This window comes from Pholis gunnellus (genome assembly GCF_910591455.1).
Source record: "Pholis gunnellus genome assembly, chromosome: 1".
NCBI lineage: Eukaryota > Metazoa > Chordata > Actinopteri > Perciformes > Pholidae > Pholis > Pholis gunnellus.
The window spans coordinates 18152937-18286191 of NC_136528.1; the positions used below are offsets into that span (position 1 = coordinate 18152937).

A 133255-nucleotide genomic window follows, 5' to 3' on the forward strand; every position below is an offset into this window, starting at 1 on the left:
CTTCTTTGTTTTCTGTCACCGGCAGCTTAACATGGCTGACAGCTCGAAAGGACCAAGGAAAGGTCAAATAAATTTGCGCAGTCAGTGAGACTAACTGCAGCTTTTATGGGGACTTTCACCACTGGCATCGAATTAATGCTGCATGAAGCCGATGGCTACTTGCGTCCATGTAAAATTAACTGTGTCAGTGTATTGGAAATACTTTCTGTTGTAATGGCACTAGAGTCATTAAATACAGAGAAGTAGCACCCTAAATGTTGCTTTCTCTCCGGTGACTTTATTGTTTCCTTCAACCACGCTTTGCATGATATATAAAAACATGTATGATAACGTCATACCCACATAGCGTAAAATGATACAACTCCAGCGCTAACGTTAGCTTTAGTCACAAGTTAACTTACTGTTGCTGCAGCCTCTTGCAATCCTTCAACACAGTTCTCCAGGGAAACCGTTTTGGGCTTTACAAACAGTACGGCCAAATATGTCTCTGAGTTGATAACCGAGTAAAGTTAACTAATTGATGTAGGTCTGGACAGCTATTACATTTTACAGTGTGCTTGCTGCTTTTTAAAGTTTGATGTTGACTCAGTCTCATGAATGTGATTTGAAGTGAGCTCATGAATGTGATTTGAAGTGAGCTCATTAATGAGATCCACCTCTTCCCAAGTTCCTAGACCTTCCAATCATCTAACCCTAGTGGCGGGCCGTCAGGGCCTGCAAAGCCTTCTCTGCTGGCCTAAACAGAATCACAAAGTTATAGCTATTTTTATAATTTAAAAAAAATTTAAAATGTTTGTCTAAAAATATTAGACATATTCACTTTTAGACCAGTTTTAAACATATTTTCACCGGAGATCGTAGTCGTTTTTTCAATGGAAAGATGCTGACTTGGATATTACAGAGTATAATACTATATATTGCTGTAAGCCAAACAACATTTAGACCGTCTTCTTATTAGTACATCACTTCGTTTTACCAACAATAACTAACATACATGTTTATTGCTGGCCCATGCTGCTCTAGCTACAAGCTAACGCTACCAGCCAACATGGTAACGCTACAAGCTAGCAGCCTCGTCCGCATCATGAGCAGCATAAAATGATACTAATGGTGCTAATTTCGGTATGTCGTTAGCGTGAAGCCTCACGATTATTCCGTCAGTTCGTTCACTTCACTCCGCAAGTCCCGTGCCGAGTTTCCAGACCTGTGCAACTTTCAAAGTTTTAGAAGAAGTTCCTGCGCATGCGTGTTCCAGCAGTAAACACACACTTGTATTTTATATGAATGTACAGGCAGAATGTGCTCTGCTCTCATTACGATGTCCTGGGAGCTTCTTGTTGACAGCACACAGTCTATAGTTCCATATTGACGACGTTTTATATGAAACATTAAATGCGTTGAAATCACGTCTTCGTGTAGACCACATTTCACCGACCAGTGTAATATGACTTTGGAGAAATACGTTCAAAGTGACCAATATTATCTCTGTCAACCTACAACTGAACAAACCATCAATATTGTAACAGACTGTCTCATGTTTGTAGTTTTGGTGTTGAAGATGATATGTCCCTTGAGGGTTGCTGTAGAGAGAAGGGGCAACTCCCGCCTCTGGTCGAAGGGGGAAAACAAAAATAAAGGAGAGCAGCCGTGGGCTGAACAAGATGTCTGGTCTCCCGACTACACTTATTACTATCAGATTAGTGCCCTCATACACGAACCCAAGACTCTCGGTCACAATATTTTAAAACAAATTGGTGTTTTGTGACACGTTGATGTTGTAACCGCAATTTAGCCGGTTGAAAAGATGATGAAAATAGGCCTTAGACATTCAGACAGAATTTCAACCAGAAATCAACGTCAATCAAAACAACTAATTATTAATGTTAGGGAGAATCCAGTAATTTATGGGGTGGAATAATTAATTCAAGAGCCAAATTTAATAATTTGTGATGAAATAATCATACATTTTACCCCTGCCACTCGTCAGGCTCTGTGGGGATGACAGCACAAACTCAACTAAATTGATTAGAAAATAGCTATGCACAAAACAGCCTGCTATTTCTCCCACAGCTTCAACATCTCACTATAGAAATCAAACACTATTAAGGCTATGCGGGTTGCTCCATTCAAACATCCTTATTGGCCACATGCCTTGGAACCAAAAAACAAAATGTCACGTTTTACTTTTTTTACTATCTGAGAAAGTTCTAGGCATCTCATATAGCTATGGTCTACAGAACAAATAGGAAGAGGCATGTCTAAAGGTAAAGAGGGGGAAGGGTTGTGAGGGAGTGAAAGCTGGGAGTGAAGGTGCGTTATCATATGTGAGCATGGGATCAGAGTTCATTAACTTTCTCCCCCTTCTAATGAAGCTTTTTTTCCAGCTGAGGGATTTTAGCAATCGCTGCAGTAAGACTAGTGAAGCATGAGGAGTCAGGAGCCTAGAAGCACAAAGCCAAAGACACTCCTCACAGAAATAGACAGACTGAGTCTGTGACCTTCCTATCACCCTAACCCACATGATGGGTTAGGGTGATGGTCCTAGAGCCTTGGGAGTGGGCTCTACCACCACTAACGTGATCATTGCGAGGTTGAGTGGTGTCAGTCCCGAGTATCTAGGAACTTGGGAAGAGGTGGATCTCATTAATGAGCTCACTTCAATGACAATTTGTCTAATTTCAAATGAGATTTTAGAGAGAATGGTGCATTGTTACAAAATAATTTTAAAACAGGCTAATAGCAGACCACCTCAAGGTCTCAATCTGAAATAACCAGGACATTCTGATGTAGGATTCCAAAATTAAAGCCCTTCAAAACCTCATTCATGAGACAATTTGTCTAATTTCAAATGAGATGTTAGAGAAAATGGTGCATTGTTACAAAATAATTCTAAAACCAATCACAGCACAGAATCTCACAGCAGCGCTGCTGCTAATGCTGACGTAGCTGTAGGCCTGCAGGCCGCTCTGGCGCGTCCAAGAATCTCAAACTAAAGATCTGATTGGTTGAAGACTATGCCAATCAACAATATCGTCCCCATTCACTTAAACTGCACATTGGTTCACTGGTGAGTCTGCAGGCCTCGGGCCTCTCTTCTTACTAGAGACACAGAGGTGAAATCTGATTGGATAAAAGCTCTACTTAAAACAAGCTGCACTGGAAGCAGAGCAACTGAGGAACACAGTAGCTGTGCAATGAGAAAATAAGATAATGGGAAAAATATTTTTATAAATTACAATACATGTAGTGTTTTTAAGAAAAAATATTAAATGATAAAATAGCTATAACTTTGTGATTCTGTTTAGGCCAGCAGAGAAGGCTTTGCAGGCCCTGGCGGCCCGCCACTGATAAGACCAATAACCGATATTTAGAACCAATAAACATTTGCAGTAAAAATGAAAATCTTTATCCATTTCGAATGCATTTAAATATATGTTTAATTAAATTCTGCAAAGGAGAACTTTTCAACATTACCTTTAAAAGGAAGAAATGAACAGAAAAGCAGACTTAATACAAAACTTTCTCTGATCATCAAGCCCAATGTTGCTCTACACTTCACTGGTTTATCAGGTAAGTGTATGAACTACACTGCAGACTGGATCGACAATAACAAATGGAGTTACAGCTGACTCATATGAATGGGCCCATATACGTCCCATGTATGAAATGTCTGTATCCTCACTGGTCATGGGTCACATCTTTTTCTCACTCCCTCTTCCTCTCCTCGCAGTTCTTGTACTCATAGAACACGGGATTACTTACATCCGGTAACAACCCTTTTTCTCCTGTGATTTAGTTTTTTGCCGTCATGGCAGAACTTTACTATAAACACAGTTTGTTTTTTAAGCTTAGAGAATTGTTATGTTTATTGCAACTTCAGCAAAATCCGCTGCCTTATGTTCGACACCCAGCTGTGCTTACTCACCAGAGCAGCTCCAGTCTGCTTTTGTCTTTGCCCGTCTATAGCACAGTAGCCTTTAGTAGCGTTTATATGCTGTTACTAGTGATGTATAACCATTCAGACAGTGCTGTGAGCGGGACATTGAGCGAGACTACAGAGTGGATAGTGGTGACTACAGACTGAGAGAGGCGGCTGCATCAGAGCCAAAGGAGCACATTTTTGAATTAAAAGATCTTATCAACAATCGTATAACCCCCCCCCCCCCCCCAAAAAAAACCCCCAACAAACAATTATGATAACTGTAGAAATGCTGAATATTGCAGCCATTAATTTGCCACGGCAATAATCGATTGACCCTTAATCAGTACAGCTGATTTCTATGTTTGATACAATAAAGTGCAGATCTTCATCTCAGCCGGGGATAGCTCTTTTCGATAAAACAAGACTGGAATCTGTGGGCGCATCTCCAAGCAGTACCCTACAGGTTGTGATAGTGAAACTACCAAATGAACATGCCACAAGTGCATAGTCTCCAGATGGCAGTGCTCTAGTTATAAGATTGAACTGGGATCGTATAAATGTGTCCATTTTACCATTGTATTTGTGGTATTAGTTTGCCATGTAAGAGATGGACTCCAATTGAAGAAGCAATTCTACGCATGGCTGACTCCCTCTCTTTTCCATACACCCTTTCCGCCTGAACTGAACTAAAATGGGAGATAGCTTTGATCTCTTCTGAACACATTATTCATCATTCACAAACTCTTTCATTTCTTTCCCCTTTCTTCTGTTTGTGAAGAAAATATGCTGCTTAAAAGCAGGTGAACGGCTGTCTAAATAGTTTCATATATAGCTATCCTCTCTGACAATAGCATTTCAGCAAGTCCAGGTTCAGTGAGGCGGTGATACTTACAATAGATGGCCATTTTCCATAAGGATAGGAATGATTTCTAAAGTCGGGAGCGCCTACAGCTTGGAAATTGCACTTCTATCTTACCTAAACCCTCGCTGGTGAACACTGACAAGCCCATATCTTACACTCAAACAAACTGACATTGTTGAATAGTGTAGAGAGGAAGGCATGTAGATATGAGAGATTTGTTGTACACTGTTGTATAAAAGGAATGGGAGGACACTGCTTTGTCCTTCTGGTGCTTCTAAAGCCTGCATATTAAATGTCATTGCCCCTTAATCATCCACTGTAACCTGGTGCTGGCTCTTTATGTGCTGTCACTTTCAATCCAGGGACAATGGACTGGTTTAAAGTCCCCTTCAGCCACCGTGTGAGCATATGGTCCTAAATAGTGAGACGTTAGTACTTAAAGTTGAGACCATGAAACAGTGTTATTGATCGCACACACACAGAGACACTCTCTCTAGACTTAATGCATACTTAATTTACAAGGTGGAGACACATTTCAGGAATTTTTAGGTGTATTTTCGTTAACTGGGTTCAAATCTCAGGAAAACAACATTGCATAAGAAAGCTCGACTGTCTAGATCGTACTGGTATTGGGCAGGTTCTTCAGTTTCAGCTCGCATTTGTTGCTTTCCGAAGCAAGATGATGACAGAGAGGAGCCGATAATGGATCTCTGGATTTGTAGCGGAGTGTCGCCACTATGGATGGAGCACAGTGTTTGACAGCTCTGGGGAAAGTTATGTTGGAGTTTTTGCTTCCATCCAGATTTTGTTATTAGATAATTCACATAAAAATGTTTGGATGGAAACATGGCGTTATAGCTCAGTGTGTAGTGCGTGTGTGTGTGGTCGAGGGCAAGAGAGAGACGGTGAAGGTGCAAATAGCTGACAGGTGTTGGGGATTGAAGCAGAGAATAAACAGATATGAAACAGAAAAAGACAATTTAATCGTTAATCACAGTTATTTGTATGACAGTTAATTAAGTAAACTAAACGTTGACAGCCCTAGTTGTAAGTTGTCAAGTTTGCTCAACAAAACCAAAAAGTAGTTGCATGAATAATTAAGTAAGAAACACTCTCGTCACAGTTTATTACATTTTGATATATTCAACCACATTTGTTTTTCAACATTTGTACTAAAAATATGTGTTTCATTGCCTTGAAAATCTGTAGTATTGAATAACTGCCTTGGCTCCACGGAGAGAACTTTTAAATTAGAATTCACTCTTGACTGTAGTCAAGGTCATTGTGCTGCGATCCACTCATTTACCTGAAACATACACTATATAGATCCCCTGGTTAGTATGGAACAGCTGGAGTCTTTGATTGCTTTGTCCTCTGTGCTAATTTTCTCACGAATCTAATTTAGGATCTCAGTGGTGGAGAGGAAGGAGGTCGTAGATGACAGTTCACAGTTATTACTCTTTTGAGGCGAACATGCTTTTTATGAGTTTTGAAATGGTACATTGAAAGAGCTGTAATATAAAATTAGTGTTTGCATTTAAAATCTTTTATAACTAATTATTTTCAGCACTGACTGTTCCCATATTTGCCTGCTGTTGCATTGTTGTATCAACAAGTCTAAAGAAAAATAAATCAAACAACAACACTAAAGCATTCAGTTGAGTCGCTGTGATGTGAAGTGGTCGCAATTCTGCTAAGCCTGTCCATCAACCAGTCTGCAGCTCTGCCAACAGACAAACATGAGGTGCCAACACATAACAGATTATAGGTATAGTCGGTTGTTGGGGTGTCTGTGGCTGAGTGGAGAGCAGGGCCATCTTTCAATCAGAGGGTTGGCGGTTCAAACTCCGGCGCCACTGGTCGCATGTCGATGTGTCCTTGAGCAAGACACTTATCCCCAAAACTTCTCCCGTAGCTGTGCCTACGGTATGATAGCATCTGAATTGTAAGTCGCTTTGGATAAAAGCGTCAGCTAAATGACTGTAATGGCTGCAACCGTGTTGTGATGGAGGGAATTGTGATTGTATCACTTCAAAAGACCAGTACCACAGCTGGCCGAATCTAAGTTCGCCGGCCAGGTATCTGTGTGATAAAGTAGCGATATCCTTATTTTACTGCGGTGGTGAGGATCTGCTTTGTTTTGAGGATTCTTTTATTTAGTTTGGTTTGGTTTCTTCTTCTTTAAATCAATCACTATGAGTGAGCTTTTGAACTGTTACTATCAGTTTAAAAGCAACCAGAACCGCAGCTGGCCGAATCTGAGGTCGCCAGCCGAGTTTCTGTAATAGAGAAGCATTTCCTATATCTCACGGCGGCGATGAGTCTTTCTTTCTTCTTCTACTAACCCACATACACACACACACACACACACACCTACATAGTTATACACACATACTGATTACATCCACCATTGTCTGAGTAGTTTCGCACTCCTCCCTGCACACGCACACACACACACACTCTCACCGCAGATTTGTTTGAGTTTAGATAGTAGGCTTATAATTGTTTAATGTTTTTTGTTCGCTTTGGATATTATTTGACTTCATCATTATTATTATTGGAATTTAATAAACTGTTATATTTTAATAAGCAGCTTTCTGTGATTACTTTGTGCATGTGTATTTTGATGATAGCTGATAATGTGGTCGCTGTTCACTCTGCATGTGGAATAGTACTTTGACTATTGACATTATGAGTGAACACTCATTTTACTGACATTAATAATTCTATTGATGTCAATAATTTATTTTTTTAAATATGTTTTAAATATTTGCTGATAACCGAACACGCTCCTGATAGATCCCAACATACTGTATATGTATATATACTGTATATACACACTCAGTCTGCTTTGGGTCTGCCAATCAGCATTAATAGTAGTGAGTTGAGATGTTGAAATTGCTGTAATGTATGCTTGCAGGCATGTCCAGTTTACTGGAGCGCAGAGCTGAAGTTGTACTGTATGTTTTGGATGATGTTGTAAAACTCTATGGAGGGAAACATTTAAAGATACAAAAGAAGCAAACAACACAAACTTTTGCTGCCAAGATACTCCAAACAGGCTATTCAATTTCACTCCCTCCAGCTGCAGCCCTCCTGAGGTTTGAATGAGCTTTATCAACTGCAAACCCAGCAGGAGCACCAAATCTTGCATTGAAATGAGGCTCTGTAATGACCACTTAGTACTCAAAAGAAAGTCAAAGGGACTCTGCTGCAGGCACCAAATGCATCCACAACTAATTTGATATCAACTTTCCCAGTAGAATGAAATTAAAATATGGATGTCCTGTTTTGTTTAATGACTGGTGTTTTAATGATGTAAACATCATGTGGTTTTCTGGTAGATTTCACTGTTTTAAAGCAGAGTGATTGAGTAATCCAAACTCATTTAATATTTACAGAAATACCATGTGGAAGACCTGCAGACGTCTGTCAGCAGTCTACTGCTGTCATGTTGGTAACAATGTGTTTCACTCAAGCTTCAGATTACAGACTTTTGGATTGCATTATGCACCCTATAGGTTCAATTTATGAGAGAGAATGGTAGATAAATAACCAGACTTGTCTATTTGTTTGTTGTTTCACCCAATGTCCCAAAATGTCACCCCCTGGTGAAACTATAGTTTTCTCTCCAGCTTCTGTATTTTTCCTCTGTCTCACACACTGACACACACACACACACACACACACACACACACACACACACACACACACACACACACACATCCAGCCCAATACCAAGATATTTTTACATGGGACCCTTTCAATTATTATGTCGATTCAGAGTTGTAATATGCAAACTATTGTCCCCAGTAAAATTGTGAACAAGACAGGACCCAATATAGAACGTTGTGGAACCCCGTTTGATAGTCCTAAAAATACAGAACAGTTAGTTCTCAGGATCACGTATTATGGTCTATGAGACAAGTAGTCCTGAAACCATTGACCGGACTTAAAATTGAATTCAATGTCACATGATCCTCCGAGTTTTGTTGGATTGACCAAGCAGATTTATAACCAAAGTAATAGCAGCTATGTTTAGCTCTGAAACTGGATTGACGTGGGCTTAATATAGAATTTCTTGAGAGGTTTAATTTGAGCTGATTATTAACTAATGACTCCAGGACCATAGCCATTTAGTCTCATGTTGAGGTTTAATTTACACGCCCATGCCGTCATCAGGTGGCCATGGATACTCTACCTTGTGATTCCCTGTCAAACACATGAGCAAATATCACACAATCGAGGCATTTTGTAACCCTCACTCTATTGTGCATTTAATTTTAGAACCCTGATTTTCAGTCTGACAGAGCTGCGTGTAACAGTATTTGGCATACTTATAAATATTGTGTACTTTGCGATGCACTGACACACACAGATTACAAATTTGAGAAATGCTTTGTAATATAATCTGACATGCATCTTGAATAGTGTAACCTATACGTAACTGTGGTTAAGTGGATACCGGCTTTGCTAGTCGCATGTCGATGTGTCCTTGAGCAAGATACTTGACCCCAAAATTGCTCCTGTAGCTGTGCCTATGGTGTAGGAATGTGATAGAATCTGATTTGTAAGTCGCTTTGGATAAAAGCGTCTGCTAAATGACTGTAATGTGATGTAAATGAAAGCTGTCAAACAGAACAGAGAGATGGCAAATGAAAGAATCTCAATAATCAAGGAGGGCTTTGTGCTTTGGCAGTATCCTCCACCGTTTTCCTCACCTTGAGTGATATTTGTGCACTTACTGACATTCTGCAAACTGAACACTATTTAACACAAAGAATGGCAATTCCCTTACAATGGATAAATACAAAGTATTGGCTGAATGCAACTATTGAAACATTAACTGTTCAACATCTCTTTGTCTCATTCTCAACGTCTTTGCTTGTAACCCCTTAATATGAAGCAACATCTCACTGCGACCTTTTGTCATAGGTTGCATGTCTAGGAGTCAATCAAAGAGGGATTTTTCCCCTCTTCAATTGTTGTATATGAATTATTTTTAGTGGCCTTCTGCTGGGCCTTCCTCATCTCAAATCTCGTGTCTTTTCAAGACTGTGGAGGTAAGCATTGTTTATTATATTTCTCTATTACAGTTGTCAAGAATCAGTCAAATCATTTAGTAATACTAACCCAAACGCCTAGTCAACACTTACTTTCCAGACTTAAAAGTGCACTCCATACCTTTACAAAATGGTTACGCTAAAAAATGCTGTCCAGCTTTAATACAATTGATATATATGACAACAGGTTTAGTCTTAGTCAGCAAATGGAACTCACTTGTCATTACATGAACTATCTATGGCACTTAACGTCAGGTGATAATAGGTGGTCATAACTGTGAAATGGTAACCCAGTTTTAGTTCAAATATGGTTTGTGGGGTTGGATGTGAATGTCATCCATGATCTTTCTGTGGCTCTCAACTGTCTCGTGGTCCATGACTTGGACCCCTTCCCACGCGATGCCGACTGGTTTTTCAGTCTCTTTTCCAGAGTTTTTGCCATTTCCCTGCTGTAGTGTTCACCACAGCGTTTGCATTTTATGTCATACACATTCTTTAGGGTGTAAGACCAGAGATCTTACGGTGTAGTGTCTCTAACTGCACAAGCGGTTAGGCGCACTACATTGGTCAAATGTAACGACCCCAGAGAAGAGACTAAATGAACACAGGAAGCCGACAAATATCTGTGAACACCACAGCAAAACTGGTCACTGTACGGACTGGGAATAGATCAGAGGTTGTTGGAATTAGTTGAGACAGAATAGGTGAAGTTGAATTGTATGTGAGTGACAAACTGTGCTACTCTAGCTTATGCCTCATGCTCTGATATCAAAAAAGGATTAAACATCGAGCCATGTCATTGCATTCAGTGCTATATGTATTCTAGTATGTCTGGCATGATTACTTTATTCTGAATATATATATAAAATAATAATATTGGCAAAGTCAACAGAATGCCTCTGTTATTTTATGAATTTACATGTATGATAATATAAATAAATGTTGCAGACATTTAAGTCATTGTCACCTAGAATTAATAGAAATTACAGAAAATATTTCTTTTGTGAGCGATTTCTACTTTAAATATGAGATTGAATCCGAGACCCGATCCCAATCTCCACCCTTACAGACTCACGGACTTTGAGGCGCGCTCCCGCGAAGTCCGTGAGGGTTTAGGGCTGTCCCACTGTCAAATCATCGAGTGTTTTAGGGCTCTCTGTGTTTTTTGAGCCCTTTATGAACCCTTACCGTAAGTGACTTAGCCTAAGGGAATTACCCACAAATCATTGCAATGTGACGTTAAACACGGGGTAACCAGTGGATGCATGGAGAGGTAAAAAAAAAGTTAACAAACAGGACGGCTCACGTGCATTCAGCCTGTCTTATTACATTTACACAGAAACATTAAGGGTTACAGATGGAACAAAAAATAAACTTGAAATCATAAAATATTTGATTTTGTCATTGAAGCCGTTTTGACAAAAACGAGTAAATAGATTATATGAAATTATCTCTCATCTTGTGAGGAAAGAGCCAGGAAGATGTTCAAATCAGGGAGTACGAAGTATAAAATAAAACCCCACAATTATACATCATATTTTTTGTCGTTTTCATGGTAAAGTGATATGTTGCAGCAAAGTGCTGTCCCGTTCCTATTTATACCATTCCAAGCCTTCACAGTCTCTCACACTCAACCACTTACCAGGTGACGTCAGTAAATCCTTGAGGGTTCAGGGTCTGAGGCTTTAGGGAGGACATTGGGATTGGGCCCTAGACGTTCAGGCTCCCCTTATAGATGCAAACTGCTTGAACAAACTAAAAAGATGGTAAATGCTATTTTTTCTTCCTTTAAACTCTTGTGTAGACGACAGACAATGACAATGACGTATGGACTGACTGAATGAGAGTCTGCATTGTGACGGTGAAATAAGGAGAAGTCAGTGGTCCTTGAGGAAGCAGTCATCCTATCTGATCTGAAGGATCTACCAAGCGCCATGGCCATGCTGATGTGTTTGCTTTCTGCCGTTAACATAGACTATCCAAAGGAACTGTGGTACACATTTAATCAGGTCCTCATGAACATTGGTGCAGGACAGTGTTCCTCACTGCATGCTTTAACAAACACTCCTGCGAAAAGCCATGTAAGATTGTGCTTTGATGAATCAGTGCTCTGATTTTTGCATCTTTTAAAGCTACCAATTGAAAATGTTACAAAGTGTTGAAACATTCAGTACTCTGTTTCACAGTTCAGTCCTATGTAATCTCTATTCAGAGACTGAGTGGTGTGGGACCATGAATATTTTTTGAAATATAGGGCATGTGCAGTTAAAGAAAATGCGGCACATGTAAAGCCTTGCATTCTTTTAAAATATCAATATTGTCACATGAATACTTGCAATGTTTTTCAATTCTACATTTTTTGTAGGAGGTTAAGTAAATCTTGAGAGACCTTTGAAAAAATATGTGCACCAATAAATGGTCACAACTGGTTGGATGTAAATTAATTGTTGTCATGTTTGTCTTTAAAAAAAAATGCCATGTATTATAGGTTATTGTAGCAGTTATTGTTAAATCCCGTTCACTCATATTTTTAAGTTAAAACAACATGTTCGATTTTACAGTGTAGCATGGGACACATGCACACACACACTGCAATTGGACCCCACATGCATTTACTCATGGCACCTCTGGTGCATAATTCTTTACTTGGGAACAGATTCATGTGAGAACAGAAGGTAAAGATGAAGAAGGTGAACTATGGAACAGCTCTTAATTGTATTCAGCTGTCTTTTCTTTCTATCTTTGCCTTTGGAATCACAGTCACAGGTATATACTAGTAACTATTGTGTTTGAAGGCACAATCCTCTATGATTTGTTTGTGCTATTAAATAATCAGCCGGAGCATGTTGTCTTAGCACCTGAAGCAGAAGTTGGAGATTGTTCGGCACTTAGCCAAGTTAAAAGGGATGTTTGACAGCAGTGTTAACACTGAGCACATAATTCTCCCCCTCAATGAGTTTAAAATCACTTTTTGCCTTTCTTTGTGAATCCCATGCAGTGAACACTTCTTTGACTCTGCAAGGGAACAACTTCCTGTGAGCGCTGCTCTGTTTCGCTAATATTTTGCCCTATATATCAGCCTTACTTATGGAAAAATAGAATTAGCTGGCAATAATGAATGTGTATTTCCATGTTTTTTAAATGAGATGAAAGCATAAAAGGATGGAACATTGTTGTACAGATTGTACAGATGTACAGATTGAAGGTTCTTGCTAAAGGTAAATTATATCAGTTCATAACCCGAGAGGATATATGAAGTCATATTTTTGAGAAAAGGCAAACAATTCATTATAAACTGGTGGAAAAATATCAACTTCACCACAAGAATAGGCTTGGATTCTGTAAGAACAGAAGGTGGAAAATTGATAAAACTCCATTCAGGCAGTTTGGTTGCTAAAGGAGAGTGATGTCAAGCTGGGTTTCTTGGTCTTGAAGAATGTCTTTGTAATGCATGCTTTGAAACTCATTAGTCCTCTTAAATGAGTTGCATGATAACCCCGCTGAATTGGTTTAAAGTAATTAGTTTTACCTTAAATTATTCATCAGAACCCACCAGAAGTGAGAGAGCAGAGAGGGAGAGACTTTAAAAATGCACACAGCCTTTACATCATTATGATCGTGGGGCTTCGGAAAGCCATGGAAGTGTTGTAAGAACAGAAGTGCTACAAGAATATTTGCTAATGTAATGCTAAAATTATAATCTTTGCTAATGCTGGTATGCTAATGCAAATTTTATTTTTTAAACTTGCATCAAGTTCAAAGACAATGCTAAAGCATTGAGTTAGGAGTAAGGTACTGTGTAAAAGTATATAATGATAGCAGTTATAACCCAAACTATGAAAACAAGACCAAGGTTGGTCCGCCTCCCTTAATTGGGCCGCACCCATCTTCGAACTTGGCCTTCATCCTCATTTCAAAGATAATTTGTCGTCATTGTGCAACACAGGGTTGCACAACGAAATGCAGGCGTAGCGCTTTTGCTACACAATAAAATCATGATAAACAACAAAACAAATACAGTGGTGCATTCCTGTGCATTTATATATGCTCAACCGTCAACCTTATTTTGATTAAAATAATTAAAACTTATTTTGATTAGCTATATCTGTCAAGCTAACATTAGCATCCAGTTGAAACAGTAATACATCAAACACCCAATAAACAGAATAAACACACACCGTGTTCCCGTTCCAGCTACGCTTAACCGTTAATTAAGAAACTCTTATTGTAGAGGAATTATATCTTATAACACTTTTCTTTTAGTCTGCACTGTCAATTATCGTACTTTTCTTTATGCAAAGTCAAGTTACAATACTCTGACGAGATTTCTGCTTCCGGTTTCACCAGAAGGACTTCAAAAAAAGGACCCAAAACGTAAAAAAGCACTTACAAAATAAAGGCTAGCAGGAAGTGATTAACTTAGGTAACTTGCAAAGAAAAAGGTTTACATAGCCTCTTAAGAGTAATTTACATGACGTACATCCTTGAAGTAAACAGAGTCCGCCTCCTCCCGTCCAACCTGCGCTCTATCCTGTGATCCGCCCATCAAGTGCAGGTTGATCTGGGCTATCACGATGGAAAGATCTCTGTAAAGATGTGGGCACAACAGTCACTGACTTCGCATTGCTCAATTCAGGCTGAAGTTTCCTGCAAACAGACATTAGCCAGGAGCAGACTGGGTGGTGGAGTAGCCCTAGGTCCTAGCTGGGTTAGCACAGCTTCCATATCGGCTCTCTGCCCTCTTCACTTCGCTTTCAGTGGCGTTTGGTCCAGCAGGTCTGGGCGGTGATTGTCTCAAAATCCGCTCCCCACGAATTAATCCAATCCCCATGATTCCTTCTCCGATTTTGATGAGTTTCCTAAGAGCTCCAGAAATGAAGACGAAAAGACAACAAACTAAGACAAAAATGTAGCAAAACTACAACCACACACCTGCAAAGTTAAATGACTTCCCCTTGCACCGTTCCAACGCTATTGCTCTGAGAAAATCTATCCACTCACTGACAGACAGACAGAAATATAAACACCTGGCAAAGTACTCAAAAGTGCCTCTGTGGTATAGTTCCCGCTACAGTAGGTGTCTCCAGGGCCACATTCAGCCATGATGACTCACACACTTATAGTATTGCTGTCGTAGTTGGTAATAAACACATCTCTGAAACAGTTTCAACAAAATGTACTTCATAAACTACAAACTGACACATACAGTATAATTTTTCACTTACTCGATTCACTTAAAACAATTAGATTTACTGATTACCAATTAATTCACCAGTTACATGTGTAATCCTTTTCCCAAAGTGTTAAGGGTAGACGGTTGCTTTTCCCTTTTCTTTCGTGTATCTGCAGCTGCACACTCGTTTGTCTCATATATCTGTCTGAGTCTAAGTCTATGACTGGCTTCTTGTCTCGCTGTGCACTCATAAAGTGACCAGACTGAGAGTTAATAAATGGAGCAGGTTCAGGACAAGTTCAGAGACCTCCGGCAATGACAGTCTTTTATTTCTTTTTCCATGTTCAAGGACACCAGCTGCATACAAATTAGAGGTAGGAATAGTACAGCATAGATGGCCTGAGGTTTTTAACATCTAAATTGGTTGAATTTGGTAGTCAGATAATTCTAGTGAACTGAGTCAGAGCAGCGGGTGTTGTTTTATAAAACGCATGGTGGCCAGCTCTTTGATTTACTGGGTGTTCTTTAAATTACTGATTATAAAATGATACATTATGAAGGGTGAATGACTGACTGCAAAGAGCTTTGTGTTTTGAAGACCTGACTTCAAAACTGGGAGCGTGCATCAAAACTCTGCACGACCTCTACAGCTTTTCTGTTCTTTACTCTCAACATGTGACTTTTGCTTGCTGGTCATTTCAAATGTTACAGCCAATCAGACAGTCTTACTTGTTTTCTTTATTGATGTAATCAAACTGCCTCTCAGGGGATGAAACTGCAACTATTAATATTCATGATTTTCCATGTTACTAACTGCTGCTACACTTATAGTATAATGAGTACATACAGCTTTCAGTGATATTTTAGGAGCTTGTTATTCTGCTGCATATTGAGATATCCGGCATGATCTTTATTTGCTGTGGGTTTCCTAATGATTGTGAGTGTTGTGTCAAGGTGCTGCTATAGCTTCCTTATGTTAAACCCTGTTTGGTGGCACTCACACTGTAGATTTCGTCAAACTGCCAGTGAGTTTGTCCATGTCTTTGGCAACTGCCTATAGGTTTGCTTATCTTTGTCTGATATTATTTTTTTATAGATAATACGTTGCTACTATTTTCTGTATGCTTGATTTGGGGATGAAAGCCTGTATTCTCTCATATATTGTGTCCTATGACGAGAGTTTCAAAAGTTAAAGATGGTTGATTGTATTCATGATCTATTATGGTAATCATACTAGCCATTGTAGCTTTGCGTGTCACCTGCTATTACAGTATTCTGTTTCCCTAAGATTGAAGAGGGTAACAAGTCTTCAGCAGAGCGGAAAAGGAAATCACTGTTATCAAAGGACTTGCTGTTCTACCTGTGGTTGATGGGGAATGAGAACATTAGATTGGTCTAATTAAAATCATCTTTCCATATGGATTTGATTTATTTTGCTTCTTTGTGGATGGTTTATCTATCACATTCAAATACTGGGTAGACTGCGAAGAAAACTTATTTGGTGTAAATGCATAATTTAAAACCTTGTGGAGTAGATAAGGTGTGTGTGTGTGTGTGTGTGTGTGTGTGTGTGTGTGTGTGTGTGTGTGTGTGTGTGTGAGTGTGTGTGTGTGTAACTGCTTAATAAGATCCTTCCGACTGGTTCTCACTTCTCTTCAGGACTGCTTTAGGGTAGGACTTTAGATCACATTAAACTTGGACTGGGTATGAATGTAGAATAAAAATAATTCTCAAGTGTGTGTGTGTGTGGGTGGGTGGGCTTGTATGTATGTGTAATATTCTGGATGCACTCGATAGGGGGTTCAATTGAGAATGCTCATGGCATTATTTTAATAGTGCCTTGTTGCAGTTGAGAGCTCATTTGTCACATTTAGTGAGTACGTTTTGGTCCTCTCGCTGGGTGGCCATATTGTGCTCACGAAGCTCTTGGCTGCAACCCTATGGGATGAATATACAGTGGAAACCACGTACAGGAAGCACATCTGTCTGGGTCAAATTGATCACAATAAGTGGATGATTATTATATATTACATATTACATATTTTTTATCACTTTATTTCTCTTGCAGATTACCATCGAATTTACATTTATTACATGGATATAAAGTAATCAAACGGACAGCTTTGCTATTTACTGAATTTTATTATCTGTTTAAAATACAGTACGGCTGTTTCAAATGCTTTTGAAATTACATTATTGTACACATTATATTACTGTACTGTGTATAACTAATATACACAAGTTTAGCTGCTGCATTGCGGTGGCCTGTTTTTGCCAATTTGTCATAAGCTTTGAGGTGACTGTCATTGGGAGAAAATAACTTTCTTTTATGCTTCATGATTTCAATGTGCAGCACGAGTTACCACAGAGGCAAAATATTATGGGATTAAAGAATAAAAATTATAATTACCATAGTTTAATCGCATTTGCTGCCGTTGTCAATGTGGAGACAATAAGCGTATTTTCCCCAAATAATCAATACAGAAAAGTACGTTGTGGCCTCTTGTGTTGTGATGCTCTGCTCTACTCACATTTAAACATTCATCATTTTTGCGCCTCACGTCATGGATTTGTCTCAATCACGCTGCGCTTCTTCTCTTGTCCGTTACATTGTGAGTAATGAGCGATTTCAGACACTTCCTTGAATAACTCGATATCAACTGTTTTGGATACAAAATGCACAACTAAACCTCAACTAAAAAAACAAATAAACCCAATGAAGCACCAAAGATACCCACAATTACAAGGAACTGTAATTATCAGTTCATTTCTCAGTATGGCTGTTTCAGTGCTGCGGGTGGCCAGATAGGAACATTTCTAATATGCTGTTGTTATTCAGATTATCATATAGCTGGTTAGAAAATCCTCCCCATAAATTTGGAAGAGAACATTAGAGATGAGCCTGTAATTACCAAGGACAACACTATCCCGTCCTGCTTCATAAGCAGAGGTTATTATAATAGTTTTAAAAACCTGAGGGAAAATGTCTAATTGCAAGAAATGTTGATTATTGGTCTTGTTTCCTGGGAGAGCCACTCACACTGAGTTGTTACTAGGGATGCATTATAACTTCATGGCTACCAAACCACAAGTTACCTTTTGTGTTTCCCCTCATGTAAATTACCTCACCATCCAACCCAACTGACAACTATTGAGCTTTAATGGGGTGTGTAACATTAGTTTGTGAATGGCACAAGGCAAAGAGATCATCATATTTAGTACACACTAATATAGTATTGTATTGCTTTAGCTAAAACAGCCACAATATGTACAGCAGAGATTAAGATAAGTATTAATACAAATTGTTTATGTGTTTCTATGCACCATTTTAAAGCAGACACATTAAAGCCCAATTGATTGGCTGCTGTTTGCAGACCCAGACTTATGTAGCTTGACCAGTGACATTGCACTGAACGTGAGAGCTGGAGCAGAACAGCTGGAATAGCATTGCAGTTGTCTTTCTCTTTTGATTCACAGAATAAGACAAATGTTTATGTAGACATAATTATTAGCAAATATTCTGACAGAATAGGGATAAGGGATACATGTTTTACCACCACAGGCTGAGCTTGTTATCCCCTGTTAAAACCAACAAAGCTTCAAAAAACAATCCTATTGTTGCCAACTTAGATCTTCCCTCAATGGCAAAGTTCTGTGCACTTTTAATGCAGTAGACTAAAATCAATAGAGATAATGGCCAATCACAATACATATTGACTTTTGTCACTGAGTTTTTGTTGATGGAATCTCTTTGGCTGTTGCAATCAGCTCATATCCTCAAGAGAAACATTGCAGTTATATTTCTTCAAAAATGTTAAATTAGATTTTGTGGTAAAGTGCTGCAACTTAAATAAACCCAGTGAGAAATTATAATTGGAAATTAGGAACCCTTTGTGCATACAACTGTGATTTGAAGAGTGAAACCAGAATGATGATATTGAAATTACCATCATCCTTTATAGAATGCAGTAAGCGCCATCTTCACTGCCACAATTTAAGAGGTCTCTCCTGGTCTTGTGGTCACAGGAAATATACTATAACTTTTATTGAGATTTAAAAAGTGTTTCCTTCTTGTTTGGCTGTATTTGAAATACAGAAGTATAAAGTATTAGTTCTTGTTTGTGTGAAGTTGTGGACATTATGGAAGCAAAGGCAGACTGCTTCAGTCATAGTGTGTATCTCTGTTGCCTTTTGTTTAAGCTGCAGAGTACCAGGACTACTTTTTGCGATTTGATATGCTCAATTATATGCTGAGAAAAAGCATACTCTAGAGTGCAGTGAGATTGAGTGGGAGTCAGTGTTGCTAACAATCGACATCCACGTCAAAAGACCGTGCTAAAAGAGATGCTGGCATGTTTCTAAGCAACACACAAATGCACAAACACACACAGATCTGACCAGGAGTGGGAGATGTTTTTCACAAAGTGTACTGCAGCTTCTTCTGATCCCTGATAGTCCTCCATTTTTCTGTTTCCAACTACAAAACATCTCTAATGCTCCCCACAGAGCCCTACGCCTCCAGTCTCAGGGGATCAGTCAACCCTTCACACTTTCACTTCAGCACCTAGCAATTCTAAACTCCCCTCTCTTCCACTTACTTTTATTGCAACTGACGTAGAAACAAAGTTTAATCAACATGAATTAATTGCTTTTTTCAGAGTATATGGAGGGTAAAGTGTTTGTTCCCTGGAGAGCACATTTAAGTAAGGATAATGAAATTGAACAGTAAAAAAAAGGACAGAGTCAGAAAAGTTTTGCCGGATAAGTAAATTGACCATTGAACGTATCTAACACACAAAGCAATATCACATGCTGACATTTTCCCCTTGCCCATGTCACCTCTCTGCCCTTCACTATTTCTCCTGTTGATCTTCCATAGCCCACGCAAACAGCCCCCTGCATGTCTCTATCTCACACCAGCAGACTGCTTGACATTGTCTCCTCTTTGCTGTCAGGTTAAGATCACAAACTCATCATTAGTATTCAGGTGAAGGATAGCTCGATAGAGCTGAGTCGGCCTCAACTCTTGGCCAAAGTCTGCCGCAAACAAAGAGCTATTGAGAACCAGAAAACAATAAGCATCACAATTCTTCATTCATCACTGCCAGTGTGCAATATTTTTTAATTCTTGCCAACCTTATTAATCTGAGCATTATTTAGTTTTGTTCTGAGCGAACCTCAAATTTAGCAAATTTAAAGGGCATTCCCATTCTAAGACTTCCATTACCCCCTATTGTAGGGTTTCTGCCACAGTTTCATCACACACAATAAGTGGAAAAATATATTTTTGTAAATTGGGTGAACTGACCCTTTAAACAATAAGGTATGGGTAGTTGAATACAAACAAAAATGTCTCTTTTTGTTTTTGATTTAAACTTTTCTTTGTCTTGAGCAAGGTAGCCTACTGTACGTGATGCAAATAAATGGTCTGATGATAGATAAGGTTCATATAATAGAAACCATGAGAAGTCATTGCTATCGGAGTGTGTGTAAAAGCAGAGAGAGGCAGCTGCTGTTTGCACAGATGGATGGGGCAAAAAGTCCCATACAGGAGCCATAAGTGCCACTAATAGCAGCCACATTTCTTCTTCTCAAGGTCAAAAATGAACAATATAAGATTATTGTAGACAATTTGTGGTTGAGAGGCCATAATCAAAACTGGTTTTGGAATGGTAGCTGTGCAAAGGAAACACAAACCTCATTATATCAGGATCAGTTTGTGTCTCTCTCCAACCAGACAATCTCATTGTTGCAGTTCATCCTGATCTGGACCCCATATTAGGTTTCATTCTCTGCCGTATTGTCTGTCAGCCCCCCACCACACAGAAATCCAGTAGACCTGCACTGTATTAACACATACATCTTTAGTGAAGCGACTCTAACATCTTCTGCCATGTAAATGTTTTTCGTCACTACGTTCATTTTATTCCCACACATTCTGATTCTCTCTGCAGTCTGAACCACATCTGTGCCCAGGGTAGTCATTTCAAACTAATGATGCCTGGAATAGAAATGCAGCTCTAAATAAAAAAATTTTCCTGTGTCCTTCTCACTTTCTTTATATCTTTCTCACGTAATACTACACATATTCATTAACATATATGGAAGATGTGACCTTATAACGTCATTCTGACTCTCTTGAGTCTGACTGACCCCCGGCTGTGGAAATAGTAAATACATAAAAATACTTTATTTTCCTGCTTCACGACGTCTATTCCTCCTTTGACAAACTGCAGATATTGAGGGCTGTTAATAGGATGGGACCTTGTCTTTTAATGCCTCATTTTAAGAAGAATTTAATAACTAGAGGTAAAGTGAAAAGCTACGAGGCTGTCAGCACACAGCATCGAGCATCTAACCACTCTCTGACTGCAGTTTTAGCTTCAGACACACACACCATGTGCGTATTTTGTCCACAGTGTATTGAAACACACCTTCCAACATGCAGGGCAGAAATGAGTAATGCCCCAAGCAGAGATTATATCGAGAAAGAAGGGTCCGGAAGAATGGTTTAATGCGCAGGTAGCGGGATTTGGCGGAGTGGATAGTGTGATGGAGAGACAGAGGGAGATAATGCCGCACTACTATACATCTGTTTATTGCCTGAAGGCCTGAGTCTGTTTGTGTGTGTGTGTGGGTAGGGGTGGTGGATGGATGGGTGTATACTCATCTCAGAGCCGAAAGTGCTTATAGCACCATAGCTTTTATGTCTATGACAATGTATATTGGAAAATGACTAGTGTGGGTGGTCTGTGAAATGAGAATTGCTTTCTTGTAGATGAAGTTCATGTCACTATATAGGGGTAGAAGGAAGGAGACACACAGTAGAGGAATCTGTTTGCAGACACTCAATAATTACATTTTACACAAGTCTGGACATCAATACAAAAACAAAAAAAAACACACCCTAAGTTTAGAAATATCTGCTTTTATTTAATTTCTTCCTTTAAAAACTTTGGTTTGAGAAGACTAGTTTCGGAACAGACTGTTTACAGATGGAAGCAATAAAAACAATAGAGTTTGAAGCAGATTCCTTCAGTGGTTAATGCTGGCAACGACCCCCCCAGCTTGTTTATCTTAACTGTTAATCTGGATGGAGTCAAGATAGTAGTGTGTGGAAGCTAGAGGTTGAAATCAACAACAGAAGCAGCAGGCGACAGCCCATTAGGTTTATAACAAGCATGCTGATTAGGGATTGGCTCCAGTGAGAGTACGAGTTATTAATGGTAGTTATTGGCTTATTGATTATATGGACTGAACCAGGAGGTTGCCTTTCAAATTCTAAGTACAAAGAAGCAGGTAAATATATGAAAGGGTAGGAGCAAAGAAGTGTGGTTGTCTTCCTGATTGAAGTTTTATTGAACTCCATTTTCATCAGATTGATGAGGAGCAGCACTCTATGCAAAACGTTGTCTTTGTGTGCTTGCTTAAAACCTTTTGAAATAAGACAATAAATAATTGAACACAGTTTATACAGAATACAGCTGCCTCTTTCTTTTGTCTAGAGCTGAACTGTGAGAGGACTGTGGTGCTCACTGGTAGGCGGGATGGGTATGCTGGAGGTGGGTGTTCATGGTGTTCAAACAAACATGCTGGCTGACAAGTTAACATGCAGAGAACACCTGTGAGTTATTCGTAGCTAATGGTTGAAGTTGTCTGAGCAGCATTGGATGTAAGACTGAAAAAAATCTATTAGCTCGACAAGAGCTGCCCAAGATAGACTTCTGCTGATACGATTGTCATAAGTTGAAAGCAGCAAACTTGTTAGGCTGAGCCTGGCTCCTGATGTCTTTACTTTTATTTTGATTTGGCTGATCGGTCCCCCACTTTGGTCCAGAATGAAATATCTCAACAACTACTTGTTCAATCAGGAGAGACTTGATCAGAATTTAACAATGATTTATTATACATGCATAAAATATGAATAGTGCAAAGTCTTTAGCGATTGGACTCCATCCTGAAGTAATATCACCGAGGGTAGAGATACTGGAGTCCAGACACTGGTGGTGGTGGTGATGAAGGGAGTTGCTGCAATCTGATGATGAATGAGGAGCATGACTGTGATGCCGACTGGAGGTGACTGGGGTGGAGGAGGGTCGCATCTGCTTGGAGCTGAAATGACAACTGACAGCAGCAGAGAGAACACTTTTTAAAGTTTGACAGCTACAATGTGATTGGCTTCAAGGGAACTGTGCAGAATCTGGTTGGTTAACTTAAAGTGAACGCCCACAGTCAGCTGATAGAGTAATTACAGTGAGAGAGAGAGAGATTATGAATGAAAAGACGAGTAAAGTCTTCCTGACTGAATTTACGCTTCAGCTTTATATGGTTTGAAAGGGCATTTCGGACAGACATTATGGTCTGTAGAGGGTCTGTAGCCAACAGCTGTGTTTTGAGCCATCAGTTTATAATTTGAAGCACCATGCATAAATGGAGTTGCAAAATACAGAGATATGATGCATGTTTCCCAAGCAATGAAGCTGGTGATTTAACTTACCTGATAGGGTAGTGAAGCTTGAGGTGCTGGCCTTCAACTGGGTTGCCAGTGGTACATTTAGAGTTTGACTCTTGTACCCAATCTGGAGACATTTTATCTGTAACTATAATGTCATTCGGCTGAACCTCTCTAACTTGAATAATTTCTTTTCACCTCCTCTTTCTTGTTCCTCTCATACCTTTTTTCCTCTACACGTTGTGCTCTGATTGTAATAGGATGAGCATGTGCTGCATATATGTGTGATTAATGGAAATTAATGGAAATCTCTCCCCAGAGGAAAATGTCTTGTCAGAAGCAGGCATATTTCAAAGGCACTTTACTTAGATAAGTGCAATTATTTGGCTTTTAGCCCTTTTTCTTGCAATCCGTCCACTGCAAAATGAATTTCTTCTAACCCACTTCTCTGTGACACAGAATTTCTGCCTGCCCTTCTGCTGCTTTGCCCCACTCTCGTTCTGCCATCTCCCCTTGCTCTGCTTTGTTTCCCCATCAGCTCCTCTCTAACCTCTGCCACCACCAGCCGGATTCTCCCCAGAACAGCCATCTTCATGCTCTGCAACCCGTTGATACACTTCGCTTTATCATTCCACATTTAGAGTCTTATTCCTGCATTTGGGTTACCCCTGTGGATCGTTACAATTTCACCACAACAACTTTCACTGTTCACTGGTTATCTGTCTTTTGACTGGATGTGACGCAGATCACGACTACTTCAGAAGTTCCCAGCTCCTGCTCATTTTATCTCCAAAAATCTTCATTAAAACCTTTTAGGATAATTTTGTCTTTCATTTTTTTCTGCATTTTTCCTGCAAACAGGAAAACCGTTTGAAAGCATCACTGCAGTTATATCACAAAAGATGAAATGTTGCATCATATATTTTAGAATTAGCTGCGGCACCTGCAGTCATTTAGACGGGCAGTAATCCCAACAAAACTCATGACATCCTGGTGAGCCTGTAGATTAGATTAGATTAGATTAGATAAACTTTTTTTTCCAAAAACTCATTTGCCACCCAAAAACTCATACAGACGACACAGTCCACAGTACACGACAGACAAAGACACATTATGAAGAATAAATAACACCAGACAATGCCATATAAAACATGATTGACATCAGAAATTGATTGATGTTGTAACGTGCATTCCCAACATCTTTCAGTACAGGTATCCATATATTCTTTGTATGCACGTTTCTTCGTTGTAAAAAGCTGTGAAATGTCCATAAAGAGTGTTACATTGTCGACAGAAGCCACTGTACCACTTTCTCAACAGTATTTTACAGGGCCATATAAAGAACACCTGGACAATATAATGCAATGCAACACAATAGCCCTGCAATATATGTTGTTTTTAACATCGTATAACTGTCGCACAGGATCAAATTCAAGAGTCATTTTTGAGTCCAGTCAAGATTTGTTGTTGCCCTGGATAACATTATATTGTAAGATGTTACTTTTATTTTATCCACCCCGTCACCACCAATAAATATGGCCTCAATAAGTTGAATCACCTCTCTGACACAACTCATTATAAGCTTCCCAATATATATGCAGAGTTATTATGTTGGATTGTACAATATGTACTTTTTATTGTGCCCGCCCCTATTATGTAGTCTATTGCACTGCATTGTGATGCCTCACATGATCTGTGAATTTCATTCAAGTCATTGTTGGAAACATCAAAGTAACTAACTACATATTATCATGTCATTATTGAAAAGGTGGTTTTCCAAGGTGTTTTGCACTCCTCTGTTATCATTACTGTACAGATGAGGCTAGTACGATTATATTCAAGAGGAGACATTAAATCAAGCACAAATGAATTGCTTTTGAGTCACTGCTGTAGACTGAATCTACGCTCCGTTCAAAAAACAGTTCTTCCTGCACCCTTTTTAGTAAATGTCGTATGTCCTCCACTCTAAACACCCTGCGACATCACCAGTGCACACTTCACTTCCTGTGTGCGTTACCCTGGCAACGTAATCACCTCGGTTACCTGTTGCTGCTACTGTTGACATTTTACACTACTGAAATGAAATTTTAATATATAATAAAACAAAAACTGATACATTACAAAACATATTCTATTGAAATGTATGTAACAGTAAATTGATTGCCAAAATTGTACAGTGTCAAGGGATTAATATAATGCAGATTATTTACAGATATTATGTGATGTTATACTTTGCTCATTTGCAGACTATTATGTTTTACGCCAGCCAAACAGATCGAACTTTAGCTTGCTAGTTTTAAGGTCAACAGTAGACAATAGATATTAGAGTATTTGATTTATAGATTATTTTAGCATTGTTGTTTTTAGGTACTTTAACCACTTAAATGGTCAATAATCAATAATAAAGTTATTTACAATGACAATACATTTGTAAACTCCTTCATGAGCTACATTGTTTTTTTTGTGAGGCGCATGGGCTGATGGGTAATCTTCCATGTCAACTTATGGCCAACTGATGAACCGCTACAGAGTTCACAGTTCTCTTTGAAATGATAATTTTTGCTCCCTGTGGTTTGAATCTTACTTAACAGCTGAATACCCTGGGCAGTACACTTTGCAGAGAGCTACTAGTCAACTGGGACACATCTTGATATGTGCTGAATTATATATTGTTCAATTCTTATCTCATTTTAAGTTGAACTTAGTACTTTTTTTTATTTTAAACTGTGTTATGACTACTAGCACATTCTAAAGGGCTCTTTTCTGGTCCTTTGATATGGTTTTGAGCGGCAATAGAGTGGGATGTGTTTAGAAGAGAGATGCAGGACCTGAAGTACTTCTAGGCATGACATTCGAGAAGAGAAAACATCAGTGTGTCTTTTGCTAACGCGCGTGGTTTCCTAGCTAAAGGTCATCAGCAAGTGGAGGCTGAGAATCAGAAAAGGTCAAAGCCTCTTTTCAAATGCTGGTAACAAAATGTATCATAACCAAGTGAAAATACAGTACAGGTCCCTGAACTCATAATGGTACAAATAGTACCATTGGTTGTGAGAAAACACAACAGATTATGAATTTATGTGATCCATTAGACAGACCTATGTTCTACAATAGGATCCAGTTGTTGAATCGTAGTTGTGCCAATGAGAGTCTGTTGGCCGGACCAGTGTTGGAGAATGTCACAGCACTTATGGCACAGACCTCATAGATGTTACTGTGACATTTAAACCAGACATCATCTCTTGCCCTTCAACTTGGTAAGGACGTTGTGTGCCACAGTCCTCTAAAAGATATAAACCAAATGTCTACTGTCACAAGCATGACCTCACATGGTCAGTATTTGCATAACGTCAAAGACGTAAAGAAGTATTCCGTTTTACATTTCAATGTGACTCCACTATAGATGCAATAATTGAATTTATATAAACTGTAAAGGTTTTGCTGGTCCGCAGGTTATCCAAAGCACTACATCTACAATAAACAATTCCACTTTTAGGGTCAATTGCTGGCCAATTGATATCCTGAAACTATTAACACACACCATCCAGGTTCTTCAGTCTGTCACTGTTGTGTAGGGGTTTCAGTCTGTGAATTGACCCCTTCTCTGGTGAAGTGCAGTGAGATGGCTTATAATAGTGATTCATATCATTTCTGAGGACACCTGAGTGCCGTATCTGGTTTCTCTAACGTGCCTTTGTTCATGTTGTGGGTATTTATTTGCTTTACTTGTGAAGAGAGATAAAGTCGAAGCACCTGACGCACATCATTTTACATATCATTGTCCAAACCTATTGAAGACAGCCAGTCTTCAGCAGTTTAACTCTGTATTTTGAATTTGTATTGTCATAGACTAGTGGCAAACTTTGGCTGAGACAGTTGGCTTCTGAGACAGATACATAATAGTTCCTGACAGGGTGTGTGATTTCCTCAAAGCCATTTAGATATGGCCCAGGTCTCCTAAGAGTTAAAGACAGTATTCAATAAGTAATGCCTCAGCAGGCCCCAGAACCTGGCGATCCCGTCACCCTCTGGCTGACTGTAATCATTTGTGATAGCCCCCGTACGCTTGCTGGCCTCCCCACAGCACATGTTTCACTCAGGCTTTAAGATGGGCATCAAAATGCATTACCTCCAGAGCAGTAGATGGGGGGCCTGTATGCGTGAAGCCAGGGTGGAAATAAAGACATTTACTCTGTCTGCCGACCAAGATTGCTGAACTGTGCTGAGTGATATCAGAGCCTGTTATGCCATTAATGCACTTAAGTTCAGGATATGTCTGTCGTTGTAATACATACATTGAAGCCTGCAGATGTGAAATATATTTCTGAAAACTATACATTAATATAATAACGCTCAAGGACTAAAACTTTGTGAAAATAGTTGTATTCCTTTTTTTCTGTCCAGATCATCTAACTGCTTCCTTTTCTCCTTCAAATGAAGTGGAAACAACACGGCAGATCTTCTCAGGTTCTCTGCATATTGTACTATTGCATGGTAAGTATGGCCTTAATGACTCGGCAGCGGGGGGCTCGGCTGTTTAATGCGCTCCACCACGATCAAATAAGAGCCTGATTTGATTTTCCCTTTTGACCTCTATTCCTCTCAGAAAACAACAAAGTACAAGGGATTTTTTTCAAAGGGTTGTGCAGGAGTAGAGCAATTAAGAGGCGTGTAGATTGAGAAAAAAGAAGTGGGAAAGAGGAATAATGGTTTTGAAGATTTTGGTCATGAAGCTATAAAAAGTATATTATTCTTTCCTCCAACACACACATGCAGCATATAAGGCACACCTATTGTGTGCATTTAGACATGCACACACAAAAACGTTTCAAGTGCAAAATGTATTAATTCAATTGTTTTGTGTGAAATACCCTTATTTGCTTTGGCTGCGAATTAGATGAGAAGATTGATAGCACTGATGTGAGCTGGTTAAATATAAAGCCACCACCAGCAGTCAGTTAGCTTACCTTAGCTTAGCACAATGACGGGAAACATTTGCCTTAACAAAAATGACAGTTTGGCATATAACCTTCCCAACACTGCAAATTGTAGGGGTTGTACAAATAAGATATAACAGTTGCTGGTAGGTAGACGTTCCCCTTGTCCAGTATTTGTGCTAAGCCAAACAAACAGCCTGTTCACTTTGTCAGACAGACATCTGCCTTGTATTAAGCTTATCACCTAACCCTCAGCAAGAAAGAGAATTTAGCATATTTACCAAAATGTTAAAATTTAGCTTGAAGCATAGCCTGTGTTTTATATTTTGTTCAGTATTAAAGGCAAATTAGACAAGCCAAAAATCTTATTTAAAATGAAAGACGTTTTTGAGGAGGTTGTGGGCAGTGATAAAAATATGTTTTTGCAGAACTCCTGTTGGAAACCCATCCTATGATTTGATCCCTTAGATGTGGCATTATAAGAGACCACTTCAGAGGAAACCAACAGACCATGGCATCACTACAGAGGAACACACGCAGTGGGTGTCTAGACCAACAGTAACAACCTCATGTGCTGACGACCACATCCACAGACCACATGTGTTCTGTCAAACTGATGTCAGAGGCGAGAAAGACTTCTGTTTTCTAACACGAGACATGAATCCTTAAACTTCCTGCTCTCCAGTGCTGAATTACAAACATTACACCAACATTTCAGCTGCATTGGGTCCATATTGCTTCCTGTTGTTAAGTTTTTCAGTCCATCATTTCCTCTCTACATGATTTTTTGAATGAGCCACTGAACTGTCACTCTTTGTCCATCTTACCCGTCGTCAAAATTTCACACTGTATGCTTTCAGATTGCATGTTGATAGTTTATCTATCTGTATAAACGATACTTTTTTCTCTTTGGAGGGAGTAAAATACATGCGTGAGGTCAAAGCTGGTGGCATTTTTTATTCTTTTTTATAGAATCCTCTCTGATCAACATGTCAACCAGTCCCAAACTTTGTATATGTTGTCCCGAAAAGGTCAGCTAAAAGTCAAGGCTATTTTCAGCATTGGTGTTTTTCACATCCCTAGTTGCGTGCACATGTACCTGGCAGTGACATGACATGATTCACAGTCTCCTACTGTTGACTCTGAGTGGCTCCCCTGGAGCTGTTGGGGGCCAAGTACCTCAAAGGAAACTCAAGAATAGTTGTTCAGGAAATGACTGCTCATAACTCATTCAACTTCACCACTCAGATTTCATTGACTTGTTTGGGAAATCAAAGCAGATTCACTTGGCCACAAACTACTTCCCTAACAATATTAAGCAATACAACATTGAGACATTGTCATCTCTGCAGAGAGTATGAAAAACATATGCTGTTTTAAATATAGAAATCCACATTCAGGAACTTCAGATTCTGGTTTGTTGGGTCGTAATTGTTTATTCATATACAGACATTGTCGGAAGAATGACAATGACAACAACCACCAAACTTCAAAAGGTTTCTTGTGCCCTATAGCACATATGCACATGTGCTAAATGCAATCTAGAGCTTTCCTGTAAATCTAGAGCTATTGTTTTATTTTTCTGAAAGTGGAGAGGGACCAGCACTTTTATAATACCTGAGGTTAAATGTCTTTGAAAATTGTATTTATGCTGTGTAATTACACAGGTTTTTCCTCAGCTTTTATGTAACGTGAAGATCTTGCAGAAATTGTTCTGCTGCACAGTATATTTTGTAAAAAGACAGGGAGTAACCGATGGACTGAAGGTGAAGAGATACATCTCAGCAGGACTGCAAGACAAAATGCTTTCATGTCACCTGCTGGTGTATCGTTCTGCTATCCAAACTCTGTTTGTGCTCCCATCATCCATCCATCAACCCAGCGGTGGATGCACAGAGCTCGCCACTCTCAGTTTCTCAGTGCCCATCAGAAGTGGTTACATTCTCATTACATGCCTGCTGACCCTTTTGAAGACTGAAATAAACTCTGGGGGTGTTGCAAGAAAATACCACAAAGGATTAAAGGTATCCTTTCTTCTGTGCAAGATAAGGAGGCAAAGAAAAGAGAGGGATTACATCAACACTTTTCCTTGTTTATTGCCTCACACCCAGCGTTGTGTTGTCGTTCATGTTGTGTAACGTGTCATGTCTTTATTTCAGTGACTGGAGAACTGTGGTGAACAGACAACTATCAAAACCACCATGCTTTGGAAGACAGAAGGACATATGAGTGAAAAGGCAGGAAAGGTGAGGACGATAACAGGAGCGAGGCTGTGAGCGATCCAGAGATAATCATTTATTTCTTAGCCTGTTAATGAGACACTGAAGGTCAAAATAAACAAACTACAGGATAGATTAAAAAGTGGTTAGTCTCCTGTAAGGTAATTTTCTTACCGGTTTGGTCCAAACACCCACTATGTTTTCCAGACTAGTGCTTCAATCATTAAGGCTTTAAATGGGCAGCAAGTGGAGGTTGGGTGAAGTCAAGCTTTTGGGACCAGAGCTAAATACCTATGCTTCTATGTTACCGAGCTGAACAACGCATGGTTGATTTTAATATTTATATTTTAGTTGCTGAATCCAGCAATCAATAAATCAATGGAGAATTTGTTATATAAAAGAATAGTCCAAATATCACTCCAAACACTCATGTATTCTTCATCATTTATTAAATTGCATCATACCATGGACACAAAGGACACTTTCCCTAATGGAGAGCACTTGGTCATGATCATGACTAGTACCGGAACTCTATTGACATTCTGATTCTGATTTTTAAAAAGTCTAAAGGTGAGCAGGAAAGCGTGTGTGCACATACAGTATTATGAAAGAGACAATAAAGACGAATAAGACAGCTAGAGCTTACATTTTATCCAAGGATTATATAAAAACAATTCCAACAGCATGTGTCCCTTCCAGGGAGTTGTGAATAACAATAATTAAGAGTGAATTGTTGTTTGTACATGAACATAATTGGCTTTGCAAACAGTGAACACTTTTAAAAACTTGCTCTTTCCCAAAAATCAAAGATTCATTGATTGGATGGATTTTAAACAGGCTATGAGTTTCAACTATGGTGTTGTGGGAAATGATACTCTCCACCAGAAAGTATATAAGTGAAATATCTTTTAGCTGATGATTTGCAAACATGCTAACATTCTCACAGTGACAATGATTATATACTGATGTTTAGAATGTACAATGTTTTCCATGTTCATTGTCTTAGTTTGACGTGTTAGCCTGCTACCAATTGTCAATGCACAAAACAGTGTGAAATCGTATTTATTGTTCTCATCAGTAGCCTCAGCATTTCCTTTGAGTCCCAAACCATTGAAACCCCCTTTACTGCAATATGACTATAATGCACACATAGCTTCCTTCTTTTTTTTTGCCTGATCTCACTAATGTGTGAAACCAGGTGGACACTCACATGCTGACATCAATTATGTTGCAATGTGTGAAGTATTTGCTCTCTTTAATGCACCACGAAGAGAGCAAAGCAGCCAGTCAACAAGCAGCCGATGAATTCAACACACATCACATATCGTCTATAATTAGTCACACAACCGTTTGGCATGCTTCGTCGATTCGCTTGTGCGTTCGTGTGGTCCGTAAAGCTCGTGAGTGATGACACACTGACACACTGAGAGTTCAGTCCAAGTATGTCAAACGTGTTGCCTCCTCTCCGCACTCATTGGTGTGCATGTTGGTCTTTCTTCTGTCTGTCGGTTCAGAGTTTTGTTCACGTAGTCTGTTTTGTAACTAGCTGTGACCTTGGAGACGGCCACACGGCGCTCGTTCCTCTCTCGGTCATTTCTTCGGACCCCTGCTCTCTCGCCTAGTCTAACCAGCGGCACACACTGTGCAGTGCTCGGAGAGAGCGAGAGTGCACGGCGCATCCCGGTCAGTCCTCCTCCTCGCGATCTACTCACGCGCCAGGATGGCTCTACTCTCATAGCAAGAGCAGAAGTCTACTTCACCAGTTGGCAAGTTGAGTTCTATTTGCGGAGTGAAACGAGAGCTGAAACAAACGTCTTCTCCCGCTGACAATATTCTCCGCGCATCAACTCCGCGGTCGGAAACCTACATGATGACACGGACCGGGCTACAATCGCGCCTGATGCTCCTGCTGTGCTTCATCTCCACCGCAGCGTGCAATATGTTTGCATTCACCGAGGAGCCCTCCGAGAGAGCCGGGAAGGCAGACGGGTATTGTAGTCGGATATTACGGGCTCAGAGCAATAGGAAGGAGGGCAACAGCGAGTTTCGCCTCCGCGTTGAGGGAGACCCGGAGCGCTACCAGCCAGGGAGCACATACAGAGGTTGGTGTTTATCCGCGAGATTTACGCACACTGCGTTGGTTGGCACTATGTGCGTAATGTGAAATAAAAATTAATCCGCGGTCAGTTGGCGATGCAAACTTAAAACAAGTTTTACAGTTTACAGATGCGACGCAAGTGTATGCACCCTGAAAGTAGCCTAATCTATGTTTATTTCGTAAATAGATGATCTTTTCTCCCACTCAAATATGCATTTGAACTGTTAAAAAGCCAAAGGTGATAACAATTTACTTTGCTTTTATTTGTATTATGTTGTTTTATATGAACATTTTAACTTGTGTAAAGTATCTTTGAGTACCATGTAAAGTGCTTTATGAATAAAATGTATAATATTAATAATAATGCTTATTAGTAGTAGTATTATTAGCAAACCTAATATGGACAGCAATGAGTAAATAGTAGGTTATGCATTACAATCTCCTTCATAATCAAATATTAAAAAGGTTTATACAAAGCTAAATCCCTCTGCGAACTCTTCATTTTTGGTATTCTCTTTCAAACTGATTTTTTAAAAGCCAGAATGTCCCTGATTTCATAGCTTTTGTCTAAAGTGGAAGTTATTGGAAGCTGTTAATGGGCATGTGCCATCTGCTCTGTGAATCTCTAAGGCTCATGCTGTTCTGGACTCATATGTTGCATTGTGGTTAGTCAGCTTTTTTGGTTTTCTAAATAGTTTTATATCATCCAAAGCCAATAGCTGAATTAGTGGAGAGTTACTTTGCACTCACTAATACTACAAATGAGTCTTGTTGAAGGATAGAAATTGTTTCCTGAAGAAGCTGATAAAGTTGTTCCCTGCAAAGTAAAGAGACATTTCTTTTGATGTTCTGCTGGATCTGCCAGGCAGAGATTGAACTTGACTGTTATCTGAGATACATCCTCAAAAACAGGTGAAACATTTGCTTGAGGATACAATCAGGCGGGTAGTTAATCAAGCCCACTTTAGTCTTGTGTATGGCAGTGAGGATTGTAACTCAGCTGCTTTCTCGGTCAAGTGATGCTTGTCTCTCTTGTTTGATTACATCCAGTGACTGTGATTGCATCCAGCCCCTCCTACTTCAGAGGGTTCACCCTCATTGCCCTGAGGGAGGGCGCAGAAGGAGACAGGGACGAGGACTACGCTGGAAATTTCCAGGTAAGGTTGCAGCTAAAGACATGACTGCTTGTACAATTGGAAAAGAAGACTAGTATGTGTGTTATATTATCACAGTGCAGTTACATGGCAATTAATTAAACCATATTAGTCTACCACACCTGTAGTTAAACCATGGTACTTTATGTCTATCCTTCCTCTGGACTCCAGCACAAGCATTGTGCATGAACTGTGTGAAGAAAGAAAAAAGGCTGATCTTACTGTGGATTGGGGGGGATGGGGGTTTTGACAAATCTTCTTTGCACAGCCTTCCTGTCTTCACATGTCAATGTGTGATTATTCTCACCTCACCTCCTCTAATGGGCTTGATATAGCATGTGAAAAGAGCATACGTAGCTCAGCTTTCCAGGGGGTGAAAGTACTGTGCACGTGTGTGGAATTTAAGAGTGGTGTGCCCACAAGCAGACATACAGTTCATGTATGTAGGAAGTGTAGAATTGATGCAGTTGAAAGGCTAATATGCATTTTACATAGGCAGACCAAGCTGGAGTACTGTAGAAATACAAGAGAGTTACACACATGTGATAATGGCCAAATATGTGAGGCCTTTGTAATTTTAACACAGTGTGAGTTATTGAGTCGTAGAGAGAAGCAGAAGAGTGGTTGATGGGTTATATGTATGTGGGTGAGTTTGAACGAGAAAGGATAATAATCATGTAATACAACAATAAACTCAAGACATTTATTTTATTTCTTGAACGCTACAAAGCAATATACATAGTGCTATAAATAGAGCACCATGTAATGTGCGTAGATGCTATTACAGCACATTCACAGTGCAGAACTACATGGCAAGTTGATGTAACATTACAGTCATAACCTTTGAATTCATTCCACTTCACTGGTTCTCGTTGTTCTTTCATGCATTTAGCTCACTTTGTCATACCAATGTTTATTTCATCCAAGTCTAGGCTGCCGTTTCAAGAAATTCATAAAGCTTACAGTGCACAGGATGCCATCCTGTTTTTAAAGGATTAAAAAAAAAACCTGAGCAACCGATTTTTTAGCTGAATCAAGTACCCAAAATGTTAGAGAAACACTTGAGTGTAGTTTACAACTGTAAAGCCAGTATACTATGAGATGCAGTTTATTTTTTTTTATTAGAAAATGCAAGGCATACATAAAGTACATGAAACCAAATTCCCAGGTCTGCTGAGAACTTCAAATTATATGTCTTCTTAGGGCAGACCTAGTAAAGAAGCAGACTTTTAATGGGTTTAACTGCATGTGTGGGGTTCTCTTTTTTAAGACTTTTGTGAACCTGTCGGCTTTAGTCACTTCCCTCATAAAACCCTATTATTTTATTGAACCTGTAGTTGAATACATGGGGAGGTGTGCACAGCAGCCCTCAAGCTGCTCAGATCACAGCTACTGCCATGCTGTGGCACTCTCTGTGACCTGAGCCTTGAATATGGGAGGACATACAAATCAGGAACATCATGTTTTTGTTCTGTGTTGTTTTATTTGTCCTTGCAATTGATTTCATGATGTTGTTATTTAGTGCCAGCCTTGCGCGTGCTCTTCGGCAGTATGGCAGAGGGTGGCGTGGTGTGACAGGGAGCTAAACTTCAGGAGCAAAGAGAGGAAACACTCCATCATTTAGTCACGTTCAGTCACCTTGCTCTCCACACATGGATGAGACTGAGTGTGGAGTGCACAGCGAATGATAGATAGATGTGTGACCATAGTCTTTAGATGTTGGCATCTAAAGTAAAAATAATGGATATGTCTGCTAGGTTGTCAGAAGTTGAAGGTCTCTTTCACAGCTGCAGATGGTCACCTGTTTTGTTACACAAGCACCATGTGACATCGCAGTAAAAATAAGCTGCCGTCCAAAGAGATATCCCTCTATCATCACCTGCTCAGTTAGTCTTTCATGTTTTATGTCTTTTATGTCAAAAAACACACACACACACACACATCCAGAACCACACACACCATTCCTCCATTCTGAAAGGGCCCTGGGTGGGCCGGCCTCCAGGCATTGAGAGAAGAGAAAAAAAAAGAAGCAGCAACAGAAGACGTCAGGCTTTATTTATCATACAGCTCATTTGAAATCTGTTGGTGTGCTCCATCTCAGCCGTCTCAGGACAGCTCCCGACTTGATGAAAAGCACTTTTATTGAGCTCTCTGGGAAGGTCAGATGCCACTGTGTGTATGTGTGTTTGTTGGCAAGAGCGTAAACCAGCGGGCAACGCTGGCGATGTCTGATGAGACATTACTTCTCAGCAGGGTGAGACGATAGAACAAGAAATGGCAAACGTGGCGATGCAAAGGGTGAAATCATTGCCACTTTCAGTGCAACATGACATAATCGTAGATGAAGACATAACAGAGATTGTGGGTGCATCGTCTTTACGTCACATTTCCACAAAGATTATCAAATATAAGGGCAACAAAGATGTTTGACACGTAACAATTGTGAAAATTGTTCCATTTGCATTCACTTTTCCAGTCCAGTCTTCATGTTATTTTAGATCAATGTTATTGTTTTGGTCTGATCAGCAGCTGTAGAGCCAAGCACTTATACTTTGATGCACAAATTTGTGCATAAATCATGAAACACAACTCAGTTTTTTCAATTATGTGACACATTTTTCTCTTTTCCCAACACTCAAAGTCTGTCTCTTTTGAAAATGTTAGAGAAGAAACATGTCATAGGTCATTTAGCAGAAAATTGGTTACTTCTGTTTGCAGATGGTGTTTAATTAATGCATTCCGTAAGACTTCACTGGTTTTAGAATGTGTTGTAGTCCAGTCAGGCCACCCCAGGATGCCTGTTAGAAACCATGGGAACATGGAGGGGGGGGGGCTGTATAATCCGGGAGACTGCATACACATGCACCGCACGTGTAACCACACACTCACACAAAGCTCCCAGGCTCCCCTTCTGACTCCATCTCTCTTACACTCTCTAACTCACACACACACACACACACACACACACACACACACACACACACACACACACACACACACACACACACACACACACACACACACACACACACAGAGAGGCATGCACATCCACACACAATCCACTTTAAGAGGGAACTCATTCATAACATGGCATGACAAAGGGAATTCTCTGCTGACAGCTTTATGGAGTGAGAAAGTTTCCCTTTTTTACTGCCCTGATGTCACTTCCTATCAAACAGATCCTTAGTCTCTGGGCAGTGAACATTAGCTCGCTGGCTGTGCTCCCTCATGCAACCCTCTCTACTAATTTCCTGTCCAGTTAAAATCAATGAGATGCTCAGTGTCTCAGTTGTGCACCTGAGTAGAGGGCAGCATGGATTTGGACTCTTCAGTTTGACCCAAAGCGTCTGGGGACTTTTGTCATGCCTATAGTGATGGAGTCATGATTGGGCATTTGGGTGTCAACTCTCTGATTGATCGAGCACCGATGACTTCACTTCAATTTACTTTATTTCACCAGTATAATTCCCTCAGTATTAATACTTATGCCCACGAGGCAGACATGTGATAAGGAAACTGAAAGAAGTGTCACACATTCACTACACTGGATTGATTACTTTGCTGTTTGGTGTCAAATGCCTTAACCAGCTTTGTGTCCTTGTCCTCAACAAACAAATGATGACAGATTTTCACAAGGAATGGAATGAGGAAGATCAACCGGCCTATCTGTCTTATTCTGACAGAGTGATTTTACCTTTACGATACTTTAAAAATAAGCAGTATCTACTCCTTGTTAAATGTTAAATGTTGGGTCCCGTAGCTCAAGAAAAAAACAGTAAAGATTAGAGAACAACATATATAACGTCTGTTTTATGTGGCAGAACGTTTTTGCTTCTCGCTTCTCTTGTTAATGATATCAAATTATCAACAATCATATTGATTATGGGGCCAATAGGAGGAATCCTGAACCTCAGGATGCTTAAACAAATATGCACTCGTGTTTGAACCAGTGGATGTGGGAAGATTATGTTCATTTCAGCGTATTGCTGCTATAGTCAGATGTGTTTGTTGTACCAACAACTCATGTTGTGTAATTTGGATTTATTTTTGGTTAAATCCCCTGAGGGGGTGTACAAATAAGAAATGAATGTCAGTTTCAGCTTCTAATTATATTCATAAGCACTTAGGAGCTAACAGTAGTAGAGGAAATGAATGTGGAATTGTCCAACGCATAATGTATAAAATCACATGCAGCTGTTTCAAGGGCTTTTGATGAAAGACTTGTCTGAGGACATTTTTATTCATCACTAATCTCTCTCTGTGTGTGTGTATGCGCTTGCTTTACAGATAATTGATGAGGAGGAAACACAGTTTATGACCAACTGCCCCCCTGCAGTGACGGAGAGCACTCCTCGCAGACGCACCAGCATCCAGGTGTTTTGGACTGCGCCCCCCAGTGGCTCCGGCTGTGTCGCCATTAAGTACGTATACTGCGACCTGATGCTGAGCCTGATGAGGAGAGGCGAGTCCTCAGCTCAAATACTTAGAGATACGCTAAACAGTAATGATGGAGGATTCACTTTCGGCTGAACAGGTCCTCGTACTTGGTGAACGGTAATTAATTATGCTCTATGAGGTCTGGTAATGTAGTGAGTAAGGCTGCCCCTTTCTAAGTTTAAATGCCGTTGTTTTTCTCCCTACATCAATGCCCACAGATCACTGGAGAATATTAGATGGAAGTCTCAAGGATAGATTTGATTTGTGATGATTTCTTGCTGATCATTGTCAAAGCCTACTATAAGCTTTTAGATGGTGTAGTTTGTTTTTTTCCACCTTCCAGGCAACCACTTGTTGTATTTTTTGCAATTTAAATTTATCATAGCAGATTGATAGCATTTATATCAACGAGGACTAAATAAGAGAAAAACCTTTTTGTGTAATGCAATACAGCACACCACGCCTCAGACCAAATTAAGGATTTATTGCTTGTCTTATGTGTTAGAGTGCATTACTTTTAGCAAAGAAACTGGCAAAGTAAATCTGTTTTATGACATGCCTTCCCCCAAGCTAAGCACAGTTAAATACAGAACGTCTTGTCAAAGTTTCATTTCCCTGGGCTTTATAAACTATTCATTACTTTTAATAATTATATGGCTGATTGCCACCAATCAGTTCTGCTTTTGTGTTTCCTTCGGGCTTGCTTGGAAGGTAAGTAATGTTCACCTGAATCAAGATCATGGTCTAAATCCAATTGTTACTCCAGTACTGTGGGGAAATAATGTGAGTACAGGAGGCGGAGAGATAGGGACTGTGACTCACAAGGCCCTGTGATCAATGCATTATTGAACTGTGTTTGTACCCAGTGGGTTTCTATGCTGCCTGCGCTCCATCTCTGCTGTTCCTATGTACAAAGGGATGATGAAAAGGTTACATGTTTTAGTAACGCATGTTTTCATGTGTTCCATTTCCCTTGTGCTTGTCTTTCTGGAGTATCTTAATGACCTGCCCTCACAATAACGTCTGAGCTTTCCTATACTCTCTCTCACTCCTCGCTGTCTCATCCTCTCGAAAAAAAACCTGTTGTCCTCTTAGTTTTCATCTTCACTGTGGGGTTGTCATAGTTTTCTTACAGCAGGTTGTGTCATACGGAGCCTCTGCACTCTTCATAGAGACCAATGGGATGATGGAAGGATTGTACTCGGATAAGCTCATGGATAGAGCGTAGAGTGACAGAGCGTACAGCCTAGAAAGAAATACTTGAAAGTGCAGAGGTGTGGATATAGTAATACCAGGGCGCAGGCAGTAGGGCAAGGGATAGAGGTTCAAAAGAGATGCCTCTGAAAATCATGAATACAGGTTTAAAGTGGATATTTGCCACTGTTCTTCCATCTAACTGCCACTCATAAAGACAACAAGGATGTTGTATGCCTTTGTGCTGCAACAGAACAAAAGTCTTAAATAAGTCTTATTGATTGAGGAGGTTCAACTCCTGTAACTGACTGATTTTTATTTGTAAACTGTTCAAAGGGAGAGACCTTCTTGTACACTACGGCTGTGTACTGTGTATCATACAGCACATACCAGTAGAGAAACAAGGCAACATAAACAAGAACATACTGTGTAGTCAACAAATGTACATAGAAAGATACAACATAATGTGAAATGATTGCTAATTTCATAGATAACCTTAGAGAGGACATTTTCATTACCACCACATGGCAGGGCAAATGTTTTTTTTCCAATTTGTATCCCAAGAGAGCTCGGTCAGTCAGTCTGCCTTTAACATATGGTCATTTAAATAAAAAACAACATCTGGCCATAAAATTAGAAGTGTGTGTGTGTGTGTGTGTGTGTGTGTGTGTGTGTGTGTGTGTGTGTGTGTGTGTGTGTTCCATATATGTTTCTGTTAGAAAGCTCCTGTGACTCAAATGTTGTCCCAGAACTGTTTCTCCTCTCGAGTGGTTTGTTACACTATAATTGACAGTCAGCTGATGTCTTTTAGATGGAAAGACTGAGCTTGGTGGTTTGGTTTCGTATGGTTGGTCTGTGATGATAGGGGCAGGCAAGGAAGCGCATTCAAACTCCTGAACTCAGAGCACAGACTTTGAAAATATTACCATCAAAGAATCACATTCAATCAGGCCAAGGTTTCTATCACTGCATCTCAGTCGCTGGTCTTGTTTTGTCGGGCTGTGTACTCACCCCTGCACTACCAAAATCGCGTTGTAATCGTGTAGTAGTGTTACAGAGTGATGTGTCTTTCCACTTTCAAAGGATCTTTGGTCAGTAAAGGCACTGGCATGCAGAGAACACTGAACACAGTTTCTTTGTTAGCTACAAGTAATCACTGCCAGTGATGTTGGTCATTTTAATCTGTAAAAGTGTTGTTCACACTGGCTAAGAAGCTGCCTCTTTGATTTTTTGCTCTTTGCAAATAAAACAGAGTGAATAGAGATAAACATTCGATAAGGGATGGATAAGCCTCTAAGCTTAACAAATCACGGTATTCTTCCGACTAGAAACGGGATCTTCTAAAATTGAACTGGTTATCAGAACCCAACTCTAGTACTCTCAATTCTACTCTACTCTAGTAACTCTATAGGCACAATATACTTAAAAGATTACAACCTGAAGAAACCAGTGAAAGGGTTGTGTGTTGATCCAAATCATTACCTCTGACCATTCGACTTTTTTCCAAATCAAATGTTTAGCTTCGTGTCTAATTGGATTACAAATAATTGGCTTCCATTTTGCTCATAGGGGGCACTTAATGATAACATCGAACATGACCTATGGTTGACCGATCAGGAGCTATTGTCACAGGGGAATCCTTGTGGTTGAAGACAGAGTAAGTCACATCAAAATATAGTCCATATATTGCAGACGCCATTGAAGTTGCTGCAATCTTTTATCTTTCCCTTTGTCTGTAGGAAGCAATACATTTGTCATCCCTCTCTGGCACTGTGCAATATGGGGGCAGTGCGATATGTTCTGTTTATTCTTTTTAATATTTTCCTCTTTTTCTCTTTTTATTAAGCTCTTAAACTTGCATACATCCATCCCCCCCACACACATTAAATCAGTGCACTTTCGGGGTGATTAGGATCGGCGCGGTGGTGTGGATACGGCAAAGTGAGATAGAATTTAAATTGGATGTTAAATAAGCATTACTCCGCTTGATTGTCTGGCCAGCCTGGGAGAGTGGGCAAGCAGTGAGGCAGAGGGTGCTCCTCTCTCTCAGGGAGATATCTGAAATTGGGGTGAGATTGAATTAAAGCGTGAACAATTAGAGATGTGCTGGTTCAGTCACTTACCTTGAATCCTTTCATCCATGTTAATTTTTTTGGCCGTTTTCATACTTGCTATTGCACACATTATCATAATCTCACATGTACACAAATATACTCTCGAGAGTAAACAACATATTTTTATGAGAGAGAATAATGGTGTGTATCACTGAAATTATAAAGTGATAAAGTGAGAGAGAATAGTGCGTGTGAATTTGTATAATGTGTGTGAGACGGAGTGAGTGTACTGTAGTATAGTATAATCGCATAACTATGTGAATTTTTCTGTGATTTTCTGTTAAAACGACTGGCAATGCATGTGGTATACATTATTAGTATGTAGGAGAGTTACAACGGTAATTTGACTGAAAAGGAAGGCTGTTGTGGCTTACAGCCTTGAAATCATTACCTGAATCCGATCAGTGGCACTGCTGATAAAGTGTTGAAAGTCTAGAGGAGCTTTTAACTCAAGATAGTGTGTTTTAAGACAAATTTAAATCCTTACGTTTTGATTGACCGATAAAAATCTCAATTTTTCGGATTGTTTTTCTTTTCATCTTCTGGGACGAGATGAAATTTGAATATTTTACCATTTCGATCAACCATTTTGAGCTGAACTTTTGTCGGACGCTCTGTGGGGGGGTATCATTTAGAGGTAAATGATACCCCCCCATTTCACTACATAAACCTAAATAACGTGGCAGCTGGCAGGGTTTCCTACTTACTGTCTATATTGTCATTAATGTCATCTCAAGTTAATCTCACAATAGAAAACATGTTTATTGTTTAAAAAGTAAGTACTACTCATCCATCTTTTAGGTGGCTGATCTCTGGAGCGCACAGCTGACACGTCGTTTACGTGACGAAATGCAGCACTTGCTGTTGGGACACGGTGTCCCTCTGACTTTTCTCGACATACTATAGTATAACTTTTTTTTTTTTTTTTGACATACTATACATTCTATACTATGGCTGCGGTAGAAAATTCATTTTCCTAACTGAATGAATTAACCCGGAAGTCTTTAAGTTGCCGCCATGATGAGAGCTTTTAAAATGATCTCAATATGCACGGTAGGTGCTTCAATGGTTCCTTTCTTATCTCCTTTAGCAAAGGGAATACTGGACTCTCCTTTACCAAAGGAAAAAAAGATATTGCCGCCTCACAATTCCTTCCGGAAGCAACATTTAAAATGCGCACCATTCCATTAATGGGATTCACATTGATGAATATGAGTGGACAGTGACAACCATTTCATTTAATTGTCTTCGTATTAATTTATTTGGAACATGTAACAAATAAGTAAAAAACAAACCAACAATAACACGTACAATGAACAGTAAATATAGCAAACTGTCAAGAAACAAATTGTCATCAACTACATAATTTAACAAATATTAAATGTCCAAAAGGGAGTCAGGAGACATACACACAGTCAATCTCAATATTTATCATATAAACTGGCAGCTTATATATTTTTTATTCCTACCTCGGTAATGAAGTAATATTTTTGTCCCGGTTGTCCACGTTTAAGACAACATCATACTTCATTCCACGGCGGGGACATTTGCAGTGTTACAGCAGCAAAAGGGGTGAGTGCAATCACAACAAGTATCAGTTAAAAAGGACAAGATAGGTCTATAATCAGTAATTAAACAGTAAAAGCTTAATATAATTGAACGGTTGAATTCACATTATGCCCATAGAAAATACTAATATTGAACAGTTGAATTTATATTGCACATGAATGAATTGTCAGTTTTGGTTCATGGGATCTGCTGGAAGCAGTGTTAATGTGACCCTGCCTTCGCCCAATGTCAACTGGGATTGTCAACAGGGATCAGCCCCCCCGCGACCCCGAACAGGATAAGCTGTTAAAGATGATTGATGGATGGATGAATCCATCCATTATGCGATCTGCTGGAAGCAGTGTTGATTGTAAAGTGGGAAGGCAGTAGGAAGGAAGTAGCTGCGGTATCTCTCCTTTACACACTGCAGCCTGTCCCTGAAGGAGCTCTTTATATAACCTGCATTACAAATGATGTTAGAATGGGCGAAATGTAAGACGCGCTTCTTGGAGTCCATCTACAACGTAATTTCACCATGCCAGCCCCACTTCAGTAACTTCCGCATTCGCATCATAATTATGTAACCTAGTGAAAGTAAAATAGGATTCTCTGAGCAGCGCGGTTGTCTTGTCAACATACTATGTTGTAACTTTTTATGACCTTTATCGACGTACTATACTATGACTTTTTATGACTTTTGAAAAATACTAGTGTTTTTTCAACATATACTTTTTTTTACACATATACTATACGCCATTGAATCTGGACCCAGACCTAAAACTGATAGATAATTGAGAATTATTAAATGTTGACGGAGCGACTTTATTTATTTTTCTAGCCTTTATGGCTTTTCTTGTGCCATATGAAATATGTGTATTGCGATAATTATCGCCCTTGACTCGAGTGAGATAAACACACACATGGCAGAGACGGGGATAGAGACCCAACAGTCAGAATAATACGTGAGTCAGAGAAGTTATTTCACATGGCCTTCTCCAAAAAGAGAAAAGTGGACAACGAGACCAGAGCCTTTAACCAAGAATGGACAGACTCTTGTTTGTTCAGTCTTCCCACGGACAGTTCAAAACCAGTATGTCTCAAGTTCAGAGACCGTGGCGATTATTATAAGTGGTGATGTAAAGCGTTACTACGAGATAAAGCACACATCTTTTGAACAAACGTACCCACTCACATCCGAAATGAAGTTCATGAATGAACTACATTTAAAGCTGAAGGGCAAAGACAATTCAGTTAAATACATTTTTCTAAAAGTACTTTATTTTAAGAGTCACATTTTTTTTAAACTTTCTGTTAAGTATTTATTTATGTACTATAATAAGCTATTAAATATCATTAAAATGTCTCCGTATATTATGCCATAAAAAATGTCATGGTGTAGTAATCCATTAAAGATTCTTAAAAATGTCATATTACATCATGCCATAGAATATAATTAGTTTGCCATTTAAATTAAATGATACAGCATGACAAGATAAAATGTAATAAAAATGTTAGTATGCGATAAATATTCATAGTCTAGTATATATATCTTAAAATGACATACTCCATAAACATGCCAAAGTAAAGTAGGTAAAAGAAATGTCATACAAATACATCTTAAAAGCATTACTAATAATACATCCAAAGCAGCATTTCATAGTATTGTATGTTATTAAAATGTGATAGTTTAGTATGTCATCAAAATGCCATCGTATTGTGTGCCATTAAAGTGTGACTGTATAGGGTTGCAATAACCCTGACGCTGTAGAATATGAATGTAATAGCATGTCATTCAAATTTCAGAGTGTAGTAAGTCCATAAACATAAAATAATAAGCCAAAATGTAAAAGTATAGTTTGACAGTAGAGTATTATTAAAATATCTTGTAAAAAACATCATAGTATAGTATGCCATGAAAGTAAATAGTATAGTATGCCATCATAATGCCAAAGTATCATCAAAGTGTCATTTAAATGTGTCAATAAAACTGGGAATTAAATTATGTGACGTGCACAGCATTTTTTGGTGACTGAATATCTATTTACCCCAAGTCAAGGTTTTTCTTGCTGTCAGGGACGAATCAGCTCCGCTCAATAGAACACAACACAGCTCAGCTTAGTGTGATACTAAATGGTATCCTAACAGTCCAGCTGGACTCGGCCCACCTGGAGCACATCCATCCAGCACATCATTGTTGGGTTTTATCCCCATGGACACCAGGCTGGTGTTTGTGAGGAAGTTAGGTGCCTGGAGGCTTGTTTTCTCTTTCAGTCTTCTGGACTGTGGCTGATTTACATGTCAAGGCCCCTCTTAGACCTGTGTTCCCCACCACCCGGTGGAACAAGCCTCTCAAGACAGCTCAATCTAGAGAAGCTCCCCTCTGCCAGGCCTCTAATTTTGGGGAGCATTACTGTTGGCCTGTCAATCAGTGCTTATCGACACAGTGAGTAGCCTACTAGGACGTTTGTCTTTTTTCTTTCTGTGAATTTTATTTACAGTGCCGAAGAAACTTTTTTTAATTACTTTGTTAGTTGCCGTCTTTCTCTTTCAGTTTTTCTTCAGCCTTTCAATTTCTTATTGCTTTTGCGGTATTTGTACGAGACATTGAATTCCTCCATCTAAAAGACAGCCTGATTTCGCAATTATCCTGTTGGCTCTCATACCTGCTTTTAGAAGTCTGCTGAAAAAAACAGGAAGATGATTATAAATAACTCTGCACCTGTTGAGACAATCCTCCGTTCAGACTTTATCACATCTTGAAAGCCAAGATTTCCCACATTTCCTGCTGCCTGTTGTCTTCTCTTTCATTTTAAAACTACACTTTTCCCCGTACGTTTGCCCCTTATGCTTGCACTTGGTGCTGGTCCCAACAAACCCCACTCCTCAATGCCTCCATCTCTTTTTGTTCTCTTTGTGCAGGGCAAGCATTGTGCAGAAGAGGATAATCTATTTCCAGGATGAAGGCTCACTCACCAAGCGAATGTGTGAGAAAGGTAGGCTTCTTTTATTGACATTGAATACATCATTTACCATACATGTGTATACCTTCATTCTCCCTGCCATTACTCTGTTTCCACCCCGCTTACAGTCTCTTTTTTATTGGTCTTCTTTACTCTATTTTCTTTCATTCTTGATTTTGATGCAGGGACAGTCCTCTCTGCTGTTATGCTCTGGCATGTGACTGATTATAAATGAGTGTGACCACCTGACTGTGCATACTATTGGATGTCACACTGTGCAACAAATCAAAGGAACCATGCTATATCCTCCCCTTTTCTCATGCCCTTTCTCCTTTTCTCCCTTCTGCTCCCCATGTTCTTAAACCACCCAGCCCCTGTTATGATGAGCACCACTCTCATCTGCTCCTTATACTAACGAGCAATCTCTCTACACCTATCTCGTGGTCTTCTGTATTTCTCTCTCTTGATGTTTTACTTTCCCCCTCATTACTGTACAGAATCCCTATATGGAGACGTTACAGATAAACCTCTGCTCAACTGTTGTGCCTGTGGAACAGCAAAGTACAGAGTCACCTTCTATGGGAACTGGTCAGAGAAGATTCATCCCAAAGACTATCCACGTAAGCACAAACTCATCTGCTCTTTGTAATGTGACCTCAGCTCCATTACACATTTAACGTGTGCTGATATTCTATTTTTTTCCCCATGAAAAGCCTTAAACCAGCAGTGAATTAATGATGCTAGTAAGTATTCCCAATGTTGCCAAAGGCTGTTATAGTTTGTTCCATAGACTGCATGCCATAGACTGTTATTGTTTTCCAGTGAACATTACGATGAACATGGGTTTTGCAGTTTATTTTCAATTGATTCCACCTTCAGCATCTCTCTGCTATTATTACTCAAGAGTTCACCACACCTGCAGCTAAAATGAGTCATCAGCAAATGCACTATTTGCTCCTGTGTGAGTAACTTTTGCTTAAAAGAACAGTTACAACTTTTAGGTAATTATTTAACCTTTCTGAAAGTGAAAGTACATACTCAGCAATATTTAAATCTTCAATATGAATGAATGTGTTATGGGGCGATTGCAAACAGACCGAGAAGGGAAGTCGAAACATAATGAGCAATGGACTGACAAACCTATGATTTTGATCTTTTAATACAATTTGTTGACAATAACAAAAAACGACAGCTCTGTTGTAGCACCATAGCCCCAAATACTCTAGCATATGTTCCCAACATATGGGTGGTTTAGCCCCAGAACCTGGATCTCAATAGTGACGTGTGTGGTTAACTCTCTACAGTATGGTACTTTGGTTGAGTGTGATGTGTGTATAACCTTGAGCCACACCATCAGGATGTGAATGGACATAAGGATTACAATGGCTTTCTTGTCTAAGTCAGGCTCTCGCCGGTCAGATCAATATACTGATTAGAGTGGAATAAGATAAACCCTGAGATCGAAAGGAGTCTTAATTTACTGTCTTATGGTGGGAGTAGTTGGTGTGTGACTCACTCTCACATACTGATTGGTAAACACACCTTAAAGATAGAGCAAGCTGTGTAGTGTCTGTTTCATCCTGACTCTTAAAGTTACAGTTGGATTTCTCCTTGCACAAAGTCATATCCTAGGTAACCAGTTATTATAATACAGTGCATATTTTGTGCTGGACAATAGTATTCACTTACTACAGTACTGTAATCGCATGATAATCTGTCTTTATTTCAGTTCTGATGATACTTTCAATTGAAAAAAAAAAATAGCTATACGTCTCACTTTTCCTTTCTGGTCCAAGTAGTACTCAGGCATTTATTGCTACCTGAGATATGCTACTAATTTCCGATGTCATCATTCTATTTTTAGCACATGCCCTTCAAGTCTAGGCGCCTTTCACCATTATGGTGACACACATTCCAGACCAAGAATTTGCTGCAAAACAGGCCACCAAGACTTTTTTTAGTTTTACTACCGACATGATAACCTTGACAGTTCTGTTTTCTTTCTCCCCTTTGTCCCCATTGTAAGTCATGCAGCAATGCATGGCTATTCAACCCAAGCGCCAGCAGCTCGCTTGGACATAGGGAGTATATCGAGATGGAGAATGGCCTGGTTGTCAAAATGTTCATGGGATTAGTGGGAGATAGAGAGAGAAAAAGGGAGTGGTGGAGAGAAGAGGAGTTTAACATTCATTTATTGATTAAATAAAGTACCCTATCATAGGAAATTCCCTCTTACAGTTCAACCTGAAAAATATAGACCAAAACAACAGCTCTCTTCTATCTCCTGTATACTTAGCCCAGCCAACACCTTCTTCCCCTTGACAGAATATAAAGTGGTGTCATATGATTGCATATGATGTATTCACAAACACAAGGAGAAAGATCTTCAACCCCACTGTTAGATTCCTTTTACATCAAAACATCCACATCGCCGTCCAATTCATCAAATTCATGTGCACGATCACCTATAAATAAACAATATAATAATACAATAAGCAGCTATGTATTTTCTAGCATTACTACAACTTTGCATCATCTGTGTAGGACAGCATGTCCAAAGTCTGTTAATTTACAGACATCTGGCAATGCACAGAACGTTAGTTGATTTGCAACAGGTATGTCCAGTGTAATCCTTAATTTCGTGGACAACATTGAAGTCAAATGTCTGATGCTGGAAAGCACAGTTTACCTCTGTCTGCATCAGCTGCACAAAACTCGTGTTGACCTTTTCCCAGGTGCATCACTGTATAATCCAGTGGCAGGCCGTGTATTTTATACCAGGGCCTTCAGTGGCCCACCAGTGATATAATCAGGGGTCTGTTGAATGTCTCTTTCTGTTTAGTCTGCCAGTATTGTTCTTAGGTCCAGCAATGAACCATGTATCAGAGTCCTGTTAACATGTAGAGACAGGTCAAAGGGTTCAGTTATAGCCTTATGAGGCTCCATATTCCCAACACAGGACTGTCAAATTGTTGCATTAAAGACACTTTGCAGCTCAGCACATCATGCCACTGCTATATTTCTCTGCCTTGTGTCTTCTAAAAAACATTTCCACAAATTAAAGATGGACCAGCTTCAATACTGGCACTAATGCCCTACTAAAACTGTATTAAAAAGGATAAATGACACCCACCTTTGACGTAAACTAATACTGCCTCAACCTAAGGCAAAATAACCCGATGATGGATGTAGAACTGCGAACCAAAGCCATTACCTTAAAGCTATTTGGTTATTGCCGATGACTCCCTGCCTGCCAGGGTCAGATATTTATGAAAGCTTGGGGGACAAATGGCCTTATCATTTCATAAAGAACCATTAACAATTATATTAAACAACTAATGAAATTAAATAATCTATACAGTCAAGACAAATATGGATGATTGGAAAAAAAACTGCATTTGTAATCCGCTATTTTATAACATTGCTTCCATACTTGCAAAGACTAAGAGGCCTTAAAAGATCAAATGAAGGACAAAGAAATGCCCTAAAATATTACATTTATATCCTGTAGCAACATGCAAGGCACCAACCATCTCCAGTTTTGCAAACTGGAACAGAGCATAAACAGTCACCACTAAACTCCCTTCAGCTGACCACTTTTCAGGTTGGAGCTCTCAAGGTGTTTCCCCATAAACTGCAAGGCAGATAAATGCACCTGGAGCATAAACGCATTAATAAAAAAAAACAATAACAACATTGGCAGCAATAAGAAAAGGGCACCTTTCCCTGTTAAAAACACATCCAGATCAGACACAAAGAGATGTTATTGACATTGCTAGTCCTGGTTCCTCAGGCAGGTCATTTCAAACCATGGTCATCATTAGTCCTTCACCGGGACACCGGAAGAGTTTGAAGACTCTGTGCAAGCTTTGCTTTTTCATTTATTTTCTAATTTGACAAACTGTTACATATTTTATACTTTCCGTAGTTAATATAGCGTAAAGTTGTGTAGAGTCCAATTAAATCAACCAAGTCAGTGTTCAAATTTCACTCATTACTGGTCAACACTGCACCAGTAATCAAGTAACACTTGGTGGTGTTATTTTCTCTTAAAATGTACACTAATGTGTGAGTATATTACTGATAGGGTCAGGGTCTAAATTAAACAGCAGCCGGCCCACTAATCTGGACACTAGTCTTGCGATAGCTGATGCAATCATTCTCCTGGGATACAATCATAAATCTATTATCCAGATCTCAGTAAAACACAATTTTGCAGAAGTAAAAAGTCATAAAAAATAAATGTCTTATTTGAAAGGTCCCACAATAACATTAGCAATGCCCTATAAAAAACTGTTTATGTTTTCATAATTTGCCATTACAGGGATACTGCAAACACAGAGATTAGATTATCAGAGTGATCATTCTTTTTTAGACTTAGACTGGGAACCAGCCGAAGGCAGTAAAGGTGACTTACAGAACAGCAGAGTAAGGGCTGTATTTAGTGCATAAAGATGAGAGGCAGACATATGACCTATCTGAGTCAACCTCACAGTGACTAAATAAGTTGAAATAATAGTGTTCATTCAAACGGTGAAGTTAGTCATGTAAAGACAACAACAATAATCATTCAGTTTGGTGAGTAGCTGTCAAAAGCAACTGAAGTTTATGTCTTTAAAACTATGGATGGAGGACAAAAGGACAAAAACAAATATTTATGTTGATCCGGACATCATCATTTCCTCCAAGGGTGATGTAGCTGGATGTCATTTTAGTCCATGTATATAATAACATACTAGGCAGTACTTGTATGACAGTAAGAGGGTAATGATGGATTATGAGACAACCCGTTTCTGTGCTGTAGAGGTAGACATATCAGACCACTGATGGCGCACGCAGTGAGATAGTAAGGATACCCCAAAATGACCAGTAAACCTCAACACTAGATGAAAAGCTGTATTCAATGCCTTACTATGCCTTATACAACAATGGTGGAGGTTACAGCAGCGCTTTAGCTTCCACCATCTTCAATTGTATACGGCTCAAGTGGCTTTAGCCTGTGCTGTCACCTCTGATGGATCATCATATAAACTACCGCTGCTGTATTTTCTCTATGCTTAAAGGTATAGGGGAGAAATAAAGTTCCACTTTTCCTTTTTCCCATGTCACTTGGGCCCATACACCTTTGCCCTGAGTGAGAGAGGAAGATGAGTATGAGCTGGCATAAAATTCAAGTAATACATACATACAAAAGTAATCAGTTTTAGACTGAAACAAATCCATTTGTCAATATATATGATGCACCAAACAAGGTGTTTGGTCTGTCAAATCAACAGTCCAATGTACCAATCAACTGATGAGTCATTATTGGCATTTCTAGAGCTGTGTGTCTACAAGTGGCAAAAATGATCTGCTAATTGAATGATTAAGATATACCTTTTGGAAACAGGCTGGGATGTCCAACTGATGAAATGCTTTTTTGTCTTATTCCACCAGGTCGTTCCAATCACTGGTCAGCCATTATTGGGGCCTCCCACTCTGAGAACTATGTGCTGTGGGAATATGGTGGCTTTTCTAGTGATGGAGTTAAACAGGTAGCTGAGCTGGGTTCCCCTGTCAAAATGGAGGAGGAGATCAGACAGAAGGTAAGATTCTCTGATGATGAATGTCGCGCGTAGATGTTGTGTATAAACGACAATGGAAAAAGATCCACAAAAAAACAAAAAACAATGATGCACACTATGCATTTTTGCAAGATATACAGCCAAGGTATTTAACAAAAGGATGAGTTAATTATTTTGTTCTTATTGGGAATATGTTGCTTTGTCCCAAACTAGTAAGAGGTCAGTTTCACAACACTGCAGGGCCGTCAGAGAATGTTCTCGGGTGTGCACACCTGAGTTCAGCATAGAATAAATTGCTTTGACATTGTTGTCCAGATTGATTAGTGCTTTCAAGCATCTACGCTATTCTTAGCCTGAATCTACCGCTGCTATGTACTGTGTACACAACCAATACACAGGATCTGGGGGAAGGGTACAGCTGTAGGACCTAGTTTGGATGTTGAAAGATAAAGTTAGAAAGAAATATCACAGCATTAAATTCTTCATATATCAGTTCATCTTTGATCAGACTTTGGAGCTTGACATGACTCTCATAATGCTCACAGGTTGGTGCTTTGGAGACAGCATCCACAGGAAGTAGCTGCTATTTCCGTCATTAACTCAGTGTTAATTAGTAATCCATTCCAACATCTCCCTTATTGTGCCCAAGGGAAATTGTTCTCGGCTTTCACTTTAGAACTGTCTTTCACAGCTTTTACCTTCCTTTTACATATTAAGTTGTAATTCTTATATATTTCTTGGACTCCACTCCTATGTTCTTTCTCCCTCCTAGGCCTTTCTTCATGTTATTATTTCCACAAACAGCATGGTATATCTTTATTCTTTCCTTCATCTCCATGGCTTTCTCTCTCACTCTTGGAATAACCGTGCTGGCAGAGCAGATGGTCCTGCAGAGTGCTTATTGCTGGCTAATAATGAAGACCTGGTGTCACAGCAGATAATGAGTGCACACTGTGAGCAATGGTGTCTCTGTGTCATTGCTGCCTTCCCACGGCTAATACAACACACTTTTTTGCATTATTCTCATCTTTCAGCCTGGATCATGAGAAGCATTTCCTCTAAGCTTAGAGGGGAGAGTGAAGTGGCACTAGATTTGATTGACCAGTTCAGTAAGTGTAATGAAAAGAATACATTATATTAGTTATTTGTGACTGAATGTTGTTGGGTTTGCCGTTAATTGCGATTATTTCTGGAGCACATGAAGAATGAGAATGTACCCACGCAATCAACCATACATGCCCACCCAGTGATCAGTAACATAAACCAAGAGGGACAACCCTCTGCTTTCTATAGGTGCGTCGAGGGTTATGTACAGTACATACAACAGTTTGATTGTACAGTATGACAGCAGGTATAGTGGAGTGATTAACCAGAACAAAATGAGGCATTTTCCTTACCACCAGCGACAATATCATCTCCAGGTGTTGCATGGCTCAAGCTGTGGTTGTCCATAATAATTGCGAAAATTGAAGTGGGACTGGCTGACACATGAATGGAGGGTGATGATTATGTATGCGATCAATAAAACCCTTGATTAGGCTGACACTAGCAAGCTGCATGCTATTCTTCGCTGCCTGAAAAAAACAATTTGAAATCAGCCTTTTTCAGTACTCTGTACATGGCTTACGTAGTGCCATTGATGTGTGTTTGTTAGTGGACATATGATCTTACTGTAAATAGGTGATTGCACTGAGCTTTTATCATATGTTTTTGTCTCACATGACATTTGGGTTCTCGTGATTGATGTTCGCAGCTGCTTTGATACCTGGAAGCTAAAACATCTTTTGTTTTCTGTGACAACTACTGCACACGTTGATTGTATTCACCTTTATACAACTTACACATAGTCTGGCATTGCCCTTGAGGTGAGGAGGCTGGTTGAAGGAGGCTCCCTCGTTTGAGCCATGCAGTGTGTAAACGCTGACACAAACAGAAAGCTGATTCTCTTTTGTGTCAGGTGGGGCGTCAGGGGGAACATCTAGCTCTGAATGCAAAATTGATATTCATAGCCAGGCTCCACTCCAGCCAAGGATGTTCATACAAAGTTTCATTTGCAGAGCCAACCAGGCATGCAGACCGTGCAAACATGTGTACATACACAGAGCCATTTTTTTTATCTTGCTCATGTCAATTCAGTGTGATGGCTTTATTTTCTTTCTGAGTTCGTCACCCTTTCAGAGTTTGGACAAGAGTGTGCTGCACCATCTGTCTTGCTGTTACTGCTCATTGGGTTGTGCCTGTTCCTGTCCTCTGGGAATAGATGCATCTTTAGAATTAGAGCATTATTAAACTGCAAAACTACAGTTGGAAGTGGTAGTACTTTGTTCTACGAATTTCCATTTTAAAAGATAGAGTTTGTATATTTAAAGGATGTGAAATGCACATTTAATTTGTCCATCTCATACAAGCATGCTGCTTGGCCCGGACATTTCAGTCCTTACTATGTGAATGGCAGTGGCGGGCCGTGGATTTGATACCTGGGCCTTCAGTGCTGTTCTACACTTCTAATAACCTCATTATGACGTCACAGCTATGGGTTATTATTTGTTCCGTGTAAAAGCCGCATATTCACATAACACTGCAACATTTGACAAATGAAGTCAAATGTTACATGAAGCTCAACACCAACAAAACACGAAATGCAGAGTGCAGATACATGAATACGAGCATGACGGGACGCTGCGTCATTAACGGACAATATAGTCCAAATCAATGTAATTAACACAATGACAAACTCACAAGAGCAGTCGCATATATTCATATGACAACAAAGCATGACAAATCAATCCAGCAGACCTGCAGCGGATCCACGCATTCCACCACACGAGCACGAGCCATTCAAATATTATTCATAAAAACGCCACGATAGACAAATGAACAGTAGTAACTGTAGAGGTAAAGAAACAAACTTCTCTTACCAAATGCTGTCTATCCTCCTTTCTTTGTTGACAAAGAGTTTAATCCCAGTACATCAGTTCCAGTAAGAAGTCCTTCTCGATTCATCGACGCCAGTAACTGTCATCACTGGCGTCGATGAATCACTGAATGGTAATAAACATGTGATTGCATGTAAGAGCCTGATCAAAAACAGCCCCTCTGCATTGCACATAAGCAATCATGACAGCATGCCACTCATTCTATTGAAAATGCCTGAGATTATAAGTGAGACCATTACTGCCCTGTTAAGACTATATATGTTGAAATGAACAGCCTACATTTACAATGCAGTGGACGAGAAGGTGTTTTGATTTGATTTATGATAGCTTTCCACCAGAGATGGTAGGGGATATGTCTTGATGTTTAGTGCATAGTAGTTACTAGTTACAGTTGGTAAGTTGCAGAATGTAATGGGGGATGGTGAACGGTATATGGACTTGCATCTATATAGCTTCTTTCTAGTCTTCCGACCACTCAAAGCCCTTGACACTACAGTTCAACATTCACACACACATTCATACACTGATGCATGGTTCATACAATGTTCTGACCTGCTCATGAGATTCTAAAATGCCCACTCACACATACTCACACACTGATGGCACAGCCTTGAGGAGCAATTTGGTGATCGAACTGCAGATCCTTCGATTAAATGAATAACCCACAATTGCCCGTGAGCCTCAATAAATCCCAGCTCTATTCAAACAGATGTGTAATACTGTTCCATTTGCCAAGTACAAATGCTCTTATCAGAGCACTTGGCAGCACAGGGATGCAGTCTGGGTCTGTTGTTGTTGTTGTCCCTCCTTTCATGTCTGAGGTGATTTGTATATGCATTCAGTCATTACAGAAGCTCAGTGTGTCACTAATGAGAAGTTTAATGAGACACTCTCCATGGACCAACGACCAGGGCAGAGGCCTCAGACGGATTATGAAATCCCCTATTTCCTCTCGCAGCATGGGGCGTTTTTCATTATTGCACAGTACAGACGCTAACGGAATCCTCTATTATCTTGAGCTCCACAGCTGCGCCACACAGCAGCGACAAAGCAAATTGGGCAAAAAGAGACATTACAGATTAATGACAGGAAATACAGATCTGTGTCACTTGATACAGCTGTGGTCCTTATTATATTGTCTGGCATCCTTGTTTTCTTTTCTTACAAGGGTACATGTGCAGATGATACTTATAGATCATTCAAGTGACTCCTGGAATGCCACTTGATTCCTTTTTTAATCTAAGAAGTCAATAAAGGATATTTCTGCACCGAATTCATATAAAGTTTGTATAATGGTAACGCCATTTGCTACGTACCACAGTCAAATTGGCAGGTTGATGAAGCATATTTCTCAGTCTGCAAGGAGCTTTATGACGGACTTGCGCATTTAGTTTGCATGATGAGCAAAATAACAAAAGGTATTATGCAAGAAAATATCAGCTATTTGTTAATCTTTGTCCCTCTGCTCCTCTTTCTGTGCACTTTGCAAGGGTTCAAATGATAATCTTGCTGTTCAGTTGTGTGAGAACAGTAAGGTCTGCCATCTGTAAGTGGAAGGCCTGCAGTCGGGTGCGTGGGTTGAGAATAATAGATATACAGGTTCTTTTGGGTCCATGACTCTCACTGAATAAGCAGGTGTGTTTCTCTTTGTGTACAGAGAATTACTTCACAACTGTGTTTCAAAGCACACAAATCTGCATGTGTCTTTTGGCACACATTTTAATGACCTCTTGTGTTAGGGTTCACCAGTCATACATCTTATCAGAGTTTTTGATGTTGGGAGAAATGATGAAACTATTTAGTAGATGCTCAGGGAGAAGAGCTATACGGTTACTCTATTGATCTTTATTTCATCTAATCAATCAACTGTTACTGTCTGCTCATTCCTTTTGTCCGAGGAATGTATCCCAGAGAGCTTTCAGATCATTTTATATTAGCTTGGTTTCATTTTAGTCATTGTTTAACCAACGGTACACTGAACAAAACATCGTGGAAAGAAGCTGTTACGTTATTGCTTTAAAGTATATTCATGTGGTGCACATACAAATTTCACTCAATTCATTGAAATCATTGCAAAATTGAGGACAACTCTCAACTGACTAAATAACAATCACAGTAAAATATATTCTTTACACACTAAAAGTGAATGCTAAGACAAAAGCATCAAAACCTTAACTTTTGTTACCATGCCTTGAACAAATGCAACAAAAACACAAACACTTCTGCTTGCGCTCTTCTGCAACACGCATTTTGCAAAACAATACACTGTTTCTTACATTACGCATGTTCAAGAACGAAACATTGATAAATACCAGAAATCGGCAACCTACACCCACATGAAATCACTTATAGACTAATTGAACATTAATTAGCCTAAGGCTCAGCACTACAAATAGAACTCAGGCGAGCTCACCTCTTTAGTGCGATCTTTGCAAACACGGAGGCAGTGAGAGCGAGAGGAAGAGGACGGGAGAGGGAAGGATGAGGACGAGAAACGAGGAAGGGGAACAGGGATTACCTTGCTTGTGATGTGGCTAGAACCTTACAGAAGGCTGGATCCAAAACCACCCACCTTCCCGTACAATACTATGTTTTGGTTTACCATTGCATTGTATGTTACAGTAACGTAGTGTTATGATTACTGTACTGATTGCAACATTTCATTATGACATAGAAGTGAGATGTTAATCTCCAAGTGTTGTGTCTTATTCACCTTTTGTGGAGAGGTTTGACACAGTGAGTCAAATTCTGCAACTTGCTGCTTGTAAGCAATTGTGTCTATGCAAACAGTAAAAAAAAAATACAAGAGCTGACATTTTGATAATGAGCCACTGAGAATTCTTTCTTCTTTCCACACATGCCTCCTGTGGCACGAAGACCTGCATAAGGCAAACAGATTAGAGAAGCCTGGATGATTTAGGTTCAGTTATTTTCTTGCATCATTAAGTTTTGTAATGTCTTTCTGAGATCCAATCTCTCATCAAACAAAAGGAGATGAAACAGCTCTTCACCTTGATGTCATTCAGAATTGGTCTTTCAACCCCCACATTTCATTCATTTCCTGGCCAACTAACGATCTTGTGCCTGGGTTTACTGTATATGAGAATATGTGGTGGTCCATGCAAGCATGTATGATACATCAATGAATGTTTTTCTTTTATCTTCCATGAAAGGGTCTAGTTCATGATTAATCATTCAGAATAAATATTGGTATGCCAGTTGTATTTGAGATGACTATGACACTTGAACACAGCAACTGTGCTGTGTACAAGTGTGCTTAAGACAAGGGGTTTGTTGAAAGGGGTCAAGCTGTGTAGGGGGTTTAAATGCTTTTTGAATTCACAGTAGTTCCGATTTTTTCCTCTCTAGTGCCTCTGCGCTAAATCCTCTCTCAGCCATCAAATTAAGCGTGGAGAAGGTAAACCCGTGTACTTAATCTTTGCCAGAGGTGTAATTATCTTTCAATTTCAAAAGTGGAGTAAGTGATGTAAAACATGCACAATTGCTAACATATATTAGATACTTCACGAACAGTAAAAATGTTTTTATTTTTAAGTGCAAAATACTGTATGTTGATTTTTGAAGTGTTTTTGCTTAGTTGTATTTTCTCTTTCAAAATAAAAAATGTCTGATAATATGTCTTTAAATAGTTAGATGATTGTGTAAAATGGATGCAAAATGCTCGCCCTCTGGACTAAGCAGAGAGGAAGAAGATTTCAACATGATAAGTCACACAAAAGCTACAGGCTCTTTTTCTACCTTTCTTTGTTTCTGTTATTGTCACACCCTCGTATTCCTTGTGTATCTCACTGTGCGTATGCTGCTGCACAATGTCAGGTTTGCCACAGTTTGACACCAATTACCTATAAAGGGGCCTCCCAGAGGGTGAAGTCTTGCCCCCACCTCTTTGTCCAACCTTGCCAAGCTACCGTACACCATGCCAAACCACAGTGGGTGTAAGAGCATGCAGAAATTCTCTAGCTCTTCGCTATCAACCCCCCCATGGTCACTTCGCCCTACAGCTACACCACTCCTCTGTTTGCTGAACATTTTTTTTCCGGGTGTCCTCTGAGACGTCTTTAAAAAAGAAGCAACTCCCCACATTTAGTAGAGAGTCATTTTTTAATTTCAGCTGGCAGTTTTCCCTTGGCCTGTCAGGTCAGCTTTATGAGCCAGGCAGATATGTTTGGGAAAACAAAGCTCTCAAAAACCCTAATGCCTGCCTTTGTTCCCAGGACTATTATTATGATTGACGAAATTGAGCAGTACAGCTGGAGACAAGCGCATTTTGAAAGGCAGTCGTGTAGTGTTAGCCAATCTATGCTTTGTGCATGTGCATGTGTGTGTCTCAGTGTGCACATGCACATAGTTTGGTTATATGCATGTGTTCTTTAGTTTTCCCATAATGAAGAAGTCAGAGTAACGTGTTAGTGTTTCACAAGGTTATAATAGTTTTCCTATACAGGTATTAAATGTAGATAGTATACGTTTGAGGTGTGGGTGTGGCCCTTAATGTTGAGTTGACTGGTCCTTAGTGCAGCTGGGCTACATACACAGGGATAAAAGCTGGATTATTCTGTAATGTTAGACATCTTAGCTGGAGGCAGCTTTGACAAAGCTCTCCTTGTGTCCAGAGAACTAAGAGGAATAAGAGAGTAGTAACAAGCAAAAGAGATTGGACAGGACATTGCTCCAGACACTCCTTAGTGCATCATCATTCAAGGATTAAATGTTTGCCTTGTTTATCTGATTTGGCTGTCCCAGGAGTTTTCTCTGAATAGTTGTCAGTTCCTGGGAGTGTGAGATGACACAGTTAAGGGAAATTCAAATGTATGCTAAACATTGGGCTGTTTTGAGTTAGCTTTGTTTTTTTAGTCTTAGGATATAATTCCATCTTTTATCAGTAATTAATCAAGTCTATTAATGTACCTCTTGTGGTGTTTCAAGTGTTTATCTTTTTTTTCCGTTTTATTTATTTGTAAATTTAACTGCGACGTCATACTTGATGTGTGACTTCCTGTTTGTGTGTATGTGCTGTTGGTGCCCAAACTGCTACAGTTTGCGAACACACAAAAGTAAGTGAACAAGTTGTGGACAGGGGTTTGAAAACCGTGTCAGAGAAAGGGTTTTAGTGGAGCAGATATGAAAAATGCCTGAGTGATTCACACGGTGTTAAAGAGACATATGTATGACAAAGGTTCTCTTATGTATACTCAAATGTAAACAGGTTGTGTGAGATGAAAGAAAGTTTTACTCATTTAATTTCCATCCCATCTGTTGCAAACTGCAGCCACTGTGATTTACTCCACAGTAATGTTAGTTATCGTTTGTTTTTTCCATCATACCGAATAAAACAAATAATCCTCCTAAAGGTTTTTGCTGTGTCAACTCAAGGTTCCATATTTAGAGGTCACAACAGAACCTGTACAGAGGTGAATTGCTGATTCTCCTGAATTAGGTTTTGGGATAGAGAAGAGAGGCTTCCGTTATCTTTTTCTAAGATCTTCATAAGATCAAGGCCAGCTAAATACAATAAACCCTCATTATAAATCTTTTTGATCTTTTATTCATGAAGTGGCCTCGACAAATCTGCTTCCAGTAATGGCTCTAGCTGTTATGTTGTCCCTATGTAAATGAGACCATGGCTCTGAGGCCCCCCCATTCACTGCAATCTCCATCCCATTTGGTAGGTTGGAGACCTGAAATCTGTCTTCCCTGGCGTGGGTCGAACAGATGAAGGAAACAGAGTGAGATAGCAGTAAAGGACATAAGAGCACCCAGACATGTCCACATGCATGATTCTGACAAACAAAATCAAATCGATATTATAATTAAATATATGTATGAAGTAAGCACAATCTAACCAACATTTTGATTGTTTACTGAAAAGAGTATTATCATCTGTTACCATCCCTATTATTAGTCGGGAAGAAGGCACAGATTTGTTATCTAGAAACACTGTTTTTGTACCATTACAGCTTTGGTTAATTCCAGGTTATTGCTTATTCCATTACTTAAAGGGCGGCATCTTTCATTTCTAACGTTGCATTCATTTGCCTCAAATGCATTAAAAAGCTCATTACTCTCCCTCTCTGCACCCACAGTAATAATAGTTACTCTGTGGTTATGATTGTTCTCTGCGTGTAGAGAGAACAAATAAAAACATGTTTATGTTATCAGCTTAGGTTGGCTTCATATTGGATGATGGACTTTAGGCCAGTGAAGCTGGCCAGTCCTTGTAGCAGTGTATTGAAAAGTTGAGTTGTCAAACATAAATACTGCGTTGTGGTTTCCATTTGATTTATCAGGGCTGACTACAGCATATATTGTCTGTTTGGGCAAACATATATTCTGTAAAGAGATATAGCTCTGACAGTCTCTTTAGTTTTGCATACTGTTTATCAATGCAAAGTAACAATTTCCCTTTTGCATGTTTTTGTTTTGTTTTTCCCACTCGGAGTTAACGCCTCTTGTGAGTTTTGGACTGGTTCTAGTCCATAGCTGTTTGTGAAACAGTGCTTCAATGAGGATGTAAAAGACATCTCTGATGTTGTATATATGATAAATGGACGGAGTATACGTATATGGCTTTAATTTGATCAGGTATTAGCCTGAGCAAGGATTCTGGAAGTAAGAATGAAAGTAAGCAAACGGAAGGAAAGCTTTGACAGCGACAGACAGGCTGAACTGGGTCATTAAAGGCAGTTACCTCGAGTCATCTCTAATAATATCCCTCAGCCCTGGGCCCAGGTCTGCTGGAGTTGCCTGTATAATGCCTCAGGCTGCTTGATGAATGAGTGTGCCAGGCAGCACTATAGGCTTCCAGACTACCCTGCAAGGCTCAGAGATTGCCACCGAGGACAACCACCGTCAGCAAATCAATTCACAGCTCTCTGGAGAAGTAGTCAGCGCTTACAAACTCATCTGCCTTAAGCACGGACAATTCTCTTGTCACCACGTTTCGTCATGACCCTGCGGAAGGTTCTCCTGTTCTGTTTTGAGCAAGATCGGTGTGACTGAAGTAAATTCACCTATGCAGTATCCTATCTGCCGCTTGTTCTGCAGGGCAGGATATGGGTGTGTCAGAGGAGATTTAATTAACACCTGAAGGCTGTGTAAGCCTTTACGCTGTGTGCTGATAACAGCCAGCCTGCATCCCATTGGAATTTCGAAGCACTTTTTTTTACGTCTATTAATAGTTTGGAGTATGTGCTGGGACAGACAGACCAGATATTCCTGGGTAGAACTTTGATAACAACATCAGAGGAGCTTCTCTCTCACCCAGGGAAAAGGCTCCTTTAGACCAAGCGGGGCTTTGGCTCCCAGCTCTTAAATTTCCCGTAATTGTGGTCTCCGAGGGAATACTTTGACCATTTTGAATGCAGAATGAAGTATTCTACCATCGTTAGCCTGAGTGGAATCTATCTGACACATAATTACAGTAAATACCTACAAAGTTAAGCAACAATATAATAAACAAAAGCATATTTAGTAGTTTAAAGTTGCTTATTTTTTGTGTTCAGAAAATGTTAACTTTTTTCAGCATCTCAAGTTGCAGCAAGAGATAAGGTAGAAATCATGCAGTCGTCATACTCCAACTACATTTGATTTGATTCTCCATGGCACAATTGTCAGCTTACTTTGATATATTATTGTGATGATAAAGTATATGAATGGCTTATCAGCATCATTCTGCACTCAGAGGAAATTCATATTTGCAATGTTAATTAGGTGAACAATGAATAGAGGTATTTGCATGGTAATTAGCATTAATGATCTTTTTAGCATGGTGATTATACAAGCATGTGCTGCTGATATTCCAATGGGATATGAACAAAGCAGAAGTTCCATTTGTTACTGCTTCATGTCGATGTCTTCCTGCTATTGCGTAAAGGGTAAAGGGATGCTACCTCCCTCATTGTGATTCCATAGCCACCAGGAGCTGGGAATAACCATTAGTATTGTTTTTCTTCAGAAACTGTGTAAATAATATAGGCATTCAGACACAATTTAAATAGCGGTCTCCTCTCTTTTGCTGCAGTGTCAGACTGGCTTCTTTGGCATTTAAAACCCGGTCATCTGCGTTTCTTTAGACCAAGACTCTGGGAAATCATGATTACTGTTAAATGGAAGCTCAACCATGAAGAACAATTTATTTTAGAAATGTCGGTTGCATTCCAGGGATCTTGTTAATGTTGATTTTTCAAAAGTTATGATATGCAATAACGTTTTTGAATATTGAAATAACAGTATTACTTGTGATAAATACCCAGAGATTAAAATGTTCACAGTTCTGCCTATGTATGTACATTGTATATATATATATATATATATATATATATATATATATATATATATATATATATATATATATACTGTATGTGTGTGTGCCAAGAACATGGCAGCTACTCAGTGCATGCATTTAGGGATGCAGATATGGTCAAGATGATCTGCCTAACCAAGTATCAGAATGCTGAAGAAAGGTGATTTACTTTAAATGACTTTGAACGTGGCATGGTTGTTGGTGCCAACAGACTAGTTTGAGTATTTTAGAAACTGCTAATGTACTGGGATTTTCACGCACAACCATCTCTAGGGTATACAGAGAATGGTGTAAAAAAAGACTGTGCTTCATACTCCATACACTCTAATACAATTATTTCAGATTTTCTTCATTTTCAGGCCGGCTTTCTGGCTGTCAAAGCTAGTCTTGGTTAAACTTTGTGTTTTAGAGATACTAGTTACCCGAAGAGGCTGGAAAGAGATATCTGTTTCTAAAATATCATGTTTCTATATAAAACCCTGTACAGCTAACGTTAGCAGAGTATGTTAGCACATCATTTACTAGTGTCAGCACTTCTATGCTATAATAGCTACTGCAGGTATACTGTATGTATACACATGCTGATTTAGCTTTTTCATGCTTTTTGAAGACCTACCCATCTTTACAGAAACAGTTTTGTTCCTTCATTTCATTGTCTTCTGTCTTGATCAGCAGGTGATGTGGTGATTCACAGTGGTCTGTAGGCTTTATCTTTTCAATCTGTTTTTGTCTGTCAGCTTCTTTCGGAAATCAATATTTAAATTCATCCCAAAAAAACATAATATTTATTCTTACATCCAAATCCGTACTCATGACTTTAGATCCAGTCTTAATACAGATGTTTGTGTATTTAATCATCAGGTATTCTTTGACATCAACTGTGTAGTGTTTTTACAAACAAATAAATATTGCTGTCATAACATGAATGCTGTATTAAACTGCCTTTTTAAGCAGAGTTAAGGAAGTTGATTGAGTGTAGCAGTTTGTGATCGTTTATTCTGCAGTGAGAAAGCACATAGACTTCTGTATAGCTGCTTTTCTTGCCCATTTTCACATTAAACCATCACAAATGTCAGTGGAGCAAGCAGGCAATGTTAAACCATATTAACACAGTGCCTCTGTTAACCATTTCTTATTTGCAACGATGCCAGTTTAAATGCCGTTCCTTGCCTAACAGGGAATTACAAATGCTAAATCAAGCATTGCAAATGAAGGTTCACTGCGCTTGTCAGGACTAGATGGAAACGATTCATGCAATATGAATCTTTTCCATCCAAGATAAGAGAGTATGTCATCCGCACTGCATGATGTGTCTTCTCTAATTGATACAAGCAGTTCTCTGTTCTGGAAAGGACTCCACTGAGCTTTTAACAATGATCTTTTTTCACAACATAAACTGGTTTGTTTAAATCAGCAAACATATTAAAAAGAAACATGTTCAAGCTAGTATACAGAGGAGCTGTAGACAGAACCCACCGACTTCCAGGACTCACAGGTGGGAAAAAACCTTCTAACAGGATAACATTGTTATAATGGGAGCATTGGGGCCAAGAGCAGTTTTCATCAAATGTTTTTGTTTCGATATATTAGGATGTTTTTGATGGTTCCTTTGAGCAAACTGAGATGTTAAGTGTTTTATCTTGGTTTGTGAAATCAAAGTAAGAAGTGAATTGTTGGAATCTGGCAGGAGTGGGTTTGGTTACTAGTAAGTATAAAAATTTAATTATTGATACAAATAAAATGATTAATATCAATAGGATTATTAACATATATTAACAATAATGGGGCAATACCCTGGAATCAGGGACCAACAACCAAACTGTGGATTACGTCTCAAAAAGTACTATTCCACATCCAGAGTGCAGTGAAGGGTTGAATCCACAGACTGACTATACCAACCTATTATCACCAGACAGTTTATTTACGTAACAATACTGATCAGAAATCAATAATATACATAAAAAACATCTATTATACAATTACAAGCATAATACCTTCAAGCAACAACAAGCAATCACATGGTGAGGGGAGTGTGTGTGTGTCTGTGTGTGTATGTAGGAGGTTAAGGAGAGAGAAAGAGAACGAGCAAGATGGCGGATAAAGTCACGTATGGTTACATCACGCGAGACTTAACAATGGCGGCGCGGCAGCAATTGTTTAATGGGGCAATAAGACACAAAATGGAGTCCGCGCTTACACGCCACGTGTGTATGCAATAAGCGTAACGGCGTATATGTGTGTGTGTGAGTGTGTGTACGTGTGTGTGGATCAGCTTGAAAAGAAGCAAGGCAGATCCTCACCGCAGCAGTAAAATAAAGCACATATTACCTACTACGTCCTGGTAATAGGAGAAAATAAAGACACGAGGGTAGCTATGGTTTTCTCTGCCAACGAGAGTACCGTGCACTAATTGAGTATTACCTCACAGAGCCAATATTTAAAGACTACAACCTCAGCCCGCCTTGGGTTAGGGTCTCCTCAGTGTGAGGGCAATCCCACCCCAGCAGGACAGACCTCATGGGTTCAGAGGCTTCTGACTGTGGGCTCACTTCCGGCACATAATGTCTCTATTTAACAGGTGAAGAGCAAAATCTAATTCAAATGAAGGCCTAATTTTGCATTAATGCACTTGTAACAGTGTAAATATTCATTACTGTCCTTGTAAGTTGTCTTTGTTCTTGAGAACCTATATAATTACTGAACTGCAGTCTCTAAGATTAAATCAAAAGAAAAAAAAGAGTAAATAGTCAAAGTATAACAACTTGAAGTTGGGTTGAAATCACGAACATTAGCCTGTTGAACACTGTTGACTCACATGCCCACTATACAGAGCGTTGCTTGTCTAACTTTGCAAATTTCATCAGTAATATTGCTTGTATAGCTTTCGATTTTTTCTGATTTTACAACAACTTGGTAATAATTCATGGTGGTATAGTTCTCTGCCACATGATGTGAAATGTGGTTTATCAAATGTTAAATGAGTTGCCACACAACACCCAGTGTTTTTTTAGATCAAAAATGAAACATAATGAGTGAATTAATTGCCAGACATTGATAAATGTCCCCTAGCTTTGCTGGAATATTGTGGAGTAATTGAATTGGAGCAGATGTTGTGTTATTGTAAGGAACATTTTAATAAGTCACACTTTGTACTCTGTGATTCGAGCTGTGGTGTTTGTCCAGTTGGGCAGATGTGTCCGGCTGCTGTGACCTGACAGTGATTAATGACACAGGGATTGTGATGCACAACATGATGCATCAATGCAATATGATGATTAAAAAAACAGATTTGTATTCCTTTTAGATATGTTGGAGCACAATTGTAAAAGTGATGGTGATTCACAGTGCAGTGATGGAAAATAATGTCATAGGTAACAACAGGACTGCTCAGAACAGGACAAAAGAGAAATATCAACTGTAATGCATCAGTATTCATTTATTCAGTGAAAGCAATGTGTTTCCTACATGCATCTATTCAAGACAGCAATAAATCTGCATTGTTTTTTGATTGACGGACAATATATTTTGAAGCAGCACAGGTTTTGAATGAGCTTGGTAGGTCTCAAGGCCATACAACTTAGTCAGCATAAACATTATTATAAATTGGGAATTCAATTAAAAATGAGAAAGCTGAAATGGGAACCTTGAAATGTCAAAGCACTGAGAATCAGTATGTGAGTTTATTAATATCTAATGGATGGCCGTAGTAAAGCATAGAAACTCAAAATACACTTCTTGAGCCAATTCTGAAGAGTTGCTAAGAGGTTGTCCCTCAGCCACCACCCTGCAGGATGCAACACAATTACAGATTTGCTTTTGCTTAATATTAAATTAGTAGAAGGAAATGACAGGCAAGAAGCAGGGGACAAGTTACATTGCTAATAGGGTTCAGCTTCAGACATCCCTGTCATTAGTGGGAAAGACACACCATTCGAGCAGCAGAAGCTCTTACACAAAGCCTAATCTTTGAAATTCTATTCCTCCCTGCCTGCCATTGACATAAAGCAAAGAGTTGATTCTTTAATTAGTGGTGTAAGATTTCCAATTAACAGTTAATTGAAATATCCTTAATTTACTGTTCTGAAACATGACATCCGCATGCTCTTCCTCCAACTATACACATTAGCTACTTGTAAACTGAGAGAGACTTACTCAGTGATGGGGTTACATACAATTCACTCCAACATTAGCTAATAGTTTAGATCATGGATGCAAACAGAGCTGGTCCTGACCCTTGAGCCATGTAAACCTTTGCTGTTGCCACACAGTCGCACCTGACACCTGAGTGCTCCCACTACAATCCTTCATCTGTCGGTCTAACAATGACCAGACCTATGCAGAACAGTACAAACAAACATTTATTGAATGGAATATTTACTATCGCATCTTAAGATAAGTGAAATATTAACCGTAACATTAAATAAGAAATTGTAGAAAATATAAGTAATAAAATACAAATCTGAGCTTTTGCTCTGCTGTCTGGTATTTAGTACATTCCTCACAGTATTTTACAAGTAAGTTAGAAAGAATGCTATAGTGCATAGCACCTGCAAATTATAGTGAACAACACAAATATACATTTTATTGTATATTTGTTTACAAATCAAACCGGCTCCTACAGATTCATTTTCATACAGTTCCAATTATAAAATACTATTTACAGTGTACTAAGCTATGGCTTGGCTAATCCTTGATGGTTAATATTTATTGAGATATGTGCATGCACATTGCCCGATATGCCCAGCTAAAATCAATATTTTAAATTTGAATCAATAGTCAATATCAATCCATTGCTTTATATCTTTCTAACCAAACCTTGACTAGAGACATTCATTGCCTTGTTTTATAAATGATGCGCGCCTATGAGGAGTGCCATCACAGCTTGTTTCCACAGAGGTTGCTGCCGGTAAGCGTGACTTTCATTTCGTGCACGCGCACGCGCACATTAACATGTGTTCACGCGCGACGTGGGTATCTTCTCCGATGTCTAGTTTACAAACACCGTTGCCCGTTGGCGTTAATCTCACGTTTACATAATCCTAGTTGAATTTTTGTCAGGCTCAAAGTCACAGATCAGCCCTGGAAGTGGCTGACAAGCCAAACACATACGGACCAAGAAATTCACTGCCCAGCTACGTTAGCAAAATAGAGAGGGATGCACTGCAAGCTAGCACGTACCAGTAACTCTCCAAGTTTGATGTCATCAAAGAACAGTTACTGTTCTTTGATGACATCAAACTTGGAGAGAACACAAGTCTACCTGATTGCTGTTCCTGCAACTCACTGCGATTGTGTGTTCTTCTGCTTTCAAGACCATGAGGATAGTTCCGCTTTATACTCTTATCTAAGTTGTAAACTTTGGCACCCGCCACTTTGACACGAGGGGAAGGCAGGGCACTTGCGTAATTTGCGGGTTCCTACAATTTGGGTAGGCCTACAAAAGAAAGAGACTCATTCCATTTTTAGGAGACAGGGTTTTTATTATGAAACATTTTACTAAAGCAACATCAAATAGAGTCTTCATTTTTGTTGTTTTAATCGGTAATATTTTGGTTCAAAATAAAAGTTGTGCTTGTATTTAGGATGAACATGATTATTGCTGTCCTCCATGTGGGAGCAAATTATTTTATAAATAATATGGAAGATGACTGTTAGCTTCTTCTATCAGAGTAAGATGAAATGTTTGACTGAAGTTGTGAAGGTACATGTAAGCAATTGACAGCTAGTCAAATTGTTCCATCAGTGATCTGTTCTGCGCTGACCTACTCCTTCATTTCTCTAATTGTACTACTACATTTACCTGACAAAGACATTTTACATTGCAGATTCAGATTTTATTCAAAAAATACAATACTTTGTTATTTATTAAACCATCTAGCATCATATTAGAGAATGCTTCACCTTAAAGATATGTTAAGTTTTTAAGTACATTGTGCTGATAATGCCTCTCTTTCACTTGTCACTTAAATACATTATTTTAATGCAGGACTATTACTGTGCAGTTTTGCTATAGCTATAGTTTTACTTCAGAAGTTTAAAGTACTGCTTCTACAACTGCTAATACCAACATTGCCAGTTTGAAAAAAGGTGAACATTAAAGCTACACAGCTTTTGCCTGGGTCCCTCAAATCTCAAAATGAGCCCCAAAACACACAAGTCACGGTTAAGTGTGGTCACAAACACCAGTAATGGCAGTGTGAGTGCAGTGCAGAGCAGCAACTATTAGCAAGCCAGTGGGACACACACAGAGGGACCCGAATGCACTAACATACAAAGCGGGAGTCATTTTGCTGGCAGCAACGTTATAACTGTTATAAGTTAGTGTGGCCCAAACGTACACACTTTGAGTTGCAGCTGTTCCTGTAGGCTATACGCTCACTGATTTTAGGGAAGTGAAACAAGTGATGTACTAAATTTGGTGACGATTGCTCAAAGATTTGTAGAAGGAGTTCTCAAGAAATATATATATACAAACATACCAACATACGCGCATTAAGTCTTGGGCACTCTTTAAAAAGCCTATCTTTATCACAGGCATAGTAATTGTTGAGCTGAATGAACGCATGCAAATGCGGTCATAACTTTTTATTATGATCTGTTGCACATTGTGTCATTAAGCCAATAAATGTCAGCGCTACCAGTCATTAAACCGAACAGCAAAGTTGTGTAAAGCGGTAAAAGTGAGTTTATTCATGGCAGCATACTTTAATATGTTTATCTCTAATGGAAGATCACAATGAAATATTGTTGCTTCCTCTCTTGAGTCCAAAACACGACAGTTCACATTATCATGCATGAGAGATAAACTGCACAGCTAAATTTCAAACTTTACACAAGTCAAACTGCAACATAGGCAAGTAAAGCCCTGCTTTTTGTGAGAGTTTGTGCAGATGTGACAGAATCTTAATGCTGAAGCAATGTGTAACGAATGGTATGAATTCAACATATTTTTGTATGGGGGTTGACCATGCATAGGTTTACTTTTATGATTAAATCATTATTCCTTTATCCATATGATAGATAATAGATTGCTGGTGATGTGATATATATATACATTTGTATTTAATCAGGCAGCCTTATTGAGAATAAAATCTCTTATTAAAACAAAAAACATTCATAAGAACACAATCAGCAGAGTAGAACAAAAAAAGAAAAAACTAGTTAATAAACAAGGAATTTAAAACAGTGGCAAGAATCATAATCACATCTGAAAACAAAGCATTAAAATCTTGCATTTGAATGTTCTTCAGTTAATTCCCTTTAAAAGGAGCATACCTCGAGTATAGACTGAAAGCGCAACACTTCCTGTTGTAGTTTATATATCACTACTATGTAAATGTATTGTTGGTAAGACAAAAACAAGGCTGTTCTTTTGTTGTGGAAAAAAAACTACTCATATAACCCCTGTCACCAGATCAGTGGTCAAGGGGGAGCTCTGACCTGAGGATGTTGTTCAATAAAATGTCAGGGTACCAGAGTCGTTGGGAATCATGGGGACCATGAGTATGCTTACCAATTTCATGGCAATCTGGTGAGTTGTTAACATCCTGTGTCTTTCCACAGACACAAAGTGCCTGTAGCCTTCAAGGAGAGCTGCAGGATTGGCCCTGCTTGAATTACATAAACAGAGAAATTAAATAAATTTGTGTGAATAGGTATACATTATATTTTTTATGTAAAACAGAAATTAAAAAATGAATCTACATCAATTGTCTCCATTTTATTATGTTTTACGTCGATAGAAGTATACTGTAATTATTTTCAAATGGAGGAAATAACTCAACATCATAAATGTTTTCTGCTAGAACAATGCCAGGAAAGATTAAGGAATGGCTCAGGATTTGTAACAACTCATATCACTGTCAAAAGCAGTCCAATAAGGGTCCCTGGCTTGGTAGATTAATATTCTTGTTGAAGTTTGCAAGTTGTACTTTTGGTGATTAAGGAGGCTCCTTGCTTGTGTAAAGCTCTTGATTTGCATGAATCTTTCAGTGACTAAGATGAAAAATATGAGTGTTCAGCTCAAGCAACATAAGCGCAAAACATTTAAAAGTAAATTCTAAATTAAAATTGCCACACAAGAAACTGAACCCAATGTATCAGAAGTTATCCTTTGTGTGTATTTATACCTGTGAAATTGTAACAGACCGTACAGGACAAGTACATTTTAGCATCAAATACAATATAAACATAATACATTTTGATGCTACAAATACATCTTCACCAAAAGAGAAGATCAGTGATGATGAAAATGACAGTACTGTCCCGAGTAGTACTGTCCCGAGGGGCAGATGATCCTCTGGCTACAGCCTGCAGACACTATACTGACAAGTCTGCAATTAATTATAAAACATATCCATTCCATCAAAATGTCTAGGGAATTACTAAGTGGTGGGTCTCTGGTAATTAGTAAGTAATTATGGGAAATATTGGATTACATCCTCTCTATTGATCGGACAGAGACTTCTTACATTTGACTGAAGACTCAATTAGGGCTGAAGGGAATGAGAGCCAACAGTGAGATTCTGTACCCTGTTTTATAGACATGTTGGGGGAAGTTTAGCTCAATGGTATGATGCGTTGGGGAGTATAAATATTATGAAAACGTTTCAATAAGATTTTAAGTCTCTGTGACACAGGAATTACTGGTGGGCATGTGGGGGAGGTCCTGGCAGTGGTGGGTGTGTATGTGAATACACACGTAGTTCTGTTTAGGCTTGATGCTTTACAGGCTTTCATGATGAATATCCTCTCTTGTATGATACAATTTAGTGCAGAGGAAATTGTTAACTTGGTAAGTTTTTTTTTTAACAAAAATCATAGAAAAGGTTCATCTTGATTTTAATGTCCATGTCCTGCCACCACAAACAAGCTGGTCAGTTTGCTTAATTGCATTTTCTGTGTGTAATTAGCTGATTTCCCTCATCCATGGAAAGTGTTTCTTGTTTGGGAGTGTGTATATAAATAAATAAATCTTGCAACAAGTTTGCTCACCGACACTTTGGGGGAAGGAGGAGAGTCCAGCTTGTCCTATCCTAAGAAGAAACTAATTATTTTCAGAGTTGCACCCCTTTAAAATCCACACACTAGTCCCCACTTTGATATTTCACTATCACTTCATAATGGAAAAAAAGCATTTTCCAACCCTTTCCCACCTATATAGCAGAGTTTTTCAGAATTCTAGGAGGCTAAGCTGATTGAAAGTCCTATTGTTTCGCCATTCAGGTATGGTTATTGTGGGATGTTCAAGAGCAAAGTAGAGAGAGAAAGAGAAAGACTGAGCAAACTGATGTTGTTTCTGGGGCTGGAGTTGCAAAACATGAAATTTGTCATTTTCAGCAGTTATGAGTCGCATCTTGACGGTTTAAATCGGTTCCGCAAATGGCTGCCAAAAGACTCAATGGTGGGCGAAGGTCTTTTTTTTTTAGCTTGCTCACAATCCTTGTCACTGTCTTGGATATTGCTGGTAGTGAGTTATCTGCTTCTCTAAAGGTCTTACAGCAATATTCGCTAGCTCTAGTCCTCAAAAAACCTCCAAGCTCCTTTCTTTTCAACTTCAGCCAGGGAAATAATTTAATGAAAACATCTGTTCTACATCACATTTAAGAGATAAAACCAAAATGTTCTCGTTCTGTATATTTACCTGCAGTAACTTAAGAAGTTGCACTGGCACAGCTCTAGTGCATCTTCAAAAGAGATAAACATGCTGCCTTGTGTTGAAGAACGAACAAAAATATTGGTCACTGTGTGAATTCACCTGAAAACCCAAACCAGAAGTAGCACCTTGACTTTTCGCACTTGTCAGCAGCTATTGTTCTGCAAGTATCTCACTGACTAATGTTTACTAGAAGCTTCCCAAATAATGTAATACTGTGTCGGGTTGTGAATCCTTTGCACAAGCACATCCCATCATTAACATCCTTGAATCTGAAATAGGATTAGTCTGTTGTGCTTATTATCAGCCTGTCAGATTTACTGCAATGAAATTCAATAACACAAAGAGAGAGATGGGGGGGGGGGGGGGGGGGGGGGGGGTTACTGGAACAAACTTTATTTTCTGACCACAGAAAGGGTTACTAACATTATTGCAACAACTTAGCACATTGTGAATATACTCACACATCTTTTTTTTAATAAAAGCAACAATGTGCATGTAAAGTAATCACTTAATCTGTCTGGCATTGTCTAAATAGAAGATTTGTGCCCTCTGCCCCTCTGTGGGCTTTTGACTGGAAGGTTGCAAGTTTGATCGATCCTCACACTGGCAGAATTCATTTTCACCATGATAGATTCTCATCCTCATGTGTTCATGTGTCCTCTGCATACTATCTTAGTACCTGAGGGTAAATACTGCACAGTCTAATTTTCCACTTTTAACACAAACCTAGCTCAAAAGAAAGAGTATTTTTAGGTTTCCTGATACAAGTGCAGTGCCCGTATGTGGAGTGGCCATTCAGAACGGGCAGATTGCTTGGATCCTGGTATTGCTGCATGCAGCGTTGTCAGGACACGTGCCCGTTTGGAGCAGGCTGTTTGTTGGTACCCAGAAGTCCAGAGAAGTGAAGAAGAGTTTGGTTGTAGCGTTAGTACATCCAGCAGCAAAAGTGAACTGCAAAGTTTATTATTATTGAATGTGTCGCGTGTACAGATTGCACCAACTTCGATAATGCGCGTCCTTAGGTCCACAGCAACACTCCGGCGAAGTGTGAAGTAGATTGGGAGAGATTTCTTGCTTTGGATTGGACTCCTTTTAAATGGACCTTGCTTTTGCTCTTTTGACCACACAGACCATGTATATCCACTGACCATAATGACTTTATAGATTAAAGTTTGAAAATGAAAAAAAAATCCACTTTACAGTAAACATGAACCCTTTAAGCGTTTTGGTTCAAGAGTCAATCGTCAACTGTTTCAATGTACCGAGATTGAACCTTTGTGTCTTGTTGTCTGTCCCTCCTCATTAGGGTGATGACGTCCTGACAGTCATCAAGATGAAAGCACAGTGGCCAGCCTGGCAACCACATAATGTGTAAGTAATATATCCTGATTATCATATTCTCATCACACATCTGCTTCTGATTTTGCTGCTGGTTCTGCAAGTATAATCAAACCATCTACTTTTCACAATTATGCAAAGTTTCCACGCACCCAGTGGTTTTCAAAAATGTGAATTTAAATTACAGTATTATGTAGTCTTCCTCTGTTCTCGATCTTAGTAAAGCTATCATAGGGGTCTTCTGTATATCAATATGCTGTCCATGACATTCAAGACCATAGAGAACAGAAGACCCACTATATCCTACTATAGATTATTATAATTATATACATTTAGTGTCTTGGATGTGAGAGGCTTAAATGAAGAAAAGAAAAATAGATTACATTGGACAGGAGGACATCAGGAGTGATGGGGTATAGAACTTAGCAGTCAAGTAAAAAGTCGTGCTGTTTTTGTAGTTCTGTCTGTTAAGTCTAAAGTGTCATGTAACTCTTACATGGCATACATTTATGAAGTAAGGCATATGTAAAAACAGGATTACCTTTAAGTGGTTTGTAGGAAGTTGTTGATTGACAACTGACCTTTAACACACAGCGTAATTACTAGCTTTAACGTTCCTCTAGTACTTGTCTCACCCCAGCTGTGAATTTGTAATATACTTTAATCACTCTTAGCAACTCTGTAGCGTCTGGGTCGTGGCGGCTCCTTTATTTAAATTGGACAATATTGTTTAACGTGTTTTGAAGTTAAGCTCGTAGTAAATCAGTCACTTATCTGCCAGATGCACTCATTACAATGTAGGGCACAGAACATGTTCAGCATGCTCCTTAGGAGATATGTCCTCTGTGATGGATTGTCCTAAGCAGTTTTCAAGTTAAAGTTACTGCAATGTAAGACATCAATCTAAAAACATAATGGCATGCTTTTGAAGATAATCAACACTTACTATATAAAGCATTCACACTTTGTAGTTGATGGGCCAAAATATTCTAACCACTTAATAGAAATGATTCCCACATATGATACCGTAGGTCCTAAGGTTTTAGGTGGCAGAACTTACAGTTAGAAGTTAGTATCCAAAGTTGGACCCAGAGCCTGCTGATCAGTAAAAACCCAGCTCAAAGGTGCCCTGAAACTGCCAGCCACAACATGCTTACAGTGTGCATGCTCATTTACTCCTAAATTCACAAGAACCATTTAATCTCTTATTCATGAGAAAAACAAGAAGCTTGTTGGCTCAGCTGGCTCAGAAGTACTTCAGTGGCAAAGGCCTGTGCAGTGTTGTTTCCTCAACCACAGGGCCTCAGCGAGGGCCATGAGTTTAGTCTCCAAAATAAAGACCACAGGAATAGAAGCGATGATATCCACTAATTAGCTTACTTTATGCCGTACAGGCAACCAATTAATTGTTTCACACAGTGATTGTGTACAGCACATCAGATCCATTATGTTGGTTTGGAGCAAGAAAAAGGAAGGACGCTTTGTATCGATAACTACATGATGGTGTCCTCATGGAAGTAGGCTAAAGAAAGTCTTCGTTTGAACTGGAAAGCATACCCTGTTAAGTCTTAAAAGGGTCCTCTGAGAGTTCATTAGCTTTACGTATAATGTGCTGCATGAAAAATGCATAGATGCATATTTATGTTAAAACATGTTTCAGAGTTGAATGTGTGTGTTTCTGTGCTACAGTTATTCAGTGTAAATATGAGTGTTTGTGTTTTTTCGGGTGCATGCATGTCTGTATACGGAGGGAATTTTGCTGTCATTTAACACAACGCTTTTCTCTCAATTAGAGTTAATAATCGTCTAATAAAGCTTTCAATAGTCCTTGCTTGGACAAGAGAGACAGGAAGAGAAAGATACAGAAAGAGAAAGGAAAACAGCAACCATACATAATAAGGAAGTGATTAAATAATGCTTTGGTTAAGACTGGGGTTTAATTACATTACTAGTGCTTCATTTTAGGTTAGTGCCTCTTCTTAAACCAAGCTTGCAATTTCATTTGGTTATAAGGAGGAAAGTGCTTGCGAGAACAGAGGGCAAAGCAGCAGAGATGTAGAAGGAGAGTAGATGTAGGGAGACGGAAAAGGAATGGAGCTGAAGTGACAGCCATTATCACACATATTACAGCAGTATGCCTACTGCAGTGGCTCTCCTGACACTCAATACATAATAGAAAAAAAATAATAAACTCGTGGCCGGTAAAGAAAATATCTCCCAGAAAATAAGGTATACTAGTCAGATCCTTGTCACAAAAAGGAGATTACAATACATTCCAGGGTTAGAAAATAAATCAAACAAGCACATCCACAGAGGTCAGTCAATAATTTAATAAATTAAGATAAAACAATATGCTCAATAGCTTACTGTGGTGATCTATGTAGTCCATTAAAGTTACAATTGCTCTGGCACCACACTGCATATTGACAGAAAGTCATTTTGTTGCTAATCGAGCCTGTTCCACTTCATAGTCCTTTCACTGCCACAGAATTTTTGACTCTGAAGGGAATGAACACACACTTTTTTTAAATTTAAAATCTGATGCTATGCCTTTGTTAATCAGTAATATTTTCCATCTGATCTCAGTCAACCCATGCAAATGACTCAGACGGTAGTCCTAAAACGCTGTGATAATAAAATAGGTCACCAACCAATAAATGTCTCAAATCATCACGGCTTCCTGACCATGTAGGGGTCTGAGTCAGTTATTTTTCTTGCCCCATCCTCAAACAAACTTATAATAGCGCTGTTGACCGGTATAATTCTTCAAAGATACACATTAACGTCCTCGTGGACCTACACAGAGAAGTAGATCTCAGAGGCTCGCAGAGGAGTCGACGTGCACACTTCCGCAAACCTCAAGTGGAACAATAATTGTCCTGTAATTAGATCAAATAGCAGCTTGGAAGTAAGTTACATTGTAAAAATACTTATTTTTCAGAGTAGGAAGTGGCCTTCTGCCGTAATAGTAAAAAACAATATATACCAAGTCTAAAAATGTTATTATATACCACAAATGACTGTACGAATAATTTAAAAATATTATTTAGCCAATTGGAGCATCCCTATATGGCAGGGCAGTGTGGTCGCTCTGCCTCGTCCAGATAGCATGGTATGTTCTGATGGCTGTCTAAACTGTTCTGTACCATTATACATTACAAATAAATACATTATACTTATAGGAGATGAGGCCCAGGCTGAAGTCGAGTCATTTGCATGGAGTTGCATTTGCTGAAAGCAGAGATGGAAACTTTATTCAGAACTTGACAATGAAATGTTAGTTATGTCCCTGACTAACTACACAGACAAAGACTCATAGTATATCAGTAGCACTGAGATAGCAGTTATACACTAATAATGCCAGTCCGGTTGATGTAGCTTCAGTATGAGATCAGGCTACTGCAACATGTCTTTCAAGTGCCTCTTCTTTCTTTTTAAGCAACCCTTACCTCAGCCAACAATTATAGTTGACGAAACATTGTCCAGCATGACACCTCACAATGAAATATTAGGCTACTTGTAAAAATAAAATCCCTCTCTAACTGAAAGACTTCCTCAGGATATTTTATTAGTTTAATTTTTGTAGAAACCCAGAATTCAAACACAATTAGCATGAAAGATAATTGCATCCATTCTTAATCAAACTCAATCAGACACTCTGTCATTAATAAAATTACACCAAATGAGCTTGTTGCACTGTATCCTCCTATTCTCTACCAAATCACCTTATTCTGGACTAAAATAGTTGCATTCATGACAGCTACAGAACCTCGATGACACTCAGCTGGCTCACTTTCTTCTCGCCATTCTCTCTTTGTCTCTTGTCAGCTGCCTTTCTAATAAGCAGAGAACTGCTTTTGTGTTCTGTGGGTTACGTTTCAATAGCAGCTAAAAAATGAGCTGGTTGTCATTGGTGTGAAATAAGAAGCTTTTAACAACAACAATACAGCCGTTAATGAGCTAACTTCTTAATTTGTATCACTATCAGAACTACTATTTGGGGCTGATAGCAATGGTTTATGTGTGCGTGCAGTGTGTTATAGAAGGGTATGTTTGCGTAGTAGAAAGACATGAAAAATAAGGTTGTCTAAATTTGTCAAAATGTTTTCTGTATTTTTTACTTGTTGACCATTTCTAAAAATCTTGCAGTTTAAATAAATGTCAGTCTATTAAATGATTGACCACAAACTGTTAATTGGTATTGTTAGCTCGTAAGGCAACATGGTGATCCAATCAATCGAATTTCCAAATATCCATGTGGCAACCTCAGACTTGCAATATTCACTGAGCAGAGGTCCCGGAGAGTCAAGTCAAGTCGTGTGTTCTCAGAGGATAATGGCTTTTTCCTCAGAAGCCATAATTAGTAGCGTGTACAAGAGCAGGACTGAGTTAGCTGAAGTCAATTTGAGCATGATGACATCACTAGCGAAAAGAAAATCACTAGCGAATTGTCTGTGTTACATCAAGAATCTTCCCACTCCTATTTAATCTTGCATTGGCTGGGAACATTCTTAATTAGTTTAGCTGTCAATCTATGGTCCAGACTGACTGTCAGAGATGTGTGTCCTCTCCTGGAAGAGAGCAAATGTGCAGTGGAGATAGATGTGGTCTTGCTTTGTCAGTCACTATTTGTTGGCACTGTAAGTATCTTTCAGTTGTCTCTCGCTCTCTAAAGGAGAGTCAACGTTTCCCACTTCCACGTGAGCTTGCAACGGTGCGAGTGACTGAGTTCTAACTCCCTGAAATAGATGGATTATCTCTGACGCTAACAAATGTGTTTCAGGAATAACAAGAGTCACATTCTAACTGTTAAACTTTCATTCAAATCATATCAATAATTATTAACAAACTCAGTATAGACTACGCTTGTGATCGGATGCAGATACATATTCAGTCAACATTGTGTATCTTTTGCTGCTGTGTATGTATTTATTTAAAATAGATATATTGGCATCTTGGGCAAAAACATGTCAGGATGAAATGAGTTCTAGCTTCTCATTTTCAGGTTGTAGCAGATTGGCATTGGTAGTGGCACATAGCCAATAATAATGGACTCAGGGCCAAAAACCTTGTGCATACCGGACTATTTGTATTATACAAACCTTCCCACTGACTATTACATTAAAATATTTACAGCATTCCTATTCAGAGTCTGGTTTAGAATTTTTAGCATCCTGGTTTTGTTGTTGTTTACTGTCAACCTTGCATCAGAAACTTTTCCTCGCACACTCTATTGGCCGTTTGAGGTCAACCTGCTGGTGACTCAATTGGAAATGTCTGACTTTACAAGTTCACGAGGGGAAACCAAATGCGTCATTATGCTTGCTTTTGTTCGGGCTGGACATCTCATTTAAGGTGGAACAGGTGCAGCCTAGCCTCAAGTCTTTTGAAGGACACACCTTTGTGGGCCAGTTGGGATACAGCTAACATCTCTCTCGCTCTCTCCCTTACTCAACACTTACATACTGCTTTGAATCACACAGACCTCATTCTCACTCTCTTACTCAGGCGCTCCGCCCCCTCAGCTGAATTCTCAGTGGACCGGAGTCGTCACCTCATGTCCTTCCTGACCATGTTGGGGCCCAGTCCAGACTGGAATGTGGGTATGTCTGCTGAGGACTTGTGTACTAAGGAGTGTGGTTGGGTCCAGAAGGTCGTCCAGGACCTGATCCCCTGGGACGCAGGCACTGACAGCGGGGTGACGTATGAGGTCAGTCAGAACAATGAAACATTTTGATATTAATTGCAAAAACAATGTAGTTTATTGAAAAGCATTATGTCATGTCAGTAAATTGCTTCCAAATCCAAACTCAAGAATGTTTTCTCTTTATGTTATGTGTGCTTCTGTTATGTACAAAGACTGATTCTATCTTTTTTAAAGGGTGGAGCATTTATGTTTATTTCCAGGTTTTTTGGTGAAGAAAGCACACGCTGAAGAGTTGTATTGTAAATTGTAATTTTCTGAAAGGCCTATAGACCCTGAGAGTGCCTTAGTACAGACTTACTGAAATGAAGATTTGACACATTACTTGTCAGTTGTCAGTGAAATATTTTGTGAAACAGCCTTTTCAAATGTAAAATGTTCCAGGTGATCATTATTTTAGTTTAAAAACTAGGGGAAAAACAAAGTCTCTATCATCATCATCATCATCTTCATGCAACGAAAACAAAAATGTTCCTTTGAATGTGTGACTCAACTCAGGTTACAACCCCACAATCCCACAGCAATCACAGCCTTCTGCAAGGTGCTATTCTGTCCACTTTTTACTCCCTGCATCACCTTCCTCCTCACTCTCATCACTAGCTGAGTCTTCCCTTCACACTTGCGTTTTGACCTTGTCCTTACGCCAACCTTTGCCTCTTCATCTGCCTGTCTGCTCACATTCACAATCACTCCCTTTCTCACCTCCTCGCATACTGCCAGTTTGCAACAATTCAAGTGTCATCACCCATTCAATTCACCTTTAACAGCCTTTAACACCTTCCCCTCGCGCCCTCACCCTGAGTTACTGCATGCTCAGTGTCTCCAGTCAGCACCAATATATTAGGCTGTGGGTGTGCATGTTTAACCACACTCTATGACGACACAAGCTCACCGATGAACTCACTGAATTGCGCTCTCTGGTTTGTTTTGGTCGGCCCAAGGACTAATTTCACTCCTCATCTTGCTCTCTCTCTTCTGTCTCTCTCTCTCTCTCCCTCGCTCTCTCTTTCTCTCACACACACCTACACCCCCATGCACACACACACACTCCTTTATACACCACGCCTGACCCTGCTTACAGACACTTTGTGGTTCACACTGACTAAATCGAACTGCACTGTAAGGGCAAGTCAAGCATATTCAGGAACGTGTGAGTTTGTCGTCTTTTTAACTCGGACTACAATGACAACGTTAGGAGACTGAAAGGAACTCTCAAAAAGTCTGTTCACTGGTATTTCATGTTTTTTTTTCACAGCAAACACAGCTTCAGCTTGCCATCTGCAGTCTGATGTATACACTTTTGGACAACTCCATAATCCTTAAAAACAGCAAAAACGTGTCACAGGAAATCATCTGTAAAACTTTCTGTAAACTGAAAGTGCAAAATTTGAATTGTATACAGCTGGGGTTTTCAAACTTTGAGGAAGAGATGTAAGGCAAAGATACTCTGTTATGTCTAAGGGACAACAACAGGAAGTTAGTTATTGCAGTATGACCAGTTGATTTGGTCATTTTATCAACACGGTCAGCAGATGGAGCTGCAGCAGAGGTCATGACACACAACTCACAAAAGAAATGTTGGTACTTTTAAATCACTCTTTCTTCATATCTCAATCAAAGGTGAACACACTAAATCTTTAATCTACGATATAATCCCCGATGTCCATCAAGGCAAAGAAATGATCATAAATCCACAGAAAGAGAATCATCAGAAGTTTTCTTCAGGATCAAAGTAATCCAGTGATAGTCTGTAACACCTGGTATAGAGTAAACTGAATCTCAGGTTCCACTCTAATGCTCTTTTTGTCCAAATACACAATTCTTTATAACATAAAGATGTAATGGCATATAACATCTACAAAGATGTAGATGTTGCATGCCAATTAAACAAATATGACCATATCTCTTTTTAAATGAGAATATATCTGATAATAACGACTTAACACACAAATATCATGTTAATGCTTTTTAAAAAGATTAATGAAATGAACCCTCTTTCCAAACATTTTGCAGCAGAGGACAGTGGAACGAAGGCTATTCTTGAAATGAGGAGGGAATTTGGCTCTCCGTTACAAAATTGTTAAAGGCACAGGCCCATAGCAGAGTAATGAGATCCATTCTCTGTGCCATTACTTTTACTGTATCTTTTAATTAGTGACCTCTCATTACCCTTCTCCCTGTCTACCTCTCTCCCACAAACACAAACAGAACTGCTGTTGTTTTTTTCTGTCTGGTCTCAGAGGGGGTTGAAGGATGAGCTGGTCTTCTGCCGCCAGACAGCCTCTGGTGGTGGTGCTTCTATCAGCCCCATGCTGGCAGACCTTTGCTGTTGACTAATAAGAGCATCTTCCGTGTACGATACAGCGCTCCTTCCCGGCTGCTGTCCAACTGTGTGACTAGTCCTTTGTATGACTTGTGCTTTGTGTAACTTTGAGTGACTTTGTGCTCATTGTAATGGATAAAAAAAAAAAGAAATCCTGACAGTGTGTTATTTTTGAAATCCCAAAGATCCACAGCTTTGTGTTTTTTCTTTCTCTTCTTCTGTCTTTCTGTGTGCTTCTTTTAGTCTCCCAACAAGCCCATTGAGCACCAGGACAAGATCCGTCCCCTGACCAGTCTGGATCATCCACAAAGTCCTTTCTATGACCCTGAAGGGGGCGCCATCACTCCAGTGGCCAGGGTGATGGTGGAACGCATTGCCAGAAAGGTTTGTCTGTTTTACCAGTCAGCTTTTGATGCAAATATATATACTTTGCTTCTTTTGTATACAGGATAATGATCATAATTGCAAGTAATTGCATCACTGTAGCATAAAGGTAAACATTCAGTATTGCGATTGCTAACAATAATACAATACTAACAATACTTGAATTGTGTTGTACATAGCTGGAGAAGGCAGTATAGTGACCCAGTCATAAGCCCCTTCGTCTCACAGCAAATAAAAAAAAAAACGGATTGCTTTATTGCTGTATCTTGAGGTGATCCGCCAGTACTCCCAACTCAGCTCTGCACCTCCTCTTCACATATATTGCCTGCTTAGTTCACTCTTAACACTTGTGATTCAATGCTACATTGATTAATCAATCAAATTAGAATACAATAAAAATAGAACTGGCATCTTTTACTGTCTGCCATCGTTTTGAAGTATTTGAAGTTTATAGACGTATATTATTTAAAAGCTTCAAAAGCAGAGAGGAGGGGAGAGACACCTTTCCATTGTCTGTATCACTGTTCAGCAGGTACGACGGTGAGTTCAATGCTGTCCATCAATACAGCAATTGATCAATGCTTGATGTCCTCCCTATATTTGTGGTGTGTGGGGTGGGAGTAGTGTTTCACAAGGTGAAAAGAAAATCATTGAGACACCGGTTGATACGTTTGTTTACTGCTTTCCCAATTAAACAAAAAAAGTAATTTATGTTATCAATTGTATGTGTTTAGGAGTTGTAGACAGTAGGTAATGTGCAGGTGATATACAATTTCTTTTTGAAGATTACCTATTACGTATTTTATGACTTTATTTGATGGTTGAGAGGGTTAGGAAATGTGGCAAAAGAGAGTAGGAAAACTGCCGCCCTGATGTGTAATATCTTGACCAGTCATCACCAGTGTCAATTATTCTTCAGCAAATAAAAATGACACAAAGCTTAAAAAAAGATCATTAAAACATGTATGGCTGGTATTACAATAACTCTCTATGAAATATAGACTTTTTTCAATTATAATTTGATGACTGAAACATTCCCTTAGAACTCTGGCTTCAAACCAGAGAGGGACGAAAGGTTAGCAGTCCTTCAGTGGCATCTAGAGGCAGCTGTGGGGAGTTAATTCCATGATCATCAGTTACTTACACACATGCACACATACTCAGTTTACACTTGCAGAATAACAGAATGCATGGACTTCATTCTTCCCTGTTTGTTTGATACCACAATTAAGATCATTTGTAAGCTTATGCTGACCATCTCATTTGCCAGTTGTCAATCTTGCATATAGCTATTAGGAACAAACAGAAGGATTTAGACAGAGCAAACAGAAACCTATACAGAGTGCTGGTGTCTGTCCCAACATCACTGAGTTTCTGTGTGTCCACAGGGCGAACAGTGCAACATTGTGCCCGACAATGTGGATGACATTGTAGCAGATATTGCCCAGGAGGAGAAAGAGGAAGGTCTGGATCCTGCTCCCATTTATTTATTTCTCTCTCTCTCTCTCTCTCTCTCTCTCATACAAGATTAAAAGCATAGTGTACGGTTATTATAGTATCTTTATTCCCTTTGCCATCTTACAGATGATACCCCTGAGACGTGTATTTACTCCAACTGGTCTCCGTGGTCGGCCTGCAGTTCGGCCACTTGTGAAAAGGGCAAGCGGATGAGACAGAGGATGCTAAAGGCCCAGTTGGACCTTAGTGTGCCCTGCCCCCACACCCAGGATTTTGAGCCTTGCATGGGGCCTGGATGCAGTGATGAGGGTGAGTTATTATCTCAAGACTGAGAGTAACTGCGTCCATGTGGTAGCTGATGATTTCTAGAGATTTAACGTCCACCGAGCACCTTAATGAGCATTTTAATCTTTGAGATTTGTATTGAAATGTTATGATTATTGCTTCTGTTAATAATGTTGACATTTTCAAAAATGTTATTGCATTAGGCAATCGATAATACCCAAGGTACCATTATACTGCAGCAATGAAGTGAGAGCAGAAGGAGAGGCAAGGAGAGCACTTTGTTTATATGGCAGGCTTTTATATTTTTTAGTAAGTCCTGTTAAGTTGAATTAATGTAGTTTGTAAAAGATTAAGACAAAAATAAATTGTGCCTGCTGGTTGTTCATGGTGTATTTCTTTTAACTTTTTTGTTTTCTCTCCCTACAATAATGTTTGCCCCAGAGGTGTTCATGTCGATCAGTCAGTCTGTCATGAATTGTTGAAAATGCCTAAACACAAGGTCTGTGGGTAACACAATCCTAAGATGTTTTAACCTTTTGTTCTCCGATATAACATACGTCAGTACATTTTTGAGCTTTTACGTGCTTTAAAGTTGGCGGTTGCTAACAAGTGGCGAAACAAGACTACGAAGCGTCATCACACCGACTCAAGTAGCGCCCCGTCTCGTTGTTTGTACTCGTGCTCATGCGACCGTGGCGTAGTTTGTTTATAGCGTTATAATGTTAGCTTTTTACGTCTGCCGATTGCATTCATGCTTCAAAAATCATAAATGTGGTGTCTTTTTATGAAGATTATCTTGCTGATCAAATTGTGTAAGTATCATAAACTGGTGTTTACCACAGAACTTATTTTCTGCAATAATCCCATGGAAAATTCTGAATTTTATTAAGGGAACCAGAGCGATGAGCCAATAGCAAGACAACACACATAATTAACAATTATTAAAATTCACTGTTTTGAGTTTCCTGTGCCTTCAAAACATTTTGTCATTTACCAAAATCTGACATGCTGACATCTTCCTCTTTGTCATTTGACTCTTAGAGGCTTCAACCTGTATGTTGTCAGAGTGGATCACCTGGTCTCCCTGTAGTTTGTCCTGCGGGATGGGCACACGTTCCCGGGAGCGTTATGTGAAGCAGTTCCCTGATGATGGCTCAGTCTGCACCCTGCCCACAGAGGAGACAGAAAACTGTGTGGTCAACGAGGAATGCTGTGAGTTTTCCCTTTTCCCTGCCAAGTGTATCAGTTCGTACTATATATCTAATGTAGCATTGTAGGTTTACTGTGCCTCGTCTTTCCCTCTTGGCCGTAGCTCCCAGCAGTTGTCTGGTTACAGAGTGGGGTGAATGGGATATCTGCAGTGCCACTTGCGGTCTGGGCATGAAGAGGAGAGAGCGCATGGTGAAGATGCCTCCTGCAGATGGCTCCGTTTGTGGGGCAGAGGTGTTAGAAGTGGAGAAGTGCATGATGCCAGAATGTCGTGAGTAGCAACATTTTCAGGACCACAACTAACCTGACACCTCCTTCACTTTTGCCTCATTAAGCAATCAGGCACAAGGGGCCAGTAGCTGTAGATCCATGTGAAGAGCACTGATGAGAGTCTTACATTTAGTATTCTTTTAGCAACTCTTTGAACTTTAATCACACAAGATTTTCTTTCAGATTTAACTCTTAAACAATGAACTCTTGAATCAGCTTTCGTCCCCTTTTCCTTCATGATTAAAATACCAGGTGCTGTTTTGCTGCTACTATTCATGATGCACTTTGATTCATTTGATGTCACTGTGACTCCTGCTGTGTACAGACACAATCCCCTGCATGCTGACTCCATGGTCTGACTGGAGCGACTGCAGTGTGACTTGCGGAAAGGGTTCGAGGACACGACAGCGTATGCTTAAGTCCCCCGTGGAGCTGGGAGAGTGTACAGAGGAGTTGGAACAGGTGGAGAAGTGTATGCTACCAGAGTGTCGTAAGTATTTCTATCTACACATCCACATACTGTACATGTATAATTCATGGAATTTAAAATAATTCATCTTTGATATGCAACCTGGTTCTTTTATGCGGATACATACACTGCTGATGCAGGTTTCTTCGCAGCACAAAGTGCAGAGAAAAAAAGTCAACTACCTCTTTACTGTGTACCTATTCTATTTTTACAGTAATGTGGGGTTTGCTGGTATATCTAAAAAGTAACAGTTGAGTAAATGTGCTGTATTCATATTCAAGCTTAAATTCAAACTTCAATGCATGAAAGGATTTGCAGGAGTGCATTGAATATGACATACAAGTTTTACATCAGAAATCTAACGTTACGAAATAAGAAAATGTGATTAAGATAAGCAAAGATGTTGAGCTTAGTCAGAGCTATAAGACCTCAGTAGAATTAATTGAAAGACGTTGGAGATAGTTTGGAAGCAATGTCTCCGTTACATAATTTGTGTGTGAATCCATGTGGTTTTAGGACTCACAGTTATATACTGTATGTATTTATTTTTCATGTCAGTGCTTATAGGTTTACAGCAGTGATGATGCTTCATCAGAGCCATGTGAAATCAAATCCCAGCCCCTGGCAAACAAGAAAAAAATGTCTGTTGTATCACTGTATGATTTAAGATAAAATGCACTGTATTACCTCGACTTAATGGATTCATACTGTATATAATCCATGACAATAAAGTACACCGAACACTGAATCAAACCCCATCTATCTATCTCCTCAGAAGTTACTGTCCCACTCTCATGTCTGTTTTCTACTCTTCCTCTGAAACCACTTTGTTTTTGTTGAATTTGTCTCCTCAGCCATAGACTGTGTCATGTCAGAGTGGACTGAGTGGTCCGAGTGCAATAAGTCCTGTGGGAAGGGTCATACGATCCGGACACGCATAGTAAAGCTTGAGTCTCAGTTTGGAGGAGACACGTGTCCTGAGACCATCCAGAGGAAGAAGTGTAAGATCAGGAAGTGCAACCGAGGACAAGCCAACAGTGACGAGAAGAAGCGACGCAAGGAACAGCGTGAAAAGAGGAGGAGCAAACAGGGCAGAGCTGAGGTCGCCTCAGAGCATCCAGGTTGGTATTCCCTCTTAAATTAAGAACTATAATACCACACAGATAATTAGAAATATGTTGGGAGAAGCATTATTGTGATGATCTCTCTGTTTTCCTTTTCCTTGGTTTCAATCTTTAGGGTGTAAAATGAGGCCATGGTCGAGTTGGACTGAATGTACCAAGCTGTGTGGTGGAGGTATTCAAGAACGGCTCATGACAGTTAAGCAGAGGTTTAAGACTGCCCAGCTGTCCAGCTGCAAGGACAGGAAGGAGATCAGGGCTTGTAATGTGCAACCCTGCTAGGAAGGAGTAAGGGAAGGGGGGAGATGTTGAAGGGAGGGAGGGATGACTATGGGGCTGGGAACAGGACAGGGCATAGCACACTGTCGCACAATGATCCAATGCACTCTGTTCAGGGCTGAAACGGCACATGCTTGAAGCTGTCTTGGTTAAATCCAGAGCTCAGGTCGGTTTTTACCAAGAGGAGATCAAATTAAACTGGAGAACTCTGGATTTACACAAGGCTGATTCTTCTGTGCTTTTAAACTAGTTCTTTTGCAAGATTACTGTAAACGTGTTGTGGTATAATATATCTTGAAAAATATGATTATGAAATATAAATTGATTTAATAATAAGATAAAGAACTGTTATATCTTGTGGTTTCCTTAAGTAGTACAGTATATTCCAGACTTTAAAGCACAGGGGCCCAGCCATTCCAGTGTTTTATACGCCTTTAAATTGCTCAGTTGTTTCTCGGACACACATTCCCAGTTGGCTTTTCACCCAGCTATATTGTTGTACATGTAGATGCACATTGAGATCTATATGATTTTGAGCATTGTTAGAAAATATTTTTTGCTGTGGAATTTTTTGATAAGAATGTGTCCCAAGATTCTTACCAAAGTCTTGTGTAGATGTTTTCTATATGTCTTCTCCTCCTTTTCTTTATCTCTGTTCCTCTAATATATTAATATTTTGGAATAATATCACCTTTACAATAAAAGTAATTGTGACAACTTGTCACCTGGATGTGTGTTTTTATTTTAGAGGATAAAGACGGAAGGTAGGCAGTCGAGGGTTTACACGTCTGCTGCCACTAGATGGCGACACCTAGCTTAAAACCTTTGCCGTTCATAAGGAAAGTGTTCATTCGTGAGGTTGCTTGTTCTAATGCCATGCTGCACCAGCTGACTATCTCCCGTACCGCTCTCCATAGATACGATAGCCACAAGGGGGCAGTGTGATGAATGGAAGACAAATTCAAAATTACAAAGAATATTTCATTCATGTATGTATTATAATTTGGTCAGTGATGGAAGAATTACCCAGATACTCTACTTAAGTAAAAACAGCAGTACAACAGTATAATTAAAGTAATAACATGTAATACAAAAGTATTTCATCAAAATATATCAAGTATCATAAGTAAGGTGGGCCTACTTATAATGCAGAATGGCAAATTTTGAATCATTTTTAGTCAAAACCAATAGAGCAAGAACATTATTTTACAGTAATGAGCTTCTAGACAGAAATTGAGGAGCATTCAACGATTTGTTGTGTCCCTCTACAGAGCAGGACGTCTTACTTTAAAGCAGGGGTGTCCAAACTTTTTTCAAAGAGGGCCAGATTTGATAATGTGAAGATGCCCAAGGGCCAACAGTCCCTGCTGACATTATTTTAAACAATACAAGTTGCCTATACATACACTATTATTTAATAATTATATTTTCAATGACACAGCAGGGATCATTTTATTTTAAATATCTTTAAAATGTAGCATTCTGGTGTACTCTGAGAAGAAAATTAAGTGATAAGACATTTACTTTAAGCAAAAAACTAATTTATTATTCAGTTATTAATCAGTATTTCAGCTCTGATTGAACAGCTGGATAGTTTTTTACAATCAATATTATTATTATTAACCTTTTATGTAGACAAAATCCATTGAGAACAAGGTCTCATTTTCAAAAGTTTGTCATTTAAAAACAAAGATAGCAAGAGTAGCGAGAACCATCGCCTGTACAAATAAAGTGATTAGTTTTCATTGAACCCCGTTACTGTATTAACTTAACACTGTTACTGTAAAGCTGTTAGAATTGTGGCCTATCTTCTATTTGCAATTAATATGCATTCAATCCAGTTCAATTATTTTAATTAAAATGAAGAGTAAAGTAATAGCTGTGATCTATACACACCTCTGCATTAGCAACTCGCTGAAATGAAGATACAGGCACCTTAACCCTCTCTATCATTACTTCAGGGCCCTGTTGGGACCGGAAGTACCCTGGCTGTGGTCATCACAGTGAACGGTGTCTGGCAGTGTGATGAGAGGGCACGTGAGCCCTTGTTACTGTAGTTCATCTCCTTGGAGCAGAGGCAGCATTTAGCATACCCTGCCTTATCAATATTTCTAAAACACTGCGACAGCAGGAAGCTGTACTCACGTCTGTTTAGAGTAGACCTCCACCTTTATCCAGGCCCAGCTCCTTCACATCTCAGCCCTGCATCAAGCTGCGCTACACAAACAGCGTCCTCTCCCTGAAGCTCTTTGACCTCATCATCTCATCAGTATCTGGGCCTCATCATCGTGGTCTTAAAAGTTATTGTCACCACGAAATCATCCTCATTCTACTTTGAGTTAAAAAAAACAACCTGCCAGCAGATCCGCCGGTGTTCCGGTTTAACGTTAACGAGTGACCGCGTGAACTGAACCGGGCATGTTTCATCGCGTTACGTTTTTTTCCCTCCTAAATCGCGATAATGACGAATGTTAACAAACAAAGTTCCGCATGCAGTGTACGTTATCCTTAACCGAGCAAGTCTGAACTGTAACGGAGGGAAAGACGGTGTAGACATCTTAACGCTGATTGGCCAAGACTCGACACATCAAAGATGTTTTATTGCGAAGATCACGTCATCACCTTTTTTCCTCGTCTCAATCCAATTTGAGAAATGCTGGCTGGCCAGATGACCCCCCCCCTAAAGAGAAAACATCTACGGATCACGTGGATGATATATTTTCATTCAAAACGGCTAATTTCGCTGAAAAGCAACAAGTTTGCAGGTATGCATTTGACTCGTGGGCCCGCGAAAAAGACCGCTGCTGTGTGGCCAAGTTATCTTGGAGTTGCTTCACTTTTCTACCACGGTCGCTCTCTGATAGCTTGTTGAAGTATTAGCATGTTTTTTCTCGTAGTGTCTCTTTACATTATATCACTTAAACAAGGCAACAGTGTCATGACAAACTAGGCAGACACAGTTGTTTCGGTTTTCGGTGATAAAATATGAAAGCGGCGGCCCTCGGTATCGACTTTCCTTATTTTACTTGCCGTAGCCATGACAGTTGAAGGGTCAGAGACAATTAAAAAAAGCCAGACAGTTACAGAGTGGTGCTGCCACCATGAGGTGAAAAGAGGAATTGCATGTTGAATTTGTATGATTTATTCATTCCGTTTTGACTGTGCTGGTGGGCCATAAATAATGCATTTTAAGACAGAAGGCGCGGGCCGTATAAAATCTGACCTCGGGCCGTGATTGGCCGTGATTGGACTTTGGACATGCCTGAGCTACAGACACCATTTCAACTTTAAAATACAGAGAAAATCTTAAGCTATTATTGTATGTTATAATCTTTTTAATATCTTTTATACTTTTTGAACTGTCCCATTTTAACTTTTATGATTTTTTCAGTCCTCTTCTGCCTTTATAATGGGTGTGTATTGCGCAGCTTAGAGTGCATGATGTCACCGCTAGAGTGAAGAGCAGCTTCAGATTCTTGTGAAAAAAATATTTGTCTTTTGCCTTTGCCTCCACAATTTTCACTCTTCATATATATTTTTTAGTTCATACAGTAGTGTTATGTAAATACACTTAATCAGAGCTTTATGTGCTAATTAGCGGAGTTGCGAGTTACAGGTTATGAAGGTTTAAAACTCCAGGCGGGGCGCTCTAGCACTCGCCTGTACAAAGGAATGAGAAAACTGTAACTCTGAAGGACACGCTTGGGCAACTATACACTGATATCAAATCTTGGAGTAAACTGCCAGCTGAGAACATTACGTACCACAGCTTGGGATAGCAAAACGTAGATTACACACTTTGGAGCCTGTTAGGCTAGGATTTCACAACATACACACACACTGATGACGCATCGAAGGAGGATCCCGGACGAGAGCCAGTGAGCCTTTTCACGTTGCTCTCAATCGGAGTGGAACTGTTAGGACTGTGCACGTTTAACTGCTCGGCTAATATCTCTGTGATAAATAAAACTATTGCTTGAATCTAAGTAAACGCCTCGAACTCAATTCGTTAAGTTGTCTACACGACAGTAGCTAATCCTGTCTTCTCGTTAAAAAGTGATTGTGGAATCCCACAGATTTACACATTTGGCAGAAAATGACTTAATTGAGAGGAAAACCAACTTTCTGCTCCATAGAGACCAATGTTAAATCTGACCACTCATTTCTCAAAGAAAGCAGACGGTACCAGTTTTGTATATTGCGCCGGAGCTCACATTTTTAACACCACCAACATAAAAAACACATCATCGCGTTCAGCAGAGTCTTATCTTTCTCACGGTATCCTTATTTTGGCACTCAGACTCCTGCTTTTTGTTAAAAGGAGGCAGGAGTTTTGTTCAAAATCACTGTTTACTGTAACGTTTCTTAATCAGTCTGCTTCTAACACCAGGTGCGTCCTCACCATGGCAACCAGTTACACACACGCACGCACGCACGCTCTCTCTCTACACACACACACGACTTGGAGATATTCAGTCAAAGGCATTTTTAGACCTCCTGTCTGTCTGTCTGCCTCTCTGTCTCACTCACTCAGTCAGTACATATAACTGTCTGTCTGCCTGTCTCACTCACTCACTCAGTCCATCTAACTGTCTGAGTCTGTCTCTTTCTCACTCTCACACTCATTCACTCAGTCTCTCTCTCTCTCTCTCTCTGTGTGTCTCTCATATATTCATTTAGGTCTGAGAGATTTTGAGAGGACTTTTCCCTTTTTTAAGCTACAGAAACCGTTCGACTATCAAAATGTTCAGCTCTTTCAGGAGAGGGATGCTATGATTTTTCACATTTGTAATCTTTAAATCTTTTAAATATTAAGCTTTTTGCAATTTTTTTGAATTGGATATCTATGGAGAAAATCTTCAAATCCTATTAAACTTCTTCAACTTTCAAATCCTTCAACTTCCTCATACTTTCAGCTACAGACACCATTTCAACTTTAAAATGTTGGAAAAACCCTGATCTATTGCCGCATAAATATATAGACAGAAACATGTGAATGCTGAAATGAATAAATAAAAGTTGATACCTAAACAGGACATAAATAAATGAATCTATTTCTACATTTCTGTATTCCTTTATTTCTGTATTTCTGTGTCCGTATGTTAATGAGGTAGCGGTCCGAACCTCATTCTTGGTCAAGTAGGGGAGCAAGACAGAAGCAACCGATTCCTAGTAAATCATCCATTTAGAGCAGGGGTGGGCAATTAATTTTTACCGGGGGCCGCATGAGCAACCCGAGCACTGCTGGAGGGCCACATCGACAATATTTCAATTAAATTTTGCTCAATATTATTTTTGATATACCGTAAGATAAATAATAATAATTTCATTTAACCTAACTTGACTTTATACAAAAGCAGATTGCTTTTGATGGTTTTATTTAAACTCTTAATCCTTAAATATTTATATTAGGCTATGTGAAATTGAAATAAGAAAACAAAAACAATCATTGAATCACTGCAATTTATTTTTATTTTTTTATTAATTTATTAATATTAATATTATATTAATATTAATTTATTTTTAATATTATTTTATCTCTGGGGGTGTGAAGTTTGGTAAAAAGTCCTTGTTGGGTTTGCAGTTTTACCATCAACGCATCAGCCTCCCTTGCGTGCTCTTCATCAGACAGATTCCGGTATTTATCCTCGTGCTTCGTCGTGTAGTGGCGATTCAAATTATAATCTTTAAACACAGCAACCTGTGTACCACAAATTAAGCACACGGCTTTACCTTTAATTTCTGTAAAGAAATACTTGGCAGTGTCTTATGGGGTCAGATCAGTCTCAATAATCGCAAATGCGCACAGATAGACTCACAAATGCAAACAGAAAGATTCACAAATGCGCACAGAACAATTCACAAATATATTCGATTTACAAATGCACACAGAAGGATTTACAAATATATTCGATTTACAAATGCACGCAGAACAATTCACAAATACATTCCAATGCACAAATAAATAAATTACGATTTATATAAATGTAAAAAAAAAAATCACAAATATATTTCTGCATTTGTATGTATTTGTGTGTGGATTTGTATGTATTTGTGTGTGGATTTGTATGTATTTATTTGTGGATCGCACTGCATTCATTTGCAAATCGCTTCACATTCGTGTACGGAGTTTTGAGACTGTTCTGCCTTCGCTGGATTCACAAATGCGTTTTTTTCAACATAGACCTGTCTGTAGCCAATCAGATGTCAGCCTCATTTTCAACCAATCACATGAGCGCAGCTTCATACATATTCATACATATTGTAGCCGTCTGTGTTCACCCAGAGCTCTACGATACCTCATATCAGTAGAGACCGGACCAAACTATGTGTATAAATGTTATTTCGGAGTTCCTTTTTGTTGGTTTATTGCCGTTAAATCATAGCCAAATCAGTTTATGTTGTGTTCATACAGCTATGGTAAACAGCCGACGTGTGGCTTGCTAGACACAGTGAATACAGTTCGATGAAATCCACGGAGCTCCTCCGGACTATGTTATGAACCAGACATGACGGCGTTTGGTTCCCCGTGATATCTGGGACTTCCACAACACATACTAAGCAGAAATAGAGGTTATTTTTTCCACAGTTGACGGCGGACAGTTGAACGGCTATCAGGGCGATAAGCCGCGCTCCCTCACCGGCGTGTCCAGCGCGATTCACCGATTCACGCGAATGAACACAAATAGTCCCCCGGCGAGAACGGCGGCGCGATTAACGCGGCGCGAATCGTGTTTGGTGTGAACCGCAGCATTACGCTAGCAGCCTAGTGGCCTCATTGTTTGTACCATATGGTTTACACACACATAGTTTGGTCCGGTCTCTACTGATATGAGGTATCGTAGAGCTCTGGGTGAACACAGACGGCTACAATATGTATGAATATGTATGAAGCTGCGCTCATGTGATTGGTTGAAAATGAGGCTGACATCTGATTGGCTACAGACAGGTCTATGTTGAAAAAAACGCATTTGTGAATCCAGCGAAGGCAGAACAGTCTCAAAAATCCGTACACGAATGTGAAGCAATTTGCAAATGAATGTAGTGCGATCCACAAATAAATACATACAAATCCACACACAAATACATACAAATGCAGAAATATATTTGTGATTTTTTTTTTTACATTTATATAAATCGTAATTTATTTATTTGTGCATTGGAATGTATTTGTGAATTGTTCTGCGTGCATTTGTAAATCGAATATATTTGTAAATCCTTCTGTGTGCATTTGTAAATCGAATATATTTGTGAATTGTTCTGTGCGCATTTGTGAATCTTTCTGTTTGCATTTGTGAGTCTATCTGTGTGCATTTGCAATTATTGAGACTGATCTGACCCCATATTTTAAGGCCTCATCACATCTGTAGCTCTGTCTTTAACCTATTCAAGAAAAATTAATTACACAAAAGCATAAATCATCTTGTCAAATAAAGCAACAAGCCATGCCCAAACTGCACCAAGAAGACCTAGAAAGAAACACAAATAAATACTAGAATTGAAAGACTTCAGGGGTTACAATATTAAGGCAATGCAGTGGCACGTTCTTGGTGTTTTCTCTCATGGAAACATTTTAAAAGAAAAGCAAAGATCACACTTAATTAAATATACTCATTTGCACATCAACAACAACACATATTTTGGGTTTATGCATCCACAAAAGCTGACAGCATGTTCTCTGAGTGAGTGTTTAGTTGCATATGCTACTGGAAGGACCCTCGGATTGTTTCATCCAGCAAGTTGGTGTTGATTCACATTGCATAACTAACATATCTGCAGCTTGTCATTTTTTTATTCCCTCATTCTGAAACCAACAAACAAAAAGCAGACTTCATGCTGTTCCTTATTTACTACAATGTAAATGTTTACAAAGTTAAAGCTTTTCCAATTACATAAACCTGCAAGTGACCATTGTCAGGCAAACCTTTAGCAAATCCTGAAACAGAAAATGTGACCGACCTGAATTGAAGGAACCGAGACACATGAGCATCAACATCTGGGAAATTATTTTAGCTTTTGAAGGAGCCTCCTTCTCTGCCTTCATCTTGGGTCTCAAGCTTTGTTTTCCTCCCAGACAACCAGCATGATCTGTGACTGGGCAGGACGGAGAACACATTCACGCTCTGCTGGGACTGAGTACATGTTGTTCCCAAACGCCAATGTAGATACAGGACAAAAGTGTGTGTGTGTCTGAATGTCCGTTTTGTTAGCTTAATGTTTTTATTGCAACGATAATTGATGTCCATAAGGAATATGCTAAAAAAGAAACTGACCAACCAGCTAACACGACCATCCTCAGACCCCACTAGGGGAACAAACGTTTATTTTAAATGCACTCTGTTGCTGAGTTCATGTGAAAGAAAAAAGATGAATAAAAACTTAATGAAAACTTTCCATTTTGGTGTTCATTTCAAATGTTTCCTTTTGGCACACAGAAATGATGCATTTCATGTTTCTTTGTTGTTTTGGGCAAACAGTAAGGCCAGCTAGTTGGCAATAGTTACAGACAAGAGCTCAATCTGGACAAAAATGTCCCTTTTATATATATATATTTTTTTAAATGCATTGTTAAATTTTATTTATTTTCACTTGCTAGCTGTGTTGTTCCCTGCCTTTTGCTGGCACAGTGCAGCTTTATAATTGTTTTGGCATATTAATGTTATCTAATGATCAGAGATCAATGTTATAACATTGGCAGGAATGTATTTCTTCACATGCAAAAACCACAGATGTCAACCGCTTGGCGTTGCTCGATAAAAATGAGGTGATCACCTAAAGTCAGTAGGATAGATAGAACCAAAGTTCAATCCATCCAACAGTTGTTGAGATATTTCAGTCTGGACCAAAATGGTGGCTTGACAGACTGAACAACATTGCCAACCAGAAAGCAAAGAATAGTTTTGCATTTATTCCTTAAAATGTTTGACTTTAGATCAATATGAATGGTTCATAAAAACAACCTAAGGGCATTTCAATAGGTAAAGTCATCCAGTTGACTGAGAGGGAGTCAATATCAAGCATTGTACGCTTGTGTATTTTATGCATTGTATGCATTGTTTCAGTGGATAAGAATATACACACAATTCAAATAAAAGCACGAAACACTCATTTGCATATAGAACTTTGACTTTCTTCATGCTAGAACAACTCATCATGTTCCACATTCTATTCACCACGGATTAAGAACACACACATTGGCACATTCTTTCAGTTAGATTCAAGCATTGGTTCGACACACTGGTTGCTCTGAAGTTATCGTATATATATATCTCTACACATAATTAGTTCACAACTATATCAGCATGTCGTCAACAAGTTCAGCTCACGGAAACGATGACACGACTAGGGGGGTTAAAAGAAAGACCCGTCCGGATAGTTTAACCCCCAACAAAAGGAAAAGGCTTTCAGAAAGTGACTACCCATCCACCTCCAAGGAATGCTTCAGTGCGAGAGGAGTGAAGAGGAAAGCCACAGAAGATGGAGAGGGAACACCAATGAAGAAGAAGGAGAAAGAGGGAAGACTTGACCTCAACCTGTTTGGCAAGGAGTCGGCATCCTCCTCAAAGGACTCTGAGAAAGGTAAGCTGATCATGTGAATCTGCTGTTGGGAGTGTATCCAATCATCAGTTTACTAAACACGGGGTTCAGACAGTGGTGGAAGATGTACTCAGATCTCTTACAGAAATGTACATCAACTGGGGTGTTGGTAGATTGATCTAAATAGACTTCAGTTCACTTAAATTACAAGGAAAACAAATTATCCCTTCCGTCTAATGGTATCTATTTATGCAGATAGTTTGGATAATTTCTCCCAGACCAGTTTAACTGAACTCATTAGCATCAACAGAAATGATATTTCTTTACAAAAAGCTAACACAACATTACCATACAGTTGATGTTCCTCTGGGTGTTTTTCTCCTTTGTAGAAAGCTGCAGTACATCTGTGGAGGATGTGAGAGTCGGTAAGAGGAAGGCCGCCGCCGATGATGATCAGGAAGGATCAAAGAAAAAAAAGAAGAGGACATACCTGAAGAAGACCAGACAGTCTGTAGATGCCTTAAGAGGTCAGTATAGTGTTACTATTGCCTTGCTTTTGCTGCTTTGTCTGTCAAAGCACTTTGTAAACTCTATTATGAAAGGTGCTATATAAATAACATTATTATTATTATTAAATTTAAGGTTTGACCTCATCTTAGTAAATTAACGGTAATTTACTGGATTACTGTAGGTGATAGAAGGATAACTAGGTTTTACCGTGATATTACGGTGCCAGAATGTTACCATTTATTTATAAAGGGTAATACAACCGGCTACTTTAGCATTTAATTCCCAACAAATAAAATAATCACAGTAGACATTCAATACACAAATGTTGCAGTTCATTACTTGTTCTCAAATAATAAAGGGACATTTGTATTACATCACAAAACTCACAATGTACTGCATGTTTAGAAGAAAACTAATAAACCAATAAAATCGTTAATGACCAGCTTAACTGAACTCATTAGCATCAACAGAAATGATATTTCTTTACAAAAAGCTAACACAACATTACCATACAGTTGATGTTCCTCTGGGTGTTTTTCTCCTTTGTAGAAAGCTGCAGTACATCTGTGGAGGATGTGAGTGTCGGTAAGAGGAAGGCCGCCGCCGATGATGATGAGGAAGGGCCAAAGACAAAAAAGAAGAGGACAGAACTGAAGAAGACCAGACAGTCTGTAGATGCCTTAAGAGGTCAGTATAGTGTTACTATTGCCTTGCTTTTGCTGCTTTGTCTGTCAAAGCACTAACTGAACTCATTAGCATCAACAGTGTAACATTGAATTAAAGTAGTATCAAGAACAGTGTAATTGAACTGCTTCACAGTCTAGCTTGATAACAAGTCGTATACACATATATAGTTAATTTGAACTGCAGGAACTCACACATGAATGAAAACAATAAGGAGAGAGAACACCTTGAAAGAGGACTTGACTGCAGAGTCTGGCTGGTATCCTCAATCTCTGATGACGAGTGACTGTAAAACAAACAAAATAAAAACTTTAGAAACACAATGTTCTGGAAAGCTCTATGACATCCAGGATAAACACACTTAAAAGAATATTTGGGTGTGTAACTGTGGGTTTGCATGTGCCTCACATGTGTTAACATATCAGTGTAAGTCTTTACAAAAAGCTAACACAACAATACCATACAGTTGATGATCCTCTGGCTGTTTTTATCCTCTGTAGGAAGCTGCACTACATCTGTGGAGGATGTGGGAGTCGATATGAGGAAGGCCGTCGCCGATGAGGAAGAACCAAAGAAGACCAAAAGGAAGAGGAGGAGAAAACTGAAGACCAAACGTTGTATAGATGCCATAAAAGGTCAGTATAGTGTTGTTACTATTGCCTTGCTTTTGCTGCTTTGTCTGTCAAAGCACTTTGTAAACTCTTTTTTTAAAGGTCCTATATAAACAACGCTATTATTATTATTATTATTAGTAGTAAATGTAAGGTTTGACCTCATCTTAGTGTAAAATTAGGATCTATATTAAGTATAATACAGGAAGGTTTCATATTAGAGCTTAGGTAGCATATATTTGGTGTTACAACTGTATTAAGACATAATATGTGTTGTTCTGTTCAGCTAAATTTAGGGCCAAATACAAAAAGCAGGGTCTGCTTGGTAAAGGAGGATATGGAACTGTGTTTGCTGGCTATCGCATAGCAGATAATCTACCTGTAAGTGTTACACACACACACACACACACACACACACGATATGGTCAGGGAGTGCTAACACAAGTCTTTTTTGTATCTCGTAGGTTGCCATCAAACACTTGCGCAAGAAGGACATTCTCTACCACGTGGTGAGTGAGCAACACCTGCTGCTGTTAAAATCTTCTGTATTCAACACTGCACTCTGTTTCTGAATGTATTATGGATGAATCATGGTTCTCTCATCCGCATCCTCTCTCTGTTGTGATGTTTCAGGATGAAACTGGGAAGTGGCTGCCCGTGGAGGTTGCCATCATGTTGAAACTGGCGGACAAAACAAGTGGATCAGTGGGGATGTCAGCACCTGTGTCTCTATTGGACTGGTACGATCTGAACAGGGACCTGATCCTGGTAATGGAGAGACCGATCCCCGCTGAGGACCTATTTGACTACATCGACGGAAACGAAGGCTGCTTACCACAGCAGGAGGCCAAGGTAAGCTGCTGGAGGATCCTTGTGTGTCTTTAACTTTTTACAGGAACTTGGAGACTACCTAAAGGATTTTCTTTGCAATTTAAGGTTTATTTTCCTAGTTTTTAGGTCATTGTTTCTGTTGATCATGGTAACATTGTATTCACCAAAGTAATTGTTCTGATGGATCAAGAAACAGTAGTGGAGGCAGTCAAACAGATGGTAGACAAAGCTCCAGGTCAACTAAACTTATTTGGAGGAGAAAAATAAACAGATGTGGTTTTTACGCAATCTACTGAAAATCTCTTGTGCATTTCAGTTTCTATGGCTTAAAGAAGGTTCTGGAAACGTTGTGTTTTGTAGTTGTAGTCAGCTCAGAGTCACAGCCATGAAAACATGTCAAACCATCCTCCTCTGTGATCCCTCATCTCTCTCTTTTTGTCTGTCAGATCATAATAAAACAGCTGGTAGATGCAGCGATTGACCTTGAGAAGGAAGATATTTTCCACCGGGACATTAAGTGTGAAAACATCTTGATTGAGACCGGCTCGGACGTCCTGCGAGTTCGCCTCATTGATTTTGGTCTGAGCTGCTTCATGAAGGGAAAATCCTCTTATAGCATCTTCCGCGGTAAGATGTCTGGCTTTACTCCTGCTCTTCACTAACTTAGCCATCTGTGACTTTTACAATTAGACACAGCTCCTCATCCTCATCACCTTATTATGTCTGTATCTTCTAGGTACCCCTGAATACTTCCCCCCAGAGTGGTGGAGATGTCATAGCTACAGCGCCGGACCCACCACAGTGTGGCAGATTGGAGCGGTCCTCTTTCAAACACTCCACAGTGGTGAACAGTTTGACACCAGGATGTTCTTGAGAAACCTTGTGAGAATCGGCAAGACGCTGTCCAAAGGTAAGAAAAACATACTCACGAACATGTCAGCAGAAACATATCTGTTGATTTCAGTTGACATGCTGATGGATCACTGTAGCCGTCGCCCTCACCTTTCTTCTCCTTCTTTCTCTCCAGATTGCCAGGATTTCTTGCAAAGCTGTTTTACCATCGACCCCATGCAGCGTCCTACCCTGGAGCAGCTCAGTGTTCATCCATGGCTCGCAGAGGACTAACACTACAAGCGGGCACACACACAGTAATTGGAATTATTATATTAATATTATCTCATGTCATGCATAAGTGTCATTCAAATACTAACGCTGCTCTGCCTCTTTGACAGGAAGGAGAACGTGAGGAACTCCTTCGTCATTCTGCAGGATGAGGTTGTGTTGCAAAGGAACAGCCTGTTAGTAATTGGAATTATTATATTAATATTATCTCATGTCATGCATAAGTGTCATTCAAATATTAATGCTGCTCTGCCTCTTTGACAGGAAGGAGAACGTGAGGAACTCCTTCGTCATTCTGCAGGATGAGGTTGTGTTGCAAAGGAACAGCCTGTTAGTAATTGGAATTATTATATTAATATTATCTCATGTCATGCATAAGTGTCATTCACATACTAACGCTGCTCTGCCTCTTTGACAGGAAGGAGAACGTGAGGAACTCCTTCGTCATTCTGCAGGACGAGGTTGTGTTGCAAAGGAACAGCCAGTTAGTAATTGGAATTATTATATTAATATTATCTAATGTCATGCATAAGTGTCATTCACATACTAACGCTGCTCTGCCTCTTTGACAGGAAGGAGAACGTGAGGAACTTCATCGTCATTCTGCAGGTACTTGTATCACACCCAGCCGTCCGAGGAGAGGGGATCTCTCTCTGAATTGCCTTTCCCGAGGTTTCTTCCCATTTTTCCTGGCATCAGGATTTGGGGGAGTTTTTCCTCGTTTTCTTAGAGAGCTCGGGCTGGGCCACATTATTCAGTTCATAATGTGATATTTAACACTGAACAATGACAATAACATAATAATAATAATAATGACAATTTGAGTTTTAAATAATAATAAATGAATAATATTGGCAGCAATGATTTTGAAAAAATAAATTCTAATTGAATCAGGATTTGTAGATAAAGGAGTGTTGTTTACTTTTCATTGAACATTTTAGGCCTGATTAAAAGTGTTTCAGCTGTACGGTCAAATAAAGGCAAAAAAAGCCTAAAAAAAGATCTTTCAAAGCAAAGGTACAAGGAGCTTTACACAATAATCATGATTAAAACATCATTATATTTTAAACCAATATTCTTTAAACCAATATTATTGTTGGAATGCTGTTAGATGGACATTTATGTCCCTTTTCTAGCTTAGTGGACAAAGCACGTCACAGTTTGCTCCTCATTCACACACACTGATGGTAACAGAGCTGCCATGCCAGACGCAGGCCTGCCCATCAGGGCCAACCTGGGGTTCAGTGCCTTGCTCAAGGACACGTCGACATGCAGACAGGAGGAGCCAGGGATTGAAGCTCCAACCTTGTGATGAGTGGTCGACCCGCTCCACCTTCAGAGCTACAGAACACTGGATTAGTAATTACACATGACTCATGTCAGTAATTAGGAGAGGGTTTATTAAACAGCACAAAAGTCTTGATACTTCCACATGTACACAAAAATCATAAATATCCCCCAAAACAAAGCTCCACCCTCCTTCCTTTAACAGGATCAAAGTCATTATTTCAATGCGATAGTAAGCCAGATTATATAAACCACACATTAATAAACCATTTACACTTGAACTAAACAATCTACAGGATAAAGACACAAAGATGTTAGTCGCTCTGTAGAAAAGAAACCCCATGCAAACTAAATGTGCTATTTACATCCGTCTTCTAAAAACTCTTCTTTACACGACCACGTGGAAGGGGCGCCGAAATCAAAAACCTTCATCATTTGTAAACTAAAAATCGCTCACGATGGGACGCTGGATTCTGGACATGAAACAAATGTTTTCTGTATTATGAGAGACTTATTCGTATACAGTTTAAACTGATTAAAAACCATGAGAATCAATGAGAATTTGTAACGGAGCACTGTGCTGTGCTGTGTTCCTGTCATACTGTCGTGGAAGACAGAATGCTGGCGTCTCACTCGGTCATGTCCCGGGTGGAGTACTGATGTGCTCCTTCTAATGACGATATAGATGTGCTGCAATATTTGACCACGTCTGTATGTACCTCCTCACCACGGGGAACAGATAAGAGCCCCCAAATAATACCCACATCCTTCTTGCACTAAGGAGTTCTTGTAAGATTGGTCTTATTGAAAAGGAAACGACATAAAACCCAAAACGTACTCTACAAATAAGCTAACACAGAAGCCTTGAGCTACGACTTCACACGTGGTGTTTGATCGGTTTCTAGTGGCGGAATGAAGACCCAACAGATTAAAGCGGTCCTCTTCTATCAGAACTCAGACAGATACAAGAATTCACCTTCTCCGATATACGACACCTCTGGTTGAGTATGCACAACCGTGCCAATGTTATTTTGCATATGTTGGACATTGTCATTTTGCATCTGCATACCTACATAGGGTATGAGAGTCTACGTAGTAGAGGTCTTCACATAGAAAACTACCCTAACCTAACATGCATAGACTCATTTTGAAAGACACCCGTTGTTATGGACTAAATAATTAGGCCTGATTCAGAATAAACATGCAAAAAAAAGAAACGAAAAAGAGCATTCAATAGATGCCACTGTTCATGTCCTTCACATTTAGTAAGAATGATAAAGCAGAATGGATCCATGTGGATATTAGACACGCTGACTCACAGACCTGAGACCTGCAGTAACACAACTGGACCCAGTCTGACCCGATTAGACATTATTTGGACCCAGTAGAGCTCGACCCATCACTGAATTTTTGAGGCAGGTACCGACATTTGAAAAGTTACAAATCTTATTCGAAAATTCCGCTAATATCTTCTGAACAAAATGCATATTTTTTTCAATAATCCTGTAAATGAGTTTATTGGAGCGTTGTGTTGGGTGTACGTAGTGAGCGGGACATTTTGCAGTGTACAAACCAACTGGATGCTCTCTGATGGACAGACTTTGTACTGCAGACACGATTTCTATATATATGTGTAAATGACAACTTTTCCAAACACAAGAACGAAGGGTTTCAAATGTGGAAATCTCAAGCCTTAATGAGAACTATCAATTATTACTGCATTTTAATATGGGGTCAGATCAGTCTCAATAATTGCAAATGCACACAGATAGACTCACAAATGCAAACAGAAAGATTCACAAATGCGCACAGAACAATTCACAAATATATTCGATTTACAAATGCACACAGAAGGATTTACAAATATATTCGATTTACAAATGCACGCAGAACAATTCACAAATACATTCCAATGCACAAATAAATAAATTACGATTTATATAAATGTAAAAAAAAAAATCACAAATATATTTCTGCATTTGTATGTATTTGTGTGTGGATTTGTATGTATTTGTGTGTGGATTTGTATGTATTTATTTGTGGATCGCACTGCATTCATTTGCAAATCGCTTCACATTCGTGTACGGATTTTTGAGACTGTTCTGCCTTCGCTGGATTCACAAATGCGTTTTTTTCAACATAGACCTGTCTGTAGCCAATCAGATGTCAGCCTCATTTTCAACCAATCACATGAGCGCAGCTTCATACATATTCATACATATTGTAGCCGTCTGTGTTCATCCAGAGCTCTACGATACCTCATATCAGTAGAGACCGGACCAAACTATGTGTATAAATGTTATTTCGGAGTTCCTTTTTGTTGGTTTATTGCCGTTAAATCATAGCCAAATCAGTTTATGTTGTGTTCATACAGCTATGGTAAACAGCCGACGTGTGGCTTGCTAGACACAGTGAATACAGTTCGATGAAATCCACGGAGCTCCTCCGGACTATGTTATGAACCAGACATGACGGCGTTTGGTTCCCCGTGATATCTGGGACTTCCACAACACATACTAAGCAGAAATAGAGGTTATTTTTTCCACAGTTGACGGCGGACAGTTGAACGGCTATCAGGGCGATAAGCCGCGCTCCCTCACCGGCGTGTCCAGCGCGATTCACCGATTCACGCGAATGAACACAAATAGTCCCCCGGCGAGAACGGCGGCGCGATTAACGCGGCGCGAATCGTGTTTGGTGTGAACCGCAGCATTACGCTAGCAGCCTAGTGGCCTCATTGTTTGTACCATATGGTTTACACACACATAGTTTGGTCCGGTCTCTACTGATATGAGGTATGGTAGAGCTCTGGGTGAACACAGACGGCTACAATATGTATGAATATGTATGAAGCTGCGCTCATGTGATTGGTTGAAAATGAGGCTGACATCTGATTGGCTACAGACAGGTCTATGTTGAAAAAAACGCATTTGTGAATCCAGCGAAGGCAGAACAGTCTCAAAAATCCGTACACGAATGTGAAGCGATTTGCAAATGAATGCAGTGCGATCCACAAATAAATACATACAAATCCACACACAAATACATACAAATCCACACACAAATACATACAAATGCAGAAATATATTTGTGATTTTTTTTTTTACATTTATATAAATCGTAATTTATTTATTTGTGCATTGGAATGTATTTGTGAATTGTTCTGCGTGCATTTGTAAATCGAATATATTTGTAAATCCTTCTGTGTGCATTTGTAAATCGAATATATTTGTGAATTGTTCTGTGCGCATTTGTGAATCTTTCTGTTTGCATTTGTGAGTCTATCTGTGTGCATTTGCGATTATTGAGACTGATCTGACCCCATAGTGTCTTGTTGAAAACACGGCATTCGTCATCAACTTTTCTTTTTTTAGCGTGAGCGGACATCTCGGGGGTAACCGGGCATCACTTGTCGCTGTGCACCTTCACTCACAGGTTACGCACGGACATACGTCCATAAATAACACTTTTCAAAATAAAAGCAGCACAGTTGTATTGCACGCACGACATAGATGTTTTTTAAAATTTATTTTGTAATTTGTGATTGCCGCTGTTCACCTTCACTCACAATCACGCACGCGCATACGTCCACACGGAAGTAATACAAATAACGCTTTTCAAAACAAAAGCAGCACCGTTGTATTGCACACTCGACATAGATATTTTTTTAATTTATTTTGTAATTTATGATTGGCCTCACGCGGGCCGGACAGGGACGCACAAAGGGCCGGATGTGGCCCGCGGGCCGTAAGATGCCCAGGTCTGATTTAGAGTGTAGACAAAGTCCAAAAACTAGTTAGCAGCACTAATGGCTTCCACAGTCTGCAGCTGGGACTGCTGGGCGAGGCTACTGTGAGACTGACCACCTGTCAGTGCTTTGGGACGGAGGAGGGGCTCACGGCAGCACCCGCTGCGTTGAGGACAGTAACTGCAGAACGATCTGTGCTTTCACGTCAGAGTCTGCAAAACACCAGAAAAGTCTCCAATAACACCAGAAAAAGTCGCTAGATTTGTCTCTAGTTGATGATTATGACCTATGAGGCTCCTCTAAGGAGAACCTTAAAAACGTCAGCGCACCTTGTTTAAGCGCCTTTTTACGAATATCTCAACTCTATGTTGGGTGTTCGTTGTTAGGTCCGTGCACGTTTAACTGCCGGAATATAATACTCCTTTTGAGCTTGCAATAAAGCATTTGATTAACTGAACTACAAATTGACTCTCTCCGTTGTTCCTACGAAGTTTTTCACAACACCTACCTGCTGCAGCTTGATGTTCCGCATGGGAATGACGTCTCTGGCAACGTTAATTTTTTTCAACGCCGACAGCTGAAAAAAATGGAATTGTGAGTTAATTCACATATAAAACATAAAAAAAAGTTCTTAAACCATCTGAAAAGACATTTCCCAGTCTTGTAATAACGTTACAAAACCGCATCCTTAATTAGCAATGAGTATAAATGACTTCTGATGCAAAATGAGTGATAAGTACTCACTGACTAATTCACATATATAATATTAACTCCTAAAAATGTTTCCTTATATATACCACCATAGGCTAAAACCTAAAACTGAACTTACTTCGACCACCTCCCCCTCCACGGTCATCAGGCCCTTGGCTTCCCTACAGCTGCTGAGTGGGGTCAGCAGAGACAGGGGCCGGATCGCAGCCTCCGCCTGCTTTTGTAGCTCCTCTGTCATGACGATCGGAGCACTTCTAAAGAATTTGGTATCTTTATTAACGTCTAGCAGATACGGCGGAGACTGGCCTCTTAACCCATGTCCCTTGAGGACATAACTGCCACCTTGTTTAAATCTGTTTGCAAACTGTTCGAAAACTGTGACTTTCGTCACGGACTTCCCATCAGATATTACGGCCACTGTGTTCAACTTCGTGGAAGATGGTCTTGCACCAGTCCCCGCGAACTCCCAGGACACCACCCGGGGCTGCTCCGCCACCAACACCACACAGATGTGGATTGGCGGAGGCTTAAAATAAGGGGTTGGGGGCTTTGTCCACAGCAGATTGTGTAATGCCATTCTGAAATAATACAATACACACAACGTTTTAGGATAAGTTAGGGAGTAGGCCAGTAGCCTATACATTTGTATCTGTAACGTTTCTTTTATTTCACAGTGTGTTGCCTCTTTAGCACATTATTATTTGAAACTAGTGTTTCGTATTAAAGAGTGCTTACAGTTTAGGCTACCTAAAACAGGAGATCGATGACCGCAGTTATTTGGAAATAACTATTGCTCACCGAGATATCTAGCTACCAATGTTTAAAAAATGTTAGCAATTTCATGGTTTTCGTCATTAAAAAGATATATATATAAAAACCTGGACTCAATTCATGTCAGGTATTCTTAATAGTATTCAAATAATTATCTATCTCATTTGAGAGGAACAACACTTACCTCTCTCTCAAATGTTCAGCCAGGACAATGGAAGCCAATTCCCGCCAGCATATTATATATATTTTTTTTATTCTATTTAACCGTGAAACAGTAAAAAAAAAAAAAAAGATCACTGATCAATCATGATGTTTTTTTTTTTAAATAGAGATTAGAAGTGCGCATGCGCTTCAGTGACGATCTCCTCGCCAGTCTTTCCATGCAATTCTACACAAGGTAACTATTACTGGTGACTAATTATTTTGCACAGTATATTTGCAAACTCATTCGTATTATTATTAGTGCTGGGCAAGTGAACGCGTTATTATCGCGTTAAAGCATTAATAAACTAACGCCGACAATTATTTTATAGCGCGTTTTTTGATTTTGAAAGTCCGTTGCTCACTGACAGCGGTGGAGGAATGGAGACTACTGGACATGGCTGCGGTAAAGTCAGCAGACACTCAGATCTCCGTGGTCAACTCAGCAGACACTTACATTTTAGTGCACCTATATGCTGAAATTCACGGTAAACGCATTCAAACGGTACAGATCGGGAGCGAGCGAAGGATTTTGAAAGTTAGCGGAAAGATTAACGTGAGACAACATCCGGTTTCTTCAGACGAACATCCGGTTTTCAGAATGAGATGAAAAGTATGAATTATACGTAAGTTTTAAGTATAAAACATGCTACCTGCATCTCGTGAGTTAAAGAGAAAATACACCTAACTTGTGCGTAAAGTGTCTTTATTCTTTGATCGCTGGGTAACCATCATCACCTCTGAGTTACAGCATTATATTGATGAACAGTAGAGCTGCATTCACATGCTCTGTCATGAAGACACAAGACACACATTTAGATGAAATAACTGTCTAACTGTATAATACACATAATACACGTGTAATCCCACAGATTAACACATTTGGCAGAAAATGACTTAATTGAGAGGAAAACCAACTTTCTGCTCCATAGAAACCAATGTTAAATCTGACCACTCATTTCTCAAAGAAAGCAGACGGTGCCAGTTTTGTATATTGCGCCGGAGCTCACATTTTTAACACCACCAACATAAAAAACACATCATCGCGTTCGGCAGAGTCTTATCTTTCTCACGGTATCCTTATTTTGGCACTCAGACTCCTGCTTTTTGTTAAAAGGAGGCAGGAGTTTTGTTCAAAATCACTGTTTACTGTAACGTTTCTTAATCAGTCTGCTTCTAACACCAGGTGCGTCCTCACCATGGCAACCAGTTACACACACGCACGCACGCACGCTCTCTCTCTACACACACACACGACTTGGGAGATATTCAGTCAAAGGCATTTTTAGACCTCCTGTCTGTCTGTCTGTCTGTCTGCCTCTCTGTCTCACTCACTCAGTCAGTACATATAACTGCATGTCTGCCTGTCTCACTCACTCACTCACTCAGTACATCTAACTGTCTGAGTCTGTCTCTTTCTCACTCTCACACTCATTCACTCAGTCTATCTCTCTCTCTCTGTGTCTCTCATATATTCATTTAGGTCTTAAGGTGCGTTCACACCAAAAGCGTTTCACGCGTCGCGAATCGCGCCAAACGCAACGCCGGCATCGCCGAGGACTATTTGTGTTCATTCGCGTCCATCGCGTCCAACGCGCTGGACGTGCCAAAAAGGGGGCGTGGCTTATCGGCCTGAAAGCTGTTCAACTGTCCGCCATCAACCGTAGAAAAATAGCCTCTATTTCTGCTCAGTACGTGTTGTGGAAGTCCCAGATATCACGGGGAACTAAACGCCGTCATGTCTGGTTCATAACATAGTCCGGAGGAGCTCCGTGGATTTCATCGAGCTCACTGTGTCTAGCGAGCCACACGTCGGCTGTTTACTACAGCTGTATGAACACACTATAAACTGACTTGGCTGTGATTTAGCGGCAATAAACCGACAAAAAGGGACTCCGAAATAACTACGTAATGATGCCGATTTGTACTTGTTTTATCAATGAAGCTCGGATCGATCGGTGCTAGGCTATGCTAACATTACGATAACGTCATATAGACGTAAATACGGCAGCGTCTATTCATTGTTGGTACCATATGGTTTACACACACACATGTCTACACATAGTTTGGTCCGGTCTCTACTGATATGAGGTATCGTAGAGCTCTGGGTGAACATAGCGGCTACAGCATTTATTTTCTGATTTAGCAACGGCAGGACTTCACTGATGACGGAGAGAGCAACTCAACGCTGATTGGCTATCGCGCTGGAGCGTCACGCGATTTTTTCGCAGAAGTTCAAATATTTCAACTTCAGCGTTTGGGGCGTTTCGGCGTTTTGACGCGTCAAACGCGCCGCGCCAAACGCGACGCCCCAAACGCGTCTGTACATAGACTTTGTATGTAATCGCGCCGCGTCAAACGCGTGAAACGCTTTTGGTGTGAACACGGCTTTAGAGATTTTGAGAGGACTTTTCCCTTTTTTAAGCTACAGAAACCGTTCGACTATCAAAATGTTCAGCTCTTTCAGGAGAGGGGTGATATGACTTTTCATATTTGTAATCTTTAAACTTTTTGAATTATTAAGCTTTTTGCAATTTCTTTTGAATTGGATATCTATTTTCAGCAATGTTTTCACAGTTCATTTCAGCTTTCAGCATTCCAATGCATTTTCAGCAGGAAATGCATTTTCTAGTTCTTGTCTAACAGCCTCTTTACCCCGAGAGCCCCCCCCCCCCCCCACACACACACACAATTAAAGTGCTTTTTTTCAATTTGAGCTGTGTGCCATCTTCATTTAGTATTAACCAGTAACATATACACTGATATTTACACATCTGAACAACTCTCACAAGTGTTTCTGTTACTATAACATCAACATTATTCAAATAGACCTTGTAGTTAGAGAGATACACTCTTTTGAGTATGGGTATGCAATTTTCGAGCAGAGGCCTACAAATAGGGCTAAGGGTAAAGAGGCTAAGATAAGCGCGCTGGACCAGAAAGGACAGTCGAGATCGCAGAAGCAGATATTCATCTGAGACTGTCTTGTTGTATTCACAGCACAATAAATTCATCTGGAAAACTGAATCAACATCATCATCATCATTCAGTGTGTAACATTTGCACGAAACCAATGCAAGATAAACTGTTTGTAAAAACTCTTTCAGAACGTTGACGTAAATTGGCATTACCTACATCGTTGATCCAGCGATCCGAAGACAAATGATGGTGGGACCTGGTTTTAAAAGGGAGCACAGTTTGATGACCACGAGATGACCAGCTTTGTGAAGTCAGGTAGGCCCAAAGTCACATGCCTTCACTCACCTCATCTGAGGATTAGTAGCTATGCACATATAACCACCTGAACCTGTGTAAAGTTAGTATGCGTTTGTTTGTATGGAGGCGTGGGTTCAAATCTCACTTCTGACTGCCGGTGATTTTAATTCACTGCCGCTGTTATTCTATAAACTGCCTCTGAACAGCAGATCAACTACTACAGTATACTAATTGATACACAATTTTATGTATATATATTTACAGTATACGATACCTACGTTTTTAAATGTACGTATGTAAACACATGAATGTGTAAATAAACACAGTAATAAATAAATACATGAAAAACACAAATAAATAAATAGAGATACAAGGATCTGACTTTTTCCGTCCCTATACCGATAATGAAACCTGGGTTTTGTGTATCGGCCGATACCGAGTACCGATCTGATACCAGTGTTGGATTAATTAACTGTATGCCTCACTCTGTGGAAGTTGCTATGATCATTATTTTATGTCTAAGGCAAAATCAGGCTTGACTTAAACATTGCTTTCCTAACTTTGAAAAACAAAATTAGACAAATAAATACATAGATAAAAATGTACTGAATTGTTATCTATTTAAATATTGGTATCCAATACCGGATCTGCATGTCGTCACCGATAGCTGATTCAGCTATTTGAGTCAGTTTTGGACTGATATCAGAAATATGTTTTGGTATCGATGCATCTGAATGAATAAATAATATTAACGATAATTAATACTATACAAATGTTGGCGCTCTGTGCAGCAGCGTGGGCGGGACCTCAGGTCTCTGCAGACAGTTGATGATGTCGTCAGCGGGTCTTTACAGCCCTCTGCTCATGTCTGCTGCTGGATGCTGGATATATTAACCTTTCTAATGCATTTCCTTGCCATAAAACCTTGAATTGCAGTTTGAAAGGTGCTGTGACATTATATGAACCTTCTTGCCTTAAGTTCTCAAGCCGCTTTAGACTCATACTAAACCAGCAAAATGTTGCAGAAAGTAATGTTCAGGTGTTTTTAATTGAATTATTCTCTTTAGATGACCAACAGACTAAAGACACTATATTTGGACCAACATGTCAAATCAGTTGAGCCAACTTACTATCTATTTTCAGGCTGTTGGGTGCAAATGAGAACTCATCAGTGATTGTCCCTGAATTTATACATCAAAATGTATTTTTACACATTAAAATATTAAACATCACAGTAGTACAACTTAGAATTTTCAACAACGATTTACAAGCATGACATAATTCAAACACATTCAAATTTTTTTTTTTTTTTTTTTTAATTTAAATGACGAATTACAAACTTGCCTCAGAGGGCTTTACAATCTGTTCACATGACACCCTCTGTCCCAGAACCCTCGCATCGAAACAGGAAAAACTCCCCCCAAAACCCCTTTAACGGGGAGAAAAGAGGAAGAAACCTGTGGGAAAGCATCAGAGGAGGGATCCCTCTCCCAGGATGGACAGAAGTGCAATAGATGTCATGTGTAATCCGTAAGTGAGATCCGTGCGAGCAGAATTGCTTCTACTGTAGTGGAGGATCTGAATAAGTTTTCACTAATTAGTTGTAAGTGATTTAAGTTTGGGAACTTACTTGGCAAACAGTTAATATACAAAGAGTGATCCTAACCCTGACTCCAAATCCCTAAACCGGTCAAGGATCTGGAGTCAGGGTTAAGAACCACTGTTTGTTAACTGTTTGCCAAGTAAGGACTTACGGTTTGCCAAGTAAGGACTTACTTGGCAAACAGTTAATATACAAACAGTGATCCTAACTCTGACTCCAAATCCTTAAACCGGTCAAGAATCTGGAGCCAGGGTTCAGAACGACTGTTTGTATATTAACAGTAAGGACTCACTGTTTGCCAAGTAAGGACTTACTTGGCAAATAGTTAATATACAAACAGTGATCCTAACCCTGACTCCAAATCCTTAAACCGGTCAAGAATCTGGAGCCAGAGTTAGGACCCACTGTTTGTATATTGACAGTAAGGACTTACTGTTGGCAAATAGTTAATATACAAACAGTGATCCTAACCCTGACTCTAAATCCTTAAACCGGTCAAGGATCTGGAGCCAGGGTTAGGACCCACTGTTTGTATATGAACTGTTTGCCAAACTCACTTACAAGTAATTAGTGGATGAAAAAGAGCGATGTAAAAGAGCTCGCCAAAGTAAAATACATGCGCGGCTGTTTGATTTGCACACGCGGGACCTCTACACACGCACGCACGGATCTCATTTATGATTTGACAGTGATTTGCCTTCATATTAGCGTTGTCTGTTCATTAGTTAATGTGTCTTTTTGAAGAGTTTAAACTGTTTTTTCTTAGTTTTTTCTTAGGGTTTTGTGTTCATTAGTTAACTCTTTTTGAAGAGTTTAAACTTTTTTCTTCGTTTTTTCTTAGGGTTTTGTGTTCATTAGTTAACTCTTTTTGAAGAGTTTAAACTGTTTTTTCTTCGTTTTTTCTTAGGGTTTTGTGTTCATTAGTTAACTCTTTTTGAAGAGTTTAAACTGTTTTTTCTTCGTTTTTTCTTAGGGTTTTGTGTTCATTAGTTAACTCTGTTTGAAGAGTTTAAACTGTTTTTTCTTCGTTTTTTCTTAGGGTTTTGTGTTCATTAGTTAACTCTTTTTGAAGAGTTTGAACCGCTTTTTCTTCTTTTCCTTGTTGGTGTCCTGGCTCTGAAGATCTTTTTCAATGGCCTGAAGGAGGGAAGACTTCTCCTGCTGCCAAAGGAGCCGCTCGGTTTCTAACAGATCTTCTGTCATTTTCCGGGCTGCTTTGATCCTGTTTGTCTCCAGTCTCTGCTCCTCCAACTGGGCTTGGGACTCCTGGTCTCTTTTGAACATCTGCGTAGCTTCCTCCTCCAATGTTTGATGAGTAGCTACGTTCATCAGCTGGGCATGTTCGAGGTCCCTGCAGGTGCTTTCCAGGTGTTCCGTGAGGGATGACTGTTCCTGGAAACGGAGATGCTCGGCTTCTAACAGATCTTCAGTCTTTTTCAGAACTGCCAAGATGTTGCCGATCTCTGCTCTCTGCTTCTCCAACTTGGCTTGAGACGCCTGGTCTCTTTTGATCATCTGTGTAGCTTTCTCCTCCAATGTTCGATGAGTAGCTACGTTCTTCAGCTGGGCATGTTCGAGGTCCGTGCAGGTTTTTTCCAGGTGTGCCGTGATGGATGACTGTTCCTGGAAACGGAGACGCTCTGCTGCTAACAGATCTTCAGTATCTTTCAGAACTGCCATGATCTTGCTGGTCTCTGCTCTCTGCTCCTCCAGCTGGCCTTTATGTGCTGCGAGGAATCTCTGCAGCGTTTGCTTATCATCCCTCTGTGTTCTTCCAAAATCAGCTATGATCTTCACCTGTGTATGATAAAGTTCACAAGCTTTTTTATTTTGGTCTACAAAGGAAGACTTCTCCTCTTCCCATTGTCGATGTCCATTTTTCAGCTCCTGGTCAGCTCTAAGAAGAGCTGCCTTGAGCTTACTGTTGACATCTACCAGTTCAACAATTCTAGCGTGACAGAGGTTCTTAAATAACTCCATCTCAGCCTTGGTGGTGGTTTTAGGCTGAACCCGACGCTCGTGCTCCAGCAGCTCCTGTGTTTCTTTCAGAGCTGCTGCGATCTTGTTGGTCTCTGCCCTCTGCTCCTCCAACTGGCCTTCATGTGCGGCCTGGAATCTCTGCAGCGTTTGCTTAGCCTCCTTCTGTATTCTATCAAAATGAGCTATGATCTTCCCCTGTTTTTGATAAAGTTGACGAGCTTTTTTATTCTGGTCTACGAGGGAAGACTTCTCCTCTTGCCATTGTTGATATCCATTTTTCAGCTTGAGACGCTCAGACTCCAGCAGCTCCTGTGTTTCTTTCAGAGCTGCTGCGATCTTGTTTGTCTCCGCTTTCTGTTCGTCCATCTGGACTTTACAGAAATCCTTAGAAGGGGCTTTCTCCTGACAGACGTTCTTAGATATCTCCATCTCCCACTCGGTGGATTTCGTGGTTTTGTTTTCGTGGAGAACATCTAGAAAATGTTGCAGACAGTCTTCATTAACTTCTAGGAGGACTCTCCCCTCAGATCTTGTAGGGGTGAGCCTCGCCTCGTTGTCCATCAGTTCACATCTCACTTGTTCCTCCAGTGAACTTAAATAAAAATTCATTGGAGGTTCGACCTCTTTGGAATTGAATTCCATCTCCTTTTGCTGACTCTTCAGCACCTGTCGTGTTTTTTTGTTCAGTGAGCTTTCCATTGCAATTGCCAAATGTGTCTCTGAAACAATTTGCTTGTATATGTGTATGTATATATATCTGTTTATATGTATCTATGAAATAATCTATGTGAGCTAACTAGTTGAATCGTCGAACGTGTCTCAGAACCAACTTGCTTGTATATGTGTATGTATATATATCTGTCTATATGTATCTATGAAATAATCTATGTGAGCTAACTATATGAATCGTCAAATGTGTCTTAACAGCTTAACAGCATTCCAACAATTAAAAAAAGCCAGACAGTTACAGAGTGGTGCTGCCACCATGAGATGAAAAGAGGAATTGCATGTTGAATTTGTATGATTTATTCATTCCGTTTTGACTGTGCTGGCGGGCCATAAATAATGCATTTTGAGACAGAAGGCGCGGGCCGTATAAAATCTGACCTCGGGCCGTGATTGGCCCGCGGGCCGGACTTTGGACATGCCTGCTTTAAAGGAACATCCAGTTTGGAGTGCAGTGAATTTGATGTGCATGTGCTGGCTGAGATCTTGAAAGGATCTGCCCCCTACTCTCTTATGTAATAGGTGGGGGGAGGGGATGGTGTCAGGCTTTCCTCACTGTGGGGACATGGGTGAAAAATTCAATACACTCATCACAATGACATTCTTGTTTCTATGCCAACACAACCACACACGGGGGAGGCCTACAGCCTTCACACGCGTTGGAAACACGGATGAGGGATTATTATGGTCGTGATTGAGCTGTTAAAACATAAATTGCTGCAGAGACTGTGACAAGAGGTGCAGGGGTTTAAAACAATTTTAAAAAATGGCCTAAGGATGTGTGTTTGTTTGTCTTTGTGTGCGATCTGCTGGGAAAACCCATTCAGCCCTGTAGTGCAGTGCAGGCTGGTGCTTATGTAGCTGTTCTGAGATCAGACTCGCATTGGAAATTCAACTCAAAGATGCAGTTTTTCCAGTAGACCTTCCATGTCTCTGTGATATTATAATGAGTTTCCTCTCTCTGTGGACACATTGATGAATATTTATATTCTGGAGGAAGGCCACACTGCTGTCGTAACAAACTGAATTCTCAAAACCTCTCCCTTATTTAGCCTGTTTCTCGCTGAGCTTCAAAGGTTTCAATAACTGAGAAAAATTCAGGTCCATGATATGGTGATAGAGGGACGGCCTCATGAGTTGCAGCATCTTTTAGCGTCACTCATCTGAAATGTTTATGCATAACAGGTTTTACAGTATCTATACAGTTCATCAAGCATGGATCACCAGTCTCTTATTTATTTTGTATTAGTTAATTTCATATTTTGCATCTTGATTAAACCCTTGTCTTTTGGTCACAAATACTGGTTCGACCATTGAAGACCACACTGCTAACCAAATCTGTAACAGAGATGCAATTGCTTCAATTCAATTTTTTTTCAATTCCAAGATCTATGTGCATATCTAATAATAAAGCTACAAATAGATACACTTGCAAGAGGTACAGAGCCTTTTTTTTGTTTAACAACATGACTTTGCAGCCATGCCAGCAACAGCGTTCTTAGGCACAGTTTTTTTTTTTTAGCTTAATACTAACTTTAGCTTACTAATATGCTCAATCAGTTCAGCAGTGAGAAAGATTCACACTCAGATATGTCTGGTGTCTTTTTGGTTACCAAGGCCCATTAATTAAAAAGTAAATGCCCTCACTTTGTATGATGACACACAACAGCCTGATAATACAAGATGATATGTCCTTTTTCAGAGAGGTGTTGATTTTACTTCATGATCATTTTAGAGACTATAATGTATGGTGCCGTTGAGATTTATTGCCTTATACTGAGAGGTGTTTCTAATATTTTGTCCACCCTATTGATACTAATGATGTTAACACTTAATTCCTCTCCATTGTTTTAGTTTCCTTGTTCTCTCCTCCACAAAGCACTCCCACTGAAGAATGTCATCTGACATTTGAACTACACCTCACACACCCAGCTATCCCAGGAATGGGGAAGATGTGTGTCTGAATTTTTTGTCGTGGTGTTTCTTCAAGAGGTCCATTTACAAAAGTCTTTGAGGAATATGTCTTTGTCCTTTTGGGGGGACTGTGTCTTTACCTCATGTCCAGCAAGTGTAAACTGTCCACTATTAATAAATCTGTCACTATAAGTTATGGGATGTGTATGTCCATTTCTCAGCATGATTACGCAACTGTTACCACACATCAACATAAAGTAATTTAAGAATATAAGCTCCTAATAATGATACATAACTGCCCCCTTCCCCTTTGGTAATCTACATAATAATCTACATGTTAATCAACCTTAGTATATCAGCAATATTTTCTTTTTTTAAACTTAATTATATCTTTTATTTTTTGCTAATCATTTTACATAGGAACAAAGCCTAGTCTTCAAAATGTTGCATGACACATATTGCAGGCATTCCTCATAATGGTATGCCATCTGAATCATGATGTGACACGCTTTTTGATCAGTTAAAACAATCATTTCTCACCCTTTCAATTATTCTGAATGACAGGGGAAAACTTCAATTGACTGGAGTTTGGTTATATAAAGTGGATTATTATTGTTTTCTTTCATTTTGCCAGCAGACATTTTGTTTAGCTTTGTAAAGGCAATGAGGCGTGCGTGGAAAAAGCTCTGTGGAACTAAGATGGTGTGGGACTGAGTCTGCAAATTCTACTCTCTTTGGTTTGAATTGCCTCTGAGCCTCTCTGATTGTCATTGGGTCATTTTATTCATTGACAAAACATACAAACGGAAGGAAGAAATAAATAAAGCTGTATAAATAAAGGGAAATGCAGCTAAATGCAGCTTTACATACAGTAAAGCTCTCATTTTTATTGGCCTTGGAGGCAGTTCCTCAGCCTGGACAAAGAGACAGAAGAAATATAGGATTTCATAAACTAATAAACCTCGGAGAGAAAATCAATATAGTTGCTAGCCCTGCACAGGATCTTTTCCACAAATGTATAGACCACAGCAGCAATCAATGCTTAACCTATACAGGGGGATTCTGTGAGGTACAGGAGGATTCTGTGCGAAGTCTGTTAGCATTAAAGCATCTTCAGAATATTTAGTTAAATAAACAATTGCAGTCTGTAAGGCAGAGCCGGCACTTTTCTGTGTGAAGTTTGCAGCCCTGGGCTGCAGATTGCCTCCCTGAGGGTACAGCTCATTATCTGGCTCCAGTGTTATGCATGTTTAATTTCAAAACTGAAATGGCTATTCTGCTTATTGTCCTGCTAATTCTTTCTCTCTCTTTCATTTACTGTCACCCCTTACTAGTGCTGGCAAAGACTAGAAAAACCCCTTTTACAGCGATAGCACACGATGATTTTCCTGTCATGTTATCTTCCTGTTGCTGGGGAAACACATTCTGCAGGGATTCACAGAGCACTAATCTGAAATTGACTGGCATTCCACAGCAAGGCTGCAGAGACTCACTATGAGGCTTCTGTAGAGCCTGATTTCATTGTAAATTAAAGCTTGAGTGGGTGACAACACAAATGGAAAACATATCATTGAATAATATAAGATTAATGTCAGACATGCTAAATAGTATAGCACATCTTTCCCACTCTAAGATTTGTATGTACGTAACTGTATATATTGCTTTATTCTATACTGTTTTATTCTATTTACATTTTTTTTTATTTTGTCTGTCTGTCTGTCTGTGGACATGTCCTTTGCATATCTCTACAATCATTCCTCTGATCTCCTTCACACTCGTGGTTGTATTGCTGGGGACTCAAGGGTGTACCGTGTCCAATCTGCTGCAATTTGGACATTCGACACATGGCAGGGATTAAGGCTCTGCCGACTGAGTCCAGCATGTCGTCTACAGCAGGCCTGACTAACATTTACTGCATCTCTTTATGCTAGATTTGGATTTTGAATAAAAGTTTAAAACCAAACTCTTCTTCCCTTCCCAGGAGTAAACAGGAGCGGATAGATAGCTGGAAGCGGACCATAATGTATAGTTCACTTGTGTTTTGCAACTTGGGTGTGTTTTTCCCATGTGAATAAGACTGTATTTCCGTGGTGTATGACTATCACTAGTACCATTGCTGAAAAATCTGAAGTAAAAGTATTAACTATTACTGTTGAAACTATTAATACCGCACAATAAAAGTCCTGAATTCAATTGTTTACTTCTAGTGAAGAATGAAAGTGGCATTATCAGCACAACATGCTTAAATTGAACATCTATCCAAGGTGGAGTTCTCAATTGTAATATGATGCTGGATAGTTTAATGAATAATATCAAATGATATCAATTATTATATTTGGTCTGGTAAATCTTAACCTGCAAGGTAACCAGTAACATTTCAGGTAAATGTAGTTCTACAAAGTTTTCCTTTGAGGTAGAAGCACAAAGTAACTTAGGAAGTATAGAATTGACTTGCTTATTCTTTAAGTGCTGTAGGGGCCTTTTGCAAGTTGTTTCAGGGTACAATGAATTAGAATAGTAACATAACTCTAAATCGTTCATATCTAAACATCATAATGAATCTAAAGCTGTTTGGGGACCTTTTAGTTGGGGGCCCAAGGCAGTTACCGGTAAAGTTTGCCGTGGTGTTTTTTCCTGTGAACCAGAATGTATTTCACTGGGGTTTCTGACCGTCCATGACTTTGGTGTGAGACAAAACTATGTCATGGCAGGTGTATAGCTGAGGACTCAAGGAAGAGCAGTGTTGAGTGTGAAGTTGTTTGTATGAGCGGTTCTTGAGAAAGCTGCTAGCAGTAACACCACAGGTCAAGCTTTCAGCCTGTTCTGAGCAGGCATGTTTGTAACGGGCACTGCACAAGTTCTACTCTAATTAAAAATGACAATCTCATTCACGGTTGTTTGAATATTAATAATTGTGTGTGTTGTTTTTCTCCATTGTATACACACAAAAAATGGACAATTTTTTTTTAACAGCTTATATATCAACAACTAGAATCTAAGCACAATTCCATTGTTTTCATTCAAATAAAAGAAATCATACAGGTCATATTGATAACATTTTTACGTATATTTTTACGTTTTGTTTATGTCTCTAGAAGATATCTGACGTTTGGTCTGTGAGCCAATAGTATAACGACGTCGGTATTATGTGTTATCTCTGTGTCGTCAGTGATCAAGTTGCCAGATAGTGTGAAAAAGAACAGATACATGTCTGGCATTGACGGTATCCGCAGCTTCACTCTGGTTCCATTACCAATCCCAAGTGCTCAGCGACACAAGGAGGCTACCTCTGCCATGCCTGGCCTGACTGACACTGGTTGCTCTTCATCAGCAGAATACATTCATATTTATTGTGGCAACAAGTGACAACTGACCAAAGACCGATAAGAAGTGTGTGTAGTCATCCTGATGTCACCCATTGGTTTATGGACTGCCGTTATGAAGCCTCTAGTTCGACTATCCCACCGTCGCCATCTTCACATACGGCCATCGCCATCTTACTGATGTTAGCACATATTAGCTATTTTAGCTCAATAATCTGAACAACAATGACCCGTAAATTTACAATTCTGTACATATAAGCAAAACCAACAACAACTACCAACAGCCATAGTCCTTACATCCTTAACTAATGCGTTGTCATGGGTTAGATTTTCAAAATAGAAAACAATAACAGCTTCAATCTGTAAGAAGCCATGTTAGCATTAGTGATAGTTGAGTCCAGTAACATTATAGTTCCCTCAAAGAATGTTGGGTATGATGAAGATGCGCAACAGAGGAGATTTAGAAGTGGATGTGCGACTGAAAAATAAGGTGGGATAAGTTACTCTGCACTCTGCACTTCACCACGGCTTAGATGAGAAAGCTAAACATTACCTAAAACTAGAGAGCCATAAGATTACCATAGATTACGTTCCATTAATCTTAAATGGAGCTAACTGCTTTTTGCAACCTGACTCCACATGTCCATAAGATATGCAGGTTGTGCAATGGTTTTGTCAAGTAATGAGTCCTTGATCTTGGTTTATCTCATTAAGTAACTCTGCCAAAAATGTGGTGAGCTAACATTCAATATAAGTACTCTCTTCAAGTCTCTCTTTACCTCCTGAATCTCTGCCAATCCTGTCAAATCCTGAATACACAACATAGCTATAAGTAAAGATGCACACTCCGACATACATACTTGACAGAACTGGCAACCATTTATTGTAAAGTTAATGGAATGGAATGGGGGAGGGAGAGTGGGACATCTAGTGGCTGGAGGTTAGCAAATGTTATCAGTAACACATTAAACATTAAAATAATTTAGAAAATTGACGTCAAACTACAGTTTCAACAAAATATTAAAACTAACGTCCGATCATTTTGATGTTGAGTCAAACCAAATAAAAACTGTTCAAAGTCTTTGGTGTCAACAGATACCATAATTGGAATTATGGTAATTCAAAATGGCAATTTCATCCCTGACTATAGTGATAATGTTTATTAAAATATAATGCCTGTAAGTGTTACATCAGTAATTAAGTATTTTTCTTTAGACCCCGTTCTATAATCCACTATAATGTCCAGTCAAACAAACCTCATTTCAAATTGAGATTAAGCAGTTGTTTGTGGGTTGTTGGTGTGTCCAGATGTGGGTGTGTATACATTATGTTTCTTTGGCTACATTCAGAGAGACCTTATTACCCCCCTCTTGCACTAGAACTGTTGATTCCTTTGCTACATCCAGATAGGTCTGGGTCACAATAAATCAGGGGAATTAAAAAGAGCATCACACATCCATCTGTTTTCATGTGTTTCCTTATTGTTCTCAGTCAATGTATAAGAAAATAAAATCAAGTAATTAGACACCACAATAGTAAAAAGCTCACCAACACTGGGCAATTCTCTAACTTGTAACTTCCACATAGTTTCTAGTTTTAAGAGAAATATTGAGTTTAGTAGTTTTCTCCCTCTGGAAACAAACTCTTAGGACTTAGATTAATGTCTGTATCTCTGTTAGCTTAAAGAAAACAACCAGTTTGATAGTCATGGCTAAATAGGGTAATTGTCTCAGGATAAAAATCGCCACCAAGACAGAATCTATTACTCCATGGCCTGAGGAATATCTGTCTGTTTAATGGATGTCTGTATACAAGTTTTTGAGACTATCAGACACAAAACACAACCTCCTTAGCAGAAATTCCCTGTGGGTTCTTGTGATGAATGGACAGAGAGGACAGAAAGGCAAGGACAAAGAGGACATACAGGGAAGTTTTGTTGTTGTGGTGCGCTGTTGAAACTTTTCCCTTCAAACTACTTCACATCATCTCTCACAACACTCTAATTGGCTGAGCCCCAATGCCCTAAAGTTACCCTCTGTCCATCCAATAAACTAGTTGATTTAAATATAATACCACATCCCAATCTATGTTTTTAGAAATGCTTTTACTCCTCTGTTCCTTACATTTCTAGTTAAGTTTACGTTTTGGGGGGCGTTTCACCTCAGAAAATATGGTCCTAAAACATAATGTAGACACTGACTGAAGACCTATAAGCTGCTTGTGAGATGGTTACATCCTGCTTGCGTGTGGCGTTCGGCCACAGGACTGGTTCAAATCATGCTTAAGTCAAATTTGGTTTGCCTTCATTGCCACCCAGGTTAGAGGTGGCCCAAGCTTTTGAAGATACTACAGTCCCATCTGTATCAAACATGCTTGATATTTTCTTTGACTTCTATTTTAAATTATGTTAGCCATGCAAGAAAGTAGGGACCAAATACAATTTCTGTTGAGTTTCTCTGTCTCACTAATCCACTTTCTCTCTCTTTTGTGCTCCTTGTCTTTTGCACAAAAAGAAAATTCCATCCACGTAGCAAAGAACCATAGTTGTGTTTAGAGAGGGAGATCACAACTAAACCAGAACATACACGTTTTTTGACTTTGCAGGTATACTTTAACACACTCTGCGTATGGTTCCATCACAACACATTCCCTGCCTGGAGGTGAAATACATTCAGGACATGGCCACATATGAAGTATCTCAGAGTCAAGATGAAGCCCCCGACAATCCAGTATTAACTGTTCTTTTGGCCTCTCCTGATTTGTGTGACAGAGATGGGCAAACGCATGGCTTCTGGCAGATTATATCCCTGTTAATGTGATGGGTTGCAAAAAGGCATCACACACCTAGAAGTTGTTCTAACCAATACTAAAACAGACAGGACACCAGAGGTGTGATGGTGCTGCGGTTGCAACAGCAGGGGAGCTTTTTCCTTACATCACCATCAACAGATGATACTTACTGCCCAGACTAATTGATAGATATAACGTGCAGCAATGAAACACACACAATGATGGCTTTCCTGAAGCTATTAGAGTTCAATTGGAAGTGCTAAATAATGTGTCAGACCAGCAATATCTTTGGCAGCACTAACATGTACGAATGCCAGACTGTGCTCAGTTAGTGTGATCAGGAGAAACAAAGACAAATGATCTGAAAATCAATGAGTAGGTCTCATTGGAGGAATTACCTGTTCAGTGCAGCCCCAGAGCATGTAATGGTTCCTACTAATGTTTTCTCACATCGTTCAAACTCACTCTGTGTCTTACTCTCTCTCTCTCTCTCTCTCTCTCTCTCTCTCTCTGTGACTCTCTCAACAAGGAATTATTTATTAATTAAAGGCAATATAACTAATATCCTGTTTATTTCCCCTGAAAAGCTATTTTTTTCGATGACTTGGTTATTACTTGACATTGTGCGCTTGCATGGGATGTGGAAAGTGTGTGTAGGTGTTTGGTTATGTCATATGCAGAATAAGCAGACTCAAAAAACAAGAACCGGTATATAATATAAAGGTATAATATGCACTATTTCCTGAAAAACAATGTAAAGACTGATACAATAATTCCTCTCTTAAGGCTCACTAGAAGTGTGTGGCGGTGTCTGTATATGGATGAGACCCTGTCTGCTGCCTCTACTTTCTCTTTTCTTCCTGTTTAGCTGTGTTGGGGATTCTTCTTGGCGTCAGCAAAGAGCATTAGGACCCCACGTGCGGGTGTAACCCCCCCCCCCCAGCCAATAAGCAGGGTGTGCAGCTCTTTCTCATTTCCTGGCAGTAAGGAGGCTCACAGACCTCACAGGCCTGATACAGAAAGGCAAAGAGAGAGCAGACAGGCCACAGCGGGATGGAGCGTGACTTGGGCTGCATTCATCCAAAAGCCGAAACCTTCCTGCAGGTTTGTCAGGGGGGTGTGGATGTGTTTATTTGTGCTTAAGAATGTAACAGCCATAAAACAATGAGAAAACAATGCCTTATTTTTCTGATTCATAGCTTCGTTCTCATTCACGCCTGCCCCTCTCTTCATTCACTCTCTAGCTCTCTCGGAGCCTGACAAGAAGAACACATTCTTCATGTTGCGTTTCCAAACAGCAACCAATAAAGTGATTCATATTGTACCGTTTCAGAAGAGTTATCAGCAAATAAGTCTGTAAATGAATTTCTTATACACCTACATTTTACTCCATATACTCCCAATATTCAATAAAGTGGAAGAGTGCATGAAATGTCAATAGAACAATTGATGCAAGTCAATGCTTCAATGATGGCCATACCGTTTCTACTAAATTATACTTACGTGCACATGAATGTTTGGATACTTCTGAGAACCAAAAAAAGATGCATTTTAATCTTTATGAATATGTGGTAGCCTTTATTCTTTTTTTCTTCAAATTGTATGTGTTGTGGAAGCACTTCATGATGATGAGAATGTGTATGTCTAAATGAAGTATGAAGAGAATGAAATGGAATCTCAGACCAGATCAGATCCAGATGGTTTTGATTGAGTGAATTATTCCGACACGGAGCATCTTCTGAACACACTGGAAGCATGCATCTCAATTCAAACAAGAGATTGTTCAATATTATGATACATCTTTTGTTGCTGCTGTAAAGATGCCTTTCCAAGTGTAAACAACACAAGCAGCAAGTGGTCTCTGAATATCTTCACTACAATAGAAATGCTTCCATAAAATGCATGAAGTAGCATTCCTCCATAGTTTGCAGCCACTACAGTGAAATATTTATGAAATAGAGAATTTAACTGATATTATATGATAAGAGAATGTTATTATCATGGCTCATTACTGTTCGTATAGTGCTACATGTCAAAATGATGTGTTATCACACAGTTGTGAGACACAGTTGTGCCTTTTGTTTGCGATTTGCATCTTAACAGGTTTAACCATCCGTGTGACTAACACTGTTATTTTATGAGTACATTGTGCTTCACAGCCATACCCCAAACACACAGTTTTCTAATTAGCTTACTTCTGTGTTGCTAAGCAATCTCAACTGTGCCAGCAGATGCAATACCCAGAAAATGATCATTCTTAATTGATAAATCCACCACAGTTAACGAAAGTTTTGGCTACTGACGATCAGCTTCTCCACAAGATTACCTGGTTAATCATGGAGGCTGAAATATCTCATTACATTACATTACAGTTATTTAGCAGACGCTTTCATCCAAAGCGTCTTACAATTCAGATTCTATCACATTCATACACCGTAGGCACAGCTACGGGAATTTTTGGGGTCGCTCAAGGACACATCGACACGCGACTAGCGGAGCCGGGGAAGCGAACCGGCGATCATCTGATTGAAGGACGGCCCTGCTCTCCACTTAGCCACAGTCGCCCCGAACAGCCACAGTTGCCCCAAAAAATCACTGATTCTCTTCTTGTAAATTGATATGTAAAAATGCATTGCAACATTCAGGCTAAAACGGGAAAAAGAATCCACAATTTTGCAGTAATAACAGTCCCAAAGAGACTGGCCAGCTTGCAGTCCATGTGCCCCATTTCCGTGTGGATGGAACAGATTTCACCCTGAAGAAATCGGTGTTTTCTTCATGTTTTCCCTGTCACATGCGTTGTCCAGTCAGAAACAGGTAGTCGGTCAGTTCAGGCAATTCCCAGCTGTTCTGCATCAGTGCCACCCTGATTCGACACGTGGTGAGCAGAATAGTGATTAATCCCTTCACCTAAGGATGGAAACAGACAGCCATAACCAGGGACATAAGAGCTACAGAGGTACTTGCCGCACTGTTACCACGGCAACAGGCTGTGTGTGTGTGTGTGGGGGGGGGGGGGGGCATCATCATAGGCTTTCTGAGATTGGCTGTTGGTGGTTTGATGCAATGGTTAAGCTTAGTTGGTTGTTCTGCCCTCCGGGAGCAACATAAAGTGGTTCACTGGTTTCCAATCTACCTTGATCTGGTGGATGCAGATTTGTTGTGGTAGGATGGGGAAGACTAGATCTGAGATATTCACATGCAGCTTGAAAAGTAACAAGTATGATTCAATTACATAAATACCAGAATTTACCATTTAAGAAGCATCCTATTCATTTTGTGTTCCAGAAATCTCTGCCTGTGGTCTATTCTCACTACACTTATTGAAAGTAAGGGTCAACAACTGTTTGGCTTTTTACTTTCATGATATATGTGATAGTGATGGCAAATCAAGGTATGAAGATGATCAAATTAGATCGTATTTGCATATAGTTTTATGTTCCCTAATGGCACCACTTTTTAGGTCTGGAGCATTCAGTTGTGTATCCCTCACCATACTGAGCCCATGGGACACATGTGCAATATACACAACCAGCCTCACAGATTCTATTCGTAAAGTTATTACTGACACGATAACGTAGTGAACATGAGATAGGTTACTGTCCCTAGGTGCATACTGTATGTTTAATATAATATGAGCCCAGGAAACATGCTGTACTGACAGATTCAGCTGGCTCAGCCCATTTCAGCTATATGGAGTGTTGGGTCAGGACACAGAGACTTATTTTCGGTCATCTACGCACACAACAGGTAAGGTTTACTTGGATAAAGTCTTTTCCTGGGAGATTTCTGGAGTCTGTCTGGGCTGGCATTACTATGGTGATTAATTGGCTTGTGAATGTGTGCATTGCCAGAGCCTTTTCTACACATACATTATTCAGTACATGTAAGTACACACACAGGCAAACACACAACTGCAACCAGCCCTGCCCTGCTCCCATGAGTCTATTTTGAGAGCTCTCTCACAAAGATGCCACGAACCTGCTGATGCTCCGGGAATGTGTCAGACTAACTGAAAGGATAGTTACTACATTGGTCACAGTGGTTACCACTGCCAGGACATGGATATCACTTAAAAGATAATAAATCAAAGGCTACTGAACACAAAACATTTTAACATTATTTTGTGTTTGCAACTGTCCATGCACACCAATAACAAGGTGCAACCATCCTACTACTGAACACCTTCATTTGCTCACAGTATTTTGTACTTAGTCATTTAATACTTATTTGTTTTATTAGATATTACCAAGACTAGTGCAGTGCCATCTTGGGGCGTGGCCGTTAGGAGCAGATGCCTGTTCAGAACGGGTCAATGTCTTGGATCCTTGCTTTGCTGCTTGCAGTGTTCTCAGGGGGCGTGCGTGACTGTTTGCAATGCGTGGCCCTTCGGGATGTGTGCCCGTTCATAGCAGGCTGATTGCTTGGCCACCGGAAGTGCTGCCTGCAGTGTTGTCGTGAACCGATCGTCGTTAATTGACTCCAGGGGAGTGAGGAGGAGTTTGGTTGTAACATTAGTATATCCAGCAGCAAAATTGTACAGCAGTCAATGAGCCGTGGCCTGAAAAGGCCCACTGCGGACAATGCGTGTTGCAATACACGTAAATGGCCACAATGTATAGATAGCAAGCTCTATTTTACACAAAGGCATGCTTAGATCAATACATCAGCTCAATCAATTGGTACAATTGGTAATTGGTAATCAGTCGTACAGTCTCTTCAATGTTGACGTCATGTTTGTATTTTGTTGACTTTGCAAAAGCCCCGATGATTGAGGCTTGATTGCTCTCAGTGGGAGGAGTTCTGGTGCAGCTGCTATTTGTGAATGTAGTGGATGACAGATGTATTCTGTTAGAGGAGGAGTTTTAAGATGGGAGTGGAGATTTGTGTTTTTTCCATTTTAGTCCGACTTATTTATCGCAATGCTTATGGTGAAAAATAGAGAAAGCAAGAGAAAGAAGAGAAATAGACTGAATATAGCGCAAAACTCACAACAGGCTTTGCATAATTGAATATTGTTCTCTCATCGTGTACATGTTGGGACCATTATCATGGCCAACCAATATCATGTTGAAGACAGACAGACAGAGATCCCTTTCTCTACAGTTACATGAAATGACAACTGTCAACATTAAATATATTTTTTCTCTAAGAAAGAAATAATGTTAAGGGAGCTTTTAGTCCCTCCTTGATTGTTTCATAAAACTAACAAATTGAATCTAGTAATGTCAGCTCAATTGTTTCCTCGTGTTTATGGAAATGATTTTCCTTATAATTGCTAAAAGTAAATATGGAACATCTGTTAGTGTGCTGCATACTATGTGACTACTTGCAATTTTGTGTTTTCTAAGTGATTCAACGATTAGCAAAGCAAAAACATTCCCCAATGCCTTGTGGCCAAATGAAACAGAGAGCAACTAAGCACTAAGCGCTGCAAAATGGTCCTATCCTTTACAATGTAAATTCAGTTTATTGTCTACAAATACAATTATTATATTTCACAGCTTTGGGGCTGTTTGAAGCACCAGCAATATAAACAATACAGCGTTAATATAGGAGCAAAATAATTTGCACATTTGATGTAATTATGCTATTTATATTGTACAATCAACAGGTGTTTGAGGTTAAGAATGTACACTTGGTATACAGCAGTTGTAGTGCAGGTAATCACAGAGATATATTGTAGACTTGGCCCCAGAGATCTATTAAAAGAGCAAGTTGCCTGGCATCAATTATAGGCTTTTTTCTCTATTCTCTGGCTTACTCACCTGTGCATGAGGTGGTAAGTCAAATACACTCAATAACATCAACATCTGACAGTTAAAACAGATACACTGAGAGCTCAACAATTGTTGACTGTGTCTTGATTTCATCCGAATGCCAGTTTAATTTATCTTTGCCCAGTACAGCAGACATGTCAACTGGAGCTGGAAGTGGTGTGCGTGTTTATCTTCCTCCGTCTCAACTTAATTCTTTTTATAGGAGCGTCCTCCCACGAGTCTTAGCAGGTTTAGCAGGCGTTAACCTCTCTCTGGGAGGCTCCCTCCTGAGGCAACATAGAGTCTAGCAGAGCAACACTTGTCATTCCCTAAGCAGCTTGCAGTCTGCCAATCATACAGGTGGAGACGATGGCGATGAGTCTCCCTCAGCCCTCAAGTAATATATAACATAATAAAACCCACACTGCCTTTCTAGCAAGTTCATGGGGCGGTTCGACAACAACTTTTTCATTAGATCACTTTCTATCCGCTTTCTTGTGTAGTCATCCATCTGCATTAAATAACTATGCACGCCCTTCAGTAAAATATTTGCTTTTCCTACTGGATGGAAGGGGTTCAACTGCAGATGCATTGTGGTTTCAGACAGGGTACTGTGTGTACTGTGCATTCACATGTTTTGCACTTTTGGACTAACCAGTGAGCACAGATTTCCACAGCACTACTTTACTACAGGTAGGCCTCCATGTGACCATTGGAAGGGTATTTTACTTGGGGGGCCTGAATACGTAGATACTATTTATTTTATTCGCCCAACTGAGGGCTAGATTTAATTCCATGGTCATTATTGAGACAATGGTTTGTGGCGCTGTTGGGTTGTTATTTTGTAGGACTCTTGGGATATAACATATTTACAAAGACTTCCCTGGAGTCTTTGTGCTTTCTCGCCTCACAGGTTCCATGGATCGCAGTTTTATCTGGATGCTGGTCCTTCCACCCGCCATGGCCCCTGCTGACACCTACTACTATCTTTATTATTAACATTATTAACCCTATTACCGATACCATTAATGCACATTACTGACTTTGCTTCTTCCCTGGAGTCTTTGTGCTTTCTCTCCTCACAGGTTTCCATGGCTCGTGGTTTCATCTGGACCCTGGTCCATCCTCCCGCCATGGCCCTGCTGACTCCAACTGCTAATATCACTTTTATTATTACTCACATTACTATTTTATATTACCGATACCATTAATGCACATTATTGACCTGCTTCTTCACCAGAGTATCTGTGCTTTCTCGCCTCACAGGTTCCTGTGGATCCGGGTCTTGCCTCCTGCCGTGGTTCTGTCATACATTGAATGTGTTGTAATTTGTAATTCTGTTATGCTGTTCTACACATGACATCTATTGCACTTCTGTCCTTCATGGGAGAGGGATCCCTCCTCTATTGCTCTCCCACAGGTCTCTTCCTCTTTTTTCCCCGTTAAAGGGGTTTTTGGGGGAGTTTTTCCTGTTCTGATGTGAGGGTTCCGGGACAAGAGGATGTCAAATGTGTACATATTGTAAAGCCCTCTGAGGCAAATTAGTAATTTGTGATTTTGGGCTATACAAAAATAAATTGATTGAAATTGAAATTGATGAACACTACATTATAAATCCTGGCTGGGACTATGATTCAACTCATGAGTACAACACAACTATTACTAGGACGTTTGCTGATTGATAGCCTAATTATGTGACAACAAATTTGACACCAAAATCATATCTTTTCTGTGTGTGAAAAGTGTATTTTGGCCTTGGCTGTGACTGTGTCAGCTTTCTGTCTTGTTATTGTCTGACAACTGCAGTAATGATGGTTAATAATTGTGTTAGGACATTCTTACCACTAGCAACTGTCTTGGGAGTCTTGGAAAGTGTGTCTCATTTTTTAGAAAGTGCTTGCTGCACAGAAATAAAGACAAATCAGTGCAGTCCTCATAGTTAATGAGCTAATCTTATGTCATCATACAGGGACATGCAATAAAACTAGCACCAGTAGAGATTCTGTAAGGTCTGTAATCATAATAATATTAGATGAGAACTATTATACATTTTTCTTTGCTTTTTTTTCTGTATGACTTGTGTCTTGATATAGTCAGATATTTCTTCGACCTTTGTGCTTCATGTCCATTCATGCTGTGAAGGTAGCCAGTTTCTCTTTTCTCACAGTAAAAGAAACATAAAGTAAATGTTGTCCACATAGACTACAAGGCAGAAGCACCTCATTTTTATGAAATGTATTGATATTTCACCGTCTTATTGAGTTGAAATACATGAACCTACATGTTGTCAATTTAACACAGCAGACCTGATCACGAACAACCTACAGTAAATCCAAATAGCCATCCAATCAGTTTACACTTAACTTTTCAATTTGATGCTTTCATGGCTGAAATTAACTGCCTATTTTTTAATTAGCAAACCTCACCCTCCATCCCCACTTATCTTTAAACCAGATTACTTGCAGTTGGATCATTATACACATAATTGCACACAGCTGGGAAAGTTGTGGAATATTTTTTAGTGGTGTGGTAGGTGCATGCTTTGACAACTCTTGGCTTGTTTGACAACTCGACATTTTCCATGTACCATTAGTGCACTATTGGCTGTACTGCTGCTGTAGTATAGCAGCAGGTGTCAGTATACTGCTGCATCATTACTGTACATCCAGTCTTGTGGGATAAACAGTTTGTAAATATGCCAGAGACCATGAAAGTATCCCTGCAGTGACTCTGCGAAACATTTGCAAATATTAATATGATAAATATGATTAATTTCAAGGTCACCATAAGTATATGTTGTTAATGGAAAAGCCTCAGAGGGATTGGACAGTTGCAATAATGGTCACTGTGCATGACATCCATTCACTGAAGTCTTTAATGCTACAACACTGAGTTAAAGTCAGAATTCTGAAATCAGAAAGGCCTTAATGCAAAAAGGCTATTCATCTCATTTTCTCTTCTTTACCTTTCATTAGAAATGAAAGGATGACCAAAAGAAACTACTGAAAGACACTTTATGACCCAGCTCACTACTGCCAAATGTCTAGTGGTACAGTGGTTCTGAATCATATTGTAAAATACTTAACTACTGTGTTTTGCTCCTGAAATTGCTTCGTCAATTCTCTTTGAGAATAACCAATGACATCATGTGCTTGTGTCAGACAGGAGTCACTCACTTCTGATGTTCCCACTGTCATAATGTTTGTAACAACAAACAGTAGGCTACCAGCTAGAAGCTGAGCTCATATTCCTGTCTCTTTGTCTCTCTCTCTCTCTCTCTGCAGGCATAGTAAGGTGCAAAACCAAGGGAGAAATAGACTTTTTTCTTAGCTCAGCAGCAAAGTCAATAGATAGTATAAGTTGATACCTGGGGGTACAATCATATCAGATAATAGCGGTTGGCTCTTCTGTTAAGCATACAGATATTATCATTGTCACTGTCTAGTTTTACCACATTTAAAAGGTTAGCCATTGTACATTAAACATATTGGCCTCAATCAAGTTGAAAAGTGAGTAATTATAAAGCATGGAGTATTAACAAGAGTTGGAGTGAAAACACTGGGGATGCTGATAAAGTCTATCAGTATAATTAAAGTGACTGTACACTGACATTCACTTTAAATACTGTCCTCTGTTCCCATCACAGCGCTATGAACACTTTGGCGCATGCTCTAAGTATGATGGTGATGAGGATGATATGCAGTGGGTGCTGAGTTGGGCATTGTTTATGGATTAAACAGGCCATTTCGTCAGCCTTAATTAATGTGTATGAATATGTGATGCACATTTAGATAAAGTGAGTGGGTGGCAAATAGAACTGCATCTTACCAAGTGTGATAGTAACCAATCTGTTGAGGTTGAAAATATTAAACTGCCATAATGCATACTCTCCCATTGCCTACGTCTGTGTCATGTGTTATTATGTGTTATCTTGGTTGTACCTCACCTGCCCACTAGGCCCCTTTGTAAAGCTCAGTGCTCCTACACACCTGCTTCTCATCAACTGATTGTTGTTTCTGTTCTACTTTCCTGCTGATTCAACTGATCTTAAAGTTTTCTTTCGGTTTAAGGACCAAATTCGTAAAGGAACTCGACCACTAAACGGCAAAACATTGTCCTTTCTTACACTTAAATTAACTAGCATGAACATTTAAGGGCTGTACGTCAAATCAAATATTTTTTTACTGTTTGATTTCTGTAATATTTATGATAAAGTTAATAACCTTATGTCATTTAACGTTTTCTGTCACACTTGTGTACCAAAGCCTGCCGGGTGTATCCAAATTGAACATCAAGTTATTAGAGCTTTGCTGTCATCCATAGATGATACATGTATGGTCACACACATCCCTGAGAAACCCTATCGGCTTTATGGTGAATATGTCTTTGTATTGCCTGAGTGTATTTTCTTCCCTCCTATCCCCTCCCCCCACACACAGACACCCTACAGTATTCTGTTCTTCATACAGCACGATCTCTC

The 133255-nt window shown here is 39.5% G+C and overlaps 2 protein-coding genes across 2 annotated transcripts; both read left to right on the forward strand.

Annotated features, from left to right (window-relative positions):
* Window positions 1–32492: 32492 nt before the first annotated feature.
* Window positions 32493–87454, forward strand: spon1a (spondin 1a; the record flags this gene model as incomplete). Its single annotated transcript, XM_079165254.1, has 16 exons — window positions 32493–32727; window positions 33774–33880; window positions 38165–38298; window positions 46090–46163; window positions 46628–46750; window positions 51567–51715; window positions 73918–73982; window positions 79458–79659; window positions 82220–82360; window positions 83749–83824; window positions 83945–84127; window positions 85145–85315; window positions 85416–85583; window positions 85908–86072; window positions 86906–87172; window positions 87291–87454. 16 exons carry the CDS (start codon window positions 32493–32495, stop codon window positions 87452–87454), a joined length of 2424 nt encoding a protein of 807 aa, XP_079021380.1.
* Window positions 87455–98720: 11266 nt separating this feature from the next.
* On the forward strand, window positions 98721–100749 carry LOC306697000 (serine/threonine-protein kinase pim-3-like; the record flags this gene model as incomplete). Its single annotated transcript, XM_079160738.1, has 7 exons — window positions 98721–98817; window positions 99080–99174; window positions 99258–99302; window positions 99427–99645; window positions 100071–100251; window positions 100361–100534; window positions 100652–100749. 7 exons carry the CDS (start codon window positions 98721–98723, stop codon window positions 100747–100749), a joined length of 909 nt encoding a protein of 302 aa, XP_079016864.1.
* Window positions 100750–133255: the final 32506 nt, after the last annotated feature.